This window comes from Choloepus didactylus, chromosome 9, assembly GCF_015220235.1.
Source record: "Choloepus didactylus isolate mChoDid1 chromosome 9, mChoDid1.pri, whole genome shotgun sequence".
In the NCBI taxonomy this organism is placed as follows: domain Eukaryota; kingdom Metazoa; phylum Chordata; class Mammalia; order Pilosa; family Megalonychidae; genus Choloepus; species Choloepus didactylus.
In genome coordinates, this window is record NC_051315.1 from 71,838,336 (window position 1) to 71,960,231 (window position 121,896).

Sequence of the window (121,896 nt, forward strand, 5' to 3'; positions counted from 1 at the left end):
AGGCATTAAGATAAATATGGAAAATTTTGAGAGGAAAGAGGCCAGTCATATTTAAAATTTATTTTATTTACTATGCCAAAAAAAAAAAAAAAAAAAAGAAAAGAAAAAGAAAGAGCAGTAATGCAAATTTACAGTACAAATATAACTCAGAGTAATTCTTTTTGTCTGGTGGATATCTCTGTCTCTGGTGAGTTCTTTGGTTTTCCTTACCTATTTTAAAGCTTATTCCTCACCAGTCACTGATGAGGTTATTGGTTTCTTTTTTTTAAATTTTAATATTTTGATCTTAACAATTCTTTATACTTTATTTAGTAGTTTCTTCCTCTTCCTAATGCTTGTTTTCTCAGTATAGGCATACAATAATGAATATGAGTTTTCTGTATTATGTTTCATATTCTACTAAACTGTTAAAATGTAGGGGAAAAAAAAGACTCGGTCCTCTAAAATTCTCGGACTTTGTAAAGTTATACATTTTAAATAATCATTTAGCTTACTAAAATTGCATTTACCAAAAACTATAACTTTTACATTCCTCTTTTCTGTTTAGAAATAAATTGAGATCCTACCCAACTAGGGCTTGATATATCAGTATAAAAAATCACCAAAGAAACATTATATATATTTTTAAAATGTTTAAAAATTATGAGTATATTTTCTGGATTTACTGATTAATGAGAGATTCTAATGCTGCAACTTATGATTGGTTTTCTGGTGTTGATTTTGAAAAAAAAATAATTTTATTTTAATAGGCTTAGTGGTACTAAGATGGCAGTGAAATTGCCTTTGTTATGAGAGCAAAACAAAGATGAGTCATTTCTTCTTTGTTCATGTCCAGGCTTTCCCATGTAGTAGCTCTCTCAACTTGGGCGAGTTGCTTAGTCTCCATGAACCTATGTTTATTTCCACATCATTTAACTGGAATTAAAAATACGTAAATCATAGTGCCATTATAGAAATTAAATGAAATTACAATTTAGTACTTTTCACAGAGAAAGTATGTGATAAATACTACCTTCCCCCTTCCATATAACTTTAGAACTAGTCTATCATAATACACTTCACAGAAAGGATTCTAAATGGATCTTAAAGATAATCTAATGTGCCATACATTTGTGCTTGAAACATTAATATAATGTTTCCATCTGATAATCTAGAATATGCTTTAATAGCACTAATAAAATAATGGGTTATCTCCTAAGGCAACAGACATTCATAAACATTATACTGAGTCATATGAAATTATCACTTTGATAGATCAAAACAATCTAATATTGGCAAATTTCATATGATTCAACCTAATATACATAATATCAAAAACAAATCTTATTTTTCCAGACACAGTTCTCTATGATAAAAATCTGACATAATTTGATAAAACTAGAATGTACATGTAGTTCTATTATATGTTTACAATAAAACATTTTAAAAAGCAACAACTTGAAAAGATGGTAGAGTTTTTAAGAGCATAGCCTTTGGGCCAAATCCTGCCCATCCCCTGTTTTGCACAGCTTGAGAACTGAGAATGGCTTTTACATTTTTTAAATGTTTGAAAAAATTCACAAGAAAAATAATACTTTGTGACAGGTGAAAGTTACATGAAATTCAGTGTCCATAAATAAAGTTTTAGGGAAACACAGCCATGCTTTCTCATTTACATATTATCTAAGAATGCTTTCATGCTGCAAGGACAGGGTTAAGTAGTTGTGACAGAGAACTTGTGGCTCATAAAGCCTAAAATGTCACCTGGTCCTGCACAGAAAAGATTGGACAACTCATATCCTAGAGTCAAACTGCCTGCATTCAAATGCCAAGCCACCACTTCTTGGCTGTGTAATTTAGGCAAATTACTTAATTTTTCTGAACCTCTGTTTCCAAATTTTAAAATGGGTATGATAATGGCACTTACCTCATATGATATTTGTGAGTTTATGGTAAATCACAAATACTCTATAAATGTTACTATAATGATTAATACTTATTAATATTCTTCCAGATCACCAATGTAAATTATTAAAAAAAAAAAAAAAAAACCTAGAAAAGCTTGAAAAGCTTAGCTTTGGCATCATGATATGAAGCCAAAATGCAGTCATCAGTATTCTTAGGACCTAATAGTAAAATGCAACCACTTGCCCATATAAATGATTTCAATATTTAATATTTACATTTCACTCTTACCACATGGACCATTTCAAGTTAGAAATATTTAAGTTTCTAAATTTGCAAATGCCAAACTGCATAGAGACTGTTTTTTTCCCTGGGACAATGAACATCTGCTGAAACAGTTTGTCCAACGGAGCTTTCGCCTCTGCTGGCCTTTTTTTTTTTTTTTTTTTTTAACAGAAATGGAAAAAGGATCATTGTTTAACATCAACTCTTCTCATCTTCTAAACCAAGAACAGTTTCTCTTGGGACTAGATGTTTCTAGGATTTGGAAAACTAAAGGAGCCTCACCTTTTTTAAAATTTATTTCCTAATTTGGGGTAATTGTAAGTGGAGTTGTACTTAGATTGTCATGTTCTTTTTTCCCTTCTCTCATTTGAATATTGTTCAAAAGACCACAGACTTTTTCAGATGATTTTTAGATTTCAGTATTGAATTGAGCTTCAAAGCATCTAATTTTTAGAGAGACAGAAGTGTGGCGATAGTGGTTATCACACAGTGGAAAAAGGGTCAGGTTTTAAATTCAAAAGGGCTTTGAGAAATAGCTTTGGATCTATTACTTTTTGTAGGCAAAGTAAGAGGGGTCTGGAGGGAGGATGATCCAAAATCTTGAATACAAAATAAAATCCTCCCAAAGCTCAAATGCAGTAGCATCCTAGAATAATGGATGGTAAGTAGAATGCTGATAAACTTCAAGTCTAAGACTTAGTCAGGTTACCTCGGCAGCTTTTCTACCTTGGTTTCCCCAGGGAAAGCTGAAGCAAGGACACTTCAAGCACTCAGCTTTATAATGCATTCCTAAGGAGTCAGTGAATAATAACTGTTAGGGTTCTCTGGGTAAACCAGCTTGAATTAAAGATGCTTCTTTTATTTCCTTGCTTTACAGAAGAACTTTTAAAAGAACTTTCATAGTCTTGGGACTACACCAAGAGCAATGAGTCATTTTTGAAATGAGGAAGAGAAAGTATTGTCAAATTTCATGTTAATTCATAAGAATAAGCATGAAGGGTTGTTAACAGTATTACAGTGAGGGTAGAGAGACATAGCCAGAAGACCAGAGAATGAAATATTTGAGCACTGAAGAGTTTCTATTTTTGCTATGAAAGATTAAAGAACCTGGGTATTTTCAAATAGAATGGATTCTGTCATATATAAACTATTCTTGCTTTTTTGTGGTTGTTGGTTTCTTATTATTGTTTTTGCTTGTAAAATTTGGGAAATGATTAAGTCTAAAAAGAAGGAGAAGGAAAAAAAAAAGGTCAGCTGCCAAGTTAAAAAGAAAATATTTTGCTACCTGCAGTGTATTCTGTCAGCCAGTTAAAATCTTTAGCATTCTTTGGTACAAAAATCTTATGTTTAAAAAATAAAATAAAAGTCTTATGATGCTTCTGGGGTATGGGGAGATTTTCCTCTGAGTGAACGGTTAGAATTTTTTGGATGACAAACACTTCTGTAATTTCCTTCACCATTTTTAGCTGCTTTTGGCATTGCTTATTTCAAGTATGTGTCTGGAATGTCAAGAAGATGTCAGATATTATTTTGAATGTTGTGTTTTAACATAGCATCAAACTAAATTTGTTCCTAGAGACTAAAATCAGAGTCAGAAATGAAGATAGAGTGCTTCTTATCTTTCAGCAAGTTGGAAAAGCTTTAACTGAGGGCCCAATCCAGCTTGGGTCAGACTCCTACCTGTGAAAGTAGATTAGAAAGGAATTTTTATCCTCTGGCTACAGGTGTTAAAGAGATGTATGTGTGTTTGGTGGCAAGGAATTGAGTAGGAGAAGGAAAGACAGAAGCTAGTCCTTATCACTTGTTATCAAAGGGTTTGAATATTTAATCCAAAGCCCATGGATTTGTTTTGTCCTGGATATTGGCATTTGAGTCCTTATCGGTTAAATGCCTTAGAATAATGATTTTCATAATACTTTGGAATAAACTTTCTATGGTTATTTCCCAGATTAAAAAAGCCTACAACTAGAACTTCTATCATTACTGGCTACTCTAATTCCCTTAACAAGCACGTAAGGTTCTTTGTGCTGGCACCATTAGGGATAGAGAAAGAATCATAGAGAAGGAAGAGATCACCTAATCCATATTAAATCATAGAGTCATGAGATCATCTAATCCATACTAAAATCATTCAAAGTAGATGACTCTTTCATCAAAGGTTTCTAAGGGATTTATTTTGTGGCAATTGCTGTATGACTAGGCCCATAACAATAATAGAAGCTTGCCTTTATGATCAAGAATCATTGCAATATCAAACAAAGGAAGAATTATTTCCTAAGAAGCTTATGACTAATTCAGGTCTCTACAAGCATTCCAGGAACAAGATTCTTTTTGGTTACCAAGATCATAAGTGTGATTTTGGCCTAGAGGCTTAAAAACCAAAGCACATATGCTATGTCTCACTTGTTCTGTGGGCCATTTCTCTTTTCATTCCTATGCTCTAGATTTTTTTCTATCCTTGTTATATTGGGACACAAGTACAAGAATTTTTAGCTGGCTTACCTGAATTAATCTCTTACAGGGCCAGAGTACTTGAACTAACGACAACAAAAAATTATTTAACACTCTACTTGTTCTCCGTTTTCTGGTTTCTGTCCCATTGTTTTTAGCTTTGTAACCTTGGGCAGGCTGTTTAAATTTCTGGGACTCAGTTACCTCTTCCATATAGGAGAATGACTCCAGCTGGCTGAAAGAGTCTCTGTTAGCTCCAACACTCCGTAAGCCAATCTATCCTAAAGCAAAATTAAAACAATTCTGTGACCTTTATTGTAAAGAAAGGACAGTGGGAGGGAAACATGTTAGGAATTTTTTCTCATTTCTCCCACTCCCACAGATGCTGCAAATAGTTGAAGTTGATGTCTCAAAATTTTATTAGGTATGCTAATTATTTGGATAATGTTTCACGTAAGGCTTAAGTATTTGAAGCTGAAGAGGAGAGAAATCCTAAGCTACAATCTTTCTTTTATGTTTCCCATTTGACTAGTTTCAAGGCTTGAAACAGATTTCAACCTGTTCTAGAATAGAATGCTGAATAACATGTCATATGTTAGTTTTTTTGGGAAATAATCGATAACTGAAATTAGTGGTTAAATTAACATTAGTATTGACTTCTGTCTTCTAATTAAAAAGTATCTTTTCTCTAAATTTTTGTGATAACTGCACTTACTCCTGTATATGCCCTACAATTTCTCTCTCATGCTCCTTTGTTGAAACCTCCAAAAAAGTTCAAAATACTTACACTTCAAGGCTAATATATTGCTTAAGACTTACTTTTAATGGTTCCATTACACACACAAATGGAATTGTTTCTCTAAGAGTCTAAGCCCTTATCTATGGCTTTGAGGGAGGGACAGGAGGAGGATATCTTATTGATAAACCTCTTATTGCTATTCTTGAGATTTCCTCGAATGACAGACATATGTAGAGAGAACTGTGGCTATGAGAAAACTATTGGAATGGGCTGATAATAGTAAAATATCCAATTATAGTCAGACAGTACAATTGATGGATTGGGAATAGGAAAAGGAGCTAGTATAAAAGGCTCTAGTTCTGTTTCATTTTCCAATTTTTTATGTCTAAAAACAGAAACGTATCCATTTCTTATTTTGTGGAGCTATTGCAAAAATTTCCTACCATTGCAAACCTTAGAGATTGTAAATTTTACTTGAAAGTTGTATGTGGAAAGTCTGCTAAATTTATGCCAAAGTGCCATTGTAGACTTGGTTAAATGTAAAAGATTCAGGAGCATATATTTTCTATTAGATAATATTAGGAACCAGCCTTGGTGACAAGTTAATCTTTCAATGATAAAAAAAAAAATACTTAATTTTAACTTTCACCTGCTTAGTATGCCAGGCTGTTGAAGATCAGGTTAGCACTAAGACTCACTGAGCAATGTTATCCTCTAGAAACAATTGTTTGTGACAGGTGATGAATGCAGGAAGAGCTGATGCCCAGTTATAGTCTCACATCTGGATTTTTCTATCACTACTGAAAAAAATAAATGAATTTAATTTTAAATTTACCACAGAATCTGTAAGACCTGGTTTATGGAAAAGTTTAAAAAATATATCCATATTATAGAACCAAAATACTGTAAACAGTTTTATGCCTTTTATTGGTAGAATATACAAATTTACCAGTGGCTTCCAATTTGAAAACCCCTCATTTTCCAATTTGTGTTCATGGTATGCTGTATCTTATTATACCCAATATGTATTATAAGTGTACCACAGATTTAATTGATCTCAACAGGGAGAGAAAACAATCTAATTTTTCATTAGAGTTCCTGTGGTAAACACAGAGAGAGCCAGTAATTTGGTTAATACAGTAATGTCTCCTTGAGTCTGTGAAAATCATGAATGAAAGATGTAATTTTTAAAAAGATTAACCCACGAGTATAATTTCCAGGTATATCATTTGTTTTCTAAACTGCTCTGCTTCAAGAAGTCCTCTCTGGAGAGTAATTTAAACAATAAGAAGAAAAACTTTAAAAAAAAATTAGAGAAGATGTTCTAATATATTTTTCTTCAAAATGTATTTCATTGTCTTAGCACATCTTCCAGGCAGGAAGGCACAGGAAGCATACAGGAATTTGACACAGAAGTATTGATTGAAAAAAAAACTTATACCTTGTGAAGCACTATGAGATTGCTGAGATTAAACATTGTCCAATATTATTTTCTACACCAGACAATATTATCTTGTTGTGTCTCAGTGTCTGTCACTCAGCTTAATCTCTTCCACCTTATTGGTACATTTCATACATGATTCAAATAGTAGCTGTTTTAATAGTCTGAACCATTAGATGTTGTCCAAGACAACCTACATTACCAAAATATAGGAGTATTCATTTTTGTGTGTGTGCAAAACTGAAGAATGAGGAAATACGGAAGTTTGATTTTAAAAAGAAACCTGAAGATTCTTATTCAAGTATCAGTTGCTTGAATAGCCCTAGTTATCCAGCTTGTTTAGAATTTTCTCATCCTGCATAGTCGAAAAAAGATGGCTCCTGCCCCTACCTGATCTCACATGTAGTATTATAATTTTCTTATTTTCCCTGCCCTCCCACCCTGCCTCACTCCCCAGGTAGATCTGGTAAATCTCAGGAAGTTTGTTCCCTTACTCATTGTTTGTTCCAACTTCTTCCTCTGCTGGATTTTCTCTTTCACATCCCTCCTCTTCTAACTATACCTTTCTCTCTATTCTACATGTACCAAAATATGAAACACGTGTTAATTTATGTTCCTCAAATACATTCACACCAGGCAGTTGGATGTGGAAAACTTGGATTGAAGATTTAGATACAAATCTTGAGATACAAAGAAGTTGTATCACAGCACAGCATGATAAACAGCATTAAATTGAACAAGCTGGCATCCCTATCCTCAAGAGTTCATAAACAGTACGTGTCACCAGCCACCACTTTTTGCTCAGGACCAAGCTCCCGACAGCTTGCTAGGCCATCTTCCTTAATTCCTGTTATCCCCCACTGCTTTTCCTGGTCTTGGAACACTTTATTCATCCACCTCTGGTCAAAACAAACCATTCTTCTTATTTTATTAAACAGACAAGTATACTTGTCTTTGTTCAATTTTAGCTCAGTTTAAACAAGCCCCAAACCCAGAACCAAAAATGGCTCACCAAGATTTTTTCTCTAAACAAGGTAGATTTTTTATGAGGAATTCTGTTACCTGCTTTAAAGCTGTCCTCTCACCACCTCTGCAAGGTTTTGTAGGACACTGTGCATTCTGAAGCTCATCCAGTGTTCATGCTGCCCTGGAGCACTACACTTTGAAAGGCCCTGGAAGAGACCTGGGATTCACTGTCATCGTCTCCCTGTTCTTCCTGTTTCCTAACCCTCCCTAAACCCCAGTCCTGTGGATTCTACCTTTAAATACCTATCTTCCTGCTGCCACTACCCCAGTCCAAACCACATGGTCTTTGCACCAGGATTAGAGCAACAGCCTCCTCACTTATCTCGCTGACTCCAGTCTTGCTCCCCACAAATCTGTTCTTCACACTGCAGCCAGAATCTTTCTAAAACACCTGATGATGACACTCCCCTTTTTAAAACACTTCAGTGTCTTTTCGCTGCCAAGGATTATGATTTATAATCTCAGATTTACTGCTTGCCTACTAATGCTTAAAGAGCAAAAGAACAAAATGGTGTCCATCTAACCTCGATGGCCAGAGTTGATTTGCCTGGCAGGAAAAGTAAGGCAAGCTGGGCAAATTATGATATGCAAAAAAGTTTGTCTTTTTGTGCCATAGCACATTTTCTTTGTTTGTTTCTCAGATTTTACTTCTAAAATCTAGTGCTTTGGGCAGTGTGCCATTTACCAAATATTTTTCCCTTTCCTTAAACTTTTTTTTTTTTTTTTTTTTTATCATCATTTTATTGAGATATATTCACATACCACGCAGTCATACAAAACAAATTGTACTTTCGATTGTTTACAGTACCATTACATAGTTGTACATTCATCACCTAAATCAATCCCTGACACCTTCATTAGCACACACACAAAAATAACAAGAATAATAATTAGAGTGAAAAAAAGCAATTGAAGTAAAAAAGAACACTGGGTACCTTTGTCTGTTTGTTTGCTTCCCCTACTTTTCTACACATCGATCCATAAACTAGACAAAGTGGAGTTTGGTCCTTATGGCATTCCCAATCCCACTGTCACCCCTCATAAGCTACATTTTTATACAACTGTCTTCGAGATTCATGGGTTCTGGGTTGTAGTTTAATAGTTTCAGGTATCCACCACCAGCTACCCCAATTCTTTAGAACCTAAAAAAGGTTGTCTAAAGTGTGCGTAAGAGTGCCCACCAGAGTGATCTCTCGGCTCGTTTTGGAATCTCTCTGCCACTGAAGCTTATTTCATTTCCTTTCACATCCCCCTTTTGGTCAAGAAGATGTTCTCCATCCCACGATGCCGGGTCTACATTCCTCCCCGGGAGTCATATTCCACGTTGCCAGGGAGATTCACTTCCCTGGGTGTCTGATCCCACGTAGGGGGGAGGGCAGTGATTTCACCTTTCAAGTTGGCTTAGCCAGAGAGAGAGGGCCACATCTGAGCAACAAAGAGGCATTCAGGAGGAGACTCTTAGGCACAAATACAGGGAGGCCTAGCCTCTCCTTTGCAGCAACCGTCTTCCCAAGGGTAAAACTTATGGTAGAGGGCTCAACCCATCAAACCACCAGTCCCCTATGTCTGTGGTCATGTTAGCAACCATGGAGGTGGGGTAGGCGAATACCCCTGCATTCTCCACAGGCTCCTCAAGGGGGCACTACATCTTTTTTTTTTTTTTTCCTTGTTTGTCTTTTTTCTTTTTTTTTTTTTCTTTTTTTTTTTTTTTAACTTTCCCTTCTTTTTTCAAATCAACTGTATGAAAAAAAAAGTTAAAAAGAAAACAAACATACAATACAAGAACATTTCAAAGAGACCATAGCAAGGGAGTAAGAAAAAGACAACTAACCTAAGATAACTGCTTAACTTCCAACATGTTCCTACTTTACCCCAAGAAAGTTACATACTATAGCAACATTTCAGTGAACTTGTTCCTACTACATCCATCAGAAATTAACAGACCATAGTCATTTCTGGGCATCCCCAGAACGTTAAATAGCTTATCTGTTCTTCTTGGATTATTGTTCCCCCTTCCTTAATTGCTCTCTACTGCTAGTTCCCCTACATTCTACATTATAAACCATTTGTTTTACATTTTTCAAAGTTCACATTAGTTGTAGCATATAATATTTCTCTTTTTGTGCCTGGCTTATTTCGCTCAGCATTATGTCTTCAAGGTTCATCCATGTTGTCATATGTTTCACCAGATCGTTCCTTCTTACTGCCGCGTAGTATTCCATCGTGTGTATATACCACATTTTATTTATCCACTCATCTGTTGAAGGACATTTGGGTTGTTTCCATCTCTTGGCAATTGTGAATAATGCTGCTATGAACATTGGCGTGCAGATATCTGTTCGTGTCACTGCTTTCCGATCTTCCGGGTATATACCGAGAAGTGCAATCGCTGGATCGAATGGTAGCTCTATCTCTAGTTTTCTAAGGAACTGCCAGACTGACTTCCAGAGTGGCTGAACCATTATACAGTCCCACCAACAATGAATAAGAGTTCCAATTTCTCCACATCCCCTCCAGCATTTGTAGTTTCCTGTTTGTTTAATGGCAGCCATTCTAACCGGTGTTAGATGGTATCTCATTGTGGTCTTAATTTGCATCTCTCTAATAGCTAGTGAAGCTGAACATTTTTTCATGTGTTTCTTGGCCATTTGTATTTCCTCTTCAGAGAACTGTCTTTTCATATCTTTTGCCCATTTTATAATTGGGCTGTCTGTACTATTGTCATTGAGTTGTAGGATTTCTTTGTATATGCAAGATATCAGTCTTTTGTCAGATACATGGTTTCCAAAAATTTTTTCCCATTGAGTTGGCTGCCTCTTTACCTTTTTGAGAAATTCCTTTGAGGTGCAGAAACTTCTAAGCTTGAGGAGTTCCCATTTATCTATTTTCTCTTTTGTTGCTTGTGCTTTGGGTGTAAAGTCTAGGAAGTGGCCTCCTAATACAAGGTCTTGAAGATGTTTTCCTACATTATCTTCTAGGAGTTTAATGGTACTTTCTTTTATATTGAGATCTTTGGTCCATTTTGAGTTAATTTTTGTGTAGGGGGTGAGGTAGGGGTCCTCTTTCATTCTTTTGGATATGGATATCCAACTCTCCCAGCCCCATTTGTTGAAAAGACCATTATGGCTCAGTTCGGTGACTTTGGGGGCCTTATCAAAGATCAGTCGGCCATAGATCTGAGGGTCTATCTCTGAATTCTCAATTCGATTCCATTGATCTATATGTCTATCTTTGTGCCAGTACCATGCTGTTTTGGCAACTGTGGCTTTATAATAAGCTTCAAAGTCAGGGAGTGTAAGTCCTCCCACTTCGTTTTTCTTTTTTAGAGTGTCTTTAGCAATTCGAGGCATCTTCCCTTTCCAAATAAATTTGATAACTAGCTTTTCCAAGTCTGCAAAGTAGGTTGTTGGAATTTTGATTGGGATTGCATTGAATCTGTAGATGAGTTTGGGTAGAATTGACATCTTAATGACATTTAGCCTTCCTATCCATGAACATGGAATATTTTTCCATCTTTTAAGGTCCCCTTCTATTTCTTTTAGTAGAGTTATGTAGTTTTCTTTGTATAGGTCTTTTACATCTTTGGTTAAGTTTATTCCTAGGTACTTGATTTTTTTAGTTGCTATTGAAAATGGTATCTTTTTCTTGAGTGTCTCTTCAGTTTGTTCATTTCTAGCATATAGAAACATTACTGACTTATGTGCATTAATCTTGTATCCCGCTACTTTGCTAAATTTGTTTATTAGCTCTAGTAGGTGTATCGTCGATTTCTCAGGGTTTTCTAGATATAAGATCATATCATCTGCAAACAATGACAGTTTTACTTCTTCTTTTCCAATTTGGATGCCTTTTATTTCTTTGTCTTGCCGGATTGCCCTGGCTAGCACTTCCAGCACAATGTTGAATAACAGTGGTGACAGCGGGCATCCTTGTCTTGTTCCTGATCTTAGAGGGAAGGCTTTCAGTCTCTCACCATTGAGTACTATGCTGGCTGTGGGTTTTTCATATATGCTCTTTATCATGTTGAGGAAGTTTCCTTCAATTCCTACCTTTTGAAGTGTTTTTATCAAAAAGGGATGTTGGATTTTGTCAAATGCTTTTTCAGCATCTATTGAGATGATGAATTGATTTTTCCCTTTCGAGTTTTTAATGTGTTGTAATACATTGATTGTTTTTCTTATGTTGAACCATCCTTGCATGCCTGGAATGAACCCCACTTGGTCATGGTGTATGATTTTTTTAATGTGCCTTTGGATTCGATTTGCAAGTATTTTGTTGAGGATTTTTGCATCTATATTCATTAGGGAGATTGGCCGGTAGTTTTCCTTTTTTGTAGCATCTTTGCCTGGTTTTGGTATTAGATTGATGTTAGCTTCATAAAATGAGTTAGGTAGTGTTCCATTTTTTTCAATGTTTTGAAAGAGTTTGAGTAAGATTGGTGTCAGTTCTTTCTGGAAAGTTTGGTAGAATTCCCCTGTGAAGCCATCTGGCCCTGGGCATTTATTTGTGGGAAGATTTTTGATGACTGATTGGATCTCTTTGCTTGTGATGGGTTGGTTGAGGTCTTCTATTTCTTCTGTGGTCAGTCTAGGTTGTTCATATGTTTCCAGGAAATTGTCCATTTCTTCTACATTATCCAGTTTGTTGCCATACAGTTGTTCATAATATCCTCTTATAATTTTTTTAATTTCTTCAGGATCTGCAGTTATGTCACCTTTTTCATTCATTATTTTGTTTATATGGGTCTTCTCTCTTTTTGATTTTGTTAGTCTAGCTAGGGGCTTGTCAATCTTGTTGATCTTCTCAAAGAACCAACTTTTGGTGATATTTATCCTTTCTATTGTTTTTTTGTTCTCTATGTCATTTATTTCTGCTTTAATCCTTGTTATTTCTTTTCTTGTACTTGGTTTAGGATTGGTTTGCTGTTCATTTTCTAGCTTCTTCAGTTGATCCATTAGTTCTTTGATTTTGGCTCTTTCTTCCTTTTTAATATATGCGTTTAGTGCTATAAATTTCCCCCTTAGCACTGCTTTTGCTGCATCCCATAGGTTTTGGTATGTTGTGTTCTCATTTTCATTCGTCTCTATATATTTAGCAATTTCTCTTGCTATTTCTTCTTTAACCCACTGATTGTTTAGGAGTGTGTTGTTTAACCTCCAGGTATTTGTGAATTTTCTAAGTCTCTGATGGTTATTGACTTCTAATTGTATTCCATTGTGGTCAGAGAATGTGCTTTGAATAATTTCAATCTTTTTAAATTTATTGAGGCTTGTTTTATGTCCCAGCATATGATCTATTCTGGAGAAAGTTCCGTGAGCACTAGAAAAGTATGTGTATCCTGTTGATTTGGGATGTAATGTCCTGTAGATGTCTGTTAAATCTAATTCATTTATCAGATTGTTTAGGTTTTCAATTTCCTTATTGGTCTTCTGTCTGGTTGATCTATCTATAGGAGAGAGTGATGTGTTGAAGTCTCCCACAATTATTGTGGAAACATCAATTGCTTCCTTTAGTTTTGCCAATGTTTCTCTCATGTATTTTGTGGCACCTTGATTGGGTGCATAGACATTTACGATTGTTATTTCTTCTTGCTGAATTGCCCCTTTTATTAGTATGTAGTGGCCTTCTTTGTCTCTCAAAACATCCCTGCATTTGAAGTCTATTTTATCTGAGATTAATATTGCTACACCTGCTTTCTTTTGGCTGTAGCTTGCATGAAATATTTTTTTCCATCCTTTCACTTTCAGTTTCTTTGTGTCCCTGTGTCTAAGATGAGTCTCTTGTATGCAACATATTGATGGTTCATTTTTTTTGATCCATTCTGCGAATCTATATCTTTTAATTGGGGAGTTTAATCCATTTACATTCAACGTTAAAACCGTGAAGGCATTTCTTGAATCGGCCATCTTATCCTTTGGATTATGTTTGCCATATTTTTCCCTCTCTCTATTAATATCCTTTATTGTACCCATACCGAATCTCTTTAGTACTGAACCTTTCTCCAAGTCTCTCTGTCCTGTCTTTGTTTCTCTGTCTGTAGGGCTCCCTTTAGTATCTCCAGTAGGGCAGGTCTCTTGTTAGCAAATTCTCTCAGCATTTGTTTGTCTGTGAAAAATTTAAGCTCTCCCTCAAATTTGAAGGAGAGCTTTGCTGGATAAAGTATTCTTGGCTGGAAATTCCTCTCACTCAGAATTTTAAATATATCGTGCCACTGCCTTCTCGCCTCCATGGTGGCTGCTGAGTAGTCACTACTTAGTCTTATGCTGTTTCCTTTGTATGTGGTGAATTGCTTTTCTCTTGCTGCTTTCAGAACTTGCTCCTTCTCTTCTATGTTTGCCAGTGTGATCAGTATATGTCTCGGAGTGGGTTTATTTGGATTTATTCTATTTGGAGTTCGCTGAGCATTTATGATTTGTGTATTTATGTTGTTTAGAAGATTTGGGAAGTTTTCCCCAACAATTTCTTTGAATACTCTTCCTAGACCTTTACCCTTTTCTTCCCCTTCTGGGACACCAATGAGTCTTATATTCGGACGTTTCATATTATCTATCATATCCCTGAGGTCCATTTCGAGTTTTTCAATTTTTTTCCCCATTCTTTCTTTTATGCTTTCATTTTCCATTCTGTCATCTTCCAGGTCACTGATTCGTTGTTCAACTTCCTCTAGTCTTGTACTATGAGTGTCCAGAATCTTTTTAATTTGGTCAACAGTTTCTTTAATTTCCATAAGATCATCCATTTTTTTATTTAGTCTTGCAATGTCTTCTTTATGCTCTTCTAGGGTCTTCTTGATTTCCTTCATATCCCGTACTAGGGTCTCATTGTTCATCTTTAGTTCTTTGAGTAGCTGCTCTAGGTGTGTCTCTTCTGGTCTTTTGATTTGGGTGCTTGGGCTTGGGTTATCCATATCGTCTGGTTTTTTCATATGCTTTATAATTTTCTGTTGTTTTTGGCCTCGTGGCATTTGCTGACCTTGATAGGGTTCTTTTAGGGTTTGTAGACCAGTTGAAGTCCTTATCTCTAATTTATCAGAGCTACAGCTTCGTGGAGTACACTTTCTCTAACTAACCAGCAGGTGGCGTCCACGAGCCACCTGTTCTCCACAAGCCAGATCTCCCCTGCTTAGCCTTTTTGGTGAGTGGGGGAGTGAGTCTTGTGGGGCCCAATTGGTGTCCCAAGCTTGCGTGTGTAGTTGGTGTTGCCTGCCCTGTATGTGGGGCGTGTTTCTGGGCAGTCGGGGAGGGGGGGTGGCCCTAACAATCAAATCTCCCTGATGATCCTAGAGTTTTAAAGCTACTGCAATAGTCTAATCCTTCAGTTCAGTCCTGCCACAGTTTGTCTCTGCCACTGACCCACAAGTCTTTGGTATTGGCGTATGGCTCCTGAGACTTGCAAGTGGGCCCCTCTTCCAGGCTGTGCACCCCGGGTCCTCTGTTGAGGGATGACTGTGCTATGTCACAGGTGAGTGCCGTCCCCCCAGGGCAGTTCTGGGCTGCTGGGCTGTGTTGGGAGGCTCCCAGTCTGCTCAAATGATGGCTGAATGGGGCTCTGTTAATTCACACTGCTCCCCCTTCCCAGCTCTGGGACATTCAGCTGAGGTTGCAGGGAAGGCTAATGTCCACGCCCAGTTTTGTGGTGTGTGCCTGTTATTTGAAGCACTTCCGTCACACTGGGTTGTCTGGGGCAGCTCTGGGCTATGGGGCTGGCGATGGGCAGGAGTGTTTCCTGTCCACCAGGATGGTGGCTGTGAGCGGACACCCCCCTTTTCTTGGGAAGTTGTGTTGTTTAGTGAATTTTCTCAGCCACTGGATTATTGCCTTTTGTCTCAGAGCTCTCTTAGTTCTGCTCTTGACTTGACGTGCCCAAATTTCAATTCTTTGAAGCTTTCTGTATTGAGCTTCTTAGAGTAATTGTTTTAGAAAAAGCAAAAAGGATTTAAAAAAAAAAAAAAAAAAAAAAAAAAAAAAAAACGGCCCTCCTCAGAGATCTAATGGGTTATTGAAATGCTAATAGACAAAGCAACCAGGGCCATTAAGGAAAAGTGCCCAGGGCAGAGAGATCAGCCTTGCTTCGGGATTTGCATATGCGCCTCAAGGCCTGATCTCCGCCCTTCCCCTTTCTGTGTTCACCAGAACTCCAAAAATCCTCTGCTTTTATTTTGGAGTTTTTCGTGTTGTTTTTTTTCTATGCCTGTCTCCTCTCTGCTGGGTTGGCTGCTCTCAGAGTCTCTGGTGTCTGGCCTCAGTCTGTCTATGGTTGGAGTTTGAATCAGTAGAATGAGTTTCCGATGAGAGCAGCCACTGCAATTCTCCCTTCTCCTTCCTGGAGCTGACAGCCCCTCCTCCCCTGGGACTGAGCCTGGCAGGGAGGGGCGCGGGTCCCCTGGCCGCAAAAACTTACAGATTTCGCTGATCTCAGCAGTTCCACGTTTTCATGAGTGTTGTATGAAGTATGCCCAAAGACAGATTGCTCTGTGGTGTCCAGTCCACGCAGTTCCTGGCTTTTTACCTACTTTCCTGGAGGAGTAACTAAAACATACAGCTCACCAGTCCGCCATCTTGCCCCGCCTCCCTTTCCTTAAACTTTAATTAACATTTCATTCCTTTGGGACCTTACTAAAATGTCTGGCCAACAAAGTTGATAAGCTTATTCTTATGAGTGTTAATAAGCTAATGTACTATGCATTTCTACATACAGTGTTTCAATTTTAATAAGATTCTTCATTACTCACTCCACGGGATGACCTGTGGAACATTTCCAACCCTGAAGCAAACAAGCTGAGGAGATAATTTGGGCAAATGGACTTTTTAACACCTCTTAAATCATACCAAAATGTTGTCTCTTGCTCTGCCTATGAATAAACCTTGCCCTGAAGGAAATAATTCTATTGCTTTGGTATAGTCTGAGCCCTTCAAGAGAGAGATTCATGCTCTTCTATGTAACTTTATCATATGGCACAACTTCAGTGTACCAATATTGAATTTTTGCTATCGAGCTTTGATTCTGGCTTAAATTGCACACATTTTTTTAATAGTTTTATTGAGCTGTAATTCACATGCCATGGAATCTACCTATTTAATGTGTATGGTTCAGTAGTTTTCAGTATATTCAGAGTTGTGCAACCATCACAGCTCTCTAATATTTAAGCATTCTCATCATCCCAAAAAGGAACCCTGACCCTATTAGCGGGCATTCCACTATCCGTTTCCCACTGCTCCACCCCAATCCTGAGCTGCCTATAACATATTTTCTGGCTTTATAAATATACCTAGTCTGGACATTTTGTATAAATGGAATCATACAATATGTGGTCTTTTCTGACTGACTGCTTTCACTTAGCATAATGTTTTCAAGGTTCATCGATGTTGTAGCATGTATCAGTACATCCTTTTTATTGCTGAATAATATTCTTTATATGAATGTACCACATTTTGTTTATCCATTCATCAGTTGATGGACATTTGGTTTATTTCAACATTTTGCCTGTTATTAATAATGCGGCTATGAACATTCATGTACATGTTTTTGTATTCTAGGTATCCTATACCTAGGAGTGGAATTGCTGGGTCATATGGTTAAGTCAAGGTTTACATTTTGAGGAAAGCTATTTCTAAAGTGGATCCACCATTTTACATTCCCATCAGCAATGTATGAGTATTCTAATTTCTCCACATCATCACCATCGTTTGTTATTGTCTGTCTTTTTGGTGTGGGTGTGAAGTGTTATCTTATTGTTGTTTTTGATTTGCACTTCCCTGGTGACTAATGAGGATAAGCCTTTTTTCACATACTTACAGGCTATTTGTATAACTTCTTTGGAGAAATGTCTATTAAAATTCTTTGCCCGTTCATAGTTGGGTTATTTGTCTTTTTATTATTGAGTTGTATGAGTCCTTTATATATCCAAGATACAAGTCCTTTGTCAGATTTCTGATTTGCAAATATTTTCTCCCATTCTGTGAGTTGTTTTTTCACTTTTGTTGTTGGTGACCTTTGAAGCTCAAAAAATTTAATTTCTCTTAAGTTCAGTTTATCTAATTTTACTTTTGTTGCTTATGTTTTTGGAGTCATATCGAAGAAACCATTGCCTAATCCAAGGTCATGAAGATTGACTCTTGTTTTCTTCTAGGAGTTTTCTAGTTTTAGCTCTTACATTTAGGTCTTATAACCCATTCTGAGTTAATTTTTGTATATGTTGTGAGATAGGTGTCTAACTTCATTTATTTGCATGTAGATACCCGGTTTTTCAAGTACTATTTGTTGAAATTCCATGTGGTTATAAACCATAAAGAAGAAAGCCGTTAAGTTAGTCATTATGTTAGATATAGTGACCTTTATAACCTTCATCTCTGAAGGGCTTCGTGTGTTAGTATTTGGTTCCATAAATTTGACCTCATATTCTATACACTGCTCATCTCTTCTTGCTTCTGGATATTTTGCAGGTATTTTTTGTATTACTATCTCAGGTGTTTGGATGTGTTTCTTTTCTCTAAAGGGAATTGTTTGCTGTGTTAAAGGTGAGAATGGATGACAAATGATAAAAGTAGTTAACCTGACCTAAAAAGAGTGTATTAATTAATCCATTTATTCCCTCAACAAATATTTATTGAGGACCATGGATATAACACCAGGGATAGAACAAAGAACAAAACATCATCCCTGCCCTCAAGAATCATGTTTAGTGAGAAAATGTCAAAAAAAAAAAAAAAAAAAAGTAAGCAAATAGATATATAATATGTTGGGTGGTGAGGCACATTATGCAAAAATTAAAGCATGGTAGACAGTGATATAGGAAGGGGTGCTATTTTATGAGTGGCCAGAGAAGGTCTCTTTGATAAGGTAACATTTGAACAGAGATTTGAAGGCTGTAGGGAACTATACATGCAGATATGCCATAGAAGAGTGTTCCACTCAGAGAGAACAGCAAGTGCAAGGACCTGAGGTGGAAGTTACTTGACACAGCTCAGTTACCTTTCCCTCTGTATTTCTCAGACAAATGGCACAATTTTCTTTATTCATCCTAATTTCACTATAGTTTCTTTTTCAGAAGTATTTATCCATAATTGATTGTACATTGTATAATACCTATGAAGATTCAGTGTAGATGTTTCAAAGTCAGAGAAGTTTACATAGTAAGACACCCAGAAAAATGTAAATACATTTTCCTACATTACATTTTAGCATCCTTGCAGAAGCACTATTTTTGCAACTTCTTTCCAATCCAACCAACGTTATTGAATGCCTATAGTGATAGTTCCCATAGTCTGTGGACCTAATGAAATACTAAAGAATAAGCCTGCCAAAAAATGTGAAACATCTGTACACTGAAAATTGAAAATTTTGCTGAGAGAAATTAAATAAGACCTAAAAGTGGGAAGAGACACCTTGATCTATAGGTTTAATGCAATCCCAGTCAAAATCCTAGCAGGATTTTTTGAATAAAAATGATAAATACACCAATGGAACAGAATAAAGAGTTAAGAGATACATTCACACTATGGACAACATTTAAAAAAAATTATTGTGGTTATACACACACGCATACACACACACACACATATATATATACATATCTCACACAGAGTTTCCCATTTTAACTACTTATATGTGTACAATTCAGTGACATCTACTATATTGCAATATTGTGCAACCATAAAAAAAAGAATGTAGTGAACACCATTGGGATGACTCACTTCCAAGGGGCTATAAGTTGAGGAATCTGGGTGATTTATGAACAGCCTACCTTGAACATCATCAACTATGACACACCGGGTGTGTATAATGTGGTCAGTTCATCATAAATGCCACATATGGTTTTGGTAATTCAATGACTCACTGGAGTTAATGTTAGAAAATCAGACTTTGTTGCCAACATACTGTCTTCCCAAAGAGAATGTCTGAAGGGAAGATCTGTGTACTGTGAAAAATGCAGTGTGTTTTACAGCCACTATTTTTCCTAAACAGTCCTTCCTTGCCTATGTTTGTAATCTCTATTTCAGATTACTGTAGCCAGTTAGGAAATTTTCAGTGACCTGTGTATGTGAAAGCAAGATGATATAATATGGTCTTTACTAAGACTTTAAATATTCTAGAATACCCCAAATCTTCACATTTACCAAGTACTCCTAGGTACACATACGTGACTTCCATGTAATGACAGCTAAATCGAGCACCAGTTAGTTTAAACATTTCCAAGTGGGACTGCTGGCTAATTGAGGCATATACACAATTAAAAATTAAAATAAAATTTAAAATGCAGCCATGGACTACCCTCTTGACTTTACACCAGATATATTCAATTCCTGTCCATCGTGAAAGGTAAAATGATCCTTCCCACCCCAGCAGGCACTCACATTAAAACACTTTCCTCCTGCCTAGCACTTCCTAGGCCCGTGACTGTCATGACTTGGGAGTGTGTCCTGTCTGTAAAGGGTTCTCAACAAATATTTACTAACTTATTATATGACTTGAAAGTATTGGGAGATAAATATCACAGTGATCCCACGGGTTTCAACTTTGTTTCTGTTTTGGTATTTTAGTTTTGTTTGTTTAATTTAGTAAGGCCTTGGTTAAAAAAATAGGAGAGGATGAGTAGGAAGAAGAGTTTCAAGTGTGCTATTCCTTTAGGAATAGTTTCACCTGCCTTGTGGTCATAGAATTAACTTAAAAAAAAAATTCATTGTACTGAATGCTACTGTCGATTTCCTTAAAATGTGGCTGAAATGATGGTCTTTAAAGGGTGTTCCCAGGTTAAAGCTTTGCCAAGTAAGGAAGGTGGAGCTGTGTGGGAATGAGGCTTTGTTTAATCAGGTTGTATAATGTTCTGCTGAGACATGTTGGGGAAAGCAGTCCACGGAAATGTAGACTGAATATGAAATCGACGTCTGAAGTGCACCTTAAAATGTTTAGAGACTTTTTTTGATTATCTTGGAAATTCATATAGTAGAAATTATAGGGAAAATAAACTCTCTATTCCATGTATATATACAAACTCTCCCCTAAAATTTGTGGGTCTAGAGAAAGAGTACAAATAGAAGCCCACATATAATATATTGAGTTATAAATCTTGCCAAAGATCTTTAAATGAAGTATATTCTACATTCTGTACACACACACACACACTTTAAGGCAGGGTTCAAATTTAGAATTCTTTGCTTCCTTGGAGTTACCCGTTAAAAAGCAGTGGTGCTAGGAGAGCTACTCAAAGGCCCCAGGCCAGTCTCCTTTTCTTTCCACCCAGCTCCATCCCACATGGTGAGAGGTCTGGAGACTGCCATGCATGTATTCCCACCCACAGATGCAAGCTGCTTGGCATTCCTCAGGCCTAGGGGTGTTCATACGGATGGAATAGTCCATCCCTGAGAACAGACCTGGGGAAGAAGCTGAAGCAGACTCATGGTCGTTTGGGTGTGGAATTCTGGGGTTCCAGAGAAGATACAGAAGGAGGAGTGTTTCTTGCTTTGGGTGGGCATGATCCTTTGCTCCCTGGATCCTCTGTCTTGTTCAAAGGGCCATAGCCAGAGGAAGGAAAGCAAGATTCTCTGAAGCCCAGGACCCAGAGCAGAGGGCTCTCTTGCTTGTGTTGAAGAGCCATACTCTGGGTGATTATATATGTCTACTGTGCCAAACTCTGTAGCTTATATATCTTTTACAGATATAGATAATTTAATATATCACCATGTATTGATTACCTTATTTAACGGAGAGATAATGTTATGGGTAATCCAAAAGAATGAGCAATACAGTGCATTTGCATTTGGGTGCAGTACAATGATTACTTGACTATGAATATGTAAATACTTCAAACAAAACAATGTTATACTATAAAGTAATGAGACTGAAGCCTCTCTCAGGAAGGCCTGTAGCCCTATCATATTTTTCCAGTCTGTTTAGCAAAGATCAGCTTCATCTCACTCCTTACTGCACTGCACTGTGGGAACAAGGGTTGTTATTTCCTGCTGAGGGGGGCCTGGCGAGAGGCTGGCTTGGAGGTGCCTACTTTAGCTAGGTCTTGTATCTCCAGAACTACCTGGCTAGTTAGACTCCCAGGTGTCTTCTCTTGGCCTAGGCAACCTCATAACCACCTAAGCAATGAACTTAGAAAACCTTGGGAGTTCTTGAAAATAATTGGAAAATAAATTAGCTCTTATTGCAAGCTGTTCTCCATTACCATCTTAAAATAATTATGTGGTTCTGCCTGTCTGCTGATCGGCTAGCCTGACATAACTTTCAGGAATAGAATGAGTATCTAGCGACCATTTCCTTTTATCCTCAGGTACCAGACCATTGCAAAAAGGTCAACACTATCTGTGTGTGTGTGTGTGTGGGGGGGGGGTGGGTGTGTGTAAGAGGTAGGGGAGGGAAAGAGAGGGAAAAGGAGAGAGAGAAGGAACAAGAGAAAGACAGAAGAAGAGAGAGGGAGAAATCATTTTTGGTCATTTTGGTACAGTATTTATACTGAAATAAAATGGTCTTGTGAAAAGCAAAATGAAATCTAAACTGTAAATACTAATTAAAACCAAACAAACCCACATTGGGTATTGTTCCTGCCATTAGCAATAAAGCATCTTTACATAGGATGACATGGTGACTTCTAGGTGTAGAGAGAGCAGTTAAAAGAATTGTTACATATTTTTAATTTATTAGGGAATTTATTTACTTCTCAACAACAGATTTCATAAGATCAAATCATGAAAGGACTGAAAGTATTCTTATGAGGATGTTCTTAAATGCTATGAAGAGTTAGCATTTAAAAGAATGATAATGAATTTATTTATTAATAGTTTTTAATGAAATTTCAGATTTAAGATTTTTATCTGAAGCATAAAAAAAGATAATTTCTAAGATATGCTTTTTGGAGGTCCAAAGGACAATCCGTGAAGTCATAGATAAACGACACTAAACTTTTTTGGATTGTTGACATCCAACTACAGAAAATCTCACATACTTTCCCTTTCTCTTGAGGCTGGTATTTGTCTGAGAAACTTTTGTAATTCTTATAAAACTGCATACAATAAGCACCCACTAAATATTAAAATTGTAAATGTTGAATGAATTAAAAAAATTAATGAATAAAAATAATACCACCCTTTCCCCATGCTTGTTGCACTGGGAGCATTTGAAAGTGATGCTGAACCTATCATTTTTCTAATGTATCCTTCATAGAAATGAATAGAAGTTTTTTTAATAATAATTCATGCAGGTAATATTTTATTGGCTCTGCCATCTAATAAAAATGGTATTTGGTGGGGAGGAAGAGATGCTTTTAATAATTGGAAAATATTTAATGTAATGATACAGATTACAAGGCTGTATAAAGTTTTCTAATCTCTGGCTTAAAAAATTAAGATAAAAGTATGTAACATGACAGGCTTTTGAAAGCAGTTGTTGAAGTACAAAGGGAATTTAATAAACCTTTGGCTGAGAAAGCAACTAGAAATTCAACTCATATTTCGGATCTGCCAGACTAAAATGATATGAGAAATATTTCAAATTTAGTATTTTTAAGTGTAGTAAAGTTGGGAATGAGAGCAACAGGACACAGAGGGCTTGTTTGCTTAATTTATTCTGAACACTTATTGGCATCATAGTATGCATACAAACACACTGGTAAGTACTAGTTGATGGAGCATAAACGCTTTAAATATGTTAGGTACAAATTTTGAGGATGGAGAATATGTGGGTCTGATGGCCATAGCTCTTAGCAGTGAACTCTTCTGACATGGACCAGAGACTGGATCCCCTGGAGAGATACCGGGTTTTTTCTTTCTTCATGGAGTTAGTAATCTATAAAAATAGAAATGGCTTTGTATATTTTTACTAATCCCTGATTTTGAATCAGCAACTCCTGTAAAGAGAGAGAGCAAAACCCGCTAACTGGCCTGACCTGGCAAGAGTTTGAGCTAATATTACCCATACTGCCTTACTGTAAAATGATGTGTGTTCAAAAAAGTATGTTCCTATAAAATATGTGTTCTTAGGCATGAATCCAAAGAATCATAAAAATCATTTCAAAGTCCCCATGGGAAAGGCACTCCAAGTGTTTTCTAGTTACTAATGTGAGAAACTGAACATCAGAGAGATAAACTCTGGGAAGATGTTCAACTGAACTAATTTGTTAAATACCTGATATTAACTGTTTAATTAAAACATTATTTACTCAGGCTCAGTTTAGAATAGTAGAAAATGTTAACTTCAGAATGCCTCCGACACTCAAGTTACTTTCAGGTATTAACTAGATTGGTTTCTTTAGAAATTTTTTTTTTTTTTTAGAATATACAAGAGCACATTTAAACTCCACTGGGAGTTTTGTAAACTCACTTGAAAGCAGTATGGTGTATGAAATGAGCAGTGGGCTGGGAACAAGAGTTTTATTAGGCTTCTGGTTCTAGTTTTGCCAATAACTAGTTTTGTGAGCTTGTGGAGATTATACAATCTCCTTGGGCCTTTTTTTTTTTTTTTTTTTTTTTTTTTTTTTTTTTTTTTGGTAAATGGTGGTCTGGGCTCTGACTTCTAAGGTCAATTAAAGCTAAGAAGCCATGTCATTTTTCTTAAAGTTTCTTTCAAAATACACTTTGCATTTTTATTTATGCCTGGGCCTATCTTAAAGGTATTACTGGATCTTATCCAATCATAGCTTCAGCAAACAATACGGCCACAGAAAGCCTACTTGCGTCACTTGATTTTATTTTTTTACACTCAAACAATACCTGGCAAATAAAGAAAGGTTTCTGAATTGTGATTGGCACGGTGATACATGGTCAGCTGCTCTGTTGATTTAGGTTAACTATATACATTGTCAAGGTACAGAATGAAGGTGAGGGCTGATCTGCAAATACCTGCATCTGTGAACCAAACAAATGTAAATTGTGGGTGAGAGACAAACTCTAAAAGCCCAAAGGTATAACACAGTTTCTTTATGCATAAATCCAGTTTTGTTATTTTGGTACCATTTCAGTCGTCTCCTCCTCATTGCTTTTCCACTAGAATGCATGCACATACTCAGCAGCTTTTTCTAGCCCTCACCTCCTAGATAACTGATTGTCTGTATATATGTGTGTATGTATGTATGTATGTGTGTATGCATTTAATTTGAGAAGTTGTAGGTTACAGAAAAAATCATATAAAAAATACAGAGTCCCCATATACTACCCTATTATTAACACCTTTCATTAGTGCAGCACATTTGCTGCAATGGATGGAAGAAAAATTTTTATAAATTGTTAGCTAATTCATGGTTTCCTCTAAGGTTCACTGTGTTGTACAGTCCTATGGATTTTTTCAATTGTATTCAACTGACATATATACAACATAAATTTCCCCAATTAACCACATTCAAATACATATTTCAGTGCTGTTAATCACATTCACAGTGTTGTTACCATCACCACCATCCATTATCAAAACTTTTCCGTCAACCCAAATAGAAACCTTGTACAACTTAAGCATTAACTCACCATTCCCTACCCACACCCTGCTGCTGGTAACCTATATTCTAGTTTCTGACTCTATGAATTTGCTTATTCTAATTACTTCATATCAGTGAGATCATACATTATTTGTCTTTTTGTCTCTGCCTTGTTTCATTCAACATAGCGTCTTCCAGGTTCATCAGTATCAAAGCTTGTATCAGAACTTCATTCCTTTTTATGGCCTTTGTATGTATATTCTACATTTTAATTATCCATTCATCGTTTGATGAACACTTGGGTTCCATCTTCCAGCAATTGGGAATAAAGCTGCTATGAACATCAGTGTGCAAATATCTATTTAAGTCCCTGCTTTCAAATCTTTTGGGTATATACTTAGAAGTGGGATTTCTGGGTTATATGATAATTGTATATTTAACTTTCTAAGGAACCATCAAACTGTTTTCCAGAGCAGCAGCACTATTCTAATCCTCACCAGCAATGCACAAAAATTCCAATTTCTCCACATTCTCTCCAACACTTATTTTCCATTTTTTAAAATAATAGCTCTTCTAGTGGGTTTGAAATAATATCTCATTGTGGTTTTTATTTGCATTTCCCTAATGACTAATCATGTTGAGCATCTTTTCATGTGCTTTTTGGCCATTTGCAGATCTTCTTTGAAGAGATGTCTATTCAAGTTTTTTGCTCATTTTTAAATTGGGTTGCTTTTTGTTGTTGAGTTGTAGAATTTCTTTTTATCTTCTGGATATTTCAGCCTTATTGGGTTTGTGGTTTCCAAATATTTTCTCCTATTATGGTTGTCTTTTTTATTTTCATGATAAACTTCTTTGATGCGCAAAAGGATTTAATTTTGATAAGGTTCCATTTATCTGTTTTTTTTTTTTTTGGTTTTGTTTTGTTTTATTACTTGTACCTTAGATATACAGGCTGGTACTCATTTACATTGAGGCATACATTATATTTAAAATCCTTTAAAATATAATGTATGCTTTAGGCTTGAGAAGGTCAGACATGTCTATAGGTAATATATTCTTTGCAAGGAAAAAAAACCCTCATAAATAATTGTGAGAAATATCCCATACTTCCCTTTTCCAGGCATTCTTTCCTAAAGAAACTTATCTACATTAGAATTGTTCCTTCAGATTCCTTTGTTTCCAATAGAAAAGCATCTTCCTGAGTTCACGTATGAAACAAATTAATTCTAGTGTTTTAAACTAACTATTCTTAGATCAACATCTATAAACCAAGTTAATTCAACTCCCTACAGCTGAGCTACAAAGAAGTGTGGGTTTAAAGACCACTTTAAACTCTACTTCTAAAGCCAAGATAGATTATCAGTGGGTTCTAATACTCAGTGCAAGTTTATTGTTAAAAACATTTATTGAGAGCTAATTGAAATATAAACCCAACTGGGTACTTAGGAAACACTTTCCATACAATCCTTTCTGTATCCTGAAAGATAACTGTATTAGGAAAAAGTACTCCATCCAATGTCTCCCTGGATTTTGTGCAAAAGTTATTTATATGGTGCCAGGAGGTTGAGAAACCATGAATTTTATCAATATTAATAACAACAGTGACATAGCTTTGTGATGTAGACTTCAAACTCAATTTAACCATAAGTATGTACTAAGTGCCCAGCACTGTGTTAATCACTTGGCATTTGGGGTACTGTGAGTTAAGAAATAGCTCTGCCTGCAGAGAACTCATTTTATATGACTAAAAGATATAAAATATGCATAATGTAATGTGATAACTATCAAATCTATACCAGACTTGAGAATCAAAAGAAGACATCACCAAACCTGGAGGGAAAAAAAAACAAAAACAAAAAAAGAATGGAGAAAAAAATGATGATTAATCAATTTGGTACTGTTTTTTTCTCATCTAGATGTGGGAGGGTTGAATCATTTTATATAGGTCATAAAAGCATCTTATTAGCAATAACTTGTTTTGTGTTTGATCCTAATTCATATGAGGGATAATTTACTGGAATTTTTGGTTCCCTTATCTTTTAAGATACCCTGGTCTCCCTTACAAGTGCTTTAAAAATGCAAATTATGTAATATGTACCTGCTTAACCAGAATGTTTCTTTACATTATGTAAAATATCATTAAAAGTTTTGAAGTCATTTGCTAAAGTATGGTAGTGTTCCTAAGAATACTTCTGTGATTATCATAATTTACACAAATTAATTCTTTTGAGACTGAAAATTACAAGACATATTTCTCTAAAACTATGACACAATTTTTTATTGCCTTTAAAGCAGAAAAGGTTTACTGTAACTCTGTGAGTTATTTGTTGCTGCAATCTGAATTCCTTCATTTATCTAATTGATCACAATTTTTAATCTGAACAGTCTTTTTTGTTAAAATAATTTAAAGGAAAGTCTTTTAGCCGGCCTGGTTTAAAACTTATATTTCCCAGCATATATTGGAGAATTTCAGATTTAATATTTTCTTTACTTTTCAAGGTAAAGGTGACAAGAGCTTCCATTGTTAACAATGCTATTAATTTCTCTTGATTGTTCCAAGCAATATAATCATTCCATAAACTCATTTCTTTCTTTCCCAACTTCCTCACCCCCCAATAATCAAGTGGCAGTGACTTGAACTGACCACTGATTTTGTAGTAAATTAATGGAATTATTGGATATGGGATTTATATTTCATTTTAAAAATTAATACTTTCTTATCTTTCAAGTCATAGAGGAAAAAGAAATGGTGCAGGCTTCACATATGTAGACATACAAAGTTAAACTGTACCAAATTTACTATTTATGACAGAATTAACTATTTATGATAGACAGGTCATAGATAATAGATATTTCCAACTCTCACATGATAGAAACATGAAATAATTTTATCTTACTTTAACATTATTAAAGTCATCCTGATATGTCTGAATATAGGTAATATTCATTTACATATGAATGTCACAACATTTCATATTTGAGTCATTCGTTTCACTTATAGATGGAAATGCTGCCAGTTTAAAGGGCTTTCCTATGCTTTTGTTTGGTCCTCACAATCCTCTCAATAACTATGAAGAGTGGGAAGTGGGTTCAATCATCTTTGTTAAACAGAGAAAATATAAAAGATTTATAAGTTCTACTGCAGAGGTCAGCAAAGTTGACCCACCACCTGTTTTTGTTTTGTTTCGTTATATTAAATTCAGTTTTATTGAGATATATTTACATACCATACAGTCATTCACAGTGCACAATCTATTGTTCACAGTACCATCATATGGGTGTGCATTCATAACCCCGGTCAATTTTTGAACATTTTCCTTACTCCAAAAAAGAATGAAAAGCCTGATTGGTCTCTGGAACATTGGGTATCTCTGTGACACCTGAAACTCAGAGCTAGAGCTCGGCAGATATGATTGTCAGTATTAGGGCATACAGAAACTGTTAAAAAAGAAAAAAGAAAAAAAAAAAAAACTGAAAAAGAGCCCAGACTTCAATCAGTGATAAGAATGAAACAGATTTGGTTAAGACTAGGGAAAACAGGGCCACAGAGTAAAGGTCGAAAGTGACTATGTTTTAAAACTTCAACTTCCACGTGAGACCAAGGGAAGAGATGTCTATTTGGTGCAGGATCTATATTTTCTGAACAGTATAACTCTACAGTAAGTTTGTTCAAACACCACAATTACATGGAACTTTGAATAGGAAGTGAGATAAGGTAGGTTTGTATATGTTAGAGTGAAACAGTGACACATCCCAAAGTAATTTGGGCAGAGAATAAAAATATATTTGCAGGGGCCCCCTGAGGGACTGGGGGAAAATGTGGAAGTGTTGGACTTCCTCACCTGGACTGATGCTGATGTTGTCACAAACACTGAGGACTGGTGGTCTGATGTGCTGAGCCCTCTATCATGGGACTTGCCCTTATGAAGCTCATTACTGCAAGGGCGAGGCTAAACTTACATATAATTGTGTCTAAGAGTCTCCCCCTGAGTGTCTCTTTGTTGCTCAGATGTGGCCCTCTCTCTCTCTCTAACTAAGCCACCTTGGCAGGTGAGCCCACTGCCCTCCCCACTACATGGGACATGACTCCCAGGGGTGTAAATCTCCCTGGCAAAGCAGGATATGACTCCTGGGGATGAATCTGGACCCAGCATCGTGGGATTGAGAACATTTTCTTGACCAAAAGGTGGATGCAAAATGAAATAAAGTTTCAGTGGCTGAGAGATTTCAAATGGAGTCGAGAGGTCACTCTGGTGGACATTCTTATGCACTATATAGATAACACCTCTTAGGTTTTAATGTACTGGAATAGCTAGACGTAAATACCTGAAACCGTCAAACTCCAACCCATCAGTCTGTACTCTTGAAGATGACTGTATAACAATGTAACTTACAAGGGGTGACAGTGTGCTTGTGAAAACCTTGTGGATCACACTCCCTTTATCTAGTATATGGATGGATGAGTAGAAAAATGGGGACAAAAACTGAATGAAAAATAGGGTGGGATGGGGGGGATGATTTGGGTGTTTTTCTTTACTTTTATTTTTTATTCTTATTCTTATTCTTTCTGAGGTAAGGAAAATGTTCAAAAATAGATTGTGGTGATGAATGCATGACTATATGATGGTACTGTGAACAGCTGATTGTACACCATGGATGATTGTATGGTATGTGAATATATTTCAATAAAACTGAATTTAATTTTAAAAAGAAGAATAAAAATTAAAGTAAAAAAGAACACCCAAAGGATTCCAACCCCCGCAACCCACCCCATTTTTCATTTAATTTTTGTCCCCATTTTTCTACTCATCTGTCCATACACTGGATAAAGGGAGTGTGAGGCACATTTTCACAATTACACAGTTACACCATGTAAGTTACATAGTTGTGCAGCTGTCTTCAAGAATCAAGTCTACTGGGTTGTAGTTTGACAATTTCAGGCATTTACTTCTAGCTATTCCAATACACTAAAACCTAAAAAAGGATATCTATATAGCACATAAGAATGTCCTCCAGAGTGACCTCTCGACTCCATTTGAAATCTCTCAGCCACTGAAACTTTATTTTGTTTCATTTCACTTCCCACTTTTGGTCAAGAAGATTTTCTCAATCCCACAATGCCGGGTCCAGGCTCATCCTTGGGAGTCATGTCCCACGTTGCTAGGGAGATTTACACCCCTGGAGTCATGTCCCATGTAGCGGGGAGGGCAGTGAGTTTACCAGCTGAGTGGGCTTAGAGAGAGAGAGAGAAAGGCCATATCTGAGCAACAAAGAGGTTCTCTTGGGGGAGATTCTCAGCCACAATTATAAGTAGGCTTAGCCTCCCCTCTGCATAACAAGCTTCGTAAGGGCAAGCCCCAAGATTGAGGGCTCAGCATACTAAATTGTTAGTCCTCAGTGTTTGTGAGAATATCAGTAATAACCCAGGTGGGGGAGTCCAACATTTCCACATTTTTCCCCAGTTCCTCAGGGAGGGCCGTGCAGATAAATTTTTATTCTTTGCCCAGATTACTTTGGATGTATCACCCACCACCTGTTTTTGAAAAGAAAGTTTTATTGCAGCACAGCTGTGCTTATTCATTCACATATTGCCTATGTCTGCTTTCCCACTACAATGGCAGAATTGAGTAGTTGTGACAGAGACCATATAACCCACAAAGCCTAAAATATTTACTATCTGACCTTTTATAGAAAAATTTTTCCAATCCTGTTCTACAGCAATTTGTCCTTAAAAATCAGGTTTAAGAAAGCAATTTTAAATTGTTTTTTTTTTTTTTTCATTTTACTTTATGGTGTCAAAATTAATAATGATTCTTGATATGGACATTTTTAATGAGAAACCTATATATTGCAAGAGGTGATATATAGAATTTCACAGCGTTTAATGTTGCTATTTTATTTTATAATATAGAAAGCAGCATACTAGAATATGTATATTGACAATAAAATCATCAGGGGAATTTTGATTTATTGATAATAATGTGACTAGCATGAACTCAGAACAACACACACAAAAATGTCTCCTCTTAAAGTGAATACACTCGTTTTAAATTAGTATGGTGTACAATTCCATCCCTATCAACATTTCAGCCTAGCTTGTACTAAATCTAGTTCTTAGTAGAGGCATTTACCAGATAGTTCCTGCAGCCTTAGAATTTGTACTAAGGCTGATTTAGCTTTGCTTTGGGGCATCTTTTGCTTTTAGGGAGAGGTTTTTACACTTTTCAGAAAAGACATATTATAATTCTATGATACATAACATAAGATTGTACCAATGATAAATTCAGACTTACTGGACATACAAATTGACAAAATGTAGATTTTCTGGAAGGTATACATAATTTCAAATTATTGTCTATCCCTTGCTCTTCAACTCTTAAAATATTTAACTTTGAATAAATAATTAAAATTTTAACTTTGGAGAAATTGGAAAATCAAACTTTATTACTGCTATGGATTTGAGGGAAATTTAATCTGGAGCATAAAATAAAGATTGGATGTAGATAAATGAAACACTAATGCACAGTAAAGAATAAAGTTAAAGGTTTTGTTTTTTTTTTTTAATGAGATTACAACATTTTAACTGTCAGGCTGCTTTGTTTTTGGGTTTTATTTTGATGCATTTGAGCTATTAAAAATGGGATTTTTTTCTTAAAGCCACAAAAAATCAACATCTTTCTAAAAAGGAGTATATAACCCACTCAAGTTTCTTTCTATGGACTTTCTATGCTTCTTGTGGGCTTTATCAATAGCAATTATATTCAAGTCTTTACGGGTGTCATCTATCCTATAAACTTATATCCATAATGTATCTTCTGAGCATTACCTCTATTTACTCATATTCCTTTAACTTGCAGCTTAAGAAAGCCAAATAAAATCATTGACTATCTACTAAGTTCAAGGCACTTAAACAATCTGAAAGAAAGTCTTCCTTGATATTTTCCTTTAGTTTGGTATCAGACATTCTTCCCTCAAGGACTAGTCAGTTGGGACAGAGTTGGGTAGGGCAAGATTAAAAAAAAAAATCTGTTTGCCAAGTTTCCACTCCAGCTTATACCTCAATGATTTCAACAGCTTTCTAGCTGTTTCCCTTTAAGAATAAATATAATGTCATAATAGAAGTAAATATTATTTACATAGATGTAAATATTATTTCCCTTTCTTTCTTATCTTACTTCTTTACCTTTCCCCTTGCCTTAAGGCTTTTGCACGTCAAAATCACTCCTCTCACCACTGCCAGACTTACTTTTTTAATTATCTTTTTGTAACTGTTTAAAGCTGGTCAGTGTTGGTTCTGCAGGAGAGGGAAAGACAGTATGACAAGGAATGTATCCTTGCTCCTCCAGGCAAAATGTTCCACTTTGCTTTGTATTTTAAAACATATTAGCTTTTTCTTTAAGCTGCATTTGAAGAAAGGAAGGAAGATATTCCTTGGATAAGAAAGAATTTGAAAATCACTGCTCTATCATTTCCCTCTCCAGGCGAGGCTCTTCAGTGACTCCATATTGTGTCAAATATACACAAAGCTTAGCCTCTTACTCCACTGTATGGAAACTCCATCAGGTTGTACACCTTCTGTTTTACACTTTCTTGTTCCTTAAGTTTTCTTGTTCCTGCTTCCATGTCATGCTGTCCTTTTCCTCTTTCCTGCTGTATTAAATTTTGTCTCTCTTTAAGAGTTAGTTCAAGATTATCTTCTCCGTGAAATTTTTTCTTGCTAAGCTCATTAAATATTGTCTACACTTGTTATTTGAACTTCATATTTATGTCTATAAATGCATGTGAATGTCTATATATCACTGTTTGAAGTATAAAGAACACTTTATACTTGAATTGAAGGTAGAAAAATTTCAATAGAGTGTCACCTGCTGTCTTCTAACGCTATGACCTTGTATCAGCACTTTATCGCTGATCTTCAATGGAGATAATACCTGCTCCACTTCCCTAACAGGATTATTGTAAGGACCAAATGAGAGGACAGATATGAAAGTGCCTTGTGAACTGGAAATTCATATATATGTGGAATATATAATTATAATATTTATCATAATATGCATTTGCATTTATAGTTCCATAAAGTGTTTTTGAATTAACGTATGTGAAGTCACTTAGTGCATTTTGGCATGGCAGAGGCATGCAATAAATATGTTTCTAAATTTCCATTTTTTAAAAAACCATGTCTTTAAGAAATTAAATCTGTGTCAGCTGAATCATTTTGAAATCAAAAGAATGCATCTCATTTACATGCTATTATATAAATGAAAGAATGTTTTTTGAAATCAAAAGAACGCTTCTCATTTACATGCTATTATATAAATGAATGAATAACCAGTTCCTAATTGAGCTGATTTGTAGATATGGATTTTTATTTACCAGAAAATTTTCTCATATAAAAATATGAATCAGTATTCTCATTGTAAAACAGAATTGTGTAGCTATTTAGTATAAAACATAATTTTGGTTTGTGCATGTCTATTTTCTCTACAATGCAGCTGCCCTCTATCAGATACTCCATTTGCTTTGATAATCTAGTACAGACACTGAAAACCCGGATACCATTGAAAATCATTGCTATAATTTACAAATGTAGTTCCTATTTATATATAAATGTTCTTGAATTGCTCTTCTGCCTAATTTACATTAAAAAGAAAGAGACAGTTTGACTATTTTCCCCATTTTTTTTTTCTGTAGGAAGAATGCTAACTTAATTGTATCCTTTTTCACTCAAGTCATGTAATCTAGATAGAGTTTTGTTGTTATTGTTGGGTATCAAGAAACAAAAAAAGGTTCTATTTCAAGCTTTTCAGATTTCAAGACATTATTCTTGTGACATTTAAAAAGTGACATTAAGGCACCTGCCTGTACCACAAAGATGATAATTACATTATACTGGAGTTCCTTGTTACGGTCCTTATTAATTTGTGAATTTCTATGAGTAACAAAATCTTAGCGCTCATTTCCTATCTGGGCCAAGCACATCATATTGTACCAGAAGCATACCATAACTATTTATTGAATGAATAAATATGTACGTAAATTGAGTGTTTCTTATTTTAAGTGCATTTATAACTTTTATGTAACATGTAAGTAATGATGACACCATATTGAAAAAAATAAATTTTCAGCAAGCTGTATAAATATATTTCTTTTTGCAAAGTTTAATTCCCTAGAAATAAATTTATTTTAAAATAAATATTTTAAAATATAGATAGATATGCATATATGCACATATATGCACACGTATGATACACATGCATGAACTGGGTTGTCTATTGAGATGTTCACATTATCAATCTATTTTGTAAAATTAAAAATTTTGATAAAAGATTAACAGTAGCACCAGTTTTGATCAAGCCAAACTGACAACTAAAATCACTTTTATGTTGAGGGCTGAGTCAAGTTCATCTGATGGGTAAACCAGGAATTCTAAAAAATTTATAGACATTGGCAGTTATATTTAGGTTCTCCATAGTTTAAAGCAGCAGTAGTTTACTTATGTTGAATCAAGGGGAACTTACTGTTTTGGTGTTTTGCCTGCTTTTTTTTTCCATTTAAAAATGAACCAATGCCCTGTAGAAATCATTTTTAAATATAGCCATATTGAAATGTGCTAATTTCACCAATATATTTTAACTGGAATTGTAGTACTTTTTAATGGTATTTGCATGACCTGGGTTTGTGTATTTCTTCACACATTCTGTTAAATGAACAACTGCCAAAGCAAATACCTAAATGATCTTTATACCAGATTGTTTCTATGTAGGAACACTGTGTTACACGGCTTGCTTCCTTGAAGTAATACAGATTAGAAACTGCGACTGTTGAATGCAAACTTTAGTTACTTTTGTTGAAATACTGCCTCAAAGTAGAATTTTCAAAACTGAAATATACCAATAATAAAAGGTAACCACAAGGCAGAATCTAAATAAACCATAATAATTGTTCAATTCTTTGATCAAAGCTAGGTACTAATTTTTTTATCAAAAATTATAAACCAATTTGTTTCTAAGAAAATCTAAAATTATTGACCAATGCAAAAATAGTACATCAAAATAATCTAGGCATGAATATTGTTTTCATTCATTTTGCTTGCATTATGGGACTTTTCAGTTGATGTGAATGGCCTCTGAAGATCAAGTTCATTGGTTAAAGGGATGAGGAAAGAAATTTGCCCAAGCCTGCATAGTGAGAGGATGGCAGAATCAAGGCCAGGGTTTCTGCTGTTTCTACAAAGTGCTTCAGAATTTCTCCAAAAAACCACAGGCACTACCAGTGGAACTGTGGAAGGGTGGCACTAAGGGCCAAGAAGGCGAAATCCCTTTTCCTTATATACGCTGCATTGTATACACAGCTGGAGTGTAGCTCCACCTGTATCTGTTTTATGTATTTGAAAGTCAGGATAAGAATGAGTTTGAAAAAGAGGATTCTATTTCAAAAGCAAATTTGAAAATCACTGTATTACCACATGCATCATAAGGAAGAAAAGAGGTGTAATAAATATCTTGGGGACCCAAATTTAAATGATGTCGTTGTTGCTAACTATCATAACAAAAACCTAGAAATTAATATGTTATGCATTTTTCAAAAATAATTTTTATGGAATACCACACAAAGATGTAAAATATGAATTCTTAAAAATAGATGTATTTCATATTGAAAGCCCTTTAAAAATACTAGTTAGAATTTGTAAGTTCATTCTTGGGAATGAACAATGTGTTATTAATTTGTTCAATGAAAGGGGTGATAAAACTGTATTATTTAGGATGCTTTTTTGCTGCACTTAACAGAAAAACATGACAAGAACTGGCTTATTAGTAAGAAAACTCAACCAATATTAAAAAGGTTTTAATTGAGATGATCTAAGGGTTGGCTAATTCAGCAGCTCAATTATTTCATTATTGACTTAGGATCTTTTAACTTTCCATTTTGTTATCCTCAGCATCTAGTGTTGCTAGATTAAATTTGAATTTTAGATAAACAACCTTTTTTTTTAGTATAAAGGTGTTCCATGCAATGTTACTTGTTGTTTATCTAAAATTCAAATTTAACTGAATGCCCTGAACTCTATTTCCTAAGTCTGGGAACTCTATCAACATCTTGGTTTGTCTTCGACTAGCTCCCCTCATGGTCACAAGATGGCTGCCTTAGCTCTTATGTCATGTATAGATGCTAATATCCAGTGACATAAAAATAATTCTGTTAATAGGGAAGAAGGTGGAGGGGTGGTGGTTGGTAGGCAACCATAATATAGGTCACCAAGGCAAATCTGAATTTTGTTGACTAAAATCGGATTTATTCTAATACTTGGTACTTAGTTCTGTAATAGTATATACATTAGCCAGCCTTCTGATTCCAGAGGATAGGAAGTTGGTCAGCTGTCATTTACAGATTTTTGCGCAGAAATCTGTGTCCTTTTTTTTTTCTGTAAAAATTTACATTTTGTTTTTGAGGCTCTTAACTTGGTTAAAGCTGGGAAAGCCAATATCACTGCCTCTGAAATAGTTAAAATAATTCCTTGAGTATTCTGAACTGAGGGAAGAAGATGGCTCATTTGTACATGTCCCCTTTTCCACTTTATTACCAGGGCACACAGTAGGAGGTTCTCCATGTCCATAGTTGGTAGTTCTTTCCTCTTCCCTTAGGTCAGTTGTTGATGTTGCTCATGGCTAAATACCGCCCAGGTTCCCTTCCTCCTTCCATTTTCTTAGCTTTTAAAGCTTATCCATATCCTCAGGCTCTGTTGTACCTAATTGATAATGGTTTTCATGGGCTAGATAAACTAATCTGTGCTAATGTTTACTTTACTAATGTATTGGACCTCTGAGGTAATTTAATGCTTTAATCATTTCAAAAGTTCACCTCCTTTAAAAAGCTCTTCAGGCATGCTGCCAGTTTAGGCACCTTAGTGATGTGGCACTTTTGGCTTCTCCATCATACTCTCAGAAGCAGTGAGGCCTACAAGGAAGGTTGGCATGTGTGACTCCATCGCCTGTTTTGCTCATTATGTCAGTCTGGTCTCTTAACATATTCCAACTTTCAGTCACTCATCAAACTCACAGTGCAATCTACTGGTCTCTGCAGCCATTTTCCCCACCCTATTTCCTGTCTCATCCTGAGTGATTCATATGCAATTTCAATATTTATGTAGATGCTCCACCCAACACCCTAGACTCATCGTTTCTTAACCTCTTCTGCCACACAGGCCTTTAACTCCTTTGGACTTCAGGAATCTACTCTCAGTGCCACAACCTGGTACTACCTCATCATCCCCAGAAACTTCTTACCTCCTATAATCACACTTCTAAATCATACAGTCTTAATCTGAATTTCTGTGCCTTTCAACTATCCTTCTTTCTTACTGCTATCAAAATAGCTCTTTAACTTCACAGGGAATCTAAACCTTGGGGAAATAGTAAAGAATCAAGTTTCTAAGCCCTTCTACAAACCTGCTTCCCCCCCTTTCTTCCCTACCTTTTCCATCTAGCCTGCCTTCTATAGTTTACCACATCAGCTAATCCCTCCTTTGCACCCTCACTTTCTATAACCTCTCAAACTTCCATCACATTAAACCTCTGGACACCTATCCTGGATGTATCTAGGAAATTTCTTTTTTTCAAATTCAACATCTATGTACCTAAGCTTGCTAAAGTCGTATAATTGCAGAGTTGGCCCTCCATAATGTTCAACTTACAGAGGCAGCACTGTGAAGTGGTTAAGGCTATATATAGGCTCTGGAGCCAGACCACTTAAGCTCTGTATAGATGTTGATATCCAGTGACCTTGGGGAAATAACATGATCACTGTGTGCCTCATTTTCTTCATCTACAAAAAGGCAATATAGTTAATAGCTCATAGGTGTGTTATTATAAATAAATGGATTAATATTTATAAGGTGCGTAGAAAGGTGTGTATCTGTTAAATAAAGAAGTATTTTATTTCCTCTTTGTAGTTTTGTTTCTATTTTTAACAACAGACATTCCAAATCCTTACACTGTTTAATTATCTAAACAGCCCATTCTCCATCACTTAAGCAGATGCTCTGGTGTAATTCTCAAGGTACATGAAGGACATTAGGTGTGAACTTTATCTGCTCCCTGCAAACTTAACTCATGAACATTTGTACTGTGTATACTTCCACCTAAGAGGAGAAACAACTTTCAACAATTAATTTTCCTCCTCCACTGAGGATCTTATCCCTTCTAATGCCTAACTTTCTCTGTGTATATTTAAACTTTTTCTCTACTTGTTCCTATCTTTAGCCAATAAACATGTTTGATTCTCATGCAGCTCCTCCCAAAAAACAATCAAAATCTCTTTGCCAACCCTATTTTTCTTTTAGCTATTTCCTTATTTTCATCCTTCCCTTCATCATATATATATATATATATAATATTAAACTATAGGGCTACATTTAATATTTCTATCTCTTCCTCTCTCATTTTTGCCTACTGAGGAATGAAAAAAATATATAAGGTCTAATAGTAAAATTAATTGGGAATAAACTCAGAGGGATCACAACTTGAGAACTTGCTTCTTTCTCAGCTTTGGCCAGGCGTTGATGATCATGATTTTGAATGGCCATATGGCTAATGCCTAATGGCTTTCCTGCTGTTTTGTTCTGTGTTAACCAATTAACTGTTTTAGCATGAATAACCCCTCTATTTCCTGATTCCCTCTTCTCAAAGGAATTAAACCCACAGATTCCGGCTCCAATCAAGGCTTCTCAGCTCACCATTCCACCAATTATTGCTAAGGTCAGCAATGACATCTATGTTGCTGAATGTAGAGGTCAGTTCTCAGTTTTCATTTTAATCAACTCAGGAAATTTGTTGAGTTGATCATTTCCTCCTCCTCAAAACTTTTTTTTTCACTTGGCATTTGGAACACAACTTTCTCTTGGATCTCTTCCTACCTCAATGCTTGACCTCTCTCAGCCTCCTTTGCTGGATTATTCTCATTTATCTGCCTCCAAAATATTGAGTATCACAAGACACTAGTCCTTGGACATCTCTTCTTTTCATTCTTCACCAACTTCTTAGGTAGGCTCAAGTAGCTTTTTAGCTTTAGATACTGTCTATATGCTAATTACACCTAAATATAAATTTGGTCCAGATTTTCCCCAGAACTCTATACTCATATATCCAACTGCCTGCTCAACATCTTCACTTAGATGTATAATAGGCTTTTCAAACTTAACATACTCAATAAACATTTGATTCCCCAACCTGATTCCAAATGAAGTTTTTCCCTATCTCAACCTTATTACCTGAGTCTTCCAGTTGCTCAGATAAAAAATGTCTTTCTCTTACATACCACCTGTGATTCATAAACAAATCCTTTTGACTCTATCTTCAATATACATCCATAATCTCAAAACTCCTCACCATTTCCACAGCTCCAACTCTAGTCCAACACTGGATTATTTCATAAATCATCTGGTTTTTTTCCTTACTTCCCTCTACCCTCTACATCTATTCTACATACAGCAGCCAGAAATCCTCTTTGAAAATGTAAGTCAGGTCATGACAACCCTCTGCTAAACACCCCAAATGACTTCTTTTCTTACATAATAAAAGCCAAAATCCTTCAATGCCCTGTGGACCCAACATGAAACAGTTGTCAGTTGTCCTCTTGGGAACACAATGATAAAGCTGGTATAAAAACGAAAGTGAGAAGTTGTAGAATCAGAAAATGTAGGGTCAAGAAAGAATATAAAGGAGTCAATCTTGTGAAAAACTATAAAAATACCTGTAAAATGAGGGCTGAAAAGTATCCACTGGATTTGGCATTTTAGAGTTTGTTAGTAACTATTGCCTCAGTAGGTTTGGAAAAGCTTACTAGGATCATGTAGAAAGATGGCTGGTATTAGTAGTTCCAAATATACACACATATACACACACATAATCTTTAAGCCAAACATTTATCCAGAGTTCCAACTCTGTACTGACTTCTGAATGCTTGGGGCCACATCTCCACCACAAGCACCTCATATAATATGTCCAATAATGGGCTCATTTCCTTTCTTCTTTCTTGTTCTCCTTACTTCCAAACAAATTAACCCCAATACCCAAACTTCCTAAATTTTTTTCCATGTTGATTGGCATCAACACCCAACCTATAGTAGATAATAAACCTTGAGGGTCATCCTAATTCTTCTTTCTGATCTGTCAGATCTGTTTATAACCCCCCCTGATCTCCTGCTTTAACACATCTTTATAACAACCCCGCCACCATCACACACATACTACTAAGGCGCTTCCTAACTGGTTCTCTTACCTGAGGATTTCTCATGTTCCATTCTTTCTCCTATACATCTGCCAACTATTTTTTTAATAAGGGACTTTGGTTAAAAACCAAATGCTGCCTCCAGCTCCCCACTGGCAATAATATAATCCCTTAGCATAGCACATCTAGGTCTCACCTACTATTCCAACCTTAATTTATGGCAGTTTCTCACTTGCCTTAATATAATCAAACTGAAGTACATTGCATAGGGTCATGTACACACCTTCCACACTCTCCACTTCTGGAACATATAACTGGAGCTTTTAAGGTTCAAATAACTTTTCCCCCCTAAACTGTAAACACAATTGCCAAAAGTTTGGGAGATAGAGGGGAAAAGTGAGCTATAATTCTGCCACTTTAACAGAACATCTTTGTTCATTCTCCTCCTAATAGTCTTCTATGAATGTACATATTTGTATAGTAAACATATAATTTTGCATGATTTTCCCCAATATTTTCAATTATTCCTTGTCATGTTGCAGAAAAGAAACATCAAATATATCAAAACATTATGTCTTGATGAAAAGAATGGAAGAAGAAAATGAGTGTGGACAAAATAGAGCTATGAATAAGTTTTAAAATGCATGTCAGGATCATTGTACTATGGGTGAGCCATACATTTAGCTCTCAATTGTCAGTTATCCAATTCCCAGTGCTCTTGACATTAAAAGGAAATATCTAGTAATTGCAACTACTCTTGCATCAAATTTAGGACCTGAAGTAAAGAGAATACAGGGTAATATACTTACCAATGTCTGGGAAGATTCCTTACTAAAGATATCACATCTCATTTTGTGTATTTACTCATGTTAAGAATCAGTATTGGCAGGTGCCCTTGCACAAATCACAGCGGGATTTTCTAAAAAAAAATCTTTTGGGAGATCATTTGATAATATCATGTTACCTAGATGTTTACTGGTTTGCTTTAATTCATGGATATATATTGATACATTGAAACACTAGTATATAATCATGTAGTAGCTGAATCACAGTAGTGGCTGAATTGCTATCTTTTAGGAAAACCTTTTTGAATATTTCTCTCTCTTCAAGATAAAGCTTTAAATAAATCATAGGTGAGCTCTTAAAATTTCAGGTCTTGTACCTGGTAGTTTAGGCTTGCTGATTGGAAGGACAGATTTTAGGTTGAGAGGCAGAAGCCCTGCTTTCTGATCATGAACCATGGTCCCTTGGGAAGGTCCTCTGACTACTAAACTGTAGCTGAGTCAGATGTTACAGTCTTGGATCTTTGTCTCTAGAGGAGAATAGGATGTTATTCTGGGGGATTTCAAGCACAAGTTGACTAGCATACTCAAGTTTTCAAAGATTCTCACTCTCTCCAAGCTTGTTCCAGAAAATACAGCTATATTGGGCTACAAATTTAGGACCTGAAGTACTGACTTTTTGAGGAATGTTAATTTAGCATGCTGGCAAGAATCCTGGATACTAAAATCTTTGTTTCCCTTCTGAGTTTTAGGCTTTTCAGAAGATTTGATAAAAGTATTTTTTTTCTATCTTTGCCTTTTATCATATTTGTGGAGAAACCTGGTTCATACAAAAAGAACATTCTTCCACCTTCAACCTAGATATGATTTCTATTGCATATACATTTTCTATGCTGAAATGAATATAACATGTTTAGGTACATGGTTACATTTTTTAAAGATATTTTAAACAACACTACTTCACATATCCCAAGGCAAAGCTAATCATACCAGTTAAAGTGGCAGATCTAATGCAGTCATTCCAGAGATAGTGGGGAATAAGACAATGGCCTGACTGATGAACGAATATATTCCTATATCTATATGAAGTGGAAGATTTATCAAAGAATCAATTTATGAATAGAGACTTGTGGTATTATATTGTACTGTGTGGAAAATCTTTAGTAAACTTTACTCCCATCTCCACTATGGGAACCAGCAAAATAGATTACATCAGACTTATTACCCTCTTCCATCCCCCCCCTCATGCTACTCTTCATGCCCTCCCCCCAGTCATCCTTAAAATGATTATACAAGGTCTAGCAGAAAGTGATCTCCTCAACCCCTCCTTGTATTAACTCTGGATATAGCTGTTTCAAAGTCTTTCTGTACATGAGACATAAGTAAATCAGGGGCCTGGAAAGAGAAGAGAAAAATGCAAGCTTTCAAACTATTGAAAACTTGACATATCATAGCATATTGCTAGATTGCCTTCAGAATTGATTCTTTCTGATGGCTATAAAATATTTTGTAGAGAAGATAAATCATAATGAAACTAAACATTCTCTTATCATCAGTTATGATTTTATTTTTCTATGTTTAGAATGAACATTTTCATTCATATAGCTTTTTCTCTCTACTATATAAAGCACACAGTAAAGGTCATAGCATAATTTATGGTGATAGAAGAAGAAGGGATTAGCTGTATGATTTCAGGAAAAGGTAAAACAAGATTTTAAAAAGAAGAAGAAAGCAAAAAGGAAGAGGAAGAATGCTAAGAGTACCTAGAGCACCCTCCGCTGTAGGATGGAATTGCAAGATGAATTTGTTTTGGTCGCTACCATAAAACAGAGGCTTTATAGTTACCTAGCATGGCATAGGCACCAATAAACATTTGTGAATGAATGAATGGATGGAGGAAAAATGAAGGGCAAATGACAGATATCCAGTGATTAAAACTAAATTCATGCTGGTGTTCCATCTGTCATAAACTAGATTTAGATCCATGGTTTCAAGTTTCTTTTAATTCCTCAAGGACAAAATAGAGACCTGTCCTGTATTTAACCAGAAGTCTCCTGATCAGGGAACTACAGATATTCTTGAGGCTCCCGAAAAGCCTTTTTAGTGATGATTGCATATATTCTGAGTATGTGGTGATTGCCTGTTACAAATGATTTTGGTCTTTATTATCATTTGCTATTTGTTGATCAATGCCTGTGAAATGTATCCATTTTATCTGAATGGCTCTGTTCATAATAGTTTTATCTAAAATATATATGAGAAATGTGTATGGTTTACACTAATATGGTCAAGTTAAAAGTGTTAACATTCTTATAATTGCTGCACAAAGCTTCTTGATAAAAGTATTGGGAAGCACACTGAACTGATGATGTGGGTTCTTGATTCAATTGTGTCACTAACTACTTGGCTGACATTGGGCATGCTACTTAAAATTTCTGAGGTCAGTTTTCCTCCCCTGTAAAATGAGGGAGTTGTATTAGGTATTCCTTTCCCCAGAATTCCATCATCTCATGAGTCACACTGATCCTTTGCCCATCAGCAATAAATGAAGAACCCCTCAGAACTATGAGACTGATTGCTAAGGTTTCTCTAACAGAAGACCTGGAGTTTTGCACACTGTATGCATAAGCACAGGCTTAGCAGATGGGAAGATCTGGTTCCAATTAGGGCTCTGCTACTTGCTAGTATGTAGCCTAGGGCAAGTATTAATCTCTTTGAAACTCAGTTTCCTTACTTATACATTGAGAATAATAAAAGCATGTATCATATAGAATTTTTGTGATAAATGACACTGTAAGTGGAGCCTTAAATACAGTGTCTGGCACAAAACAAGTGCTCAGAAAAAGTATCCATTATTATCACTGTTATTTCCCTAGCCCCATTGAAATAATTGCTCTTCTAATAGCACTTCTCCAAACTGAATTTCTACACTATTGCAATTACAATATTCAAAGGGTTTAAAGGTGCCAACTTGGATTGACTCATTTTAAAAATATGGAAAGACATGGGCTAAGGAGATTTTTTTTAAATTAAGCAAAACAACCTGTGTGCTGACCTTTACCCTGTTGTTCTTTTATTTAATAACAGTCTATTAAAAAACACAACTTTGAGCTGTTTGGTTAGTACTAATGTAATCCAGATCAAATATGCTACCTAACAGCTGTAATAAACTTTCTCGCCCACAAACATTTTAATGGAGATTTGCTTCACTTTACTGTTTGTTTTGAAACAAATTGTAGGGGAGTTCCTGGTTTGGGGTTCTTATCAAATATATATTAATTCCCCTTAACTTTTTTTTTTAATTAAATTCAGTTTTATTGAGATATACTCACATACCATACAATCATCTATGGTACACAATCAACTGTTCACAGTACCATCATATAGTTATGCATTCATCACCCCAATCTATTTTTGAACATTTTCTTTACATCAGAATCAGAATAAGAATAAAAAATAAAAGTAAAAAAGAACACCCAAATCATCCCCCCATCCCACCCTATTTTTCATTTAGTTTTTGTCCCCAGTTTTCTACTCATCCATCCATATACTGGATAAAGGGTGTGTGATCCACAAGGTTTTCACAATCACACTCTCACCCCTTGTAAGCTACATTGTTTTTCGTTTTTGTTTTTTTTTTTAATTTTTTAAAGTTTATTTCTCAAAAAAATTAAAACAAGCAACAAAAGACATACATTTCAAACAAAACAAAGCAAAGGATTAAGAAAAACAGAAAACCTAAAATAACTACTTTGCTTCCAACATGTTCCTACCATACCCCAAGAAAATTAATAAACCCTATACAAGCAAAGGAATAAGAAAAACAAATAATCTACTGAAGGACAATTTGCTTTTTTCCAAGTTTCTGCTGTTACAAATGATAGTACAGTGAACTCCCTGGATTGAAAGTGGGTACATTGCAAATTTCAGTAAATATTGTATAAATGCCCTCCACTTCCCCAGAGGGTTCATGACCTTTTCCTCCACCTAATAAAAATATAACAATCTTTTACACTTTTACCAAACTGATAGACCAAATGTTATTTTTTTTAAATAAATCCAAAGCTATAGGAACAGTTGCAAAAACAATACTGGCCCCATACACAGAATTCCATCATACCCTGACCCCCCTCCCTTGATAGCCCAATCCACCAACTTTAACATGCCGTCACATCGCTATTTCTTTCCCTCCCTCCCTCACTCCCTCCCTATCTATCATCCATCATCTATTGCTCTGTCCTCTGAACATATGAGAGCTAGCTGCACACATCCTTGAACATACACTATAATTCACATATACACTTCCCATGAACAAGAAAATTCTTTTATGCAATCCCATTAAGCACAACTAAGAAGTACAAGAGATTCAACAATGATACAAAGCTTACATTCTGTATTTCCTTTACTTTATGTCTCAACTGTGTCCCTTTGAGCCACCTCTCCTCTATCCTCCAATCCCCACCAAGTTCATCCTTGGCATTCAATCATCATCTATTTAGACTGTCTTTTTTTTTTTTTTTTTTTTTTTCAGTTGTGGAAACATATATACAGCCTAAATCTTCCCATTCCACCCCCTCCCTAGCCTTCCATTACTGGGATTAATCACATTTAGAATGTTGTAATGCTCTTTCCCACCATTCATTACTAGAAATTTCCCTTCACCTCAAACAGCAACCCTACACTCATTTCTTAACTCCCCATTGCCCCTTCCCCCATTTCTCTTCACCCAAACTCTACATTTCATCTCTATGGTTATATTCTCTGATAATTTCTTTGTGTTTACTGTGGGGCTTAAAATTAACCTCTTAAACCCATGTCAATCTTGTTTTTCTTTGATACCACCTTCACTTCAATAGGACACATAAACAATGTTCCTATACTCCTTCATTCCCCCACCTTTATATAGTTGTCTAAAATTACATATTTTACATTGAGTTCAAAACCACTGATTTGTCATTAGAGTTTGTGTATTTTATATCATGTGGGAAGTAAATAGTGGAGTTACAGTTCAAAAATTATTGAGTTCTATTTGTATTCCATTGTGGTTGGAGAATGTGCTTTGAGTATATTCAATTTTTTTTTTTTTTTTTTTTTTTTTTTAATTTCTTGAGGCTTGTTTTATGTCCCAGCTTATGGTCCCTTCTGGAGAAAGATCTGTGATCACTAGAGAAAAATGAGTGTCCTGGTGCTTTGGGATGTAAGGTACTATATATGTCTGTCAAAATTCTCTATATCTCTTTCTCCTTTCTTTGTTTCTCTGTCTGTAGGGCTCCCTTTAGAATCTGAAGTAGGGCAGGTCTTTTATTAGCAAAGTCTCTCAGCATTTGTTTGTCTGTGAAAAATTTAAGCTCTCCCTCAAATTTGAAGGAGAATTTTGCTGGATAAAGTATTGTTGGTTGGAAATTTTTCTCTCTCAGAATTTTAAATATGTCGTGCCACTGCCTTCTTGCCTCCATGGTGGCCGCTGAGTAGTCACAACTTAGTCTTATGTTGTTTCCTTTGTATGTGGTGAATTGCTTTTCTCTTGCTGCTTTCAGAACTTGCTCCTTCTCTTCAGTATTTGAGTCTGATCAGAATATGTCTCAGAGTGGGTTTATTTGGATTTATTCTATTTGGAGTTCGCTGGGCATTTATGCTTTGTGTATTTATATTGTGTAGAAGGTTGGGGAAGTTTTCCCCAACAATTTCTTTGACTACTCTTTCTAGACCTTTACCCTTCTCTTCCCCTTCTGGGACACCAATGAGTCTTAAGTTTGGACATTTTATTTTATCTATCATATCCCTGAGATCCATTTCAATTTTTTTTATTTTTTTCTCCATTCTTTCTTTTGTTCTTTCATTTTCTGTTCTGTGGACTTCTAGGACACCGAGACGTTGTTCAGCTTCCTCTAGTCTTGTATTGTGAATATCCAGAGTCTTTTTAATTTGGCCAACAGTTACTTTTATTTCCATAAGATCTTCTATTTTTTTATTTATTCTTGCAATGTCTTCTTTATGCTCTTCTAGGGTCTTCTTTATGTCCTTTATATCCTGTGCCATGGTCTTCTTGATGTCCTTTAAAACCTTTGCCATGTTTTCATTCCTCGATTGTAGTTCTTTGATTAATTCTGTGAGGTACTTTGTCTCTTCTGATAACTTGATTTGTGTGTTTGGAGTTGGATTCTCCATATCGTCTGGTTTTATCATATGCATTAAGATTTTCTGTTATTTTTGGCCTCTTGGCATTTGCTCTGCTTGACAGGGTTCTTTCAAGTTGTCAAAAAAAAAAAAATACCTATCTAATTTTCCAGAAACACAGTTTGGTGGCGTACACTTTCTCTAACTAACCAGCAGAGGGCGTCCGTGAGTCCCCTATACCCCTCTAGTCAGTTCTTCCCAACTCTGTCTCTGTGGTGTGTGGGGAAATGATTTTTGTGGGGTTCAGCTGGTGAACACAGTTTGGGTTTGTTGTTGGAGTTGACTGCCCTGAATGTGGGGCATGTGTCCCGGTGGCTAGGGAGGCAGAGCCACTTTAATATTCAAACCTCCCAGGTGTTCCTGGAGATTCAAGGCTGTTGCAAGAGTCTAAGCCTTCATGTCAGTTTTGCCCCAGCTTTTCTCCGTCGCTGACCCACAAACCACTGGCATTGACTTAGCGTCCCCAGGTTTTCTGAGTGGGCTCCCCTTCTGAGCTGTAATCTTCCAGGACCTCTGCTGAGGGAAGGCTGTGCTATGTCACTAGTGCACGTTGTCCCTCAAGGGAAGCCCCAGGCTGCCGGGCCATGCAGGGGCACTCCCAGCCTGATTCAAAGATTAGCCTATAATTCTTGCCTGGTGTAAGTTCTGAATGGAAGGCAGGTAGCAGAGCTGGGCCCCACCCCTTTCCTCTTAGAGTAGGTAGATGCCCTAGGTGGAGGTCATTAGCATTTCAATGGTCTCTCTCTGCCTGTGCCACACCCTTGTCTGGGTCACAGAGCTGGGAATTAAAATGGCTGAAGCTTTCTCCACTGAGTCAAAAAGGGAACAGAGCTAGTCCAAGGCGACCCTCTGGCTCTCCAAGGTCAGTCATCACCCAAAGCCTCTGTCTACTTGTTAGGGCTTCGTACCTCTTAGTGAGCAGTTCACACTCGCTAATTAAAACCCCAGTTGGAGCTCAGCTGAGCTGTATTTGCTTGCTGGGAGAGAGCTTCTCTCTGGCACCACGAGGCTATGTAGCTCGGGTTGTGGGGGGAGGGGTCTCCTGATTTGGATCCTCAGTTCTTACTTACAGATTTTATGCTGTGATCTTGGGCATTCCTCCCAATTCAGGTTGGTGTATGATGAGTGGATGGTCACGTCTGTCCCCCTGCAGTTATTCTGGATTATTTACTAGTTGTTTCTGGTTTTTTGTAGTTGTTCCAGGGGGACTACTTAGTTTCCACTCCTCTCTATGCCGCCATCTTAGATCCAAAAAAACTGCTACATTGTTATACAATAGTCTTCAAGTGTCAAGGCTACTAGGTTGGAGTTTGATAGTTTCAGGTATTTACTTCTAGCTATTCCAATACATTAAAACCTAAAAAGTGTTATCTATATAGTGCATAAGAATGTCCATCAGAGTGATGTCTTGACTCCATTTGAAATCTCTCAGCCACTGAAGCTTTATTTTGTTTCATTTCACATCCCCCTTTTGGTCAAGAAGATGGTCTCAATCCCACGATGCTGGGTCCAGATTCATCCCCAGGAGTCATATCCTGCATTGCCAGGGAGATTTACACCCCTGGGAGTCAGGTCCCATTTAGGCGGGAGGGCAGTGAGATCACCTGCCGAAGTGGCTTAGTTAGAGAGAGAGGGCCACATCTGAGCAACAAAGAGACACTCAGGGGGAGACTCTAAGGCACAATTATAAGCAGATGTAGCCTCTCCTTTGCAGCAACAAGCTTCATAAAGGCAAGCCCCAAGATAGAGGGCTCAGCTGTCAGTCCTCAATGTTTGTGAGAACATCAGCAACAATCCAGGTGAGGAAGTCCAACACTTCCGGATTTCCCCCCAGCTCCTCAGGGGGGCCCTGCATATATAATTTTATTCTCTGCCCAAATTACTTTGGGATGTGTTGCTATTTCATTCTAACCAATACAAACCTACCATATCTCACTTCCTATTCAAAGTTCCATGTAATTGTGGTGTTTGAACAAATTGACTGTAGAAGTTATATTGTTTAGAAAATATAGATCCTACACCAAATAAACATCTCTTCCCTTGGTCTCACATGGAAGTTGAAGTTTTAACACACAGTAAGTCTCAACCTTTACCCTTTGGACTGATTTGCCCTAGTCTTAACCAGATGTGCTTCATTCATATCTCTAATTGAAGTCTGGGCTCTTTTTCAGCTTTTTTGTTTTTTTCTTTAAACAGTTGCTGTATGTATTAATACAGACATATCTGCCAAGCTCTAGCTGAGTTTCAGGTGTCACGCAGATACCCAATGTTCCAGAGACCAATCAGGTTATACACAAAGGGATCAGCATTTCAGAGTCTGGAGATAGCCATTACAATTCCGGAAAAGATTTGACTGCTCTAAGAGCTTACAATCTAGGGACCATTGCAATAATCGTTTCCCTGTTAGGCTGTGCTCTAAGATTCAATTCTGAGTTTATACATTGTAGTTAGTCCATATTGGTGAGGCATTATAATATTTGCCTTGATTTCTGGCATACTTCACTCAAAATGCTGTCTACAGTATCCATTCACCTCATTGTCTTTCTCTCAGCTTCACTCCTTCTCATAGTTGCTCAATATTCCATTGTATGCACACACCACAGTTCACCATTCTGTTCCTCAGTCAGTTTACCCTTAGGCCATTTCCACCCATGGCAAAGCATGAATACTACTTCCATAAACATCAGTATGCAAATGTCCATTCATGTGTCTGCTCTCAGATTTTCCAAGTATATACCCCATGATGACATTGCAGGATCTTATGCCCCCAAATACTTAGCTTCTTGTGGAACCACCACCTCCAGGAAGGCTACAGTATTCTGCCTCCTCATCACACAGTAAATAGGTACATCCCTCTCTCCATGTTTTCTCCAGCACTTTTACCCTTATTTATATTTTTTCCTACAATTTTATAGAGATATATTCACATACCATACAATTATCCACAGTGTACAATCACTTGTTCACGGTATCGTTGTATAGTTGTATATTCATCACCACAGTCAGCACTTGAACATATTGATTACTATGAAAAAGTTTTTTTTTTTGGTGAATAATAAAAAAAGATAATAAAAAGAAAAATAAAATGTTGTACAATACAATATAATAGTAAGGACAGAAAACACCACCACTACCAAGAATCCCATATTCCTCCCTTATATCCCCCTCTCATACCCATTTAACTTTGGTATATTGCCTTTGTTACATTTAATGGAAGCATATTACAATGTTGCTGTTGACCATAGACTCCAGTTTGCTTTGATTATGTTTTTTCCCAAATACCATCCCTTTATCAACACTCAGCATGTTGACATTCATTTGTTCTCCCACATGTAAAAACATTTTTATATTTGTACATTTAGCAACAGTCATTGGCCACTCCAGTTTTCGCCAAGTTATACAGTCCCAGTCTTTATCATCTATCTTTACCTTTGGTGTCATACATTCCCCTATCCCACCTCTTTCAGCTTTACTCACAGACATCTTTGTTCAGTGTACTTATAATATTGTGCTACCATCACATAATATTATGCTTTCTATTTCTGGATCCATACAGTCAATCCTGCTGAACATTCTCTAGTCTTTCAGCATCAGATGTCTAATCTCTACCCTCTTTCTATCTCCTGGTAGCCTGTGTTATCAGCTTTTAACTCTCAAAATTTGCCCATTAATGTTAGTTCATATTAGTGAGATCATACAGTATTTGTCTTTTTGTTTTTGGTTAACTTCACTCAACATAATGTCCTCAAGAACATCTACATTATTATATGTTCCATATCTTTGTTCTGTCTTACAATTGCAGAATATTCCATCATGTGTATATACCACAGTTTGTTTATCCACTTGTCCCTTGATGGACATTTGGGCTACTTCCATCTCATGGCAATCATGAATAATGCTGCAGTAAACATTGGTTTACAAATGTCCATTTATGTCTTAACTTTCAGTTCCTTTGAGTATATACCTTGCAGTGGAATAGCTGGGTAATATTGCAAATCCATAGCTTCCTGAGGAACCTCCACACTGTCTTCCAGAGTGGTTGCAACATTCTACATTCCCACCAACAATGAATAAATGTGCCTGTTTCTCCACATCCTCTCCAGAACTTGTAATTTTCTGTTTTTTGGTTAATGGCCATTCTGGTAGGTGTGAGATGATATCTCATTGTAGTTTTGATTTGCATTTCCATAATAGCCAGTGAAGTTGAGCATTTTTTCATGTATTTTTGAGCCATTTGTATTTCTTCTTCAGAAAAGACTCCATCCTTGTCTTTTGCCCATTTTTTAATTGGGTTGTTTGTCTTTCTGTTGTTGAGTTGTAGGATTGCTTTATATATTCGGGATATTAAACCCTTATCTGATATGTGGTTTCCAAATATTGTCTCCCATTGTGTAGGCTGCCTTTTTATTTTTGTAACAAAGTCCTTTGATGTACAAAAGTGTTTGATTTTGAGGAGATCCCATTTGTCTATTTGTTCTTTGGTTCCTCACACTTTGGGTGTAAGTTCTATACCCTCCTATCACAAGATCTTTAAGATATTGCCTTACATTTTCTTCTAAGAGTCTTATGGTCTTAGCACTAATGCTTAGGTCTTTGATCCATTTCAAGTTAGTTTTTGTATAAAGTGTGAGACAGGAGTCCTCTTTCATTCTTTTGGAAATGGATATCCAGTTCTCCAAAGACCGTTTATTGAAGAGGCTGCTTTGTCCCAGTTGCTTTGGCTTGACTGCCTTATCAAAGATCAGTTGTCCATAGATGCAAGAGTCTATTTCTGAACACTCAATTCGATTCCATTGGTCGGTATCTCTGTCCTTATTCCAGTACCATGGTGTTTGGAGCACTGTAGCTTTGTAATATGTTTCAAAGTCAGGTAGTGTGAGACCTCCCACTTTGTTCCTCTTTCTCAAGATATTTTTGGTTATTCAGGGCAACTTGCTCTTCCAAATAAAGTTGGTTATTGGTTTTTCTACTTCTGCAAAGTAAGTTGTTGGGATTTTAATTTGTATTGCATTGAATCTATAAGTCAGTTTAGTAAGAGTTGACATCTTAATTATATTTAGTCTTCCAATCCATGAACATGGTATGTTCTTCCATTTTTTTAGGTCCTGTTCGATTTCTTTCAGCAGTTTCCTGTAGTTTTCTTTGAATAGGTCTTTTGTGGCCTTCATTAAGTTTATTCCTAAATACTTGATTCTTTTTGCTGCTATCGTAAATGGAATTTTTAAAAAATTTCTTCCTCTTGTTGCACATTACTTGTGTATAAGAACACTACAGATTTTTGCATGTTGATCTTGTAGCAGGCTACTTTGCTGTATTCATTGATAAGCTCTAATAGTTTTGCTATAGATTTTTCTGGATTTTCTACATATAGAATCATGTCATCTCATCTGCAGACAGTGAAAGTTTTACTTCTTCCTCTCCAATTTGAATGCCCTTTATTTCTTTTTCTTGCCTAATTGCTCTAGCTTGAACTTCCAGCACAGTGTTGAATAATAATGTTGACAGTGTGCATCCCTCTTTTGTTCCTGATCTTAGAGGGAAAGCTTTCAGTTTTTTTCCCATTGCATATGATATTAGCTGTGGGTTTTTCATATATTGCCTTTATCAAATTGAGAAAATTCCCTTCTATTACTATCCTTTGATGTGTTTTCATCAAGAAAGGATGTTGAATTTTGTCAAATGCCTTTTCTGCATTGATCAAGAAGATTATGTGGTTCTTCTGCTTTGATTTATGGATGTGGTGTATTACATTAATTGATTTTCTTGTGTTGAACCAGCCTTGCATACCTGAAATAAACCCCACTTGGTCATGGTGTATAATTCTTTTAACGTGCTGTTGGATTCAACTTGTGAGTATTTTGTTGAGAATTTTTCTCTCTATATTCGTTAAAGAGATCGGTCTATAATATTCTATTTTTGTAGTATCTTTGTCTGACTTTGGTATTAGGGTGATGTTGGCTTCATAAAATGAATTAGGTAGCTTTTCCTTCTCTTTAACTTTCTTGAAGAGTTTGAGCAGGATTGGTACTAACTCTTTCTTGAATGCTTTGTAGAATTTCGTATGTGAAGCCTTCTGGTCCTGGGCTTTTCTTTTTTGGGAGCTTTTTGATGACTGACTCAATCTCTTTACTTAAGTCCCCTTAACTTTTAATCTGTGTAGATCATATTTAAATATTACCAAATGAGATAAACTCATTCTTAGATGGGCAAAATCAACTTTGAAGGCTATATGAATATTCATTTTATAATTTAAAACCTATTACTTAACCATAAAAGTAAAGAGGACAAAAATTCCCCAAAATTTGGGAAACCAGAATACTTCACTTTGCTCCTAACTATAGAAGGAAATATCTGTTGGTTTATAATGACCCTTTTGCTTTCATACCCAGATTAACTTTCAAACACAGGAGTTTTCATTCTCTTCACCAATAGTAATCGTCCCCTTGGCTTGCAGAAGCTGATGATTTGCAGGGAGTTCAAGAACACTTGTATAATTAAGTCCAGTAGTGCCTGGCTTGTCCCACAACTTGGGGGTGGACTCTTTGTGAGTAGGCAGCTATTCTGCTATTCTGTAGGGCTTACTATAAGGTATGTTAATTACCTCACAATACTGTACTGAGTCAACTTGTATTAAAGTGATTTTAGGGGCTATTAGATCTTAGACAAGAGCCCTAAGTTACTGTTATATGTTCAAGCATATCTTCCTGTTGCTCTCAGGTTTCTCCTCATTCATAAGAGATTCTCAACTGATCTGTAGCAGGCTGTGGAAGACTCATCACTTGTATTTCTGCTAGAAATTTCTCTGCAGGATGCAGGGTGAGTAATATGTTCAATAGATGGGCAAGTAAGAATGTACTTTCACTCACAAATCTTGAATATTTGCATGTTAAATATCCAAAATTTATCAAGGTATTGTACAGACTTTTTATTCATTATAATAATTCAATTTTAAATTTTCTTCGGAACTGGCTTACCATTTTCTATCTCTATAGCTCCATTTCCTTTAATATTTTGTTATTTTATTAATTCTCATGGGGCTTCACTCATTTTAAAAGCCATTTAAAGAATTGTATATTGAAGTTATATATAACTTTCTAAAAATTCTTGTCATTATTTACAAAACTTGATTTAATCAGAATAAAGGGAGTATAAACTATATGTATCTTATAGTTTCTGAATTAAAGAATGTCCAAAGGGGAGATTTAAAACAATTTCTAAGCTATTATGATCTACTGGCTGTCTTCATCATCATAGTGCTAGTTGAAATGGAGTGCCCTAATTTCAATGTCCTACCTGCTCAACCTGTTGCTTATGGAACAGGTATTTTTGGTTGGTGATAGCAAGGGGAATTGGTAGAATGTAATATAGAAAAGTAGTCTGTTTACCAGAATCCTATCTGAGTCTGGCAGAAACCCCCATCTCTTCCCATTTTATGTACTCTCAAACTTGCCAAACTTTGTTTGCTTTGGCTTTATTTAAAAAATGCATTTCTGATGGGTGAGGAAAGGTTTTGTACTGTGCTTTCAATGACTCACCCAAAATAACTCCATTCAACTTGTAAAAGGTCCTGTTCTGAATGCAGATTGTGTTTGTTCTGAGATGGGCTTGAAGGAGCTGCAGAGAAGAGATTACAGAAGGGAAATGTGGTGGGAGAGGCCAGTGGAGTTTATATTTATTCAGGTTCAGGAACACCAGGAGAATAACTTTTTTTTTAAAAGACATTTTTTGTGGGCATTTTAAAAAGAAATGTTTATGAGTTTGGTAACACTTAAGTTTTTAAAGATACATCAGTATTAGATACATGGGTCATCTAGTCACCAACTTTCTTTCTCCTGACACTTGTAAAATGTAGTAGGGGAGATTTATGTGTAAATTCATAATTCCAAATATACACATAGTGAACTAATTAATTAAAAAAGAAATTCCAAATGACTCCAAAGAGGAAGCGAATATATAACACAAGAGCTAGGAAGAAAAAGTGTGTTAATAGATTAATCAGAGACTAGCATGGTATTAAAGCTGGGAAATGCATTAAATTCATCCTCCTGTTTTGTTATGCACTACATAAAAATGCTGAATATCAGTTGAGATGGGTATAGATTGAGCATGTGATACTGACAGATATACCTCTTTAAAAGCTTTTATAATTCAAAGGGTCAGAGAGCTTAAAACAACATTTTAGGTAGGGCTGAAAAGGAAAAGACAAATGATTGATCCAAATTTGAGCATTAAGGTTTCACAGAATTTAAAACATTTCAGGGTCTTTTCCCAAGTATAACTGTGTCCAGTAAAGAAGATTTCAAAACCTCCTCTGAGTTGTTTTATGAATTCTTGAAACAGACAAATAAAGTTTATTCTGTTACATAATCCTGCTTCACTCCTTTGTTGATGAAGAATAGATGAGCCATTCTTACCTGTTGCTCAGAAACACCAGAGAATTCAGCCACTGAAAAGAAAACAAGCTGTCCACAGATTTCAATGCAGAAAGATTAAATTTGGCATGATGTAAGGAACTGAAGAAATTGTATCTGGGAATGGCGAAATGAGTGATAAAACTGACAAGTCTTTAACATGCACAAAAGCAGAAAGTATAAACTGATAACTTACACAGATTGTGTAAATAATTTGCAAGGCAAAGTTCCAAAGTTATTAACACCTGCTTTTCCTTCTGGTGTGTACTTGGGAAAGTAAAGAAATCAAAATAGCAGATTGCTGTGGCATATTAATGCTTACTTATGAGGACAAGGATTATCACCATATATATATATATATATATATATATATATATATATATATATATATATATATATATTTGTACTACATAGTATATAATCTAATAATCCTTGAGTTTTTGCTAATGTGGAAGGACCATAAGAATGATTAATATGTTTGAATTTATAGACCTTAAACATGCAATTTTATTTCTTTTATATATAACTTACTACAGTGACTTAGAGGAAAATATCAAAGGACCAAACTAAGTCAGACTGACTTCTCCTAATAGTTCAATTACATGATTTGTAATAAATCTTTGAAAGTTTTTGAAGCATTTACTAGTTGAGTAACATTTCCCTTTGATTCTTTTTTATCCTACTGCATATTATTCCACTGATATCTTAGGAAATGATAATAGATATATTGAAGGGAATAAAAATATGTCCTGTTGAAATGAATTTTAGAAATACTGTGTTTAACAAAGCTAAACAGTTTAGCTTTTATTAAGTTTGAAGAACTTTTCACGTCTTAAACATTCATTGTGACTGGGGGAAGGGCTGGAGAAAATATAATATGAAGTGTTTTCCAAATTTAATTCATCCAGAATTATTTTCTCCAGGCAGTTCTGTTGAAATATAAAATACTGCTCTGTTTATTTAACCTGCAATTCAACTTACCTTGTACCTCCTGGCCCCCTTTTGTCTTAATAAGGGGTGAAGTTTGGCAAAGCTACAACTCTACCACTTTCCAATCAGATTCTGAATTACCTAGATCTTAAAGTCCAAAATAAAAGTTTTCATTACATAAATATTATTGAAGAAACAATACTGTAACTAGAATCTAAATGCCTTAGTCTACACAATTGAATTTTTTTTTATATATAATTTTGAGTCACCTGTAAGATGCGGAAAAGCAAAAACAACTAAAGCACTTAAACTGAGCATACTATTTCACTTATGATTTAGGCTTTTCCATTTAAAGCTGCCTAATATAACCCAAGTATGTTTTTTGTCCTAGCCTGAATGTAGGCCATTTTCAAAACTCAACTGCGTAAGCATTTTCAAAATTCAGAAGCATAAACATGCCCTTTACTAGGATAAGAATAATCTTCCCACTTGAAATTGATTCCTTTATGCCTTCTAAAATGTAATAATTTAATAGCTGTAGTGAACACCTGCTTTATTTCACACGATCCTCACATCAACTCCAAAAAGTAGTTATGATTGCTATCTCACACACGAAGAAAGTAATGCTCAGAGTTATTAGCTGTCTTGCTCTAGGCCATACAGCTAGACAGCAGGATTTCAAATTTCAGTCCAACACCAAAGCCCCTACTGTTTCCACTACACCATGCTGGATGGAATTATCCACATCTAATATGAATTTGTTTTTTCCTCTTGTAAACATTAGTAACTCAGGCAATATTCTTTATATAGAGCTTTTGCAATATGGATTTGTAATTAGTCTACAATACAGTACTTGTTTGGAAAAATATCCTTCAAGAAGCAAACAGCTTGGTTTTCCACATGTGTAGCATTTATTATTGAATAAGTGAAGCATCTTGTGCATTTTTTAAAATCTCAAAATTGAAAATACAATTAAAAGCCCCCCCCTTTATAGAAAATAGCATGCTGCTTCAAGGATTTCCTTCTTTATTATTTCTGCACCCTCAATATTTTGCATTGATAATTGCTACATAAAAAGCATAAAATTGTGCTATTAGATATTCAATAATTGCTATACTCTATTCTTTTTTTTTTTTTTTTGCCAGTGTGGGGGTGGGGTCGGTGTCACAGTTCCACAACTTCAGCCATTTCCATTATTGTAAAATATAAATACATACAGAAAGGTGTCATCTCTTGATGTACAGCTCAACAAGCAGTCACATAGGTAATTTCAAGAATTATTATGGGTTAGAGTTCCACAATTTCAGTTCTTTCCTTATTATGTAATATAGGGTATATACAGAAAGGTGAAGACCTTCAAGGCACAACTCAGTGAGCAGCTATAGAGCAAATCCCAAGGGATTCTATAGGCTACATTTCCACCATGTCATTTACCTCCTTCCAGCCATTTCAACACCCCAGCATCCAAAAATATATATATAATTATATAAAGTTTCAGTATTCATAGACCTTTGTTCAGTCTTATCTTGTTTTTTGCTACTCCTTCCTCTCACTTAATCTCTTTCTCCATCTTCAGGGGTGTCTAGGCAGTGAGCACCCTAACTTGTTCGTATTAAAAAGGGGTGTTGACAGTATGAGGAAGGGGGCCACATCTGATAGTTGATCTTAAAGAGGCTGTTGCCTCTGGGTTTTAGACTTATCTGGTATAGGAACACTCTGGTGGATTCAAGTTTCTGAAAGATAAAACTTAGTGTGTGCATCTTTTATAGAGTCTCAGGTAGGGACCTAGGTATTTGGGGACTACTTTTGGTAGGGGCATAGCATGCTGTGGCCAATTGGGATGTCTAGCTGGAGCTTGCGTAAGAGAAACCTCTAGGATAGACTCTCGACTCTTTTTGGGATCTCTCAGCCTCTGTGACCTCAGCTTGTTACCTTTCTCCTCTACCCTCCCCCCCACCCCCACCTTTGGTCAAGTAGGCATTTTCAATCCCTCACTGCCAGGGCCAGGCTCATTCCTGGGAATCATGTCCCACATTGCCATGGAGATTCATTCCTCCGGGAGTCATGTCCCTCGTGGGGGATGTGTGTGTGCTATGCTGTATTCTAATATTACTTGCCAGCACTTTTTTTCTTTATTATTTTACTCTAGTGGTTTGTTTTTTAAATATAAACTATAGTCCATTATTGCCTTTCTCGAGAATTCTTTGTTGTTTGTTGTTTTGTTGCACAAGAAGTGCAAACAACTTCAAAACCAACAAAAACAAAACCAAATAAAATAGGCCTTACAGAAACAACGTCTCTCAGCCTTCAGAGAATTGAAGAGAGAGAGGGAGAGGGTCTTGCTCTGGATTAGGCTTTGGTTTAAGGGAATATTGTGGCTGGTTTGATCTTCTATCCAGACCACTCAGACTTTCTCCATATCAGCAATAAGGCTGTTTCGTTCTCTCATCATTTATGTGTTCACTGGAATAGTAGTTTTAATTTTCTTCAGACTCTTCCTTTGCATTAACACCTTGCCTGTTTGGCACAAGAGGTCTTAGCTTTTGGCCTGTCTCAGCTAGCTGACTTGCCTTCCTCCCTAAGCTTAATCATTTCTAGGTTTTGATTTACAGTGAGAGGCATGGAACACCTCCTTTCACTGGAACACTCAGAGGCCATTGTAGGGTTATTAATTGGCCTAATTTCAACATTGTTGCCTCTCAGGGAATAGGGAAATCTAAGGAGAGGAGAGAGACTGGGAATGACCAGTCTGTGGAGCAGTCAGAACACACACAACATTTATCGATTAAGTTTGCTGGCTTACATGGGTGCAGTTCATGGCACCCCAAACCAATTATCATAGTAACATCAAAGATCACTGATCACAGATCACCATAACAGATATAATTATAATGAAAAAGTTTGCAATATTGTGAGAATTACCAAAATGTGACACAGAGACATGAAGTAAGCACATGCTGTTGGAAAAATGGTGCTGGTAAATGTGCTTTTGATGCAGGGTTTTTTTTTGTAAATAAAAAAAAAAATGCAGTATCTGAGAAGCACAATAGAACAAAATATGCCTGTATTTACAAGAAGGATTCATTGTCCCTTGGGATCAATGTTATACTAACAATGTAAGCGATTCAAGAAGAACATTGAGAAATGTTCTTTACTCTCTCATGGTTTATAATCTGGCTGGGAAGCCAAACATACCCTGGGAGGCCAGTTAGATGGTAATATTATTTGCTGTGCAGTTCAGTCCCAAAATAAATGCTAGACACCTTCTGCTGTATATCAGGCAACTGTGAGAGATGGTATCAGAACTGCAGAAATGAAATGAGAGGTAAGGACAGAGTCAGCAGGAGCATGTGAAGATCATAGAATTGAAGTGGGGAGCAGCAGATGGGTAGGGTAGGAGTTGTCAGGGCATATATTGTTCTGCTTGGCATTTGACCTGTCCTTTTAGAGACTCTTCTTCCATGATCCACCCTCGCTTCCCCGAAGGCAGCTAGATTCTGGCCGATAGGAGGACAATTTAAAGGGTTAGATGCATTTTGCATAGGACTCTTGAAGGCTGAGAAGGCAAAGAAAAAATCCTCTAATGTCCATAACTAAGTTCTCTAATAGAAATTCCAAACCAATGTGATACAGCATCCCTTAAATTTTACTCTCTCTGTGTATGTGTGTGTGTGTGTGTGTGTGTGTGTGTGTGTGTGTAAATCAGGCTCAGGGTAATATTATGATGGTTCTTGAAAGCTAGTCTAGATTTTAGATTTGATTTTGTAGGTGATGGTAAATCATTAGAAGTTATTGTTGATTTTAGTAAGAAATAGAGAGGGTGTTTTGGAAATTTTAAATTGGGAGTCATGTTCTAAAAATATGGTAGGAAAAAAATGGAGACAGGAAAATCAGCATGCTTTTTTAGTAGTTTACGCCTTATGTGTAAGTAAATTCCTGGACAAAAACTGGGCACCGTTCTGCCTCAAGAGCATTCTACATTCTAAATCTCCAAAAATTATGGTTTTCTGTAGCTATCAATCACAATATATTTAATCACCTTGTAATTCTAATGTTTCCTTTTGGGATTTTATCAATGATATTAATTTCTTGATTTTAATTTCAATATTGGAAATCATTCATATAATGAAAAAAATTCTCCCTTAAAATATTATATTAATGAAAAGTAGATTTTTAAATCAAATTAAGATTAAAAACGTGGTCTCCTTTGTTCTTCAGATTATATACCAATGGAATAAAAAATTGGAAGCGATAGATATACCTGTAGAGAGTTTAGGTGTGTCGTTTAGGAGAACATAATTGCTTGATATGAAATATTGGTCTGCTTTTGGATAAGAATTGTTTTTTTGCTCATGAAATTAAAAGAATAACAAAAGGGAATGCTCAAGTTCATTTTAAAAATAGTTCTGAACCTTGACATCATTTTATCTTGTAGCACCAAAATCGAAGCTAATACTTTTTCTTTTTCCAACCGTTCCTTGCTGTTTTCCTTCACCTGTCTATGTTCGACTTCAATGTTGAATTTACAGATTAAATACTATTTCTCAATTCATTTTCATACATAAGGCAATACGATAAATAACTTTCTTGAGCATGAAATTAGCACTCCACGAAGATTGGGCTTCTTCAGTTTTGACATTTTGACAAAGGTCAGAAATACCAATCAGGCGCCACTTTCTTTGACCCCTATTTACAATTCCTTGGACACTACATTCAGGTGCCCCCTCAAAGCTTAAATTTGAGGGCGCCCAAGCCGACACTTGTTTTCACACAGTAAAGAGGGGGCGTTTTGTGAGACTTGGCCTTCCCACGTTATTTCTATTTTTGGACGAGGGAGGAGGAGATGAGAGGAAGAAAAGATTATTGACAAATCTGGTCCACTCTGCTAGGAGAAGCGTGCCGCACGGTCTGCTCTGCTCCGCGCCGCCCAGCCCCACACCCGGTTCCCGCCCTCGCACCCCAGGCCGGAAGGGGGCGTGGAGACGCCTCCGAGGGAGGGGCGCGCAGACGCGCGGCGGCCGGCAGGGCCTGGAGCGCGTCAGGCGGGGCCGGGGAGGTTGGTGGCGGGAGGCGGGAGGCGGCAGGCGGCAGGCGGGAGACGGAGGCTGGGGGTGGGGAGCAAGGGGCCGGGTTGCTACGCTCTCAGCCGTGCTTACTCGGGCCACTCGCGCTCCCGCGTCGCGCCCGGCCGGCTACATGTGAAGCGCCGGCCTCCTCCCCCTCCTTCCCCTCCCTCCCTCCCTGTCCCCTCCTCCTCCCGCTCCTGCTCCCCGGGGCCCCCAGCCCGACCGGGCGCTGACAGCAGGGGCGGGGGTCCCCGCCGCCGCCACCGTGTCTCGAGCAGGCTCCGGCTGGTGCTGTGGAGTCCCTGGCACGGCCATGGATCGGCCCCTGGTGGCATCGGCGGAGGAGGAACTGGACTGGCAAGTGGCGAGTCGCAGGAGGAAGGCCTGGGCCAAGTGCCGCGGCTCCTGGCAGGCGTCGGGGACGGAGGATCTCTCCACAGAAGCGACGACGCAGGACGACGACGAGGACGACGACGAGGACCTCCCCGGCGCGAAACTGCCGGCGGCTGCGGGAAGAGGTCGGTGCGCCCCTCCGGACTACAACCGGCGGGGGAATGCGGGAAGGGTAGGCGGGCGGGGTGAAGTCGTCGTGCGCATTGGGCGAGTGCTGTGAGTTTTGGAAGATCCTCGCGAGGGGAGGGGGGACACTTCCGACCTTTAAACGCGCGCTGTTGACAAGTGTCTTCAGCGTCAACATAGTCACCCCGGGTGCCATCTGGTTTCCCTTCAGATGGAGATTAAGACATACGTGTTGCTTAGGCTGCATTTAGCTTCCAGTAGATTTTCCTACCCTGATGTCTCCGGGTTGACTCTGCCGTCGGAGTTCCCCCGGGGTAGGTAACGAATTGTCCCTTCGCCCTGCCCCGCAGGAAACGTGCCCAACGAGAAGATCGCGATATGGCTCAAGGACTGCCGGTGAGTCTTCACTCGTGCCGCCCGCGTCCCGGAGGGAGATCCGCGCAGATGGGGCACCCGAGCTAAGTGACTCGGGCCACTGTCCTGTGGGTTCCATGGCCATTGTAAGCTATAAACCGGAAAGTGAGCCCGGCGGATAGCTTCCGTCTTTAAGCGATTGCAAATGAAAGTTCTGTGACCGCTGATTATTTGGTGACTGTGTTGGCTTTATAGTTTGTTAGGACTTCAGCTGCTCACGCATGATCTTAACATCAGATCAGAAATCTGTCCAGATAATAATGCCAGGTTATTGTGTATGCCCAGTTTTTGTTTGAACGAATTCTTACACATCACGGGGTATTTTATTTTACTTTTGTTTTGGCATCTGTAGGTCTGATGTCAAATCATTTTCATGTGAGTTGTAGAGGAGTTGAATTTACTTAACTACACTAACTGGGCTTTAATTTTATTTCTGTGCCTTAATTCTGTTTGGGGAACTTTTAAAACTTACTAACTTTGTTCTTGTAGTTTGCTTTTTTGGACATGGATTTGTCAGATGGCACTGGAATTCACAGAAGGGAAATAGAACTTTGAAGGCCCCCAGACTGCACAAATCTTTTTAATTACATGTTTGACAACTGGTACAAAAATGTTTGATAAAATACACAGGAGATGAATCATGTTGAAAGTAAATGTGACTATAGTAAAGTGTGCTTTTTTCATATTTTAATTATGTCTTCCAGTTTATTTGCTAGTTGTAAAATCTCATGCAGGTTTGTTGGTATTTGCTTCTGAGCATTTTTTGCCTTCTCAATTTAGGCTCTTAATATTTTGTTGAAGTAGCAGACTTAGGGAAGTCTTTCATCCATTTGAGTGTGATTCTCATGTATGCCAATTTATTTTTCACCCCTGAAGACAGATAAAATATTGGTTGATAGTATATTGACATCCTGTTTTGATGAATTGGCTGCAGCCTTACTAAGCGCTCTTCATTACAGAGCACCTTTGTTGTGGCTGTCCTAGTCCCTTCTGAGATTCACTGAAATATATGTTCAGAGACAAATACAGATTAACAATCGAGCTCTAATCTAACCTCCTCATTTTCAAATTAGGAGACTATAACCTTAGATATTAGGTGATTCCACTTGGAGCTTGGATCAGAAAATCGTAAGAGTATGCCAGTAGTTTAGTTAATTGTGAAATATCAAAATGATGTGAAATTTAAAAGGTTGAAATTTTAAAAAAGCATATTCAGGACCTTTTGGGGGCGATCTTGTGAAAACAGCATCTTTTGAGTTTCCTCTTAGAAATGTAGTGAAGAGGATGTTTTGTTACTTTTGCTCAGGTCTTTTTAAACTTTCTATCTCACTCTTGATTTAAACACAGTATTAAGTATAGTATTGGCTTACTCTTGGTATCTTCAAGTAGATTTAACATTCACAGTAAGTTTGTACTGTTTGATTGTTTAAATTCAAGCATATGTCTAGAAGAATTAAAAAAAGGAGCAAGAGAAGAATCATGTCTATTTTACGATGTAAAGGAATTAAGATTGTATAAGGGTTCATATCAAGTAGACAGTAAACAAGTCAATTTTTAAAGTGCATCCTTCAAGATAAACTCAGATGTTGGCACTCAGCACGACACAATGATCCTTGAAAATTCTGTAATTTTTGTTACTACTTCCTCATAGATTTCCTTCTTGTTCCTTACAATTGTACCTATTCTATACAAAGGTGGCATTCATTCACACCAGGGAAAACTAGAATAAGTAATCTTTTAAAGTTGGCTATATTATCACAGATTTAACAGCTAAGATATATGCGAGTGCCTTCTTTTGGGGGGATACCAACTTAGATTCCCTTCCAGAGTTGTACATCTATATATTTTGTACATTATGAAGCCAAATGACCTGAAGACAGTGTTTTTCCCCTCTGATAAGTTTTCAGATATTCTTTGTTTTCTTCTGTCCATATCCTGAATAAAGATACCATGTTTTTGTTCCTTAAAGGGAGTCTTTATTGTGATAAGCATTTTTTGTGTAGGGAGAGGGAGCTAAATTGAAACAAATTGCTTGACTTAGCATGTAAGAACGGATAGAGTTTTTGACAGAATTTGGAAGAAACTTGTTTTTATAGAATGCCAGTTATAGTCTGCTTATTTGCCATTTTCTTTTAGTGCACAGACCAGTACAGACATCTGCAGGAGAATACAGTGTTTTGGCCTAACTAAGAAAGTAGCCATCAGAGGAAAACAATAGCTTTCTAATGGCTATTTTAAAATTTTATTAAAATATATGCAAAAACTTAGTTCAAAGTTTTATTAATATCTGTGAGGTGACTGCTTATGATTCTTTCACATTTAAAAATCACTAATTGTCAAAGAACTTCCATTCCTTGTGGTATGTATTGCTTGTACATAATGGCATTTCAATAATATTTCTTCTAAATGGATATTTTCATAATTGATCTCGTGTCTAATAGGAATTTGTAAGAGTTATAAATTGTTTTTGAAGACAGGTTTGTATTATAAGACAGAACTTTAAAATGAAACAATATTTCTTCCTTTAACTTAGTTTTGAAAAGAAATGAAAAGGATTTTTGTATTTAAAAAAGAGATTTCCAAGTCCTCTATATTTGAATTACAAAAATGTGAAAGACTTTTAGCAATGGCTAATTGTTTTTAATATTGATTTTTAAGTGGACATCTTATTTTCAGAATTAAAAAAGAATATGTGTACTTTTTTAGTTTAAAAGCAGAAAGTGAATCTCAAGCTTTTCTGTTTATATCAGAAAAGATAGTTATTGAGTGATGCTCAGAAATGCTAGTGATAGAGAAACAGATGAGGTTTAAGTAAACTGTTAAGCTTTATTTCTAACTAGACTCGGACTTTTCAATTTTGTTAAGGTTAGGTTACCCACTCTTAAAGATTGGTTTGGTTTTCTTTTGATTTTGTTTTCTGTTTATTGGGAAGGATCAAGGGAAGCAGATATTTTCTCAATGCTGTTGTCATTCTTTTTTGTTGTTGTTTTGGTAAAGAAAATGCCAATTCATGTCATATGTAATTGTCATTCTGCTTGTAATTGCTGACAGATCAGAGGTGTGATTAAACCATTCCTGATGAACTGACTTGGTGATAGGCGTTTGCTCCATTAGTAGGATATTATTTATGTAATCCACTTGCATTCCTTATGTGTTTGGGGAGGAGAGTTAAACTGTGATTAGAAGCTTGCTTAGCTATAACCTTTTAAGTAAGGTTGTGCAATGACAGCTCTCCAGACAGCTTTTCAAGACTAAGGCATATACGTTTATGTGGTTTCAGTACACCTTTGGGAGCATCACTGGATGAGCAGAGCAGTAGTACACTGAAAGGTAAGAGAAAGTTGCCTTTTAAATCTCCTCTTTATGAGGGTTGAACTTCATTTTTTTCTCAGGCTGAAAGTATGCAGAGGAATTATAAAAGTGATCTGAATGTTTATAAAAAATGTTGCTCTGAGAAGTCAAAAGGTAGAAACTGTGTCATAAACTATGAAATAGTGATGAGTTTAAGTGAATTACCAACCTTTCTACTATGTGAAGCTTAGATACTTATTGTCCAGTTAGGCATCATAAAGGTTAATTAAATATAGAAATGAGATATAAAATACAAGGAAAATATATATTGCATGAACTAGGTCAGCTTTAGTGCAACATTTCTTTGCTTACATTAAGTGAAATTGCCACACCTGAAATTTTACCACCTGTGCAAGACAGAATTCTAAAGTTCAAAGTACAACAAGATTGTGCAGGTAGTGGCAAGGCATATAAAAAATATTTACAGTGTCAGGAAAATCTTGCTTGAGCTCCTGACTTAATATGAGGGGGTAAGAGGAATGATTACTCCAGGATCTGATTTTCCATGAAACTCTTGAATAAGGTATGTTATCTAATTGAATATCTTCAAAGGCATAATAAGCATAAAATAGCCTGTAGACCTGTTCTGAGAATTTTACCTGGCTGCAAATCATGGCTTCTTGAAATTGTATAATCAGAACAATTTCTGAGTACATTCAGGTTCTGAAACATTTCACTCTATCTTAGAAAATATTTCGCTTGGTGAATTTGTTTTAACTAAAACAATGATTTTGTGTAGGAGTGGGGAAGAACAGAACACAGGATGAATTTTCAATTATTTTTCAGGTGTGCTTGCGAGAAATGGAGGAAGTTTTGAAGATGATTTGTCATTGGGAGCTGAAGGTATTTTTGTTTTTTTTAAGACCTGTATTTCAAATAGTTTTAAAACTTTAAAAAAGGTGAAAGTTGAGTATTTTCATGTTGATAGTTCTCAGAGCTGAATTTAAATATCTTGAAAATGGCTAAGACATGTTTCATGACACCTTTCATCTATAGGTTGATAATCTAGCCTGTAGAATACATGTTCTGAAAAACCATTTTGAAATATTCATATGTATTCCTTGGACTTAGATGCTTAAAGGAACTGTTTGGAGCAAACTATGGTGATAGAACTGGGGGAAGAATTGTCCTACAGAAGGAAGGAAGCTTAAATATTTATACATGAGAAAACCCAAATTGAAACTTATTTTTAGTGTAAGTTGGCTTTATGTCATACTTACAGCTGCAGCATGTCTTTCTCTTTGCATTTAAGTGGCTCCTATCTCTCTCCTCTTCCTCTTTTTCCCGATTTTTAGAAGATTAAAGGACAAAGACAAAATAGAGTTAGTAGAGTTTAATTAGAAATTATAATACCAACGTATTCTAGACTGCATTAGCATTTAGAAGTATATTACACTATGTTTAAGTTTCCACAGATTATATAATCTTCTCCTGTGGATTAAAAACAAAGCTATCCAGCTATGTAAAAATTAAGACTTTTTTAGAAAAGTAAATGCTTGTTTTACTAGTATTTTAAAAGTGGTTTTATAGATCTTTGAACATGTTTTATTTCATCAGGTTAAATAGACTATAGGCAGCTAAATAGTGGGGTTATTAACATACGCTTTTTGTTAAAGAATTAAGGATTTTATTAAATCTTTAAATTCTAAGCTGATGAGTAGTGAATTAACCCACTAGATTTAATATCCTTGTTCTTTTCCTACTTTAAATCAATCTGTGAGATAGATTATTTAGAACTTTCTAATATAGTCTAATAGAAAGCTGTAGAATATGTTGTTGTTATTAATATTTTGTTTCAGTTAATATGGTTTCTGGGACTAAACTCTGTAAAGAACTGCAACTTACTGCTTCCCAATTAATATAATTGAAAACATTATACTGAAATAATGTATTTATATGCCGTTTTTGATATCTGCTTTGGTAGTTTCACAGTATTGGATGATTTCATTGGAAACCAGAATCTAAAAGGGAGTCCCACAAAGGAGTGGAGCTATTATGTTGTTTTAATCAAAATTCTTTCAAGACCATTTTCATTCATTCAGAAAATATATATTGAATGCAATATGTTAAGCACCTTTCTAGGTGCTGGATATATTCAAAGAAACATAAGAAATCACCATGACTTCAGATAAGAAATGAAAAAAGCATCAAGTGTGCTGGAATAGATATGTTTGTAATTCATTTCCTTCTTTACCTTCATTTATAAAGGTTAAATGCAGTAAATTTAACTCATTCTAAACATAAACAACATTTATTAGTTTACAAGTTGTTAACTGAGGTAAAGTTGAAAGGCAATTTTTAAAAGAAAACATGTTGAAATAAGTAGAAAGTTTTAAATTATATACCTGAAAAATTGGTTATAACTGCAATGACCTTTTAACTTGAAAAAAAGAAACCACATTTGAATCTGATGTGTACTATTGCCATATATTATTGCCATGCTTAGATAATGCTCAGTCATGTTTTCTTCTTAAGGTATTCTGTATTATTCAGCATTAACATTTAATAATCACTACCAGATATGTCACATAAATTCTTTGCATTGTCTTTGTATTTTCTGAAATACATTATTTCTAAACTGTTAAACACAGAAATTTAATTGGCTATCCAGAGGTCTTTTTAAGTATTCAAGTGTAAGCAGTTAGTTTAATTTGCCAAAAAGACAAAAACACCCTCTAAAATAGCTACTGGTCCTGCTCTTATTGCTCTCTATGTTACTTTTAATGATGTAGATTTAATGAACCAAGACAAGAGTGTAGCATATTAAGAATTTAGCTATAATATTGTGGCTTATTTTCATTCTTGATGATTACGTTATAGTAGTCACTGACGTACTAACAATTTTTTTGTGTATTTATTCTTTTTAACTGTAGCCAACCACCTCCATGAGAGTGATGCTCAAATTGAAAACTGGTAAGTAGCTATCTTTGTTCTCTTCCTTTATAACAGTGAAGAATATTTTTGAAAGTTAAGTTTTATATAATCTGTGTTTATAGCAATAATATCTTGGCAAAAGAGAGAAGACTACAGTTTCATCAAAAAGGGAGAAGTATGAATTCCACTGGATCTGGGAAAAGTAGTGGGACAGTCTCAAGGTAACTAATTATAGTTCTCAAGGTAACTCAAGGTAACTAATTAGTCTCAAGGTAACTAATTATAGTGAGATTACTTTGTATTATAGATAATCTACTCAAACCACTTTTTAAAATTCTTAGGTTTGGCCTTTATAGTATGAAATCAAACAGAATCTATGTTTCCTGTACCAGTAAAAGTGACAGGAGCTTTTTTTAAATTGAAATTAAATTAAAAGCAACAAAAATGTTTATAATGCTACTGAAATACATTAATGAGTATTTTGAATGCTGTTAATCTGAAAGAGGAACTACATAGTAGAGTAACTTCTACTTGTAGAAGGCCCTAAAAATCAGAATAAACCTTTCTAATTTAAAACTTGATATTTAAGCATAGATTTATATTCAGCATACTAAACAAAAGATCTTTAAGATTATGTATTAAAAGAAACCAATATGTGTGTCTACAAAGTCAGTTTTAACTTATCGAAACTATTGTATTGGAATCTGAGCATTTTCTCTGAAATAAATGGAAATTTCCTTCTGCTCATTGTCCATTTCTAACTTTCCCCTTTTCTCCAGTCACCCAAACAAAGCTTGGATTAGATAAGAGAGGGAGTGGGTAGTGTTTATTTCCCAATAGAATTCGGGCAAGAGGTTACCTCTGTAAACCATACTCTCTTTACCTTACTTCCTATTTCCTGAGTGGAAGTTGTTAGAGGAAAATTGAAAATAAGCTCCTCCCTCACTTTTCTGAGATCAGGTTAACTGTTTCTCCTCTTCTAGGACAGTCAGAGAGCAGATAAACTTAAGTTCCACAGAATGCCCCTTGTACCAAAGTTCTACCACCTTCCTAGAGTATTTTCCCTTTTCATTTCTTCTTTGATTTGTTTATTCCTTGTCCCTCCTCATCTGTCCTCTAATTGTTCTAGCTGCTTTACTGTGAATTTCTTAAAAGGGCAAAAAAAATAAGATGAGGATCCAGTACAAACAGCTTGAGAGAATGAACGTTTTTAACCCTTTAGTACACACAATGTATAAAGACGTTGAAATAAGTGATGATTTAAAGAGCATAGGCTGTAGAAAAAGATTTTATCAGAGGAAAGCAAGAATATATATTCATTTATAATGTGTTGTGGACTATAGAGTTATTTTATTTTGATGTTTTCTTTCTTTTTTTTTTTTTTTTTTTGGTAGTGTTTCAGAATTGTTGGAACTTTATGAGGAAGATCCTGAGGAGATTCTTTATAATCTTGGATTTGGACGAGATGAACCAGATATTGCTTCTAAAATTCCATCAAGATTTTTTAATTCATCATCATTTGCCAGAGGGATAGATATTAAAGTATTTTTGAGTGCTCAAATGCAACGGATGGAAGTAGAAAACCCAAATTACGCTTTAACAAGTAAGGTTTTAAAGTGCTAATAGATTATTTTAAATTATAGCATCCATAGCAAAATGGTCTAATTTTTAAAGCCTTACTGACTTCCAGAAATTGCACCAAAAAGTTAACTAATGAGATTAAAAATAATGGTGTCAAAGGATATGAATAACTTTTTCACTTAAAAAAAGCCTTTTTTTTTAAAGCACATTAAATGTTTTACTTATTCTGAATTTTAATTATTCTACTTTAAGAGGTTAATTTGCCTGTTCTTTTCCCCCATCCAATTTTTGATACATTGAAGTGTTGCTATGTGTTACTTCTCTTCAGATGGTTTTGTTCAATAAGAGAAGAAGTAGGGGAGGGGCCTTGTAAACATTAAATGAAGTCAGGCAATTTCAGGGGATTTTCTATATATTTAAAATAGTGTGGCTAATTTGATAATTTCTATTCATATTGTATTTGGCTATTTTTTTGTTGTTGACCAGAGGTTTGAAAAATGGGATCCCTGGGGGTCCATAAAACAGCTTTAAGAGAGCTGCAAATCCCTTCCCCCACCCAAATAGGTATAGAATATGTACTTAGAGTACTAGTTCTTAGAGTAAAACTTCTGTCTCTCCCTGCCCAGTAAATCTAGGGAAGGTGTATGTGTTAGATAAAGAAATCTTGTTTCATAATCTTTGAATTCTAAGTTAAGTTATTGAAAGCCTAAACAGTAGTATAGATTTTATGTGTGTGTGTGTGTGTATATGTATATATATGTATATGTATATATATGTAAATTTAATGTTTTCTTTTATAGGCCGTTTTCGTCAAATTGAAGTGCTTACTACTGTGGCCAATGCATTTTCTTCTTTATATTCTCAAGTCTCGGGTACTCCCCTGCAGAGAATTGGAAGTTTATCCTCAGTGACCTCTAACAAAGAGATAGATTCACCACCACCTTTAACTCGAAGTAACACTGCAAATCGTTTAATGAAAACACTATCAAAACTAAATTTGTGTGTTGATAAAGCAGAGAAAGGAGAAGGCAGTAATCCTTCCCCAGCAATTGAAAAAGCAAAGATGCTAAATGTTTCAGTGATTGAAGAAAGTGGCAATAAAAATGATCAAAAGTCTCAAAAAATTGTTAAGAAGAAAGATTCATCTTCTATGTTGGCTACAGTTAAAGAAGAGGTATCAGCTGGTTCAGCAACTGTAAGGGAGAATGATGACATTGATAGACTTTCTGATGAAGCAAATAGTAATTTTAACCAAGAAACTGAAAGACTAGGTGAGCAACCTGGTATTACAGAATCTGATTTAAATAGTGATTTCAACATGTCCAGCCACACTGAGCTGGAAAATAGCAGTGAGTTGAAAAATGTCCATATGTCCACACCTGAAAAAGAGCTATGTGCACCACTGACAAATCCATCGATAAGAAATATAATGACACAGCAGAAGGACTCCTTCGAAATGGAAGAGGTAGGTAAAAAATTACTGGGACCTGTTTTAAATGGTGAGTTAGGAAAAAAAGTGCCTATAAATGTTATAAAATGAAAGGTAGCTGGTAGGTCTATACTAGAAAAATATGTTCTAATTTTTACTTTCCAGGTTTTTGTTTTGTGTTTCACAAACCAAGTATTGATCACAGGACTATATGATGCCAGGGTTATGGGACAATACATCAGCTCCTCGAGATCCTCTTGTCATCCACTAGCTTACCTTTTCTCTCTCACTTTAAGATTTTAATGCCAAAGAAAGTCCTGAGAGTATATTCAAACTCCAGTCATCTTGCTAATCAAATAAGGTTTGAGTTCTGTCTTTGCCACTTAATTTCTTTCTACCTTTGGGCAAGTATAACTCAGTGATAAGGATAATTGTGATGAAGTCTGTGAGCATAGGTTTTGATAAGGGACTGTAAAAAACATGAAGATAGTGTGTGCCTGAAGGGGAGGGGAGGGAAGAAGGAGGTTTGAAAGGCCACGGAATAGGGTTTCTGCACACTTAGAAGACCTATTTTTGGTTACTTGACATTTTTGCTCAGTGATGTTCCTGCTACTTTATATAAATTTCAAATTGAAAAGATAAAGTTATTCGTTTTGATGAGATTCTTCAACTGAAACTTCTTTTGAATAGCAGGACCTGATACATACGAGTTAGAGCTATAGAGACTTGGGCAGGCAATTGAAGTTTTCTAAGCACCTTCCTCCTGGCAGTCCCTCTACTAGGCGCTTGAGGTACCTTCTTTCTCAATTTGTAAGGCAGGCAGTACTGGTCTCATTTTACATGCAGAGGAATTCAGCATATGTATAGAGTTGAAAGAGTTGTGGCTACAAATTATATGTACTTTTCTTTTTAAAATTTGTTATAGAAAGATTAGTTTTAGTAATCTCTCTAGTATTAGAATCATATGCTATGGTTTTAGGGAATTGGAAAATTAAATAATTGATTCTGCCCAAAAATGTCCTCTTAGGTGAGTGTGTATCTGTCACATTATTGAAGATTTTTTCCTTTATGCAAATTTTTGCTTGCTGTTAGGCTGTTTATCTCTTTTGTTTCTCTGAATGTATGTTTTAATAATCACAACTGAAAAGCAAAATAAAAAGAGAACAGAAATAGCCCTTTGTAATATTTTATATTTTCTTGTAACCTTTTTGCCCCTTTATTACTTTATGTATTTTTAAGTTTCTTTAATTCCTAATATAATTTAGTTCTCATTATATTGAGTACATGAATACTTTATCATTAGAATCTCTTTGTTCCATTTTGCTATTTGATGCCTTTTTTACTTAGTTTTGGTTCAAGCTTGTCCTAGCACTCAGATAATTAAAGTGCAAGTTCTTGCCTTCCGTTAAGACCTGTCTTCTGTGGCAATTAGACGTGATTATCAGAGTTATTATTTTAATACAATAGAGGATATAATCTAGTCAAATTGTGTTAGGTAGTTGTAAATTTGACATTGGTGACTCACACTGGAAGATAACTCGTTTATGTGTATTTTCAAATAAGTCAAAGAAGTTCCTTTTTAATTTCTAAAATTCTTGAATTCAAAGCTATGGGTTTTTTGTTTTTAATTGTTAAGATATCATACATGATAGGTCTTTTAAATGTTTATAAAGTGGTAGCTGCGTTTTGGTGTAAAGTTAACATTTGGTGATACTAGACTATTTTTTTGCTCCCTCTGCTGGCAAGAGCAGTTAATAAAGAAAGTAATGCAACATTGACATGAACATTTTTGAAGTGTGTAAGATTAATGCTTTGTTGGTTGAAGAATAATAGATTTTTGGTTTCAGAAAAAGAATGTACTGTGTTCACCATTGCTACGTAGTAAATATGGGGACTATGGGGACTTTTAAGATTAATGAATCCTTGTTCTTCAGATATATTTAAAATATAAATTAAAAACCTCCTAGAGTTGTGTTTTTATCCCTTTGGGAACTTTAAAGAGAGTTTGTAGAACAATGGATAAAGAAGGGAAATAATGTGTTACTTTAATTTCCTCTTCTCCCGAGCATGATTGAATCATATTGACAAATGATGAGAACAATCTTATTGAAGCATACTTTTAGATCCCATTCAAAGTAGATGGTTACTTTTTTTTTTGTTTCTTTGTTTTCTTTGACTCCTTTCTGTTGAGGTTTGATTCCTATTGGGAATTTTTTTTACTTATAAAAACAGCTAGTTTATATAAGTTGCGCGCGCGCTCTCTCTCTCTCTCTCTGTGTGTGTATGTGTGTGTGTGTGTCAGTCAGTAAGCCACTTCGGATGCTTTGGTGTGGCTAGATAGGAGAAAATGTTGGAGACGTGGCTTTGTGCATAAAGCTGCCTAATGTTGCTGAGGCAGGAGGTAAGAATTGTTAGTAGCAAGAAATAGCCAGACCATTTGACAGTCACCAGGAGTAAAGAGGGAATATTTAAATGTAAAAGGAGATAAATAGGTGACAGAATTGAGCGAGTCCTATGAGAATAAAACTGGCCTTAAAAAAAAAAAAAAGCCTGAGACTATTTCTCAATTGAAAGTCATTTTGCCTTATAAAAAAGTTGTTTTGTAGACTATTTAAAAGGTTTCAGTGTGTCTAAAACTTATAAAACCCTGCTTTTGAGTTTTCTCATTCTTAATGACTTGCCTGGATAATTTTTGCATTTACTGTGAAAATATATCTTGGTAATTCTTTGGAGCCACATTAGTAGGATGAATGATTTCATAATTAAATCAAAATCATCCTACTCAATAAGCAATTTTTTTCCTTTTAGATGTAAAAGAAAAATTTCTCCCAGTTAAGTATTACAGAGGAAGAGAACTTTTATCTGTGTTATATCTGTAGACAAGATTGTTGTGTCTCTTGTTGCTCTGTAAGTCAATTTATATTCAAATATAGCTGTTATTGGATGTATACATAATTTATGCTACTGAAGTTTTGGTAACTGTTCCTAGTCCTGTCTTCATGCTGATTGTTGATTTAACTAATGTTCTTCATTACTTATCTTTAGCTGTTAAGTTTCAGAATCATTTTCTATTATACTTTTTATCTTGAGTTAAAATAATCCCAAACCAGTCAGATATTTGACAGATACAGTTGTTCCTTTGGCCTTCCGAATTTCACTGTATGTCTTTTGAAGGCAAGTATTGTGTTTGCAGTAGAATAAGGATTCTAACACATGACATGCACAGCTACCTGTAACTTCAAAGCCCAGTTAACCACTAAGTTTTATTTGTTTTTTTTTTTTGTCTAAAAGATCTCAGTTAACATTTTTAAAAAAAGTATTTGTCTAACAGTAAAAATAAGTCAGATATTTGTATTTGTATATGTAAAACTTGGGAGCTTTGTAAGAAAGAAATTTGCAAATATTTATAGAATCATAAACTAGCACAGAAAGGGATCTTTGAATTCCTATTCCATTTTTTTCAACAGACGAGGAAGCATTTCTGTTTTTGTTTTCCCCAAGCAATTGATATCATGTTACAGTAGCGATTCTCCACCTCTATCTGAGGAATGTAATATTTCTTTTGTTATCAGTGCCTCGCTGGAGAGAGGTGGTCAGCAAAGAGAGATCCAGGGGATGGTAGGAGAGGGAGCTGTTGTAAATCGTTACTACTTTACTATTTCAAAGTACTTTTACTTACAATCTCATTTGATCTTGATGAGGATCTGAGAAGTAGGAGTCTTAATCTTTATTTTCCAGTGATAAAATAGAAATAATTACCACGGATAATTATCTTAAGCCAATTAGCCAGTAAGTGGCATGAATAAGACTTGAATTCAGGTCTTGATAAAAACCTGCTACTTTTGAGTAAGTAGTATAACTTGCTGAAGTTCAGATTGGTTCATAAGGCCAGAAATTGGATAAGAACTCCTGTTATCTGATGCATAGCTCCATATACTTCTTTGGAAAAATGTTTTCCTTTGAACTTTTTTGAGATGACATTAAAAATTAGTTGTAATTTCTGAAGCTCTATTTCTGATTTTTTTTTAAAACTACTATACTATACGTATGACTTTGATCTTTTGAGGAAAGATTAACTCGGTTAAAACATCTACACATTACCTATTCTAAAGAACATAATGTAGTAGTGTTGTGCCTAGAAGTTTCATCTTATTCAAAATAAATATGACAGATGTTACCAAAAAAAAAATAGGTGCCAGCCATGTTAGCAGGACTTTGATTTAGAAAGGTATATATTTTTTGTTTACTGAAACATTTTTTAAATAAAGTAGCCCAAATGTCTGTTTTCATAGTTTAAAGCTGTTTTCATAGTTTTAAATCTTGAACCACTAAGACTAAATGATTGATCATTTTGGTTTAGTGTTTTGGTGTTTTATTTTGTTTTGTTTTGTTTTTCATTTTTATTATGAAAAATTTTGGTCTTAACCAAAGGTTAGAGAATATATTGTATAACAAACCTCCAATACCCCTCACTTAATTCGGTTATCAATGTTTTGCCATTCTTGTTAATTTAATGAAAACAACCATAGCAAATAACCAGAGTTCTACTGAGGCTTAGAAACCATTGAATAGGGGAAAACCTGCCATGTAAATTGTAAGTTCTGTATTTGATTTAGAATCTTCTATGGTGTACCCCATCTCAAATTTGACTGCTTTCTTTTGTTTAATTGTGACCAATAATAAAATACAATCTAAGAAATTCAACCATTATCACTACCATGTCTGTCTCTACTTCAGTAAGTGGTACTATGATTTTGCTTAGTAAATGAGAAGAGTGATTCTACTTTAGTAGTTGTATTAGTAAATTGTGACCCTTTCAGCTTTTTTCTTTTTTTTTTTTTTGATTGCTCTTTTATTTACTTATGGAATTTATAATGGAAGGAGAGAAAGTGGATTTTTGTTGTTATTATTCTATTATAGAGTTGCATCTTAAGGATAGCATATTGGGGATATATATTCATTAAAGTCATGTATTCTTTTGTGACTACTTTTTAAGTCTAAAGAAATAGGAAAAGAAAATCTGATAATTCTACATTTGAAAATGAAAGATAATTTACTTTTTTTCATAATGCTGTGTCTAACCCAAGATTCTTAGAATATAATTGAAGAGGCGTTTGGATTTCTGTTTACTTTATTTTGACTGATTGATATTTACTTTATAGAAAATTCTTTGAAGTAGGCTAGGCCTGAATAGAGACTAATAATAGACCTTTTGTTGAATATAAGAAGAATGCATTTTGTTCCCTTGAACATAAAACAATAGTTTTCCTGTTGAACTTGTGTCTTCTATTCTGAAGAATATAATATTACAATTTTTAAATAATAAAAAGGAATAGTAAAATCGATTTTATAGATCTGATTCAGAGTTGATTGTTTTAAATATCTAGTGTGCTTTCATTTTTAAAAAGGTTCATAAACATGGGATCATGGAACTGTGTGGAACAAAGGTCTCACAAACCAGACTAGTTTTTAAATTGGGTAATAATATCTTTAGCCTTTGGGTTTTTTTTTTTTTTTTCTAAACGTTGTTCATTCCACTTTTATTCCTATGGGATATTTTTTGTTCTTGAATAGATTCATCACTCAGAACTACCAGAGTTCTACCTAAAACCTATTTGCTTTTTTGCTTGATTTTCTCAGGGTCAAAAACCCATGTTTGACTAGTATGCCTACTTTGCTAGGATATTAGTTACTATTTTAAATAGTAATTATTGCAGGATAAAATGATGGAAATTAGTACATTTTACCCCCAAATGTCTAATCTTACTATAGAGTGAGTTATGCTAGATCAGGTAGACTATTAGGAGGGTGGAGGTGGAGAATAAGGAATATGAAAATTCCTAAATTATGTGATTGTGCAAGTAGGAAAAAAAAGACATAGCACAAGAAAACAACCTCTGTGGATTTGATACATTCCTTGAGCAGAATTTTTAGAGATAATGTATGGTTCAGATCTTTCAACATTTTAGTTCTGTAAGAAACCTGCTTTTCTACTTACAACTCTCAAGTTAAGTCTTCAAAGAACATTTGTCAGGTCCAAGCAGTCTTACACATGAGTGATTTTTGATGCCTGAAAATTTGAAGGATTTAGAAAATTTCGCAATTGGAACATGATATTCCATCTTCAAAGGTGCAACACTTGTAATTGGTTCAGCTGTGTGTCAGTAATGGTCTGCTGCAATGAATGTTTTAGTGTTTCTGCCAGACTTGACCCAAAGCTTTGAAATTTAACATTTAGAGAATAACTTTTTTCTTCTGCATTTATTTTTCACCTAATAGTAACTTAAAAAAAATGATAGTTTATACATGCAGCCATTTTTCTTTTCTTTTTTTTTTTTTTTTTTTGGCCATCTACAAACATGCAGTGCTTTGTTAACTAGACAATTGAGTTGTGAGGCATTCTCACAATTTTGAGATAACACGTCTTATATTCATTTAAATGTATGTATGTATATAATGGTTCAGTGCTCTACATTTCTTCCTTAGGTTCAAAGTACTGAGGGAGAGGTTCCTCACGTTCCAGCCACTTACCAGCTAGGTCTTACCAAATCAAAAAGAGGTAAGTGACAAATATCCACTAGTTTTTGAGAGTAATACTGATGTGTTGCCAGTTGATTTGGAAAAGGAGTTTTATCTATCTGTATTTGAAGTACCTGTAAGCGTAAGAAGAACATTAAAAACATAGGTATGCATGTTTCATTACTGTTTGGTTATATGATATTTTATATTTTCTTGAAGCCTTTCGTGCTCATAAACTTATTAGTTTGCTTATCCTGTGATGATCTTGTCACACAGTTCTGTGTACTTTAACTATTTTTCAGTTCTGCCTTAGGGCTAAATGGGAAGTGATAGAAAGAACAGGAGATTTGGGGCTGATTTTATACTGTTATGATTCAGAAATACACTTGTAGTTTCTGTCTCTGGATTTTCATTATTTAAGTATGGATCCTAGGCATATAATACATGAATTAGTATTATTGGTAATACAAAAATTACCAATCTCTCAGCAATAGTTAAACCCAGTTGAATTAAATTCAAACATGGATCAAAGGTGAGTACCTGTAGATATCACTCTTGAATTATTAATTATTTACCAAAGAATTTGAGCCCATTCCTTTCACTTTCAACTTGAAACAGAAAAAAAGTTGTCTAATCTTTAACTTCACAAAGCTTTTGAGATTTAGAAAAAGTCAGGAAGGAAGTAAAGAAGTAAAAATGATCACTGAAGCTAGGACTGTTTATTTTTAAAACTTTGCACATGCTGAACCACCCTGTTGGTTTTTGTTTTTTTTAAACAAAAATTCCTAGGAAATTACATGTTTGTTCTCTCCTGATCTCTGAAATTACTTCAGAAGAGGTGATTTGCATATAATTTTTCTTTCATTGGTAATAAGACACAAGAGCTCCACTCTTACTAGGTGACTACAGTTATGGTTCAGACACAAAATGAACTTTCCTATAATATTCTTCTCCTTGTAAGCCCATAAAACCATATGTATATATGTATTTCTGGATTTTTTCATCAAAATGTCTGAGATAAAATTTCTACACTATTCAGAGGTGTAAGTTACAAGGCCAAGGTCATAGCTATTAAGGAGTCTATGCTTTAGATGGGTAGACTAGGTGTACAATGGAAAAAGAAGTGTTTCATGTGTCAAAAAATTATCTTTTTTAAGAGAAAACTCACTGTGGTTGGAAAGATGGAGTATGTTTTGTAATCACATCAGCATTTCTTCCTCTCTTCAAAGAAATAAGGGTCTCTTATTTCTAGTGTTAACATTTTTATGAATCAGATTTTTGTAAATTAATGGTAAAATGGTTTTGTATGTATGTGTTGAGAGAGGGAAATAGAATTACACAGTGTTTTATCAAATTTTGATAATGTGATATGTAAGTATCTTAGCTTAATCACAGTCACAGAATTGGTATCAGTAGTACTGTATTCATTTCGCAAATGTAATAAAAATGCATATAGTGAATGCATAAAAATACTTCATACTTTAATATTAGGACTGTTGAAGTTGCAATGCTCTCACTCTCATTTCTAGTACTGGGATTTCTATACTGAGACCCAGAGAGGTTTAGTGACTCAACTCATGTCACAAGCTAACTCATTGGCTATGTTGAGAGCAGTCCAAAAGTTTTCTTATTACAGAAGACATACAGTTTTCTTTAGTCAGGTGTAGTATATACATGTGTTCTGTTTTGGTTCTTAATGATAGTGGACAAATAAAATTTCCAGATTTTATTTTGTTTTCACTTTAACATTTCTTCTAACTTCCTAGATTCTAATTGGAAATAATATCTTGTATCTTCAGTTAGGACAGAGGTTTACCTTGGAGACCTATTATTTTGTGAAACCGAAATGTCTGACTAAAGAGCCTGGATTGTGAGTTAAAGTTTACTCAGTAGTTTTACCTGTATTCTGCTGGTTCCTGCAGTACCCCTGTGAGATGATAGGATAATTATTATTATCCCTCTTTTACAGAGGAGAGAAGTTATTGTTTACAGCAATCAAGCAAAGCAGGAACTTGAATCCAGGTCTCCTTTTCTGCTAGTTGATACCTGCCATGAAGCCTAAGCAGTCTACTGTATGACCTGAGCTGTGTGAGCTCAGACAGGGTTAAATAGCTGTGAAGTGAACTCAGCATAGACTATACTCTGCTGCAGATAAGAGAAATGTTAAAGGAGAGAACCTGAAACAGAGCTAGTCATTCTGGTTTCCCTGGGGTCTGTAGCAACTGCCCTTTACCCAGCCAAATAGGCAACTGCACTTCCAAATCATTTAAGCAACTGCTTAATCCTGTTATTGCTTTAAGGAAATAGTCATTATTCATTCATTCAGCAAATATTTTTTACTGCCGGTTTGTTCTATGTACTGAGATATAAGGAAGAATAAATAGGGTTTCTGCCTCAGGATGTTTACAATCTAGTTTAAAAAAATGCAAGCATGTAATTACAGTGATAACTTCTATTACATAAGATGTGAATCATTTATTTAATTAAAATTAGTACCTATGGTAATAGCTTATTGCAATTTAATTTCACAGCTATTCCAGTTTGTCTAGACATATCAAGCATATGGTATAGCAGTGATTTATTACATAATTATGGAGTTACAATAAGTTTACCACTATCTCAGTTAACCTCAGTTTTCTTCAAAATGGCGTACTATTCCTTACTATTTAATATTGTGAAGAATTTACTATACCTAAAATGTGTTGTACTGTGTTTGACTATAATTGTAGTTACTATTAACTAGAATATAAAACATCCTTTTCTTTTTAGCTGTTTTTAGTAACTGTATCAATTCCTTATTTTTGTTATACATTTTTATTAATTTCAAAACATTATTACAAGATTAAGTTTTTGGTGAAAAAAAAAAAAATCATCCTTTCAGTATTGCTCCAGGCTGAGCTATGAGGTTATGGTGGGATTTTCTTCAAAGTCAGGTGAACTTTAATTAATTTTGGACTTTATTCAAACATATTATCTGTTTCTTCCTATGTATAGTTCAAATTTTAAAAGCATGTGGATTAGGTAAGCACACTATATTTAGCCTGTTGCTTTTGAAATTCAGAAGAACTTTACTGTCCCATGAAGTGTCTTCTTTAGTAAATGTAATAATTGGAAAGCCTTTCCCTTTATAGTAGTTGTAGTGTGGATATTAGTGGTAGTGTGTTGATGTTTGCTGTGCTTTGTTGGCTTTTTTTTTTTTTTCAGGTTACACCTGACCAGGAATTAGGATTTTGAGGCATGAAAAATAAAGGATTCTGTGTTCTCTAACATTAACAATATTATGTATTAGTTGAACCTATTTAACTGAGTTTCTTGTAATTGCTATAAAAGATTTATTTCATAATTTACAAACATGTTTTATCATTTGACACTTCAGAGACATTTAAGTATGCTTGCATACAGGTTATTTAATTTATTGGCCTTTATTGTATTCTTATTTTCTTATTAGAAAAATAATAGAAGTTTCTGTCCTTTGTACATTTAAACTTCTAATTACATCTACAAAGACTCAATATATTTATGTGATGGAAATGGTTTCCTTTGGAACTTGTATTTTTTTATTAGAGCCATTTTTTATTTTGGTCAGTTATCCTCCAAGAATAAGACATTTGGATTTACCAAAATGCATCATAATTATAACTTAATTAGCAACTGACTATTGAAGATTTTTGGTAGACTGAGTCAGTTTTTATTTGAATTCAATTTACCTCCTGTACTTTGAAGCCATAATATTGATATGTAGGACCTACTTTTCTAAGAAGAAATCAATGTTGTGTATTATATATCAGTTAGGAATTATGTTTCTGTAATTATGTTCTTCTCATTGAAGTTTCATTTAGCAGATTTGTATAACTACATTTTTTTTGGTAGACCACCTATTACGTACTGCAAGTCAACATTCTGATAGCAGTGGTTTTGCTGAAGATTCGACAGATTGCCTCTCCCTTAATCATCTCCAGGTAAAATTTTCTATTGTAATAGGTACTAAGATTAATGTCTTCATTTTAAGGTGATTTTCAATAGCTATGTATTTCAAGACTGAATCTAGCTAATCTTTATTTTTCATATGACAGTAAGAATAAAACTCTTGGGATGCAGATGTTATCTAAGCATTTGACTACTAGTTTTAGGTTTAAATTCTCCTTTATTTTCGGTCCACTGGTAAACAGAGATTGTTTTGATCTGTTAAGGCTATTCTTTCCTTATTTTTTATCATTGTCATGTTTCAGCATTTTCCGATAACTGTTTTGCTTATTGAATAACTAAAATTAAATATGAATCTGTAGCTTTCTGAGTATTATACTGACTGTGCTAGAGTGTGTTAGTTCACTTAGAAAATAGGTACACCTTTATTCCTAAGGATCTTGTTGTCTAGGTAAAGAGTACAAAGAATGTACTTAAAGGTGTTTAAAACAATTAGAAGACAACTTAAAAAAAAAATTGGAGTAAAGAGAAAAAGAGCATCCAAAATAGTTAATTTCCCAGCTGATAAAACAAATACCATACAATGTGTTGGTTTAACCATGGGAATTTATTGGCTCATGGTTTCAGAGACGAGGAAGCTTGCTACCTCCTGGGGTTGGTATCTTCTGGTTCGCCAGCAATAATTGGGATTCCTTAGCTCTTCCATCACAAGGCAATGCACGTGTTAGTGTCTTCTCCTTTGTCTTCTATGTTCTCTTGACTTTCAACTTCTGGCCTTTGCTTATAAAAGGACTTCAGTCATATCTGATTAAGGCCCACCCTCATTCAGTTTGGGTACTTCTTAATAACATCTCCAAAGGTCCTGTTTACATATGGGTTCACACTACATGGATTGTGACTTGAACATGCCTTTTGTGGAAGATGTGATTCAGTCCCCAACAGTCTGCCCTCCCCGTCCCCCCAAAAATGTTCTTTCCACATGCAAAATACATTCATTCCCTCACAACATCTCAAAAGCTTTAACCATTTTAGAAAAATTCCAAGTACAAAGTCTCATCAAAATCAGTTGTGGGTGTGGTCTGTCGGGGCAAAATTCCTCTGAGGGACACTATTATCTGCTTCCAGTGTGCAGTGGTGGGACAGACATAGGATAAACATTGCCTTTCTAAAAGGGAGAACTTGGAAGGAAAACTTGGGATCATGTGTCCCAAACAAGTCTGAAACCCAGCAGGAAAAACTCCATTAGATTTCGAGGTCTGAGAGTCATCTGTGGATCAATGTTTTGTCCTCTAAGCCTGCTGGAGCAGCCCATTCTAAGTATTTGTGCAGTGACCATGCTCTCCCTGAACACTGGGGTGTGGAACATCAGGATGGTGGCCAAGCTCTCCTTGAATGCCCCACCATCTCTAAGCATTGGGCTGGTAGTGCTCTCCTTGAACAATGGGGCACAAGGCCCGCCCTCTCCAGGTGCCAGGGCAGATGGCCTGCCCCCTCCAAACACAGGGATGGACCCACCCTTTCCACACACACATGAGTGGGCCCGCTCTCTTGGCCCTAGGAGATCTCTTTGGTCCAGACCTCTGCTTCCATGATTCTGCCTTTGAAGTTATTCTTCCTTCAGTTCCTCCCTTCTCTGTCCCTTTTAGGCATTGCTTATGTTCATACAAATTTTGCAAAAATCTTGTTTTTCATACAGTTTCAAGGGGTCCAAACCATCACACATACTAAAAAACTTTATATGGATCCTTCCTGGATAACTGCATTTCCAATCTTGACTTTCACTGAAATGGCTGACTGGATCCATGTTTAGGTACACCTGCTTTAGCAAAGGGTTGTTCAGTTAAACCCTCACATAGAGCCCTGTTCTTTGGGGACTCACTTCTCAGGGAAGGCCCTGATAGAGCTGCTTCTGGCCCTAGTCTCAGAGCAGACTACCTGGATAGGCTCAGTTTTCCAAACCATCAATTTCTGGTGTCTTTGTGCTTAAGGGTTCAAGCTTCAGTTTATCTCTTTCTTCTCTTATTTCACTGTAAGCTGAAGGAGAAACCAGGCTGCATCTTCCACACTTAGCTTGGAAATTTCCTTGGTTAAATATCCAAGTTCATCGCTTTTAAGTTCTGTCTTCCATCCAATGTCAGAACACAATTTTGAAAAGTTTTCTGCCATTTTATAACAAGAATCACCTTTCCTCCAATTTCTGATGACACATATTCGTCATTTCTTTCTAAGGCCTTGCTAGAAGTACCTTTAGTTAACATCCATATTTCTATCAACATTCTGTTCATGATGAACTGTATATTCTCTAAGGCAAGAGAACCTTTCTCTACAGCTCTCACTCATTTTTGAGCCCTCATAATTCTTTCAGCCTCTACCCATTACCCAATTCCAAAGCCATTTTCATACTTTTCGGTATTTGTAATAATAGCACCCCACTTTCTGGTACGAAAAGCTGTTTTAGTTTCCTGACTGCTAAAACAAAGTATCATATAATGGGTTGGCTTAATGATGGGAATTTATTGGCTCACGGTTTCAGAGATATAGAAGGGTCGATATCTTCTGACTGGCCGGCAGTCTTTGGGGTTCCTTGGCTTTTCTGTCACATACAGTACCCATGGCATTTTTCTTCTGTGTTCCATCTGGCTGCTCCATGTGGCTTTTCTCCTTCTTTGTCCAATTTCCTTTGCTTTAAAGAACTTCAGCTACATCAGATTAAGGCCCACCCTTACTCAGTTTGGGCACATCTTAACTAACAGCATCTTCAGACGGATTCACATCCACAGGATCAGGGGTTGGGACCTGACCATGCCTTTTATTGGGGGTGCATGAATCAATCTCTAACAAGAGTCTTCAGGAACAACATTTAAGGGGTAGACAGACAAAACAGAAGTGTCTAAGGCAATTCAGAAAGAATAGTCAGGTGGGCAGAAAAATTAGGAGATGGAGGAGAAACTGTGAAGGAAAGCCACAGTCATCAGAGAGAAAAGATGAGACTTTGGCTCTTAGGAGATTGGGATTGGAGAGAGCAGTTTTAATGTAGTAAGTGAGGCAAAAGCATGATTGCACTGAATTAGAGAGTAGATTGATGGTGAGAAAGAGAAAACATGAATATGGACTGTTTTTCCAAAGAAGGATAATAGCTTAAGATTGATATGTTTTTGTGTTCTTAATAGGGGAATGAGTTAGGAAAGTTGTTTGTAAGGAAAGGGGCTATAAGAGAAGGAGATTTTAATCCAGAAAAATATGGGAATAAACTGGAGAAACCCTAGTTCTGGGCATTTAGCAGAAGTACGGGTTGGAGAGATTAGCAGGTGTGGGAAAGTTGGAATGTGTTGAGGAAAGGCATTAAGAAATTTTCCTCTGCTCCTTTCCATTTTCTTTGTGAGTTAGTGTTGTATGTGAAAGAAGAGGGGATGGGTGTTGGAAATGGAATTTGAGGACAGTAATGAAGGTTTGGAATAATCTTTGTGAGAAAGTGGGGAGGTTGCTGATCAGGGGCAATGAAAGCAATTTTGAACAATATCAAAGCCACAACTGAGATGGGAGACCATAAAGGTATAGAAGTATATCAGTTTGGTATTTTGTTAGTGATGTTTATGATTTTTATTCTTTATTCTCCCACCTGTTTTCCTTTCACAGGTTCACGAGTCCTTGCAAGCCATGGGGAGTAGTGCTGACAGTTGTGACAGTGAGATCACGGTCACCTCATTTGGTGAAGACCTTGTCACACCCACAGCACCAGACCAGCCTTATTTTAATGAATCAGAGGAGGAGTCTTTCATCCCTCTTCAGAAGGAAAGAGAAAAGGCAGCAATGGTTACAGACAAAAGAAAATCACATAGCCAGAACTTCCCCAAATGTGAGACTATTGAGGATAAAGGAAATAAACCACCCACCTCTAGTCAAGGGCATCAGGTTACTGAAGTTACTGAAAGTGAGGAGGATGTATCACCAGCACAGACAGTGGAGCTACTGAGGGAAGCAAGTGCTGAAAGTGATGTGGATAAAAGCAGTGAATGTGAATTTGCCCAGTATACCACACACCATATTCTTAAATCTTTGGCTTCTATTGAAGCTAAATGCAATGAAAAGGCCTCTGAAGATAAAACTGTGCCTCTGTCTTCTGTGGACAGAGTTAGTACAGCTTTGCAAAGAGCTCAAATGAAGGTTTGCTGTCTGTCTAGTCAAAGAGTAGGGCGTAGCCTGATAAAATCAAAAGATCTATTAAAACATAGGTACTTACTTGCAAAAGCTGGCTATCCTCTAAGAAGGTCTCAGTCTTTACCAACCACTTTATTGAGCCCAGTAAGGGTTGTGTCCTCTGTCAATGTTCGCTTGTCTCCAGGAAAAGAGACCAGATGTAGTCCACCTTCCTTCACCTATAAGTACACACCTGAAGAAAAACAGGAATTGGAAAAAGAGGTGATCGAGCCTGATAGCCAGTCCTTAGTAAAATCCACTGTTTTTATCCCGCCATCATCTGTGAAGAAAGAAGAAGCCTCTCAGAGTGAGGTGAACCGGTTGGAGGAATACTACCATCAGAGGACTCCTCCCTCTTTGCTGTATGCTCCGGCACCTGTGTCTCAGTCCACCTGTTCCCTTCACTCTGTCCACTCTGAGTGGCAGGAGAGGCCCCTGTGTGAGCACATGAGAACTCTGAGCACTCACAGTGTCCCCAACATATCAGGTGCCACCTGCAGTGCCTTCGCTTCCCCTTTCGGGTGTCCTTACTCACATCGACATGCTGCGAACCCTTATCGAGTGTGCTCTTTGAACCCTCCTTCTGCCATCGAAATGCAGTTGCGAAGAGTGTTGCATGATATTAGAAATTCCCTAAAGAATCTTTCACAGGTATAAGGAAAAGTATATATTTAATAACATTTTTTCTTATATTGATCTGAGTGCCCTTAATTCACTGAGAAGCTATACTTTTCCCGCAGGAGAGATTTTGCTCATTAGATATCTTCCCTTCTTCAGTCTCTCCTCCATTGTCTTTCCTTTTAGTCTAGTAATGTTGTGAAGTCTTCCCTATTAAAAAATCTTCCCTCTCAAAGTACTTTGTATTCTTTTCTCTGCCATTTGACAGTGTTCACCAACTCTTCCTTTTCTAAGTTTTCTTCCCCTTGGCTTCTGTGGCATCACGTTCTCCTGGTTCTAAGCTTTCCCCTTCACCTTCTGACTCCTGGTGCTGGTCTCCTGGCATGGAAATTAGTCCAGAACAGAAAAACAATCAGGTAAAGTGTGAATTTGAAAAAAAATGGCCTGTATGTAATGTCACTCTTAAAGTCACCACTCTCAGATTAGTTGGTAAATTGGAAATAATTTTCAAAAAGCCTTGACAATAAATACATTGTCTCAGGTTTTCCTTTCACATTTCAATTTTTAGATTGAATTTCTAAATCTTCCTTTGAGCCTACTTATATTTAGATAATTGAGGAAATGAAGAAAATGGCAACATAATGTAATGATTAGAGTTCTCAGCTAGGAGACAAGAGACTAGGATGTACATAATGGATCCCTTATAATAATAAAATAGTAGATGAAAAGCCACTTTGAAAACAGAAATCAAAGTTGTAAAATTTCAAGTTATGGTAAAATACACCTTTTACGTATCAGTTTTATCCTCATGATAGGTGCCTTACAATGATTTGCTATCAAAGGAGAATGTAGGTTTTTCTTTTTCCTCCTTACAAAATGTAGTTCTATGAGTGAGATATTTAACCTTCAGCTATAATTATGTGAGCTGGGGATTCCCAGACGCTGTCCTCCTGCACCTTCATGGTGTATCTATCTTTCTAGACCAGCATGTTCTTCTGCTCTAGATGTAGTCTTCTCTTGAATGTGCCATCAATATCTCACCGAACAACTGTCCCTACCTCCATTCCCTGCACTCTTCATTACCTGGCCACTGCCTGTCTCTACAGTTCTCATTCCTTACGTGCATTCTCCAGCCATATTAGACTGCATGCAGGTCTCTAAATAGTCATGTATTCTTAGATATCTGGTTTTTGCATATGCTACTTTCTTTGCCTGGAATGCCAGTCTTTGCCTTTGCCTGACCAAGTCCTATTTTTACTGTTAAGGCTCAGCTCAGGTGTCACCACTGTTGGGAAAACTTCTCTGACTTACTTAATCCAGATTTTTGTCTGTTTCTGTCTTAGCACTTACCCCTCCCCCAAATTATAATAATTTTGTTTATTTCTCTTTTTCTTTTCTTAGACTGTGAGATCTCCTTGGAGGATGAGAATACCTTTTATCTTTTTTATCTTCACTGCCTAAAATAGTGGCATATAGTAGATGCTCAAATGTCTTAAGAGTGAATGTGATGACTGCTTGCTCTTCATTACAGCCAAGTCAGTAGTAACTATAATCTCAAAATGACATTTGCGATTGCATCTGCCAAGTCATTAGTTACTATAATCTCAAAATGATGTTTGCTATGGCTTTTACAGATTTGAATGTTGTTTTTGTTTTTTTTTCCTACTTGCTCAAGGCAAGAGGGAAGTCCTGTAAGATACAGACATGAACTATTTAAGTTCCTTTGCCTCTTCCTCCGCTGAAATACATTGACTTGTACCTGGAACAACTAAGAGATAGATATTAGGAACTCATTTCTTTGGTTCCTGCTTAACAATATGAAAGCTTTTTTTGTTTTTCCAATGAAGAAAATATGTGGTCCAAAATACTGCCTTTTTAGCATCTTAGATAATTTGGAAATAGGCATTTTAACACTGACTTTTAATTCATACTTTCGCTTTTTTGAAGTACCCTATGGTGAAAGGGCCGGATCTTGCTGCTGCTCCGTATAGTACTCAGAAACCATCTGTTCTACCTCTTTATGAAGTAAGTTCTCATTTAAGTCTTTGTGTTACAAAATAATTTGCATGATTTAGAAGTATAATTGTTGTTATATTTTCATTTTAGAATACTTTTCAGGAGCTCCAGGTAATGAGGCGGAGCCTGAATTTGTTCAGAACTCAAATGATGGATTTAGAATTGGCAATGCTGCGTCAGCAAACCATGGTTTATCATCATATGACGGAGGAGGAAAGGTAAAACTTCATTTTATCTTACTGTATCTCAAAATGCTTTTCATTCTAAGAAGTATGGCCAACTTTTTAAGAAGAATTTATTTAGGTGTTATTTCTACTGCTATGTACCCTGTATTTGTTTTGTGAGCCAGTGTAAATAAAGTTAAGCATATTTCCTTACAAAGTAAACTTTTCTTCCTTCAATACATTAAGGAAGATGGTGATTGTTAACTGTTTTTTAGTGTTTGAGATATCTGTGAGAGAGGAAGAAAGAACAGTTGTCCTGGTGGGTACACCTGTGGCAATTGCTATTGTGTTAATTTATAGAACTTGAAATTTCAGTGCCCTCTGTTAGCTTGTATTAGTTGACAAGAGAGATGAATGGGAAACTTCAGACTGCTTCTTTCAAATTTTGTGCCTATCACTATACTGATAGATATGAAGTTGATCAGCTCCAGAGTTTGAGAAATTCAGTCCGAATGGAGCTTCAGGACCTGGAAATGCAGCTGGAAGAGCACCTGCTGGGCCTGGAGGAGCTTTGCGCCGTGCGTGTGCCTTCTCCTTTCCACTCCTCAACACTTGTGGTATGGTACCTTGGGTGTTGTCAGTGGTTTTCACTAATGCTTTATTTCTAAGGTTCCTCATAATTTAGAGAAAATGCCTCAATTTAAAAACATTTATTTTAATAGCAGAAGTAGAATGTTTAAGGAGATTTCCCACAAATCCATTAAATATGAAAGTTTGTAATTTTATTAAGTACATTGGTGAATTATCATAATTTTTAATAATAGATAAAAAGGGTCAAAACAGAATTTTTAGGATTTTTAAAGGAAAAATGATACTGATTCACGTATTACTAATTTAGATTTTAATTTTCATGTAACTGCAAAGAACACAAATATATATTTCACTTAATTTTTTTTCTTTTTTGCATTTGAATAACTATTCCCTTTTTTTAATTTTTCCTTTATTTTTGGTTTCTTTTCTATTTCTTATGTTGTCTTAAAGAATCAAATGAGATCTTTAGGCAGAAAATATGTGTAGAAGGAATCCACAAACAAGAGAATGAAACACTATTTCTCTAAAATTTGTACCACTTTTCATCTTATAGTGTTCTCCCTGAAATTTGAACTTCAAAAGTTATGTTATTATTTTTGCCAGTATGTTTGAATTTTCAACTATGTTGTATTGACATGTTGAATAATGAACTTTTCTCTTTGTTACTTGGACAACAAATTTGATTTTGTTAAAAATAAATGGAGTAAAAAAAATAAATGGAGTAATGCACACAGAATAAATATATGGAATAGAATAAGTAGAATAACAAATAGGAATGTATATATGTATGTCGTAAAATAAGAATATTTTATATCATTTTATGAATTTATTTTTCCATAAATTGGTTTTGATCCACCGTTCTGAGAAATGTGTGTTGGTGACAGCAGAATCAGAACATCTCCATACAACTTTTGGTATCAACCCTTCAATTACAGTAACACATTTTGTAGGAATCCATGACAGTTGAGGGTGACCTCCTTCAGGGCAATATTTAGCAAGTTAATTTTATTACAACACACTTGTAGTTTGAAAAAAAAAAAATATATATATATATATTGTTCTTACTTTTTCAGGGAATGTGTGGCAGTAGAAGCGCTGATAACTTGTCATGCCCTTCTCCATTGAATGTAATGGAACCAGTAAGACTCTCTCCTTTTAAATCACTGGGGAAGGGAATGATATAACATTTCATAAACAATTTTCCTAGTGTAGATGAAATATATTTTTTCAAAAAATAGAATTTTAATAAGTTAGTTAAATTGATTGGAAGATAGTTTGGCACTTCTGAAAGTCCATTGCCGTCTTAGGCCACTAGAAAACCAACTTAACTGTAATAGTGATTTATCTTTATTTCTTAAAGGAGATAAAGCACCAAAAAAGTAACTAACATACCCCAGGGGAAATGGGCTTTCACAATCTGATGCCAAGTCCTTTAGGGAGAATTGGATCTGTATAATTACTACTTTTTAAACGAAAGTCTAATATTTATTATATTTTAAGCCAGTTTGATTGACTTGGGGGCAAAGTGTGAGTAGCTATTTTTTTTTTTTTTTCTTTTTTTCACTGTTCTTCATTAAAGGTAATTCAGATACCTCTGTGGTAACAAGAAAAATTTCATCCAACTTCATATTCTAGTTAAACATTTTAGTACTTTATCTAATCTCACTGTGAATTTAAATTTTACCTTCTGTTTTTACAAATGAAATTGAGTGGTTACTAGATTAACAAATTAGAATTAGGTCTTTAAGAGTTATGTGATATTTGACAGTAATCACAGCTAGGCTTTTTTTTTTTTTTTTTTTTTTAGTTGTAAAGCATCTCCACATGGGATCTTTATTGGTCACAAAGGACAACATAGAAACTGTACAGAAAGAAATCAAACAGCTAGGCTTTTAATTTTGTTTTCAACTACCAATCTTAATTTCAAGATAGAACAGTAAAATTTTTCTAATCTGCAGGTCACTGAACTGATGAGGGAACAGTCGTATCTGAAGTCTGAATTGGGCCTGGAACCTGGAGAAATGGGATTGGAAATTCCTCCTGGAGAAAGCTCAGAATCTGTTTTCTCCCAAGCAACGTCAGAGTCATCTTCTGTATGTTCTGGTCCCTCTCATGCTAATAGAAGAACTGGAGTATCTTCTAGTGACTCAGTGGGCAAACCCAAAACCCAGTTAGTACAAAGCAAGAAAGTATTCCGAGCATCGGTGGCCCTAACACCAACTGCGCCTTCTAGAATAGGGTCTGTGCAGACACCTCCAGATGTGGAAAGTTCTGAGGAAGTTGGAGCAGCTGAAGAAGTCGCAGAGGCTATAGAACCTAAATCTGCAGTAGAAGAAGGGCATGGAAAAATCCCATTAATGCCAGTTACTGAGGAAATGCATAAAAATGTAGAGCAAGATGAGTTGCAGCAAGTCATACGGGAGGTGAGTAAAACTGTTTTTAATTTATTTGCAGATTGTGAGAATTAAACATTAATCATTTATGAGATATTCCTTTGATTGAAGGTATTCAATAATTTTCAGAGAGCTTTTAAATTAATTTTCCCATTGATCTGGTTGGTGTCTATTATTAGATATGTTTGTAATGGGAATACGTTTTTATAAGTTTTACATCCACTGTGAAATAATTGTGATTCTCTACGTTCACTCTATATTCCTTCCATGAAAAAGGTGTTTATAGGGTTCACAATGGATAAACAACGTAACAAATTCATCAGACCTCATTTTCCACATCTGTAAAATGAGGTTTATAATTTAGATCTCTTCCCAGATGAAAATTCTGTACTTCTGTAGTTTAATTGACATGAGGCAGTGGTGGTGTGATTATAATAAGTAAGAATTTGATCTGTTTGGTGAGTGGAGAAATGTGAACATTATATGAGTTGTTCAAAGATAGAAGTCCAGAATGAAAAGAAGACTTTACCCTAGATGACAGTAGTGTGAGAAACTGAAGCCTTACCATAGTTCTAGGTTATCAAAGGAATTGCAAAAAATTAATAGTCAAAGGTCAAATGATAATTTAGAAAATTAGTAAAATAACTGTTTTAGGCACCAAGATCAGGTAATAGGCAGGATTAGTGTATATCATTAAAAAAAGGAGACCTCTTTAGACACACTTGTATGATAGCTGTCCTAGTTTGCCAATGCTGCCAGAATGCAAAACACCAGAGATGGATTGGCTTTTATAAAGGGGGTTTTATTTTTTTACACAGTTATAGTCTTAAGGCCATAAAGTGTCCAAGGTGACACATCACCAATCAGATATCTTCACTGGAGGATGGCCAGTGGTATCCGGAAAACCTCTGTTAGCTGGGAAGGCACGGGGCTGGTATCTGCTTCAAAGTTCTGGGTTCAAAATGACTTTCTCCCAGGACATTCCTCTCTAGGCTGCAGTTCCCCAAAAATGTCACTCTCAGTTGCTCTTGGGGCATTTGTCCTCTCTTAGCTTCTCTGGAGCAAAAGTCTGCTTTCAACAGCTGTCTTCAGACTGTCTCTCATCTGTAGCTACTCTCTCAGCTTCTGTGCATTCTTCAAAGTGTCCCTGTTGGCTGTAGCTCCTCTTCAAAATGTCACTCACAGCTGCACTGAATTCCTTTTGTTTGTCAGCTCATTTATATGGCTCCAGTGATTTAATTTAGACCCACCCTGAATGGGTGGGGCAACACCTCCATGGAAATGATCCAATCAGAGTCATCACCCACAGTTGGGTGGGGCGCATCTCCATGGAAACACTCCAAGAATTACAATCTGATTAACACTAATACATCTGCCCACACAAGATTACATCAAAGAATTTGGCTTTTTCTGGGGGCATAATACATTCAAACTGGCACATTCCACCCCCTGGACCCCAGAAAAACATATTCTTCCCAAATACAAAATACATTCATCCCATCACAATATCACAAAAACTTAAATCATTTCAGTAACAATAGTTCAGTACAAGATCCCATTAAATCAGTTACAGGTGTGGTCTGTCCAAAAGCAAAATTCCCCTCTGACTGTGGACCTGTAAACTTAGAACAAGTTATGTGCTTCCAATATACAGAGGAGGAACATTCATAGGATAAACATTCCCATTGCCATGAGGAAAAACTGAAAGGAAAACAGGGTTCACAGGATCAAAACAGTTCCTAAAACCTGCAGGACAAACTGCATTGGATTTCAAAGTCTGAGAGTCATTTATAGAACGACATTGCATTCTTGGGGCTTGAGAGAGCGGGAGTCTGACCCTTCCTAAGGGCCTTATCGGGTAGCCCTTTCCTCTCCAAATCCTGAGGTGAGTTCTCCATCATATCTACACATTGGGGAAACCACCTTCTCAGCCCCACCCTCCTCAAACATTGGGGCAGCACCCGGATTCCCTTCCATCTCCAGGGCACACACTCAACCCCTTCAGAACAGTGGGGTGGAAGCCAGGCTCTCCCCAATTCCCTGGGAATGTGCTCCACCCTCTTTGTGACCTGGGGTGGCAAAACTCTTCCAGAGCATCAAGGCAGAATGCCCACCCTCGGTCTCCAGGGCAAACTCACCCTTTCCATGCATGTGGGCCACTCCGCTCACCTAGCCCAAGGCCTCTTGACTCCAGACCTCAACCTCCATGGCTCTGTCTTTGAAGAAATTTTTCCTTCAATTTGTTCCTTGTCTGTCTCCTCCAGTCCAGACTGGCAACAGCTCTGTCTATGAAGATCTTGCAAAAATTCTGTTGGCTTCTCATGAAGCACACGGGTCAAAGCTGTCAGACAATAGGACTTTCCACAAATCCTTTCTGGATAACTCCGTCTCCAATCTTGGCTTGTACTGAAATGGTGGTTGGGTTCCAAGTTTGGTTAAATCCTCACGTTGGGCTATAGATTCTGGAGTTCCACTCCCTGGAAGCCCAGAGTTTTCCAAACCATCAATTTCCGGTTTCTGTGAAACCAAGAGTTCATTTCTCAGCTTATCTCTGTCTCGCATTTTACTATAAGCTGCAAGGAGCAGCCAGGGTACATCCTCCACATGTAGTCTGGAGATCTCCTCAGCTAAGTATTCCAGGTTGTCAGTTTCAAATTCTTCCTTCCATCTGCCACCAGGACTCAATTTTGCCAAATTCTCTGCCACTTTTAAATAAGGATCGCCTTTCTTCCAGTTTGCAGCAACACATTCATCATTTCTGCTCAAGGCCTCATCAGAAGTATCTTCAGAGTCCATATTTCCACAAACAGTCTCTTCAAAGCAGTTTAGGCCTTTTCTAACAAGCTCCTCACAGTTCTTCCAGAATCTCCCCCTTATCCATTTAAAAAGCCCACACAAGATTACATCAAAGAATTTGGCTTTTTCTGGGGGGCATAATACATTCAAACTGGCATAATGGCTTTATGATTTTTCCTTGTCTTCTCAAATCATACTCTCTCTTTGAGTGCAAAATCTGGAAGAGAAGGCACAGAATAAAAATTACACATGCTGAAATTTTTTTTTCTATTCTAATTCCTTGTCTAAGAATTTCTAAGAGTAACTAGGAGAACCATAATTATACATACTATTTCCAACTGAGTTACTGAAACCCATGATGATAAAAGATCATTCTTTCCATTAGTTAGTAAAGGAATATCCTATGCATTTAAAAATCACCTTTTAAGTGTCTATTGAGTATCCATTCTGTGAAGAATAAAAGAAAAATGCATTTAAGACATGAAATCATGAAGCTTAAAATCTAGTAGAAAGGTAAACAAGACTAACTCAGGAAACAACTGAAAAATTGCACAGAAGAGCATGCATTATAAAGTGTTAACTAAGAATTTAGGAATGGGAAATGTCAAAAATGAGCCAGAGAAATTGGGATCAGTGGCTCCCTATTTTTAAACTGTTTATTTTTAATAAATTCAGCAATGTGAACCTAATGTATTTTTAGAATTAATCTGTGAGTAACATAGAAAAATTTCTTGTGGTTTTGTTAAGAATGGTGACAGCAGACCAGAATCTCCCCTCAGAAGAGGGCTTTTGATTTTCTAAGTCCAGAAATTAGTTCATGGGTATTAGATTCCATCATTTATAGTCACATCATAGTAGCTTGAGAAGTGCATTAAAAATAAATATGGTCGGTTCTGCTATAATATGGAATATTCGTTGCTAAAAATCACCACATTGTGCAAAATCATGCAGTAGAAACCACAGGAGTTATGGGAAAAGTGGCATTAGGGACAGAATACTCAAAAACTTTGGCAGTGACATATTTAAGAAAAAGAGAGAGGAACCCGATAAAGCTGTAGAATAGTTTTAATGCTACATGGTTAAGACATACATAAATATTACAATAAATATAGCAACTTACTTTGAAAAAGACTGAAGTTTACTTGTGGAAGTGGATATTGTGGAAGGGTTGCAGTTTTTGAGTTATCGTGAAGTAGTGATCATAGGGTTATATGATATCAAACAGGAAGTTTTAATACCTGATGTGGTTGAGTGTGGCACATTATAGGCTGTGGACTTAGGTAGCTGGTATATGTTTAAGGTGTATACATTTTATGTACTGTATTCCTAGGTTCAGCTGAGTGTGGTTTTCTGTATTCACCTAGTGTTTCTTGTGGATGAAATCATGCATAAGTAATCATGAGATTTACACTTTGCTCAAATTGTTCCCTAGTATTTCAAGCATGTTGAGACAGATCCACATATTCAAAACAAGTGTTATAGCAGAAAAGACTGAATGTATATAATTGCATTTCATGACAAGAATTTACAAATGTAAAAAGATTTAAAAGCTTTTAATTCTATAAATTTGTTAGTGTTACACATATAATTTTTTGTAAGTTAGTGATGACTGGTTAATGTTTAGCCTATTAATGGTTGAACAAGCTCTGCACTCATCCTCCTCCAGTGTGACTGTCAGTAGTAATCCATTCCTGTTTATGTGTTTCATATCAAAAGATCAGTTTCCAAGTGAAATTAAGTAATTGTTTTTCTCCACACTACATTTGCTGACAGTTTTTAAGCAAACTTTTTTTGTTTTGTTGAAATACATTTTGTTGTTGTTGTTTCCTAAGCCTGCTTTGGTTTGAAAGTTTTCCTTAAAAATTCAACTTCATGTTGCTCATTTGACAGAAATGCTCCCTTATTGCACACTTGATTTTAAAGTTTTAATGGCCTGATATGTGCTGTAAGTAATTTCCTGTGAATAAAGTATTCACTTTAGACCAAATTAAATCTTTTGGACCAGTAGAACATGTAGAAAAGGTGGTTGTTCTGTTATGCTGTCTTTGTTCTAAATAATAATGTATTCATATATAAGCACCTCTAATTAAATATGAAAGATTTTATAATTTGAAGACATTTAAACTGATATGTAAGGCAAATGTTTGAAGAATTTTTCAGCATTTGTTAATTTAGAAACTCCTTAATTCAGAATTTGGCATAGTTTGGAGAAAGTTCAGCATTAATGTCTTTTACTGTCTACAATGAAGGGCTCACCAAGCAAAATAAATAGCTCAAACAAGACATAGGCAAAATATTGATGTACTTAAAAGAACAAATTATTTTATGGCATTTTAAAAGCATATATTAATAGATAAATTAGTCCAATGCCAATTATAATTTTTTAAATGTGTTAATATTGTTTTAGCCCAATTACAGTGATTTTTTTTGTTGAACTTTTATTTATAAAATGTTTAAATTTCAGTTTAGTCTTCATTTCATTCACTTCAGATCCATATGGTGCTAAGTTCCAATTTTTATTGTTTTTGTTTGTTTGTTTTAAGCTTGGTGTATCAGCTCCCAAGAAAATTAAATTCAATTCTGTCTTCCCAGTAAATTCTGGGCCCCTAACCCCATTAACAAAGCTACCATTCATAAAGGCAAGATTTAATACTGGGTTGAACAGTCTCACAGGTGAGGATTAAGCATGTTTGGCAGACCTTTCAGGGAAGTTTTCTTATTGCACTCATGGGTGCATGAAAACAATGCTTTCTATCAGGCCTTGCTTTCCACATTTCACTATATACAAGGTTTTTAAAAAGAGTGCTTTCATTATTTATAATGTAGAAATGCAGTAGAATTCTTCTTTTGAAGGAGAGCATTGAAAGAAAGTCCTTTTAGGCAAATGTTTAGTTCAGTGACTAAACTTTTGTCAGATTAAAGATACCCCTTGGTTGTGCAGATGTGTATGTTTTAGTGAGAAAAAGTACAGTGTCTTAGAATTTGTCTGGGTGGTCTGTCTGTGATGTATGTGATCAGTGGCCTGTAACTATTTACAGTTATTTAAATTCTATTGTTTGTTTAAATTCTGTTAAATGTATATATTTACATTTTTATATTTATGTGTATAGTGTGTGTGTATATATATAAACAGATTATTTAATAGAATGAATGAAAGTGTTCCCATAAAAACAAATTTAATAAAATTAAATGTCAAAGAGTAAACATAGATTGCTTTGTTTTTAGAAAGTTCTTCCTGTTTATTGAAGTTCCTAAGCTTGGTTCCAGGCTTTCAGTATCTTTGTGTATCCATCTGACATGCTTTAAACATGCATTTTGGTAAATGCATGGTTTGTCTGTGTTCTTATGTAAACGTTTTTAGTGATCACCTGATACAATGACTGGCACTCAGTTAAGCACTCAATAAATACATATTAAATGGATGTGTTGCCCCACACTTCAGACTAGCAGGGGGTCTATTTGTATTGCCAATACGCATCCGTTCTTAACCTCAAGTAGTCTGTCTTTAACCTACACCACTTGTTGGAAATTGTGCTTATAAAAGCTATCTTACCATCCATCCCAGGAGAATTTTCTCTGTCCTAATCCTTCCAGTCTCTCTGTAGCATGGGGACTTTACAACTATGGACAACTAATTTATTTGTCCATATATTTATCCCTTCAATAAATTGTTAAAAGCATTTTGTCATTTTCAATGTTAGACTGTCTGTAGTCCTTTGATTTTCTACTTAACCTTCAGTTCCTTTTTGTGTCTAATTCTCCCTCCCTTCCTTCCTCTCTCATTCCCTCCTTCCTTCCTTCCTTCCATCATGAAGCACTCTGTGCCAGGACCATAGATAAATGAGACCTGATCCCCTCCCTGAAGTGTAGTTCACAATATAACACTTTGCATTTTGCCCTTGCACTTCCTGTTGTGATTTCCTTCTACTCCCTAGTAGGAATGTCAGTTAGGCTCTTTTCTGCCTCCTCATCTGAGGTGCTCTTGCTGTAGTTTTCCCTTCTTACTATCATCTGAAATTGTCTTTATTTTTTATGACCTACTCTCTAAAGTCTGCCATTCTCTGAGAATTTTCTGTTTTTTTTCTCTTCTATTCCATACTTATCTCTCATTTTGCAAAATTTATTCTTATGTCACTAATGAATTAATTTTTCCTCCAATTTTTTATGAGACAATATTCATTTTGTCTCCATTTAGATTATAACATCCTTGAGACTCTTACGCTTTACATCAGCAGTGCCTGTACTCTTATTAAAAAATGTTGGTACATTTTGGGTTTGTAAAGAATACTTTTTGGTTGGTTTGTCTTTTGAATGATGAAGAATGGTGAAATGTCATAAAATTGCCATGTTGCATCATGGCAGGACTGGAAAGACTATACTAATTTTCTTTTCTAAATATAGACTTGCACTGGTTCTCAATCAATACATTGTATTTCCTTTTGTATACTGCTTGGCTAGAAGATTCTGGTTTTTGTAACATTTGTATCCAACACAAATCCATTTAAAAATGAATCTGAAGTGCTTTAAACTTCAAAAACGTTTGATGCTTCTTAAAGTTTAGGCATATTGGTAGAAGTTAAAAGGATAAGCTTATATTTACTTAAATAGATCCCAGTACAGATGCTTGATAGCTAAGAAGCATTTTGTTTCTATGAACAATTATATAAATCTATTGTGTGCCAGCTTTGCATGACAGATTAATACAGAGCTGTTTTTGGAAAGACTTCAATTGAGATGCGTTCAGGATGTACTTAGCAACATTTTAGGAAGCAGATCAGGCTGACAGGAAACTGTGGAAATGTAGAATTTTTAAAAGCTGGTTGAGAGTGTCTCAAGTGCTAATTTGGAAAGGCACTATCAGTTTATTTCCGGAAATACACATTTAAAACCTTCACAAGGGGCTATTTGGAGGTGATGCTGTGTCATTAGAGAGAAAAAGGAGTGGATAGGCATATGTGGTGTTTGGGCATCTGGGGAAGGAAAGCTTGATAGACTTGTCATTGCTCCTAGGTCTCTTTGCCTTTTCCAACAATAAAATGAGATGTATATCTTTTTGTAAAGCAAAAGTTTCAGATGGGTAAGAAGTGTATAACACGACTAAAGAAAACTTTCTTTCTTTGAAGTTTAGTAATAGTTTAGAGAATGATTTTCATGTTTTAAAATAAATTGTACTAAGTGATAATTTCTCCTTTCTATTTAAAATGTGCATGTTAGGGTAAAACAATATATACCTTCTTTAGATACTTTGCTTTCAGGTAGTAGTATGGCAAGCAATACACCTGCATATTATTTTGCTACTAATGGGTTTTCCTAGCATTAAGAACATTGGACTATCCTGCTGATTCCCTTACAAAAGTAGTCACTGATAAAAAAACATAAAGGTGAATTTACCGTTAGTCAGTCCTTCTGGGTTATTTTGTGTCATGAAATAAATCACTAGAAGTTTTTAAAACTATAAAATAATATTTTCTAATGTCCTCAACCTAAGAATTGTGATATTTTATAATGTAGTTATCTGAGTTAAGGCTAGGCTTGACTTTAGTGTCTGATCTGGATTTGAGGATAGATGGATACAATTCTGCATCTCCTCTTTACTTTGCATGAAGGCTCAGGTGAAGTTCATAGTTTGCTCTGCAGTTTAGCTAATTGTGGTAATTAAATGCTATTATGTTTTTCTGAAAACATAAAAAATTGATTGCACTGCTATTATAAAATTCTTACATTTCCATTCCAGATTAAAGAGTCTATTGTTGGGGAAATTAGACGGGAAATTGTGAGTGGACTTTTGGCAGCAGTATCTTCAAGTAAAGTATCTAGTTCTAAGCAAGACAAATAGTCATTAAATAGAATTTACAGGTGAGTCTTTCTGAATTTCTTTGTTTAGCTAAAGGTAAATTAGCACTTGGTTTTTAATAATTTGTTTTCTTAGAAGATGTGTCTGTTTCTATAGATAATTTTGATTTTTAAATGTATGTAATCTGTTATCCTACAGATGTGAAAATCGCATACACTACCATATGAAATGTAAACATGTCAAATCCCTAAACACTAACCTCAAGGGATTATCTATATTGTGTTGTTTAACTGAAATTTCATTGTATTAAATAATTGCTGGAATTGGATATTTAAACCTGAACCTTAGTTTAACAGTATTGGTTATGTTGGCATTTCAGATGTACAGTTTATGGAACAAGAATCACAAATTCTTAGTAAATTATTTTTATCTTTTAAGGAAGCATCTCCCATATGTCCGTATCTAATTATGTCAAAATTTATAAAGAAGTATTTGTTGTTTTAGTTATTAAAATGGGTTACTTTAATTCATTATACCTCTAATTAAATTAATTAAATAATATTCAGACTAATCCTTGGTGAACACAAAAAGGAATTATGCAGATTAGTAGAATAATTAAATTTACAGGATTAAATATACCCATTCAATGAGATACGGGAAATAAAAATGTAATTTGAAAAGTATGATATATAATTTCCACTGTAGAAAATATGGAATACTTTTCATTAAATTATATTATAAAGCAACCCATAGGATTTTTTCCAAAGCCAGCTATAAAAGAATTGACTCTCAGTAAGATGTGTAGAGATCATAGAAGGATCATATTTATAGACATATATATATTTGGATAAAATTTGCATTCCTTTTATGGAGAACATTTTAATAATAACAATTGAACGACGTTTAATATTGACTCCTCTTTCCTTTTTAAGGTTGGCTTGGACCCTATTACCTATGTAATATTGGAGTTAATCATTGGTATACATGGTGAAGGTGTTACTTGTGCTTCAGAAGATGCCTGCTGCTGACTTGGGCTACTGTATACAGTGTACAATGTTTATTTCTCCTATGCATACCTTTAAAAATACATAGAAATTTAGGCACTTTGCTGAACTTTATTTCTTTTCTGAACTGTCAAAACTGTAGCAGTTTGAAAAGCCTAATATTTATTTGTATGACTATATTTTTCAGTTGATCTGTAGAATTAATTTTAAAACTTGAAGACTTCCAGACTTAACCTACTTATAAATAACATATTTCTTCAGACTGGCTTCTTAAAACACTGACCTCTATGAGGTATTTACTGTGCAATAACTGATTCATTTTTTGAGAGCTTGAAGCGACCAATGATTTCCCCTCCACTGCTGTTAATTAGTGTCACTTCCAAGAAGAAAAACTGTTCTGTTGTAAAAATTGCTATTAATTCTTGAGGAGGTTACTAACAGCAGTATGATAGAATTATATGATATTACCTAAATCTACTTAATGTTTTTACACTGTAGGCCTTGTTGCTTTACCCAAGACAAATATTTTATTATGGCTTACTTACTATTTTTCTTTTGGAAATGTGCCTTATGTTAAACACTATGTACTTTTTGCATTGTCCAGACATCTTTATTTTAAGGAGATATTTCTTCTATCTTTTAGACAGAATAGTAGAATATTTCCAAAATAATGGGGCCTATGACTTGAATGGATAGAAATGAATAAGCTGGTTTTTGTTTTTCAAAATGGAAGAAAGTTAGATTTGTTCTCATTCATAAATGGTTTTAATTCAGTCTAAACCAGTGAAAACTGTTTTTATGCAGAAAAGGAAAATGGTTTTCTATTTGGTTTTCTATGTATTAAATAGATGTGTAAAGTAATAACCAGATGTTATTGGAATTTTTCTTTCAGCATTTATAATTTTCAACTCCTTATATTTCTTTGTGTGTGAAATTTTAATCAAGAGTGGTTGCAATGTTAGCAGTATTCTTTGAAAGAATATCTAAAAGGTTTATGCATGTTTGAATGATCACACAAAGGCTGATTTCTAAAAAAAATATTAAAACAATAAAGTATTTATTTTGCCTAACATGTTGTTAATGGTTTCCTTTTCTTGAACTGCAACGTGAAAAATTTGGATTAGATTTGATGAGTAACAATTAAGGTCTAAAAGAATTTCAGCACATAACCAAATAGGGTTTTATTCTGTTTTCCTGGAGAGGCTTCCATGATGTCTTAAAAAATTCAGTTAAGGCTAGAACACCCTGGAGAGATAGTACATTACTGATATCTCTTGGTCTCATCTCGTTCTGTGGTCCTAATGATTACCATCTGAGACCAAATTAAACTTCTCTTAAAAATGTACTATTAAAACTATGAAGAATAGACATTTAAATAGTATTTTATTCTTTGGTCAAGTCATTCAGGAGTTTAACTGGTTAATTCCAAAAATAGTAATGAAATGAACAAACCAAACATTCCATATTAATTGTAATACAGACAACAACAATTTTAATTACTCAGTTTTGTAGCCCCTTTTGGTACTGTCTGATGATATAAGATACTCAGAATTTGATAATCAAAATTAGGGCTAAAACAGTTGCAGCAACTTATAGGCTGAACCAATGGGCAAATTGCTTAAGGAGTATAAAAATGAAATAAAATGAATTTTATTATTGTAGTCTTATCTTCCCTCTTCTAATTTTAAGCCTTTGTGTATGTAATAAATGTTTGGGAAGTATTAAGTTCAAGCAACTATTTTACTAGAGAGGAGGATTTGTGTGGGGAATAGTGAGAAATGAAGTTGGAAAGGTAGGATTCGGGTAGATTGTGGTAATCTTGAATGCTAGATTAAGGAATTTATTGACCATATAATATAGATGATAGAGACAGTGAGTTTTGTGCAGAGGACCGGCATAATGAAAAGAATGTTTTTCAGAAGGTAAGTTGTCCATAGCCTGTGCATATTGTGCCAAGACCTGAACTAAGAAGGCATACAAGAAAATGAATATTGAAATGGTGATTTTGAATTTTGGAGCTGCTGTGAAATGATACACCAAAGACAAATATGGGCAGTTTCTCAGGCTTGAAGTATATATTGTTCCTTTAAGGCTATCCAGTTGAATTTCAGTTACATGTAAAATATGCATTACATCATTTAAGAATATTTGCTCAGTTGGCTGTCTCACTCCGGCTTTTTTAGAAGAAAACAGGAATGTAGTAAACTGCATTTAAAAGAATGTTCCTCACATGTCCAAATGGGAGTATGGTGCTAGTGCAAGAATAAAGCACAACTGAAGCATAGGTACCCCTTTTTTGTCTTCTCCTTGAAAGAAAGACTTGACAGAACATGTAAGAAGTGGGAAGATAAAACATTCCATCTTCTTATAATGAAAGCTGAGGATCAAAGCTTTGTAGTAAGTTTTGTATGTCTGATAGTTAGAATCATTTATGAATATTGAAAGCATGTAATTAGCACTTATTCTAACTGCATTCTAAATGTATGAAGTTAAGACGTCATATCTAATTGAGTTCCTCTCCTATACAGTTTTAAATTTCTATCCCTTACTATAAAGCCATACCATTTACCTTGTTTTCTTTATTTCCATTCCCAAAACTGATGTTCTGTTACTCATACTGAATAAATAATAACTTGCATATAGAATGCCCATTTGCTCAGCAGTAAGTTAGGAATATTTCAAACAAAGATAAGTATTCATATCAAACAAATATCAAGGTCCATTTCCCCCATGGGGGTTGTTCTGGGTACCCCGAAGAAGAATCATTTATGAAGGATGATTAACTAGCTTACTTGCTTACCTCATTCACTCATTTAATAAAAGTTTGCTTGGATACATACCCTTTATGTGGCTCTGAGCTTAAGAAGATGGACATAAAAAGGACAAATAAGCATTTTTTAAGGAGAGGTAATAAATTTTTAAGGAGAGGTAATACAATTTTTAGACTTTTGGCTGAAAGAATCTACATTTAAGAATTAGAGTATGTCTCTCTTTTTGGTATTTTTTTTTAATTTGAAGCGTTCTTTAATGGATAGAAGAGAGTATTAAATGTAGGTAATGCGAGTTGAAAACTTCATGAATGTGAGAAGTAATGTATTTTGAAGAGTAGACTGCAGAGTGAATTAGAGGTGGGACTAAAAAGAAAGTTGCTTTATTTTAGAAATAAAAATATTTGATAAAATACTTTAAATAAAATAACTGAATTATGTTAGAGTAAAGAGATACAAACTAAAAGACTTGAGAAGGTACTTGAAACATACTCCTTAAGTGAGGACCACACAACTGCAGAGAAAGCATGTATTTAGCAAATATTTGTATGTTCTTATTGTAGTTTTAGAAAACAATCTACACATTTTATTGTTTGATCCTCATATTGATTTAAATTTATAAAAATATCCCTTGAATCAACTTTGGTTTCATAATTTATATGGGATCAACAAAAATGGTATTGAATGACAAGTGTATTCAGTTTGGACATTCAAATTGTATCGCATTATCAACAAAAATGTGCTTTAAGGAAAGCAGGGATTAATATTGTACACTGAAATCACTTTATGTTCTTAATTCTAATGTGCATGAATCTCTTCATTTGCCTGAGAACAATTTATCAGTGTAACACACTTTACAAAATTAACTTCTAAAGAATTTTATGCTTTTAAAAATAGTTTAAAATGTCATTTATTTGGCTTCATGAACCTATTTTAATAGAATACCTATTTTTCCAGTGTAATTAAGCATGCAACTAGTCATAAGAGGTGTGTTTTTGTAAAATAGAAGTCGTTAAACATCACTATATTTCCATAGACACTTTCTCCAAAAACAAGGTGCTAGATCACTAGAAAAAGACAACCAAATATTTTTTTAAGGGCTTGTATATTTAATATTCAAGCAATTGCTGACTTGATAAGGATGTACATATCTCTCCATCAGAAAAGAGGATAGCAACAGATGCATGAGTGATAATGGAGTTTAGTGATTAAGGCTGCATTCAAATTTTAGCTTGGTAGAATTGGGGTGGTGATAATAGTACCGACTTCATAGGTTTGTTGTGAGGATTAGATATGAATATAAATGTATTTAGCAAAATGCTTGAAAATTTTATAAATGTTAGCTATCGTAATGGTGGTGGTAGTGGGGATAGTAATGGATAGAAACAGGGTAACAAGTAGATGAAGTTTAGCAAATTAAGCTTTATATACAAGAGATATAATATGAAATTATAGATCCAGGCCTGAATTTTTCATCTTCCTTGTGTTCTTTTCAAGCAATAAGATCCAGGACTGACAAAGGACCCCCTGCCTCTCTAACGATGAGAAAGGTGAACATTATTGGATTTCAAGTTCTCTACAAAGGTATCAGTGATAGGTTGTGGAATACCATTTAGAGCAGTGTTTCTCAAACTTGAGTATGCATACAAAGGACTTGAGAATATGTTAAAAATGCAGATTCTGATTAAGCAGGTCAGGGTGGGGGTCCAAATTTATACATTTCTTGAAGTTCCCAAGTGATGTTGATACTGCTGGTCTATTAGCTGTACTTGGAGTAGCAAGGGTTTAGATTTGTAGGTCTTGCTACCTGTCTGCAAGACACCTCAAAGAGAGAAATTTGTTAAACAGAAAAGGGGCTCATGTCTCCAAGAGGATGTCGGCTTAGAGGCCACCTTCAGGAAACGTCATTACAGCCAAAGTTAAAAAATGGAGAACATATGTAAACACAGTGCATAGGCGGGAAACTACAAGGAGAACCACTTGAGGCATCCTGGAGATGTACAACAGACTGCAGAAGGCTGTGTGGCAGCAACAATAACCAAGAGCAAAGAGCTTTTGTGCTATTAATAGTAGTAGGTAGCAAGTCCTTATCCTGTGTTGAACAGATACTGAGAAAATGCAGACAGTCCAAATGCCGCTAGAGTCAGAGTCAAGCACTAGAATGAGACCCAAAATAGGGAAAAACCAGCTCTAAAGATGCAGTGAGAGAAGATCAGCTTTAGAGTTTGGAATTTGTTTCCAGTCTTTGGTGTCTTAGAGAGTTTACCATTTCTTTCTGAGAAGGGGTTAGTGATTAAAAATAACAATTGCACCTGTGTAGAATACATTGCAATTTGTTATACATGTTCCTGATTTAATTGTTTTGTAAATCCATGTACAGATGATCCATGGTTTTGTTTTGATTCAACTTAAATAATTCCTTTCGCTATATCTGCAGTCCCAAGGTGGAAAAAAAAATCCCCTGAGGTATTGAAAAGCAATTATTATCTCATGAGTTGATTCACAAACATCTATCACAATCCTGCGCCTGGGCAAAGACTGCTCTTGATTGTCATCAAGTTCATCAGTTAAATCTCAGTAGGGAATGTACTGATTTGTGTTTGGCTAGAAAGTACTTATACCATTATTGACATATTGAGATATGTCAGATGTAAACACTTGAATAAAAATGTAACATATTTGCCTGGGCCTCATCATCCTGTAGGGACAAATGGGATTATATTAATGATGGTAAACATTTTTTTTTTCCTCTTTTTCATCACCTGTGGCACATCCCCCTCCCAAATCTCATCCATTTATATTGGGGAGGAGGAGGGAGCCCTCAAGAGTTATTCATGTATATTCAGAATAGATCTTATTGATCAGTTTCAACTGATTTCCTTTTTTCTTTCTTTGTGAAGGGCTCCTGTGCTCCCCAGCTCTTCCACTGAGGTCCTTTACTGGCCAAAATCATGATGATAGCATGCCTTGTGGATGCTGGGAGTATGTCCCTCTCTTCTGCTGGATCACCCCTTACTACCTTGGCAGCAGTTTTAGCTTTCAGTCCCATCTCCACATTAGGCCAGGGGGTGACAAAACTCTGCTATTCTTCCCATCTTGTGTTCCTTCTGAGCGCTGGCAAGCTCTTTTGCTTTCTGCCAAAACACTCTCATGCAAATCAGTTTAAATTTACCTTGACTGAATCTTAGTAGGGACACAATATGGGCACAAGCTGGTCCCCTCTGATTCTTAGGAATAATTAAGCATTTGGATAACACATATTGAGTCTTAATATTTTTATTATTTTCAAATTCTGAAATCTCATGACAAAGCCATTCGAAAGACATTTAATGGGCAATGATGGAGTACAAGGCACTAATGATTAAGTTTTTATTATTTATTTATTTATTTATTTATTTTTTGTCTGCTTTGTGTTTTACCATTTGCTAATTTGCTAATTTTACTAACATTTTTGTCAAGTCTTCCCAGACTCAAAAAATTAAATTTTAATTTTGGTCCAATTGATTTTTTAAAAATTGCTATTGTGCTTTTGTTTCCTAATTGCTGTGTAAGAAGCAGAAAACTAAAGTAAATAACACTATAATTCTGTCGGGAATAATCCTAAACCATTTTTAGAGCAGATATTAATTTTCTAGAAGAGCCTTTTCTTTGTCCATTCTGACTGTAATACCCATAGTGGGAAAGGGAAATGAATGAAACAGCCATCACTTCTAATTCCTCAGACTCTGGATTTGCATTTTGACAGAAATTATTTGGAGAGGAGCACAACAGCAGCGAAGAAAACTTCTTTCATTATCTGATATTATGTGTGTTATAGAATATACTTGTAATTATCACTCATGATTTGGGGACATTTTTTCCAAAATAGGCTTAACCTTCCACAGGTTTTGGATTTGTGTCTACCTCTTTGCCAGATAAATTACCTTTTTTTCTAGAAATCCAAGTGGCAGAATGCTTGGCTTCATGAAAAAAATACAACCTGAAGCTCAATATGAAATATCAATGAAACTGTTCAAACAGTCCATTTACAATATATCTTGGTTTATGAGTTAGCTGCATTATAGCAAGTCTGGCTGCAAAGCAAGTTGCTTTAAAGTACTCTACAATTTCCAATTAGTATCTAAAATAAAGAAAACAGAGGGGAGGCAGTAGGGGAACCAATAACAACTTGAATATAAATCTTTTAGTGAGGAAACATTTTTATGATGGAAAAATCCTAACCACAGTTTCTCATAGAGCAATACATGTTTCTTTTATACTGTGTTCTCAATATCAGCATTTTCTTTCTGCTCTTTTCATCTTTTCTTACTTCTTTCCCATCAAGTTCTAGAAATGATTTCCTTACTAAAGATTTCATTGTGCCCTATTTTTCAGCTCTGAGAACATTGTTTTCTTCCTCATACCTGTGCATTATAGTATCTGATAGAGCTGGATTAAAACAGCACATTGAGCTAACAAATGCCCCCATTCAATATCATTCTAGCCTGAACATTTCTCGAATTTGAGACTACAGGTTATGTAAAGCAAGTTAGTTGTTTATGTGATCTGTATGTTTGAGTCTGTGGATAGAGTTTGTTGAAAACCAGACATCTATTAGTTCTCTTTTTAAAAAAATATAACCAAAAATATACATAACTGAAGGGAGCAGAAGAACATCAACCTTAAGAACTCTAATCTGGAGGCAGATAGGCCTCAGTTCCAGACCTACCTCTGCCACTTGCTTACTTGTCTCGGTCTCACTTTTCTATAAAATGGGAAATAACAATAGCACCTTCCTCTTTTGGTTTATTGGCAAAATTAACAAAGTGTAATAAAACAGGGACATTTAGCATACTGCCTGGCATATGGTAAGAACTCCATAAGTATTATCTCTTACCAATTATCATCATACAAGAGAAAGCAAAAATATACAGTAGTGTTTTAAAATATCAAGATAAGATACTGTATTGATTATCTCTGTCAAATACGAGTGAAAATACAGTTGCTGTTATTCCAACTGTCTATCAAATAAACCACCAAAGTACCAAAATTGTGATTTGTCCTGTTTACGATTTATTTGATTCAGGGAAAGTTCAATGTTAGCTACATTTGTCAGCAGTTTATCTTTTCCACTATTTTTAAGAATTTACTTAATCAGCACCACAATAAATGATTAATTCAGATAATTGCCAATTTAGAGATGCATTACCCTGTATCATTTATTTAAAAGATTTGGAGCTTCAGAAAACTTGCATCCTTAGTTTTGGCTATTTGTAGCTCTTTATTGTTTTTTATGAGAATGTCTTTGATGCTAACATTATCTTAGCATTATCCTCCCATTTCTTTTCCTCTGGTTTTTATTTTCTTTAATGAATTAATGAATAATTGAGTTAAGCTTTTAAAAAATCTCTAGCATAAGGCAAAGGCAGTTATCAGAATATGTGAAGTGTGTATATGTATGTGTGTATGTTTATGTACATATGCATGGGCATGTAGATTTTATTCTGTTTATAATTCTATATTTGGGAAAATATTCTTTTGAAATGCAAACTACAGAGAACACAGCTTATAAAATCTGAGCTCATGAAGTAAAGTTGGGGGAACCTTTCTAACAAATTAAGCCAATCCCAATTTATACTTACTATTACTGTGTTTGATTTATTATCAAACATGGAAACTACAAATAAAATGTACTATATCAGAGTGCATTATAATTATTTATTTTTGAGAGTTTCTGCTATTCAAAATATGAAAGTTCTAGTTTATATAGGATAATGATTTCCAAGTTGAAATAATTCTGAAAGACATGCAATCTAAAGCTAAGAAAATATTCAACTAGTAGATATTGCAAATAATTTGGACAAAAAAGTTTTATAGCCTATGATAGACTGACTTACGTGCCTCAATTTAGACATGTTTTTAATGTTAATCCATATTACCCTGCGTAGGAACCCACTGAAGATAGGATCTCTCCAAGCTATTAATTTTAGTTTAGGTGTTGCCAACTGAAGTGGGATGGACCTTAATTCATATTATTGGAGGCCTCATAAAAAGAAGAAACTGGAAGCCAGAGTCAGAGAAAGCCATGGGAAGGAGCCAGTAGCAGGAAGTCAGCAGGAACCCAGAAGAGAAAGGAGAGGACATTGCCATGTGAGAGGAAAGCCAACGAACTACAAGGACAGCTGGCAAACCAGTACCAGAACACCACAGTCTTCAGGGAGAAAGCAGCCTTGCTGATATCTAGATTTTGGACTTCTTCTATCCTCAAAACTGTGAGCCAAGAAATTTCCATTGTTTAAGACAATCTATTGTGTAATATTTGTCTCAGCAGCCTAGTAAACCAAGACAAAGCCTTACTATAGAACAAACAGCGTATTCTCCCAGAAGGGGAGAATGTACAGTTCTGCACCAGGAGGATTGCTAAGGGAGTAACACTTACTTAACCAGGACTTGTGTATTTTAGAGAATGAAAATCAGGAAGTTGGACAACAGTATTTCATGAACTTGACATCTCATTACATTCAAGATAAAGAAGCCAGTTTCGAGAAGTGATGGGCAGAGCCAACTTCCGGGTTTCTTATTCAAACAAAGAACACTGAGGCATCTTCAAAATATTCTGGTACAATGCAATAAATAAAAAAAAAAATCTCATATACAGCAAGTGCTTCCCCCAAGTCCACTCATTTTTGTGGTTGCTGGTATGGAACTTTATGGTTATTTCCCCCAAATTAAAGACTTCTAATTAATGATGGTGTGGGCTACAAAAACAACTAAAAAAGAACTTCATGACATCCATAATAAGCACTGGTTTGGTGACTACTTAGTTATTAAAACATTTATTTGGATTACAGACAACCAAGCTCCAGAGCTGGAATGAGAAGAAGAGGAGGCACCGCGGCCAGTGGCCGAGCACTACGGAGAGAGCCAGCGCTAGGGCCAGACAACTGCCAGTAGCCACAGAAGGACCCTGGTACTGGCAGCGGTGTGTGCGTGTGGCCTGTGTGTGGTCAGTGAATCAGGAGTAGTGTGGAGTGGCAGCAGGTTTGGGCTGGTGACTTCCTGGATGAGAAGGTACTCACCAAGGAGCTGGACCAGTGGATTAAGCAGCTAAACAAGTGCAAACAGCTGTCTGAGTCCCAGGTCAAGAGCCTCTGCAAGAAAGTTAAAGAAATCCTGACAAAAGAATCCAACGTCCAAGAGGCTTAATGTCTAGTCACTATCTGTGGAGATGTGCGTGGGCAATTTCATGATCTCATGGAACTGTTTAGAATTGGTGGCAATCAACAGATACAAATTACTTGTTTATGGGAGATTATGTTCACAGAGGCTATCATTCAGTTGAAACAGTTACACTGCTTATAGCTCTTAAGGTTTCTTACCATGAATGCATCACCATTCTATGAGGGAATCATGAGAGTAGACATATTACAAAAGTATATGGTTTCTATGATGAGTGTTTAAGGAAATATGGAAACTCAATGGTTGGAAATATTTTACAGATCTTTTTTACTATCTTCCTCTCACTGTCTTGGTGAATGGGCATATTTTTCTATCTACACAGTGGCTCTCACCATCCATAGATACACTGGATCACATCAGAGCACTCGGTCACCTACAAGCTATGAGGGTCCAATGTGTGACTCGCTGTGGTCAGCTCCAGATGACTGTGGTGGTTGGGGTATTTCTCCTTGAGGTGCTGGTTATCTCTTTAGGCAGATTTTTCTGAGATATTTAATCATGCAATGGCCCCATGTGGGTGTCTAGAGCTCACAAGCTGGTGATGGAGGGATATAACTGGTGCCATGACTGGAATGTGGTAACAATTTTCAGTGCTCCAAACTATTTTATCATTGTGGTAACCAAGCCACAATCATTGGACTTAATGATTCGCTATAATACTCTTTCTTGCCGTTTGACACAGCACCTCACAGAGCCGAGCCATATGTTACTCGTCTATCCCAGACTACTTCCTGTAATGAAATTTTAAACTAGTACAGTATTGCCATGAACCATATATTGACCTAATGGAAATGGGAAGAGAAACAGTAACTCCAAAGTGTCAGAGAACAGTTAGCACTTTAAAAAACTTGGTACTTACTTTTTAAAATGTTCATTAAGCTTCAATGATTGTTTGCTGCTGTCCTTATCTTCAGTCATGCTGAGTAAAGCTATAGCTAAGTGGAAGTTAACCTGTATTCACGAAATGTTAATATGTACATCTTAATATCTGCAGTCTCTCAGAAAAAGCAAAAGTAACCACAAATAGTGCTATGCCAGAAACTGGTTTCTTGACCAACACTGTTGCTTCAGCCTGCAATGAACAGGATCATTCTAAAGCGGTCACGGCTATTGATAACACATCTTTATGGTCTTGCAGCCATACTTCAGCCATACTCAACCATGCTGCTCCATGATTCCTTGTATTTATACAAAGTGTTCTCTCGGCTTGTAATGTCCCTTCCCTTTCCTCCAGTGCCACCATAGTTCAAACATCTCTTCCTCCATGAAGCCTTCCGTGATCTGCCAAGCAGAGAAGATCATTGCTTTATCTATGCCTCCACTTAACCTAGTACATAATCTCTTAAATAAATTAATTAATAAAGGAATAAGCTTTATTAAAATGTAATTCATATACCATACAAGTCACTCATTTAACATGTGCAATTCAATGGTTTTTAGTATATTCACAGAGTTGTGAAACCATCACCACAATCGGTTTTAGAATATGTCATCACCCCCCAAAAGACTCAGTACCCATTAGCAGTCATTCCCCATTTCCCCCCCCTCAACCCCTCTAGCCCTGGGCAACCACTAATCTATTTTCTTTATCTTTAGATTTCCCTATTTATGGACATTTGATGTAAATGGACTCATATAATATGTGGTATTTGGGTTCCAATTTGTCCATCTCTTTACTAAACCTGTCATTGTCTTTTTTATTCTAGCCATTTTTGTGGGTGAAGTAGAATGTCATTGTGGTTTTGATTGGCATTTCCCTGATGGCCAATGATGTTGAACACATTTTCTTTTGCTTATTGCCCATTTTTTTAGTATATCTTTTTGGAGAAATTATGTCTATTCAGATCATCTCATCATTTTTAATTGGGTTTTTAAAATTATTTAGTTGTGATATGTCTATATATTCTAGATACATGTCCCTTATTGCATGTATGATTTGCAAAAACTTTTTCCCATTCTATGGATTGTTTTTTACTTCCTTGTTGGTGTCCTTTAAAACACAAAAGTTTTTAATTTTGATGACATTCAATTTATGTTTTCTTTTGTTGCTTGTGCTTTTAGTGTCACATCCAAAAAATCATTGTCACAGAATTCACAATGATTTACTTTTCCATTTTCTTCCAAGTGTTTTGTAGTTTTAGCTGTTACATTTAGGCCTTTGGTCCATTTTGAGTTCACTTTTGTATATGATGTGAGGTAGGGACTCAACTTTCTTTTATCATACTAGACTACAATTGATTATTATGTGTCTATCTTCCCAAGTAAAGTAAGAGAGGAACATGCCTTATTTACCACAGTATACCTAGCATAGTGCTTGGTATGTAGCAAGTATTCAAAAAAATTTGTTAAATAGAATTGAAATTAATGGAAAATATTGATCACTTCTTCCCTGCCACTAAATAACAACAGGTTATTTTGATTGAGGTTTGCAAAATTGCTTGATTTTTTAGCTTGGTCATATTTTATGAGATATATCCATTTTAGGAACATAAGCATTTCTCAATTGTGTCAGATTTTGTTTGCTGTCAGAGGAATAAGTGATATATTATAGAAGGTATCATTCTTCTCCACAATTTTGGCATTAGTGATATGGAAAATAACCCCCGAAATATTATTTGCTCTATGTAATCCTTTTTTAAAAATCTGTGCAGCAGATTGTATTTTCCAAAGAGAGGTCCAATAATAATCTGCTTTCCTATATACTCTTCTAAAACCTGCATCTCTCCTATCAAGATCTGGAGTATACATCCCTACCCTTTGAAACTGGTTGGGCCTTTGTGACTGCTTTGGATTATAGTGTGTAGTGGAAGCGATACTTCGTAACTTCCAAGGCAAAGTCATAAAAAAATGCCACATACTTTCATCTGGTTTCTTGGGATGTTTGACGTTGGAACCCAGCCACCATGCTGTGAGGAAGACCAAGGAGCCTGGGAAGAGGCCCATTTGGGGAAGAACTGAAGCTCCTGGCCCTTGGCCCTTGCTGAACTCCCAGCAAACTGACAGCACCAAATTGCCAACCACGAGTGAGTAGTCTTGATGGTGGATTCTCCAACTGCCAGTCAAGCAACCCCAGCTGAGACCTTGTGAAGCTGAGACAAGTTGTCCCAGCTGAGACCTACACAAATTTCATAATCATAAGCAAAATAAATGTTTGTTGTTGCTGTAAGTCACTAAGTTTTGGGGATAGTTTATGTATTGATAGATAACTGTTACAAATTTTGGTACCTAGAAGTGGGATGTTGCCAAAACAAAACCTGAAAAACATGGCATTGACTTTGGGACTGAGCTATGGGAAGAAGCCAGAATGGCCTTGAGGAGACTGTTAATGAACACCTAAATGTCTTCAAGTAGAATGTTAGTGGAAACCTAAAAGACTCTGAGGAGACTGTGATGGAGGCTTAAAGGAAAGTGAGGAAAATGTTATTGGAAGCTAAAGGAAAAGGAACCTTTTTTAGGTGGTGGCAGAGTTGGCCAACCAGACATCTGGAGTAATGTGGAAAAGAGGAAATATACCTTATAAACCCAGTAATCTAGATAAGGAAGTTTCCAAGAAGAATATTCAAAATGTCATTGTGGTATCTTGAATTATGTATCTGAGAAAATATGCTCTTAATCATAATGCATTCCTGTGGCTGTGAACCCATTGCATATAGGACCTTTTAAAGACGTTATTTTTAGTTAAGGTGTGGCCATCTGAATCAGGATGAGTCTTAATCCCTATTACTTTAGGCCTTACAGAGAAGGCCATGGGGAGAAAGCCACCGGGGAGGAGTAGAAGCTGGAAGTCAATGGAACCCCGAAGAGAAAGGAGAGGACATTGCCATGTGCATTGCCATGTGATGGAAAAGCCAAGGCCCCAAGGATCACCAGCAACCAGCCCCAGAATGCTGATGTTTGGGGAGAAAGCATTGCCTTGCTTATGCCTCAATTTTGCACTTCTCCTAGCTTCAAACTGAAGAGCCAATACATTCCCATTGTTTAAGTCAACCCGTTTTGTGGTATTTGTGAACACAGCCAGGAAACTAAGAGAGTCACCTTATTTTTTCACATTGCCTATAACAAAATGTATGAAGAGAGAGATGAGCTAAAGAATAAACAGTTAAATATGAAAAAGGCAGGACTTGCCAAGTTTGAAATAATACTATTTCTCATTCCCAAATTCAGTGAAAATAATTACCAAATGAAAAAAATGGCTCAGGGAAAAGATCAAATCCAGTGTGAATCCTTAAGATACTTTGTTAAATACCTCAGAAGGATTTAAGACAGTGGCTCATTAAAACATTCAGACAGAGGAAAGGTCTTTTAAGGATCTTAAGGCCTGCCTCACCACTTCTTTCTGTTAAATAATAGGGCTTTTAAGACTTTTCAAGGTGCTTTCCCAAAAAGGTCTCAAAGGAAGCCCAAGAAGACAAGGGCTTATCTTGAAGAGCTTTGTGGTTCTGGATTTTGTCTGACATCACTGATTATAAATAGATACATAAGAGACCCACAAGAGTTTTTAAGGAATTATATCAGCTTAAATGGAAAGCAAGAGAGACATTATAAAATGAAGAGGCCTTTGGATCCCCAAACTTTCAAAGGCATGAAGCAGGTCTTTTTAACCTACACTCCCTGTGCATTGAATTGACTATTTATTGCCTGGCTTAGTTGAAGTTTTTTCCTTTATGTGTCTTAAACTTTCATCTATCAGTCTTCAAATTCCTTTTCATTATTTCTAATATTACTGGAATTTGAGGAGCAAGATGTTGTCACCAAATTCATTACTTTAGTAGTTTTAAAGCCTTCAAATATATGGTCACTCTGCCTATCAGATTGAGAAACACCAGACTTTTCAGTTTTTTCTCCTAATGTAATTCTCTAATAATTCCTGCCTCCTTTTCTTTAGTTTCTGGCTTTATTGTATTTTTATTAAATGTATTCTGCTTTTGTCAAAGGTCAGGACCATGTTATACCTTTGTTTACCATGATATTCTCTTGATGATTCATGGAGTTTATATTTCTCTTATTTAATATGTGTGTTTAAAAAAACTACTTCAATACTTTAGCTTTTTAATCTTGGAGCAAGAGAGGTTACAGAGTTAACTGCCTCTATTAAAACAGTTCACAGATTAGAGAAAATAAGGTAGGAAGCAAATATATTACCAAATGTGGTCAATAGCAACAGTAAATATTGGCAGAGTCTTGTTTTATATTAAGTTTGAGGGTGCTTGGTCTTTGGCATTTGAGTCTAAATATACCTGAAATGCTTCCCTTTGCATTTGGTATTTTGGGACTGGAAGCTGGTGTTGCAGCAGGAACATATTTGGGATTGTCTCAGCTCTTGTGTGAAGTATGTCTGTCCCTCTGCAGTGTGCCTTTGCAGTGTCAACAGTAACTAAGTTTGTTCCAACTGAGCTGAATTCCTTGTAAGACAATCTTACTATGTTGAGCCCAAAGACCTAAGCCTTAGTGATAATTTCCAGAGTGAAATGTTCACAGGATGAAATGGTAAACCAACAGCAGCTCATCATTTTCTCTGTCATCCTTGTTTATGGAAAAGTAAAAAAATGTGAATGAGCTTCCCTTGATTGTGTTTCCCAAGGTTCCTGGAGACGTATATGGAATTCTGCCCAGTGAGTTCATAAGCATTTCTATGCGAGGTCTATACAAGCAGCTTTCGACTGTTTGAACAACCATTCACTTTTGTTGACTTCAAAGTCATTTACAGCCAAAGAAACAAACCCAATTTGATCAAATCAACAGCTTGACTTGATGTTGAGTGACTATTTTAGTTGCTTGTCTTAAGTTTTGTGCAGTTTAACAGAGTGGTTATCAGTCAGACCTTTATTCCTGGTTTACTGTGGCAGGATAATTTTTTCATATTAATTTGTTTCTTTCCCTAGTATTTTTCTTATTCCAATTAGAAGTTCACCAAGCCATATCATTCCTTGCTTCGGGGTTGAGATGCAGGGCTGATTTTCCTAACACCTAAGAAAGAAAGGTGCCTGTTCTGGACCCTTCACTCCAGAGAGCTCCACTCTGGCCCTTAGTTTTTAACTGTTATATGAGAAAAACCACAACCACCACAATAACAACTCTTCCGTAGCAGGATCTCTGGAGAAATGGGTATGATGCAGGCTGGATGTTTTCAGATTTGACACTCACTGTTCAACTCATTACTGTTGTAAAACATAACTAAGAAGAACTTTCTGTAGAAAGAAGACCACACACCTTTTGTCTAAGATAATTTTCAGGGAGGGTAAGGGACAAACTTTGTGAACTTTAAATGTCATGTAATAGCAAAGAATCTAATAGAACGTCCTATCACCATGGCAGAAGGAAACTAGAAACTCTAGACAAAGGACAACAGTTGAAAGAATTTGGGGGATTCCTTCAGTTTGTTTTTTTCCCATGATTATTTGTTTGTTATTCATGTTCATCTGTTTTCCTCAAATGAATCTGGTGAAACACATGAATTGAAAAAGGTCTGTATATTTATCTTGGGGATCAGCTAATGAAACTGTGCCCAGAGTTTAAACATTTGGGGGAAAGAAGTCCAAGGGATGATGTGGCAAAAAAAGACTGATATCTTGAAAAATAGAAATTCCCATGCAGGTTGAGTGATCCTATGACACAAGTGAGATGTTTGTAAAAAATTCATTCATCATGACCTAAATGTGAAGAAATACAGATTTTTATTTCTCTAAAACTGAACTTAACGTGTTCACCATCTCCGTTAGCATTTGATTCTTGCTAGATTATAAATTTTCAAAAAAATTTAAGAACATGACTCTTCTACAAATATAAAATTAGCAAGTTTCATTGATTGATTTGAAATACTGAAGGAACCAGAGGGACATTAAAATTAATTGAAAAATGTGTAGGAGAAGCAGAAGTATCATAGTAATTGGGGAATAAAAAAGAATACTCAAATATGATTGTTAAATTAAACTTTGAAACCTTGGTTTTTGGTCTTCTCTATTAGATAGAAACCATTTACGTCTCTACAAAATTAATTTACAGTGCTATTGGACATAAACCACTTGAATTGCTTTGGTTTTCTACAAGTTAACATTTACATTTTTAGAGTTATAAAATACTCTGATCTAGAGAAAACAGTAAGTCAAAACAAAGCTACATGCCCTTAGAGAATCAACCTTTTGCCTGTTTCCAACTTTGGATTTTCCTTTTTAGTGTGCTGATATAATTAATTGTACTTTCTCTCAAAAATGGAAATGCAGGATTAATTCCTCCTGAGTTGTATTTCCAATAAGGGGGTGAAATTATAACACCAATATTTTGCATTTTTTAAAAATGTAAAACAGAAAACCAGTAAGATGTTAGTTTTTTTAAATTTTAAAAGTGCATTCAGAAGTCATGAAATAAAATAGTTAATGAAACTGAATACACAATGGATTTTAAATATAAAATGTATGAAAACATTACAAAACACATATTAAAACATAAACTTACAAATATATAAATATCAAACATTTTATCATTCTATTATAAATTAACAAATGAAAGTTTTTAAAAATAAAGTATTAAATCAGACTTATAAAATCCTGAACATCTAACTAATCATAAGAAACAATATTATTCAAAGCAAATATATAAATATCAAACATTTTATCATTCTATTATAAATTAACAAATAAAAGTTTTTAAAAATAAAGTATTAAATCAGACTTATAAAATCCTGAACATCTAACTAATCATAAGAAACAATATTATTCAATTTTTAACTGCAACTAAATTTTAAAAAGCCTGTGAATGCTGATATGCTTATGTGGCAAGTTTGCTTTTGTGTAAACCATTCCAGATGCTGAAAATGAGTTTTCTGACTTGAGAGTAGAAAGGTTAATGTGAAGAGCTAACTCCAAATTGCGGATTGTGAAGGTATAAGAGAGAAGCTTTCTAAATGAGGGCTCCACTTAATGAAAAACTAAAGAAGTGGATTGACTCTCTGGGAATGACTCAATGTGTAAATGACACCAATTCCATTCCCAACCCTTAACTCTGGCTGCTTTTAAGATTTTCTTTTTAACATTGGTGTTCAGAAATTTGATTATGATTTTCCTTGGTGTGGTTTGAGCTTCTTGGATGAGATTCTAGAATCTGTGGGTTTATACTTTCATCAAATTTGGACATTTTTCACTAATTATTTCTTCAGTTCTTTTTTCTGTCTTCCCACTCCTCCTATCCTCTGGGACCAACAAAGAACTTGAGAATCTGAAGGGCAAGATTTTATCTCATTTGGGAAAATAAAGAGCTTTCTTGGAAGGAGAGTAGCTTATGAAAGGCACTTTAAAGGATGAGTAAGTTTTCAGCAAAGATAAGAGAAAGAGTTTCTAGAAAGAGAGACAGACTGAATCAAGAAACTGAAGCTGGATGGGGTGTGTTCCAGCAATCGTGGTAGTTTAATCTGGGTACAATACAAAATCTGGACAGGGTTAAGGTAAAGTAAATCTGAAAACATATTGGAGTAATAAGAGATTCTTTAATTTTTTTTCCATCATCCCTCCTCTACAACTGCCCCTTTGTTCTCTGAAGAAAAATGAAAGTATCCTTTCCATTTGATTTTCCTGAAAATATACAATTTGGAAAGTGGGGATTATATGTTAAAATCTCACATGGTAGAGGGGGAAATTGCAAGAGTTTTTGAGATAGTTGAACTTAGTTTTGAATCCATTAGTATTGCATGAACATACTATTTCTGAAACCCAATTTCCTTGTCTTACAGAGTGGGGAAATTACCCCATAGTAGAATTGAAAAGGGATAAATAAAATAAAATAAAATGAAGCAGATACATAAAATAACTGTGGGTCCTTAAATCACAAATCCCTTACGTCTCTGCCCCTTAGTTTGCCCATCCCATTGTGTTATTGATGACATTTTGTGTCAATGTTTGAAGACTTCACAATCAAGATTTCTTTTACTCAAGGTATTGTTTTTTCTTATAAATGCTTAGTAAATGTGAAGTCTAACCTTTTGTGTGCAAAATTAAACTTTTATTTCAGTTTCATAAGGAATGTCCCTCTGGTGATGGAAAGAAGGACATTTAAGCTGAGAGTTATATACATATTAGGCCTTAAAAAATTTTAATGATCTTATTTAAAATGAATAGAAAGGTACTTAAGGAAGATAGCAGTTGGAGACTTTCTTTTCTTAGGAAATCAATACTCATCTAACTCAAGGTTGGAATTGCGAATTGAAAACCACAGTGAGTTTATTTTAAAACATGTAATCTGTCATCTTTATATATTTTCCCTTTGGATAACTTAGTGTTTATACCCTGAGGTCTATTTACGTGGCTGGAACTTTCTCTGACTTTGAAGTGAACTTTGTATAGGGCTAGAATCAGAACACTAGAGATTACAGAGGCCAACCCCCTGATATAGAGGTTCCATAAGGAAAATGAATTGCCCAGACACATTTTTCATTTTCTCTGAGTTGTAAATCACAATCTCCTGTGGTCTTTAGCCACCAGGCTCAACTCTATGAGGGCAAGACTCGTCCTTTCCTTATTCAGCCCCTTCCACGAGCCTTGATCTTTCAATAAACCTAGAGGGAGCCTGACTCTTAGCAGGCACTCACTCTGTAAGTTCTTGAAAAATGAAACTGTATTTAACTCTGAGCAGAGAATTTCACTCTCTCCAGAGCCTTATTAGAACATCTCTGACATTCTTGGTGCCACTTAGGAGAATTACTAATCATTGCTTAAAAAAATCCCTGCTATTCTTCTCCCAAATTCATATTTCAGAGTTGCCTTATGAGAAGCGGCTCCGTAGCATATCAATGCCTGCAATTTAAAGCATCCACTCTTGTAAGTTTTCAAATTGGGGTTCATTTAGAACCACTACTTCTCCTGTCCAGGGCATCTTAATAAATTCGTATCTCTCGTCCAAACAACAAGGACATA

The 121,896-nt window shown here is 35.6% G+C and overlaps 1 protein-coding gene and 1 pseudogene across 4 annotated transcripts; both read left to right on the top strand.

Annotated features, from left to right (window-relative positions):
* Positions 1-61,994: 61,994 nt before the first annotated feature.
* ITPRID2 (ITPR interacting domain containing 2) lies at positions 61,995-103,078 on the top strand. Of its 4 annotated transcripts, none has more exons than XM_037849096.1 (18): positions 61,995-62,342; positions 62,694-62,739; positions 66,038-66,087; positions 66,895-66,951; positions 68,982-69,021; positions 69,105-69,203; positions 70,377-70,585; positions 71,364-72,028; positions 78,479-78,551; positions 82,382-82,470; positions 86,072-87,283; positions 89,198-89,275; positions 89,357-89,484; positions 89,900-90,047; positions 91,095-91,160; positions 91,980-92,444; positions 100,945-101,066; positions 101,937-103,078. In XM_037849096.1, exons 1-17 carry the CDS (start codon positions 62,138-62,140, stop codon positions 101,044-101,046), a joined length of 3,732 nt encoding a protein of 1,243 aa, XP_037705024.1. In that variant the 5' UTR covers positions 61,995-62,137; the 3' UTR covers positions 101,047-101,066; positions 101,937-103,078. The 4 variants fall into 4 exon arrangements, with proteins under 4 accessions (XP_037705024.1, XP_037705025.1, XP_037705027.1 ...); XM_037849097.1 differs by having other exon boundaries at positions 91,095-91,148; XM_037849099.1 differs by lacking the exon at positions 100,945-101,066.
* Positions 103,079-106,127: 3,049 nt separating this feature from the next.
* LOC119543765 lies at positions 106,128-112,731 on the top strand (annotated as a pseudogene).
* Positions 112,732-121,896: the final 9,165 nt, after the last annotated feature.

What these genes read in the sequence shown, in the direction of transcription:
- ITPRID2 (XM_037849096.1), top strand. Translation starts at nt 62,138, where the DNA reads ATGGATCGGCCCCTGGTGGCATCGGCGGAGGAGGAACTGGACTGGCAA. An exon ending in ATATGGCTCAAGGACTGCCG is followed by an intron (nt 62,740 to 66,037) that starts GTGAGTCTTCAC and finishes ATGTGGTTTCAG; the next exon opens with TACACCTTTGGGAGCATCAC. An exon ending in CATTGAATGTAATGGAACCA is followed by an intron (nt 91,161 to 91,979) that starts GTAAGACTCTCT and finishes TCTAATCTGCAG; the next exon opens with GTCACTGAACTGATGAGGGA.